The sequence below is a fragment of the Gorilla gorilla genome, chromosome 20, assembly GCF_029281585.2.
Source record: "Gorilla gorilla gorilla isolate KB3781 chromosome 20, NHGRI_mGorGor1-v2.1_pri, whole genome shotgun sequence".
NCBI lineage: Eukaryota > Metazoa > Chordata > Mammalia > Primates > Hominidae > Gorilla > Gorilla gorilla.
The window spans coordinates 45,149,958-45,278,092 of record NC_073244.2 but is presented as its reverse complement, the minus strand read 5'-3'; the positions used below and the strand labels follow the sequence as shown (position 1 = coordinate 45,278,092).

General features: G+C 42.7%; 1 protein-coding gene and 1 pseudogene across 6 annotated transcripts; both read right to left on the bottom strand.

The window, feature by feature from the left end:
* Positions 1-12,515: 12,515 nt before the first annotated feature.
* Positions 12,516-73,227, bottom strand: LSM14A (LSM14A mRNA processing body assembly factor). 6 transcript variants are annotated; one of them, XM_031004238.3, is made up of 11 exons: positions 71,671-72,017; positions 45,991-46,154; positions 43,866-43,995; positions 31,548-31,670; positions 25,278-25,454; positions 24,917-24,982; positions 21,028-21,210; positions 20,720-20,891; positions 18,863-19,094; positions 14,151-14,207; positions 12,516-13,250 (listed from the first exon to the last, which is right to left on the bottom strand). In XM_031004238.3, exons 1-10 carry the CDS (start codon positions 71,789-71,791, stop codon positions 14,184-14,186), a joined length of 1,392 nt encoding a protein of 463 aa, XP_030860098.1. In that variant the 5' UTR covers positions 71,792-72,017; the 3' UTR covers positions 12,516-13,250; positions 14,151-14,183. The 6 variants fall into 6 exon arrangements, with proteins under 6 accessions (XP_030860098.1, XP_055224888.1, XP_004060516.3 ...); XM_055368913.2 differs by having other exon boundaries at positions 20,720-20,888; positions 71,671-71,991; XM_004060468.5 differs by lacking the exon at positions 14,151-14,207 and having other exon boundaries at positions 71,671-73,227.
* A 42,016-nt stretch (positions 73,228-115,243) lies between these two features.
* LOC101153640 (coiled-coil-helix-coiled-coil-helix domain-containing protein 2-like) lies at positions 115,244-115,695 on the bottom strand (annotated as a pseudogene).
* Positions 115,696-128,135: the final 12,440 nt, after the last annotated feature.

Here is a 128,135-nt window from a genome sequence, read left to right as displayed (position 1 = left end):
AAATAAATAAATAAATAAATAAATAAATAAATAAACATCAGGATTAAAAGAAAGAAAAGGAAGATTCTTCTCTGTAGACACCTGTGGGATCTGGAGAGATTGGCATCCTACAACAAAGCCCTCTGGAATTCAGAAATCTCAAGAATAAAGATCACTACCTTAAAGCAGACACTGCTGGTTAACAAATCCTGGTCACACAGAGAGCTCCAGGGCACCTGTTTGCCTCCTTCTAATGACAGACAGCCAAGAATCCGCTGATATTTTAATAAAGCCTACTACAGGAAAGAGACTAAGATGAACAATAGCAAAGGAAGGAAAATAGCAGAAAAAACTAAGAGATACAGGGATTTATTTATTTATTTATTTATTTATTTGAGATGGAGCCTCGCTCTGTCGCTCAGGCTGGAGTGCAGTGGTGCGATCTCGACTCACTGCAACCTCCACCTCCCAGGTTCAAACGATTCTCCTGCCTCAGCCTCCCGAGTAGCTGGGACTACAGGCATGTGCCACCATGCCCAAGTAATTTTTGTAGTTTAGTAGAGATGGGGTTTCACCATGTTGGCCTGGCGGGTCTCAAACTCCTGGCCTCGAGTGATCCGACCGCCTCAGCCTCCCAAAGTGCTGGGATTACAGGTGTCAGCCACCATGCCCGGCCGAATGGGCAGCTCTTATATCAGAGTAAAAGAGACTTCTAGTGAAAGTACAGGGAGGATGGTATGAAAAAAATTACCCAAGCTAAAGGGAAGACACAAACCATTAAATCAAAAGGGCCTAACAACTGCCCAGCATAAGACTGGAGTGAAACAAAAAGACCCACACTCTGAGAAGTCATAACATTTCTTAACAGAAAGGATAATATGCTGTTTCCACAGAGGAAGAAACAGGTAATCTACAATGAAAAGAAAAAATCAAATTGGCATTAGACTTAGCATCACTGCATGCTAGATCAAGGGTCAGCAACTAAGATAAGAATTGCTTCGACGTTTTGTTGTTAAATAAGCAAAGAAGGCTGGGGCTGGGCACAGAGGCTGATGCCTGTAATCCCAGCACTTTGTGAGGCCAAGGCAGGCGGATCACCTGAGGCCAGGAGTTCGAGACCAGCCTGGCCAACATGGTGAAATCCTGTCTCTACTAAAAATACAAAAATCAGCCAGGTGTGGTGGTGGGTGCCTGTAATCCCAGCTACTCGGGAGGCTGAGGCAGGAGAATCACTTGAAGCTGGCAGGCAGAGGCTGCAGTGAGCCGAGATGGCACCGCTGCACTCCAGCCTGGGCGACAGAGTGAGACTCTGTCTCAAAAAAAAAAAAAAGAAACGATGAAGAAGATGTGACAGAGACCTTCCTGTCTAGAAAGCTCCCTAAGGAGAAATTCCAGTAAACAAAGGAATGGAAAACATGGTGCCAGCAACTCTAATTGTAGCCCAGGAGAGCAGTGATGGCAAAATCTCAGGATCATGACTTTGTTGACACCTGGAAGCAATATATTTGGGTTTTATTTGTTATTTATCTTTTTCAATTTTTTTTCTTTTTTATTAGACACCAAGATCTCACTATGTTTCCCAGGCTGGTCTCGAACTCCTGGGCTCAAGCGATCTGCCTGCCTCAGCGTCCCAATGTACTGGGATTATTGGTATCATCCACCACGCCCGGCCTGTTTGGATCTTAGCAGAATGGTGGAAGGTTATGGAAGAACAGTCTGTACGAAAAAAAGGAGATTTTGTAGACTAAATTATAGTATGGTTGAGGAGTTGGAAAAACTTGAGAATATGATATAGGCAACAAATACCAGCAAGAACGAACATTCAGAAACTCCAGGAAAACCCAAAAGCTGTACAGAAAATAACAGTCCAAAGAAGAAATGGTCTGAATTAAACTAGAAAGTTGGTGAGTACAAGGAGAGTGGAATAGATGAGAACATCCAAGAGCCAATCAGAAACTCCAGGGGAAAAAATTGTAAACAAACAAAAACAAAACCAAGATAATACATACAGCTGGGTGCTAATTTCAGCACTTTGGGAGGTTGAGGCAGGCAGATCACTTGAGCCCAGGAGTTCGAGACTAGCCTGGGCAACATGGCAAAACTATGTCTCTATAAAAAATTAAAAAATTAGCCAGTTGTGGTGGCACACCTGTAGTCCCAGCTACTCTGGAGGCTGAGATGGGAGGATCGCCTGAGCCCAGGAGGCTGGAGTGAGCTGTGTTCGCACCACTGCATTCCAGCCTGAGTGACAGAGTGAGACCCTGTCTCAAAACAAAAATGCTCACTGGAGATTGTTGGTGATCTTACCAAGAACTGTTTCAGTGGAATAGGTCAAGTGGCTTGAGAAGTGAAGTCTCCCTTCACTTCAGGAATCCTGACAGTTAAACAGGAGTGGGAGGTATAGGATCCCCAGAATAATCTCCTTTCTCTTTTTTGGTTAGAGACGGGGTCTCACTATGTTGCCCCGGCTGATCTCGAACTCCTGGGCTCAAGTGATTTACCTGCCTCGGCAATCATAGCTAGCTCACTGCAGCCTCAGTCTCTGGGGTTGAAGTGATCCTCCCACCTCAACCTCCCAAGAAGCTGGGACTACAGGTATGTGCCAGCAAGCCCAGTTAATTTTTAAATTTTTTGTACAGATGACGTCTTGCTATGTTGCCCAGGCTGGTCTCCAACTCCTGGCCTCAAGCAATCCAATCCTACCACCTCAGCCTCCTGAAGTGTTGGGATTACAAGCATGGGCCACTGCACCCAGCCCCTACCTCCTTTTAATAGGGCCTGGGATGCAGATGAGGCTGGTTTAGAGTGTGGTAAGCGTCTGAAACTGTTTTCATCCAACAGCCACCAGCTGTCTTTGAAATAGATGGCAAGACCACTTGCTGACTGCAGAAAGATGATTACAGAAATATACTAGTTTTGATGCAAAGTTAAGGGCACAGCGATTACAGAAATATACCTGGTTGAGGTATATATATATATACAAAGAAATATACCTGGTTGAGGTATAAATATACAAAGTTGAGGGCCAAGGTTAAGGGTAGTAATCAGCATTATTTACAGTGGCATTGATTTGCTCAACTGTGATTCTTGTCCTCAGGACTCAACCCCCTGGGTGAAGACATTGACAATGTGGATGAATGGATGCTTTTAGGGTTGAAGTTTCTCTAGGCAGGAGCTTCTCAAAAGAGAAGCAAAGGAGTTTAGGGTGTTTGCAAGATAAATGAAGAGTGAGTCATGGAGTTTAGGCTGGTTGGAGATGGCGGTGGAGAAAGCAAGAGGGAACTAATGAAGCCAGAGAAAGTATAAAGATTCTGGACCTGCAGTTCTGCACCAGGCTAAAAACAGTTACTAAGGAAGGGAATGGGTTAGGTCACTGCTTTTTAATTTTTAATTTTAATTTTTTTTTTTTTGAGAGAGAGAGTCTCACTCTGTTGCCAGGCTGGAGTGCAGTGGCGTGATCTCAGCTCACTGCAACATCTGCCTCCGGGGTTCAAGCAATTCTCCTGCCTCAGCCTCCCGAGTAGCTGGGATTACAGGCATGCGCCACCATGCCCAGCTAATTTTTGTATTTTTAGTAGAGACAGAGGTTTCACCATGTTGGCCAGGATGGTCTCGATCTCCTGACCTCGTGATCTGCCCGCCTTGGCCTCCCAAATTGCTGAGACGACGGGCGTAAGCCACCATGCCTGGCCTGAATTTTTTTATGTTTTTTTTTTTTTAGCTATTTCTTGAGTAAGACAGCTGGAAGGTCAAAGGGTGGGGTGTTTAAGTCTGTGATTTGGAGGTGGTTGCAGTTGAGGTTGATGGACAAGGTCCAGGTGTGTCTACAGCTTTGGGTAGGAGGGGACAACAGGAAAATGTCACAGGACAAGGACGGAAGCCAGGGTGTGGGCGAGTGTGCAGAGGAGTTAACGAAGCAGGTTTGACTGCTGTCATTTACAAGGCCTGCTTATAAGTTTGGCTCTCGCCTGACATCTGGATTTCAGGAGGGTTCCCGCCATTCCCAGAACTGGTAAGAGTGGTGCACTGTATCCAGACTGTTGTAAACAATGTGGTTTGCTTGTGCTTTACTTCTGGGAGCCTGGAATTTTGGCATGTGCCACGCAGAGGGTGTCTGCATAATCAGCCCCCAGTAAAAACCCTGGGCAACTAAGTCTGAAGCTTCCCTGGCAGACAATATCCCACGCATGTTGTTGCAACTCCCTGCTGGAGAAGCTAAGCACATCCCGTGAGGCTCCGCTTTCTAAGTCCCCGTTGCAAGTTTCAGCCTGGTTTCCTCCAGACTTTGCCCACACATCTTTTCCCTTTGTGAATTTTGCTTTGTATCCTGTCACTGTACTATATCATAGCCATGCGTGCGATTACTCTGGGGACCCCCAGTACAGATGGGTAGATCACACAACAGCTGAAGTCACTTTGAATAAGACAGAAGGGGAGAGGAAGAGGAAGATGAGTATCAGACTTCTCACGATATGATGGGCAGAGATCAGGTCATTAAATGGTCATCACCAGGAGAGTGAGAGGATCACATAACCTCACTGGGGTAGGAGTTTTTATCAGCAGGGAAGCAAGGAGACCGCATCCACATCCTGAACAGTTTTGTAGGGCAAGAAATATTCCACTGCCGCCAGTGAGTAAGGGCAATGGGGGAACACTGTCCTTAGGGGACAGAGGCTAGGCACACGGAGGATTGACTCTGGCTCTGCTCTAATATATACCATTATCTACATCTATGTCTACTGTACATCAGGGTTGTATGGTACTTTATGGTTAGTGACAAGCAGGGCACTACCATATGGTTCACCATGCTCCAAGTCCTCAAGAGGGCTAGGTCAGCATTCCTCTCACCCACTCTAGTTCTGGCTTCTCTCCCGAAGGAAAAAACAGTACCAGCATTATTTTAATAGCCAGAAGCTAGAAACCACCCAAATGCGGCATCAACAGTAGAAAGAAGCAACTGTGGTCTATTAACACAATGGAATATTATACTGCAATGAAAATGAACAGTCCGTGGCCAAATGCAACAAGAGAGATGAATCCCACAAACACAATGCTGAGTAAAGAGGCCAAACACAAGAGTATATACCGTGTAATTCCATTTATATAAAGAAAAAACACCAAAGGCAATCTGTGGTGTCAGAAGTCAGGACTGCAGTTAGCCTTGAAGGGATGGGGACTACTGGAAGGGAGCTTGGTGGGTTTCTGGGGTACTGTTAATAATCTGATTTATAATCTGGGTGCCGGTTACATAGGTAATTATGATGTGTACTTTTCTTCTTTTTTTCTTTTGGAGACAGGGTCTTGCTCTGTTGCCCAGGTTGGAGTGCGGTGGTGTGGTCATGGCTTACTGCAACCTCAACCTCCTGGGCTCAAGTGATCCTCCCGCTTCAGCCTCCCAAGTAGTTGGGACTACAGGCACGCGCCACCACGCCCAGCTAATTTTTAAAAAATTACTTGTATAGGCCGGGCGCGGTGGCTCACGCCTGTAATCCCAGCACTTTGGGAGGCCGAGGTGGGCGGATCATGGGGTCAGGAAATCGAGACCATCCTGGCTAACACTGCAAAACCCCGTCTCCACTAAAAATAAAAAAAGTTAGCCGGGCGTGGTGGCGGGCACCTGTAGTCCCAGCTGCCGGGAGGCTGAGGCAGGAGAATGGCGTGAACCCGGGAGGCGGAGCTTGCAGTGAGCCAAGATCGCGCCACTGCACTCCAGCCTGGGCCACAGAGCGAGACTCTGGCTCCAAACAAACAAACAAACAAACAAACAAACAAACTTGTAGAAACAAGGTCTCCCTATGTTGCTCCGGCAATGCCAGTCATTGGTCTTTAGTGAGGACCTGTTTGAAGCAGCTCATTTCTTTTTTTTTTTTTTTTTGAGATGGAGTTTCACTCTTGTTGCCCAGGCTGGAGTGCAATGGAGCGACCTCGGCTCACCGCAACCTCCACCTCTCAGGTTCAAGTGATTCTCCTGCCTCAGCCTCCTGAGTAGCTGGGATAACAGGCATGCACCACCACACCCAGCTAATTTTGTATGATTAGTAGAGATGGAGTTTCTCCATGTTGGTCAGGCTGGTCTCGAACTCCCGACCTCAGGTGATCCGCCCTCCTCGGCCTCCAAAAGTGCTCGGATTACAGGTGTGAGCCACCGTGCCGGGCTGAAGCAGCTCATTTCCTATAACCACATGACACTTTCATAATAAAAATGTTTCAAAAGACACAGCCAATGACCCTTGGCAGCAGATCAAGGCCTTCAGATTTTCCCATTTAGAAATGTGGAATTTTTTTTTTTTTTTTTTAAGACTCTGTCACCCAGGCTGTAGTGCAGTGGCGTAGTCATGGCTTACTGCAACTTCAACCTCCTGGGCTCAAGCAATCCTCCTGCTTTGGCCTCCCAAAGTGCTGGGATTACAGGCATGAGCCACTGTGCCCGTCTACTTTTCTTTTCTTTTTTCTTTTTGAGATGGAGTTTTGCTCTTGTCACCCAGGCTGAAGTGCAATGGCGCGATCTTGGCTCACTGCAACCTCCGCCTCCTGGGTTCAAGAAATTCTCCTGCCTCAGCCTCCCAAGTAGCTGGGATTACAGGAACCCGCCACCATGCCTAGCTAATAATTTTTGTATTTGGTAGAGATGGGGTTTCATCAAGTTGGCCAGGCTGGTCTGGAACTCCTGACCTCAAGTGATCTGCCTGCCTCGGCTTCCCAAAGTGCTGGGATTACAGGCTGAGTCGCTGCGCCCGGCCAAATCCATTTTTGCTGAAAAGCATATGCCTGTACAGGACAATGCCAGACAGAATATACACCCAAATAGTGTCAACATGGTCAGCTGTGGGTGGTGGGATTAGAGAATTTTTTCTTCTCTTTCCTTTAAAAAACAAACATAATCTACACTGCCTGCATTCTTTGTTTCTTTTTAAAAATACCACCCAATCAGACAAGAGGCCTGCATTCTTTTTACATGTATTACTTTTATAATGAAAATATATACCCAATTCTGTGTTATAAATTGCAGTCTGCAATGTTCCACATATCCACTGAGTCAAAGAAACGCTATTAAGTACTGGGAATCCAGCAAGGGAGAACTGTCACCCAGCTAACCCTGGAGAGAACATTGACAAAATGCTTTCAGTACAAGCAAAATCCTGAATTGCAATGTTGGGATTTGCATTCTCATCAACAATCCTGCGTGAGGCCAGCATCCCAGGATTATCTGGATTAGTGCATATGAGGATTACAGAGGTGCACTCCAGACACCTAGTAAACATGTTCCTGTCCTCTGTCCTGGAATGACTGTACACTGTTTACTGGAATTCAGTACAATCTCACCTGGGCCCAGGCCTCTCACACCCGCTTTAAGGTTGGCGATCTTCCCTAACCCTTCAGCCTGGAGGGAAAGGCTGGACCTTCTGGGCCCTGCCATTCCTTGCTGTCTGCTCTCAGTTGTTTCTGTGAGACTCAACTCTGAGTGACTATGAGTCATTCTTTCTAAGAAAGCCTTACTATTGAACTGAAATATGCTTTGGCCTCACAGAGCTGCTTTGTTTCCTTACAACCACAACGTGGGCATCAGTACATTTTAAAGCATTTCCTCAAAAAATCAACATTCATGATGAACTGGAATTATATTTAGGTCTATGTTGATATGTTCATGAGCTAAACCTGAAAACATTTTTATCAGTCAGCCAAGTTCATTAACTAGTGTACTGAGCTGGAATTTAAAGGACACCCTACCACTGGCTCACAGCTCTGCACCATCACCGAGAACAAAAACCACATCGGATTCAGAGTCCTACCTCGTGCTCTTGGAACCAGATTTACAGAATGTCTCAAACCACAAGCTTCCTTTTCTGGACACTGGCTCTGATAAATAGGATAAGAACCTTTGCACCGCTCCTTAGAGGGCTGGGATGGATCCCACAGGAGCAGTGCCTGGTCCCTGGACCACTAGCTCCCAATGCACACATGCATTGTTGGCTGCTGGCTGGCTGGCTTCCAAGCCTCTGCTAGTCAAAGCTCTCCCACTTCCCTTCCTTGACCAATTTGTATTTGGAGAACACTGCTTCCAAGAAGTTGTCTGTCTCCCCATCTTGGAGAAGCCAAGGCAGCCTGCTAAGCAAATCTCCTTTTAGCATCTTCAGATTGACAGATTAATGGTACTATGATACTTCCCTAAGTTTGATTTCAATTTTACTAATAATACGTGTTTTTTTTTTTTTGTTTGTTTTTTTTTGAGATGGAGTTTCGCTCTTTTTGCCCAGGCTGGAGTGCAGTGGCACAATCTCAGCTCACTGCAACCTCCGCCTCCCAGGTTCAAGCAATTCTCCTGCCTCAGCCTCCCAAGTAGCTGGGATTACAGGTCCCTGCCACCACACCAGGCTAATTTTTTGTATTTTTAGTAGAGACGGGGTTTCACCACATTGGTCAGGATGGTCTCGATCTCTTGACCTCGTGATCCACCTGCCTCAGCCTCCCAAAGTGCTGGGATTACAGGCGTGAGTCACCGTACCCAGCCTAATACTTGTTATCTAAAAGAGTCAGAACAGGCCAGGCACAGTGGCTCACACCTGCAATCCCAGCACGTCAGGAGGCCGAGGCAGGTGGATCACCTGAGGTGAGGAGTTCGAGACCAGCCTGGCCAACATGGTGAAATCCCATCTCTACTAAAAATACAAAAATTAGCTGGGTGTGGGGGCACACGCCTGTAATCCCAGCTACTTGGGGGGCTGAGGGGAGAGAATCACTTGAATCTGGGAGGCAGAGGTTGCAGTGAGCTAAGATCGCGCCACTGCACTCCAGCTTGGATGATAGAGTGAGACTCCGTCTCAAAAAAAACCCCAAAACCAGTCGGGACAGGTAAACTAAAGCAAATTGGTGACACCTGCACTCCTACAGGAAGAGACCATTCACCTCGATTACTTTATACCATGACACTCTCCCCACCTTTACTATGTAAAACAGCTTAATCTCTGAACTAACAGGGCAGGGGGATCCTGCAACACACTGAATCCAGATGTGATCGGATGGCCTAAGTAACCCTTCTCAGGAAAAGAAGTTGCTTCTCAGCCATGCTGTGGACAGAGGGGGCCCTGCAGAAGGAGCAGCTTCTCTGATGGGCAGAGAACCCACAGAGGCAGGGACAACTGGCATGCAAAATTAAGAGACAGAAGGAACACAAACCCTATGCCATGAATAAAAACGAAATAAAACTCAGTACTCAAAGCACCCAAACTCTGGAGGAAACTCGAGTCTCAACCTCCCCATTTCCCCTGATTCCATCCTGCAAAACTGTTCCCTCCTTTCCACTTAGTCCCATCCCTCTCTTCATGCCCCAGTCACAATCTGGATATACTGGGTTTGGAAGGATGGGAAAAATGCTAAGATAATCCTACTGTGGAAAATATATCAACACCCCCAAAGCAGGAACCAGCTTTGGTGTTGTACAGTCATCTTCCCAAACCTAGCTAATCACAACTACCTGTGGGATCAGTAAGATTCCTAGGACCTACTAGAGAAGGGGTCCCTGATCCCTGGGCGGCAGACCGGTCGTGGTCCGTGGTCTGTTAGGAACCAGCCTGCACAGCGGGTGAGAGGCGGGCTGACGAGTGAGCATTACCATCCGAGCTCCACCTCCTGTCACATCAGCAGCAGCATTAGATTCTCATAGGGTTGGGAACCCTATCGTGAGCTCTGCATGCAAGGGACCTAGGTTGCGCACTCACTGATCATGCCCGATGATCTGTCGCTGTCTCCCATCACCCCCAGATGGGACCATCTAGTTGCAGGAAAACAAGCTCAGGCCTCCCATTGATTCTACATGATGGTGAATTGTGTAATTATTTCATTATATATTACAATGTAATAATAGAAAAGTGCACAATAAATATAATATACTTGAATCACCCCAAAACCATACCCCCTGCTCATCTGTGGAAAAACTGTCTTTGCTGAAACCAGTCCCTGGTGCCAAAAAGGTTAGGTTCTGCTGTACTAGGGAACTTCAGAATCAGACTCTCTGGGCCTGGGAATCTGTACTTAAAAATGCTCCTTGGTAGATTCTGATCAGAGATTTGTGAAGCACTGACAGAGAACAGGAAGAAGCCCTAACTCCTATGTGACAATGTTTCCACAATGCTGATGTGCTACAGGAAGTAAGTTCCCTTTATTATTAATATTCCCATGAGGACAATTTCCTAAGTAGTAAATGTTTTTTTTTCAAGTTGGCAGGAAATAATTTCCCACTTACTGTCTTTCCATGTGGAGGGACTTTAGCCAGTGTTTCTCAGAGTAGAGGGGCACTACTGCACTTTGGGTTGGACAATTGATTGTGTGGCACAGCACAGGACATTTACCATCCGGGCCCTTACTTTTAAATACCAGTGGTGATCCTCAGTGATTGTGACAACCAAAATACATCCCCTCACATTCCTCAGTACTCACGCACCACTTAATGATGTTTTGGTCAACGATGGACTGGGTATACAATGGTGGTCCCAAAGATTATGATACCGTATTTTTACTATACTTTTTCTGTTTAGATATGTTTTACATACAGAAATACCACTGTGTTATGACTGCCTACAGTATTCAGTACAGTAACATGCTGTACAGGTTTGTAGCGAGGAGCAACAGGCTACACCATATAGCCTAGGTGTGGAGTAGGCCATACCATCTTCTTTTGTGTAGTACACTCTCTGATGTTCACACAATGACGACATTGCTTAACACATTTCTCAGAATGTGTCATGGCTGGGCCTGGTGGCTCATGTCTGTAATCTAGCACTTTGGGAGGCCAAGATGGGAGGATCATTTGAGCCCAGGAGTTAGAGACCAGCCTGGGCAACGAAGTGAGACCTCATTGCTATTTAAAAATAAGAACATGTCGCTATTATTAAGCAACAGATGACTGTGTTCCTAGGATGTCAGGTCAACCCCACAGAGAGCCACTGTGCTGCACTACTGTTCCCGACCTCTTGCCCTACCATCACAGGAAGCCCAGCTTTTGGAGCGAACTGTTTTAATAGACAGATTCTGCATCTTCTTCATGCATCTGCCCACAGGGAGTGTGTTCTGGCTGCTGTTTCCAGCTTGGCCTGTGCCTGGGTGGCTTAATCTCCTCATGTCACGGATCTGATCTCAGAAGTATTTTATTTACACTCAGGAGGGGAAGAAAGGGGCTTTTAGCTTTCCCTAAACATCTGCAACAATAACTCAATCTTAGAAATAAAGTAACTGATTTATAGTTATTACAGGGAATACAAACATTATAATTCCGCTCTTCCATTTAAAAGATGCCTTTCATTATGTTCCTACTGAAACAGAATGTTACTATTTAAAGAGAAAGAACTTTGACGAGCATTTTTTATTGAACAGTTTTATTCTGTTTTAGAATAAAAACTTTGCTTTAATATTGTAAGGTGTACTGCAGGTATGCCATGCTGCCAGTTATTGCTGGGGCACAAAACGCCCCAGTCAGTGATTCGGAGGGCTGGGAAAACGCATAAACTCATAATTTCAGAGCAAGTAGAACTAGTATTTACAGTTTTCTTTCTTGAAATTGGCCTGGGACATCTCAAACAGTCTACACATGTACTGCCATGGTACTTGCTTTGATGCTCTGAATGCCTCAGAACTGTGTTCAACATCATGATTTGTGGGCCCTCTAAGAGGTTTTGTTGTCAACATGCAAGCAAACAGCACTAAACAATATCATCTAAACTATGGCTGCCAAGTACTGGATCTTCATAATGAAACCAAATTACAAAACACTGCCTTGTAGAGCTATACAAAAGATATAAAATTAAAATAAAAAATGTCAACCAGCCTTAAATATTCCAATTCTCCTACAGTGCAGTTTCTATCTTTATCACTACTGAATGCTTTAAGGAGAAAGTTAATAAAACGATCAAAATATTAGATAAAAATATTTAAATCTTTGGATCCTTTTATTCCATGGCCTTCATAAAAACACAAAAGTGGCCAGATTTTTCCCACTAGAGCTTAAAATATCAAAAAGATTCACTAGTAATTTATAATTAGCAATGAACTCTATACTGAGTCATCTGTGGGTCACAGGCCCAAGGACCAGTGTGGCCGTGTGTTACAGGCTACCAAAATAATCTAGCACTCTGAATCCTCTTGAAATATGATGGAATGAGTCAAGGTATCATGACTAAATTCCAGGCATAATAGGAAAAACAGGTTCATTGATGCCTAGTTTTAAAGTCCTACAAAAGGGGGGGGAAGATTACTTCTTTGAAAATACAGCTAAGTACATTCTCATCTGTGATTATTTACATTTGTATACTGAAAATATCGATTATCTGCACAGATCCTGTGATATGCCATTTGCTACAAAATGAAGTTCTTACAATGAGCATGAATAATTAATCCTTTTTAGATAATGAAATAACGTATCAAATCTTCATCTATGTTCCAAACATTAAAAAAAATCAAAAATGTTAAGCCTGGAAAACTAAGAAAAAAAGACCCACCCATAAGGCTGCTGCTCAGCACATCAACTTCTGCAAGGACACAGTATGTTTGCTGACTTTAAAATGTTTATTCTTTAAAAAATTAGTTGCTTTTTATACAGCTATACAAAGTTCTTAATGTTTCTTTGGCAATGGAATATAATGGAATTTTACAACTATATAAAAAAGTTACCTTTGCCTAAGAAACAGTATTTACTGTGTGTACATAGTTGACTGACAAAATTCTCTACCATCCAGCACCCTAATTAATTGACGAAATAAGCAACCTCATATTATAGGATTCCCCAAAAGAAAGGAGGAAAAAGATACACACACACACACACACACACACGCACACACACACGCACACACACACACAACCTTCTGTGGCTCAAAACACAGTATCACGGCCCTATCTGCAGGCAACTTGCAATTGCCAAATACAATTTAGTGATTAAAAAAAAAACCTTTCAGTGATGAAAAAATACTTGTTAAGTCCCACTGAAGTACTGCTTTAGTTTAACTATACATAAGAAATTACTTAACCTTCTGCTATTCCAAATATATTTAATGCTCATGTTTTAAGATGAGCCTTCCACCCCCAAAAGTAACTGCATTTTATCTTTGAAATTAAGCGGAAAAACAAACAAAAAACAAAAACCCAGTGCTGGTGACAAATGTACAGCGAATTCACTTCTTCATTCTTTGCAAAGACTGAAATCAATGTTCAGGACCATGAAGAGCTAGAAATTCACCTATTTTCAGAGACTTGTTTGTAGACTATGCAGCAACTTTGTTGTCTTTCTAAAAAAGAAAAAAAAAATTTAGCTCATGTTCCAAATTATTGGTGTATTATTTCTTTTTACTTTGCTCAAGTTTATTTTAAATTATCTTTAAATATACTCCCCCACTTTTACTTTCATAGAAAAACCTGTCTCACTCATTTCCACGAAACTCTTTTTATAACTTCCATACTCAGTAGTACCTCATTGTTGACTGCATCTTCCAGTCAGTAGAGGTTAATGCAGTGGTGAACCCCACCCCAAAATACAGGCGTACTTCCTCATCTTTGGTTGTTCTCCCTAATAATTTTTTAAAAGCAGTGATAGGACTTAAACCCTCAACTCAATAGTCAAACTCATCAAATACAACTGTCAACACACTTTGAAACAAGTTTCATAAAATCCCCAAGTCTTTGATGTCTTTACTAAGCAATAAAATACCCAGTCAGTATAACATTTCTCTCCAAAATTTCATGCCAGGAGGAAGCAATGGTTTAAAAATCAATTTTACAAGGATAACTCTTAAATCTGAAATAAGCTCTGAAAAGTGGAAAGCTGACTGGGGAATTTTAAAAAAGTAACCAGTGAGGAAGCAATAAAAATCTCAAGATTTCCAGCGAGACTGACCCTAAACTAAAGGCCTGTACAAAGGGCTGGAGCCAAGGGCTTTTATTTTCCTCTAGACCAGCTGCTACCATATACCTGGTTTTTACTGCTGATTCTCACCCCAACTGTTAGAAACAGACATTTCCTAGGTGAGACTTAACTTCATCTGTGTATACAACACCAAAACATTTGCACTCTGTTATTAAACTGAAATACATATGGTATGGCATAAGTTGACAGCAATGAGCTACAAGATGAACCTGCTGTCCCCCACAAAGCCAACCTTCACACCTCCCAAAGTATTTGTTTTTTTTACCTTTCAGAAAGCAGTACGATCAATCCAGACCTTTTAGGGTCCAAAAGCTGTGGTTTTCTGAAAGGTAAAAAAAAAAAAGAGAAAGAGACGGGGACAGGAGAGGGAGAAAGGAGAAAATGAAAGGGGGAGAGGAGAGAGAGCATTATGCTGAGTCATTCAGACACCTTGTTGTCTTTGGACCCCATCTGAGGAAACACAGATGTGATCTTTATCACCCACCATGGTGGCTTAACCTCCCTGACAGCAGCATATAAAACAGGAGCTGGTTACATTATTATTGCTAGTCCTGATTTCCATTCTCACCTCAAAAAAGAATGGGCGGTGGGAGGGGGGAAACACCATACAACCAAACTTACCATAAGGTTATATTTCTTTCTTTTCTTTTTTTTTTTTGAGACAGGCCTCGCTCTGTCACCCAGGCTGGAGTGCAGTGGTGCGATCATGGCTCACTGCAGCCTTGACCTCCCAGGTTCAAGTGATCCTCCCGCCTTAGCCTCCTGAGTAGCTGGGACTACAGGCATGTGCCACCACTCCAGCGAATTTTTAAACTTTTTTATAGAGATAGGGACTCCTTATGTTGCCCATGCTGTCCTTGAATTCCTGGGCTTAAGCAATCCTGCCCTGGCCTCCCAAAATGCTGGTATTACATGTGTACACCATTGCACTGGCCTATATTTACAATATTACCCTTAAGGAAAATCAGGCCACAAGTCAAGAGAGTGAGTTTTGGATTTGTTAGCTTGTACCTCAATCATGACAATTAACTTCTTGGGGTCCTTAGTTTCCTTATCATCTAATGTGAGTATGGTAGCATAGAGATTCTAGTTTGGCTGATTCTTTTAAGGATTCTAAAACTTTATGATTTTATCTTTACCCATGTTTTCATTAAACAACCAAGCTCATTTATGCTTACCCCCAAACCACAATGACTCATGCTAATATAGCACAAAAAATAAAGCCAACTCATTTCATGAAGGCTGCAGAAATGTCATCCATGTCCATCTCTGGGAGGAAGTGTTAGATGTTTCAGATTCAAGTTTAATCTTCAGTGGTAAATCTCCTTTATTTGACAGTGATCACTCACCATTTTCTACCTTTAAAGGTGCCAGGTGAAATGATTTTATGATTTAGGAGGTGTAGGGCTGCTGGGTTCGGGGCTCTAGTGGCAGATGAAAGGATTATTCAACTCTGGAATGAACAATCAAAGGCTAGCCACATTGACAGACCTTTGGCCTCACTGAAGGCTGGAGTGGCAAATTCCTAATCAACATGATAAGCAATTACTTCAAGCCCACTATGGCTCCATGTCGAGCTGAGTGTTGTCGTGGAAAGAAAAGTAGAATACATATTCACTAAAGCCAAGAGGTTCTCATCTAGCTGGTGATGCAGAACAAAACTAAATACAAAAAATAGGGAATGTGAGTGTATTTAAAATGTGTGCCAAAGAAAGCAGATAGCCACAGGTCAGAAGAGGAGGAAATCAGTGTAGGAAGGAAGAGAAGACAGAGCAAAACTTGAGCAAGGCTGTAAAGGATAAGTGAAAGGGGGGACCTGACTTTTAGCTATGTCTGTCTCCCACCAAAATGTAAACATCAAAAGGGCTGGGCCTACATCGGTCAGCACCAATGCTCAACATAGTGCCTGGCATATCTGAAGAATTCTGTATATTTGGTAAATGAATGGGGATGGAGTTGGAATCAAGCACAATGTGTATGTGAGATAACCATGAGGCAGCTTGCTTGAATCAGATAGGTTAAAGGGTAATGAGGAATGAGGCCAAATATATCAAGTGGGATCCTCACACAATTAAGAAGAGCAGGGACTGCAATGTCACAACTGAGCCTCCTAAACACTGGGCCATGCCTGAGGGTTCGCTGAGTCCATCACTCCTGGAAACACCTAAGCAGAGGCTGGACTATCTGTCAACGATACAGGAGCGTAGACAAAGATGCATGGAGGTAACTATGACAATGCATTTTCAATTCTGCAATATACGTGATAGGAGTTTTACAAAAGGCTCAAAATGATAAACAGCGTGACATGGTTGTCAAAAAAATGTTTGTATTAGTAAGCACATGGAGCACACACAGTTACTGCATGGAAGGTTTGTTTTTTCCTTTTTTTGAGACAGAGTCTTGCTCTGTCGCCCAGGCTGGAGTGCAGTGGCGTGATCTTGGCTCACTGCAACCTCTGCCTCCCAGGTTCAACGATTCTCCTGCCTCAGCCTCCCGAGTAGCTGGGATTACAGGCGTGTGCCACCACGCCCGGCTAATTTTTTTTATATTTTTGGTAGAGACGGGGTTTCACCATGTTAGCCAGGCTGGTCTCGAACTCCTGACCTCAGGTGATCCGCCCACCTCGGCCTCCCAAAGTGCTGGGATTATAGGTGTGAGCCACCACGCCCAGCTGAGATTGTAACAGAACATCCCTGGGGCGGGATGGATGCCCTTGGGAAGAGTAAGCTCCCAGCCCCTATAAGAGATACTGCAGAAGAGGTTTATGTTTTAACCAGGTCAGACCTCTCAGATGTTTTCCAACTCTGAAAGTTTAATGATCTTTAAAAGGTGTTATTTCAGAATAAATGGTGCAACTCTTTATTCACAAATGTCAAAACCAAGGGTCTGAAAGGTCATACTAGTTAACTATTGCTATTATTCTCATCTGGATCCAAGTCTAATTTAAATGTACTTTTTCTCAGACCAAGCTGACTCAATGTGGTCTTCAACAAGGAGTTGTCATAGGTTGTTCAAAATGTAGCTGATCTGCCTTAAAGTGGGGTAAAGAGAGACGAAGGTCTGAAGCCCAACTGATGGGTTACCATGGTAGTTGACAGGGACATCTCAAAGGAATAAATGGCAACAGGCCACAATCATGGATACCTCTAGTGCCTGGGCAGTATACCATGAGCCAACATGGAACACTGGGAGGAGGCAGAGCTGAGATGACTGGAGAGAAGGAAGATGATGAGATCAGTCTGAGGAAGGTTAAGCTGACAGCAAACAGTGCAGATAGAGATGCGGTGCAGAAACATATAGAGTCCAGGACAGGCTTACAAAAGGGAGGATGGAACAAGCACCATGGCACACCTATAAACCCAGCACTTTGGGAAGCTGAGGTGAGAGGATTGCTTAAGCCCAGGAGTTCAAGACCAGCCTGGACAACATAGTGAGAGTGGGACCCTGTGTCTACAAAAAAAATTAAAAATTAGCTGGGCATGGTGGTGCATGCCTGTAGTCCCAGCTACATAGGAGGCTGAGGTGGGAGGACTGCCTGAGCCTGGGATGTTGAGGCTGCAGTGACTTATGATCATGCCATTGCACTCCAGTCTGGGTGACACAGCAAGACCCTGACACCCTCCACCCCCCAAAAAAAAGAATGAAGATTATTAAAAAATTAGGAAGAGTATAAATTGAAAACCTAGAAGAGTATTTTAAAGACTAGGAAGAAAGACCCCAAATTGGGTGGTTGGTCAGTGTCAAATATTGCAGAGGAGTTAATGGCAAATAAAATATGTGTGAAAATACTACTGCTGAATTCTGTAAGCAAGGTGTCACTGGCAAACTTAAGGGCAGTAACAGTGATAAGCGAGGGCTATTCTGGAGTTCCTAAGACAGATTCTCCTAGCTGGGAAGGTGATTTTGCAAGTCAGAAGTCCTGCAACTACATAAGGCCACCAACGGCTGGATGGCATAAGCTGGTGACTTGAGTATACTTTTTAGCAGTCTTGGCTGTGATGGCACAATATCAAAAGCATTAAAATTAACAGAGCAGGTCCAAAAGCCACTAATACTGATCTCTTTCCAGAGAGATCTCAACAATGGCCAGTTTTAAGTACTGGGCAATGGAACTCCTGCTAACAGGTCTTTCTGTTTCCAGCTGCCTGTTGCTACTACAAGTGGAACTCTTTACAAGATTTTGGTCCTTTCTGTTATAGCCCTTCCTCTCCACTACTTCTAAAATCAATAAACTAAGATAGTTTACTGTTAACTGAGATAGTTACTATGCTGACTTAATTTACAGACACCTGTCAAAAGCTACATTATACACATAAGGCTACTATACAGAGTTACAGAATTCTCTAGCAGTAGCTCCTGAAGGCCAATATATCGAAACATTTTCAATTTCATGGTGAAAGGAGAAAACCAGGGAAAATGTAGTGAATTTTCCACAAAACCAAATTAAGAGTAGCGACTCAGGAAACAACTTGCTGGGCTCAACACCCAGCACCATCACTTACTAGCTATGTGACCTTTCGCAAGTTACTTAATATCTCTATACCCATTTCCTCACTTGTAAAATGGGGATAATAATAGAACCTACCTCACAGAGTTGATGTGCAGTTTAAATAAGTTAATATGTAAAAAAATATTTAAAACAATGTCTGGTACTTGGTAAATACTATATAAATGTTAACTGCTATTAAATGTTAAAGCTTGCCCTTCCATTCTGGGAGTATGTGCTTCCTAGATAGACTCTTTAGGTGTTAAAAGTATATTCTGTTAACATGAAATAAAGGTGATAATATACTGTCTTTTTTTGTATAATGTCTTTATATACACATCTGAATCACGTATATCCTCTACTGAAAAGTCAAAATGGAAGTTATTCTAATGTCCTCAAAACAATTCACCCAAAACAAAAACAAGTAAAAATGTTTTGAGTCTTGTAAAATGCATGTCAACCCCAAAGAATTTATTAACAATAACACTTACCCTATATTCAAAATCTGCAAACTCCCGGCCCCCACGACCTCCTCTGAATCCACCGCGAAATCCTCGAGGGGCAGTGAAGGTACCACCTCTGCCACCACCACGCCCTCTGCCACCACGGAAACCAAGACCTCCTCTGCCTCTGTATCCCCCACGGCCACGGTTTGGACGAAGTGGGATTCCAAATGTTTCAGCATTTAATCTTCTTTCTTCAGCCCAGGTTGGTCTCCGTTCTCTATTATAAAAGCAAATAATCTTCAGCATATCAGGTTTAAAAGAATATCCCTCAGCCAAAATACGCAGTGCTACTCCCAAATTAAGCCTAAGTAATTACTAAAGCTAATTAGAAATAAGCATCTTGGCTAGGCGTGATGGCTCACGCCTGTTAATCCCAGCACTTTGGGAGGCCGAGGGGGCGGATCGCCTGAAGTCAGGAGTTCGAGACCAGCCTGGCCAAAATGGTGAAACTCGTTCTCTACCAAAAATACAAAAAATAGCTGGGCGTGGTGGCAGGTGCCTGTAATCCCAGCTACTTAGGGGGCTGAGGCAGGAGAATCACCTGAACCTGGGAGGTGGAGGTTGCAGTGAGTCGAGATCGAGCCACTGCACTACAGTCTGGGTGACAAGAGGGAAACTCCACCTCAAAAAAAAAAAAAAAAAAGCATCTTATCTAAGTTATCACAAGTTGTTCATGGCATATGAGTTCAATATGTTCCTGTAATACTCTGTTAAACTTCATGTGAACACATGACTGACATTAGTTTCTTGCAAATACACCTGATAAACATAGTAACAGCTCCAAAATAATGGAAATTCAGATATAATGAGATTGGTAATTGACTTCGCTTTCCACTCAGCCTCAAGGGAAAAGAAGGTAAAGTCAGACAGGGAGGCCTTGTCTTGGGAAGCTAGGAGATGGAAGGTGGGCCCTTAGGTCCCCATTATGTTGCTGGCCCAATCTATGGACCCGATATCAATTAACCCAAGAAGTATCTGAATTATTGCTGCTGTCATCCAGCCAATCGTGGGACTCAGAATTATGTCCATCCATGTTTATATTGAAGCAAACAACTGCCACCAGAGGGCACCAAACTTCAGCCAGGACAAGGACAAGGACAATTTGGATTGGGCAGGAGAACCTCTAGAACTGTTAGTTCCCCACACTGGGTCCTTTAATTAACCTCTCAATAATTTGCCAATTTTCTGGACCCACATTTACTACAATCTGGCAGTTTTATGGTATCAGCAAACTTCAAAGTAGATTAGCATTTCGGTTCTGGCTTCATTTGAACTGTAACATAGAGGGGTGAAAAAAAGGTCCTACTTAGACATTACCTAAATGCTTGTTTTAATTGCTAATATTCAAATATGAATATATCCTTAAACAAAAGTATATGGTTATTTCTTCTTTTGAATGAATAATTTAGAACTTTAGTATATATTTTCTTTTAGCAAATAAAACATTAAAAAATCAATTATGGCCAGGTGTGGTGGCTCACGCCTGTAATCCTAGTACTTTGGGAGGCTGATCTTGAGGCCAGGAGTTCACGATTGGCCTGGGCAACACAGCGAGACCCCCATCTCTACAAAAAAATGAAAAAAATTAGCCGGGTGGGGTGGTGTGCAACTGTAGTCCCCTCTACTGAGGCTGAGATGGGAGGATTGCTTGAGCTCAGAAGCTTGAGACTACAGTGAGCTGTGACTGCACTGCTGCTCTCCAGCCTGAGTAACAGAGTAAGACTGTCTCAAAACAAAACAAAACAATTATGGTAGTATTCATTAAACCTCGTGAATTTACATGAAACCATTTTACACTTCAATCAATATCATAAGAGCAAAAGAACAGCTTAAAAACTGTACCTATTGTCATCACAAGAAATATTATCAAAGAAGGATTTAGTTTTGTCATAATAGCAATTAGGTCCAAGTGGATCTTCTTCATCGGCATTTCCTTCACTGTTTTGGGTATCAACTCCTGAGTCTCCTTTATCTTCACCATTTACAGGCTTCTCCTGTTTCTCAAGTTTATCTTCTAAGGACAAACAAAAGCACATATCATAAAAGTCAAGACAGCTAATCTGAATTACATAAAAACACCTAATCTGAGAAACATCTGTAATTCACAGATCAAATAAGATTATTTTCTGAAAAGAAAAATCAAAGCTTACCTTTTAATTTAAGTTTATTATGAAACTCTCTGTCAATCTCTTCCTTGTTGAATTGTGCATTTGCACTTTCAAAGTCAAAGTCTTTCTCAAATTTCATTGGCCCATCTCGCCGAATACCAAATCTTCCCCTGCCACCCCGATGACCCCCACGCCCTCTCCTTGGAGCTGAAGGAGCACCTGGAGCTATGATAATAAAGAATATATACAAAGGACATTCAATATGTAATAGCTGGTTTAGCACAGATGTTGCTATTGTGCTCTTTAGATTCAACAGTCAACAACAGAAATGCTTACAGGTCTCTCTATATATTTTATTGTATTTGTATTTTTTATACAAAATAAAAAATTAAGTTTCACTAATATTTAATATGTAGACTGAGAATAGCTCACACAAAATTTCTAAACATTTGTATTTATGGAGTCCACACTCACATGTGTTACTGACAGAGTATACAGCCAGGCAAGTGTGGAGGCTTCTGCACTAAATTAATGTATGCTCCTTGAGGGCAGGGGCTTTGTTTTCCTTACTGCTATATCCCCAACACCGGCAAACTGAAGTGCCAGACACACAGTGGGTTCTCAAAATGTAGAAAGCCTTTTATGGAAAGAATAACAGGAACCAAGATTTATAGTAAGAAAAATAAACACTAATCGGCACAAATTGCAAGAAAATAGGTGTTATTTCCACATCACAGATAAAAAACAGACAAGCACCAATCCTTACTGACTCAAAACACTTCCTACTCCATCTTTACTGTGTCTCTCCAGATGGCTCTATATTATTCAAGCCTTCCTGTATCTACACATTCTCTCTCCTCTATAACACAGTAAAATTTCAGCCAATCATAAGAGACATGATAAAGCAATACAAAGCAGCATAATTTATAGTGAAAAACGTGGGAACCCAAATATCCAACACAAGAAAAATGACTAACAAGAAAAAAACAGAGGAAGAATATTTGATGTTAACTGAAAAACACAGAACAGAAACCAGTATGAGTTTAATGATCACAATTGCGTGAAATGCTCCACACATACTGACAAGGATGAGAAGTGACTACAGGGTAACAAGATAGGTTTGCGCTGTTTGCTGAGGTTTGGCAAACTGCCTGGGTTTGAGAAAACAAACCACAAAACCCCACAGCAGCATATCCAGACATAAATCTAGATAAGTAGGATGTTTGAAACATTCACCTCTACTATTAAAAATGCCTCAGCCACAAGCCAGAATTACACCATGATCCTTCTGTCTTAAAAAAAAAAATGTTTTGGGGCCAGGCGCGGTGGCTCACACCTGTAACCCCAGCACTTTGGGAGGCCGGGGCGGGCGGATCACGAGGTCAGGAGCTCGAGACCAGCCTGACCAACAAGGTGAAACCCCATCTCTACTAAAAATACAGAAACATTAGCCAGGCGTGGTGGCGTATGCCTGTAATCCCTCCTACCCAGGAGGCTGAGGCAGGAGAATGGCTTGAACCCGGGAGGCAAAGGCTGCAGTGAGCAGAGATCGCACCACTACACTCCAGCCTGGGTGACAGAGCGAGATTCTATTTCCAGAAAAAAAAAAAACAAAAAAAAAAGGTTTGGGTATAGATGTCTGTGTCTGTAAAATCTACAAAAAAAATCTGGAAGAATATGCACTGTTCTGTTAATGAACCTCTTTGGTGGGGTGAGCTTTGAAGGGCAATGAAAGATAGTATGGCAGTTATTTTATTTTGGGAGGGGAGCGCTCTCTTTTTCTGAATAAAAAGGGTAAAATATAATGAGTCAAATTAAACAAAATTCTGTATTCCATGGCATATGTAGTCCCAGCTACTCAGGAGGGTGAGGCAGGAGAATGGCATGAACCCAGGCGGTGGAGGTTGCAGTGAGCTGAGATCGTGCCACTGCACTCCAGCCTGGGTGACAGAGGTTGACTCTGTCTCAAAAAAAAAAAAGGGGGGGGTATATAAAAATATATATATATAAATGTAGAGGAGAAGAGTACATATACATCTAAAAATATCATATCTAGGTTTCTAAAATTAAGTGAAAGATCATTTTTCAATCATTTTCTAAATAAGGTAGATTATACATTCCCTTTTTAATTTAGAAGAGTTGTAAAATTATAATTTATTTTCCATTAATAAATTTGAAAATATTAATAAAATGAATGATTTTAGAATGTTATATATTACAAAACAGATAAAGAAAATATGAAACCTTATTAAATCAATAATCATAAAAGAAAACTACAGCTCTTAAACAACTGATTCAAAAACAGGATCTGGGCTTAATTTTTTTTTTTTTTTTGACAGACTCTCGCTCTGTTGCCCAGGCTGGAGTGCAGTGGTGCGATCTTGGCTCACTACAACCTCACCTCCCGGGTTCAAGTGATTCTCCTGCCTCAGCCTCCTGAGCAGCTGGGACTACAGGCGTGTGCCACCACACCCAGCTAATTTTTCTATTTGTAGTAGAGACAGGGTTTCACCGTATGGCCAGGCTGGTCTCAAACTCCTGACCTCGTGATCTGCCCGCCTCGGCGTCCCAAAGTGCTGAGATTACAGGTGTGAGCCACCGTGCCTGGCCTCTGGGCTTAATTTTAATGAGGAAACGTTTCAAACTTGTAACATGAAGAAAATTCCATTCCCAAAGGCATAGAAAACAATGAAAACCAATTTTATAATCCTAACTTGAAACTGACACAAAACATAAGAACTACAAAAGTAGAAGCCATAGGAAAATGTAAATATAAACGAACAAATCCTTCTAGCAGGAAATACTCAAGAACATATTAAAAGATAACTGCCTGGCTGGATGCGGTGGCTCACGCCTATAATCCCAATACTTCGGGAGGCTAAGGTGGGTGGAAAATAAGGTCAGGAGTTTGAGGCCAGCCTGGCCAACATGGCAAAGCCCTGTTTCTACTACTACTAAAAATACAAAAACTAGCCGGGTGTGGTGGCAAGCAGCTGTAATCCCAGCTACTAGGGAGGCTGAGGCAGGAGAATTACTTGAACCCGGAAGGCGGAGGCTGCCGTGAGCCGAGATCACACCACTGCACTACAGCCTGGGTAACAAGAGTGAAACTCCATCTCAGAAAAAAAAAGGCCTACCACTAAGTAGAATTTTTTTCCAGAAAAGTAAAATTTTTTTTTTGAGACAGAGTCTGGCTCTGTCGCCTAGGCTGGAGTGCAGTGGAGCAATCTCGGCTCACTGAAAGCTCCACCTCCTCAGTTCACGCCATTCTCCTGCCTCAGCCTCCTGAGTAGCTGGGACTACAGGCGCCCGCCACTGCGCCCGGCTAATTTTTTGTATTTTTAGTGGAGACGGGGTTTCACCATGTTAGCCAGGCTGGTCTCGAGCTCCTGACCTTGTGATCCGCCTGCCCCGGCCTCCCAAAGTGCTGGGATTACAGGCGTGAGCCACCGTGCCGGGCCCAGAAAAGTAAAATTTTTTAAAATCTTTTTATTTTAAAGTAATTATAGAAAAGAAAAATGGAAAAACTAGTTCAGAGTCGTCCCTTGTGCCCATCACCCAACTTCCCAAACTCCAACAGTCACATCTTATATAATTATGGTACATTATCGAAACCAAGAAACTGACACAGGCACAATCTAATTAACTAAACTACAGACCTTGCTCAGATGTCACCAGTTTGTACATGTACTCATTTTTTGGTATGTCTTTATGCATAGTTCTATGATGTTCTACCATATATAGATTTGCAAAACCACCACCACAATCAAGATAAAGGACTGTTCTGTCACCACAGTGACACTCCCCTGTGCTCCTCCTTTACAGTCACAACCCCCGGCTTTCATTTTTTTATAGTAATTATGTATCATATATTTAAAATATTCTCCCTGTTGAGAAGCATAGAATATGACTTTTAGATCCAAGAACTTACCTACTTGTCTCTTGTTATCATTTCTGAGTTGCTCATTTTCTGGCCTTGAAACTTTGTGTACTTCAGCTACAGAAGAAGACAGGCAAAGTGCCAAATCAACTCAGGGCACATCATCAAAAACTTCCATAGTTAGAAATGCAAACAAACAAACCAAAAAACCCAAAACAAAGCCTGTGCAATGCCCAAAAAACTATACCCACACCACCACCACTTTGAGTCAAATTTGAAAGACCAAACATTCTATCATATTCAGTTTAATTTTCTGGGATCATTCACATGAAGTAAATCCTTCTAATGAAAATAAAGTGAGTGGAAAACATTGATCAGTCAATTAAGGAACAGTAAACAGCTAAAGTTCTACCTCGCCTGTGCTCCTGATTCTCTCCTGCCTTTTGGCTGGCAGATGGCAAAGGCCTGGTTGATACAGGACTCCTTCTCCCAACAGCTGCTGGAGCAGGTAAGTGGGCTGAGGCGGTCTGCACTGCTTGTTCCATGGTTGGGCTTTTTCTCAAAGGGTCTAACTGAGGGCTTGAGCGACCTAAAATGTAACCAAAAGATAAGAAACTACCCTATTGGGGATTTCAAAATAATCTAGACCCTAAAAAAAATTGTCCAGAGTTTTATTTCTACCAATTCAAATCCTTAGCACGAATTTGAATTAATCCACTTATCAGACCAGATATTAAGAATGGTATCCTTAGTGGGCTTGTCATTAGGTTAAAAATAAAAAATAATAATAATTTAAAAAAAACTTCAACAGCTTCAAAACAACTCCCTCCCCCTCACAATTTTATCTGTTATTTCTACTTAGTGGAAGAGTTTACACTAAAAAAAAAAAAAATTGCTGCCAGGTACGAGATTCCCTAGAATTATCAAAGGTCATGTTGTAGTCAGGTCAAACACAGGCTTTCGCCAATGACAACCATAAGACTATGGTGACTTGTTTTAATCTTTCTTAGTACTTTCTGTAGATGACTAAAACAATACCTTTACATCTATCTACAGGTATTAACTCCATTAAATTTCTATTATAAGAAAGTAAAGGGCCGGACGCAGTGGCATATGCCTGTAATCCTAGTCCTTTGGGAGGCTGAAGCAGGAGGATCGCTTGAGCCCAGGATTTCAAGACCAGCCTAGGCAACATGGCGAAACTCTGTCTCTACTGAAAATACAAAAATTAGCCAGGCGTGGTGGCGCGTGCCTGTGTTCCCAGCTACTCAGGAGGCTGAGATGGGATAGCTTGAACCCAGGAGGCAGAGGCTGCAGTGAGCCAAGATTGTGCCACTGCACTCTAGCCTAGGTGACAGAGCAAAGCCCTGTCTCATAAACAAATAAATAAATAAATAAATAAATAAAGTAAAGTAAAAGAACTACAAAGTTAGATAGGTGAAGTTCTTTAATGCTTTAGGGGCTTGGGTAATTAAACATAAAAACTAAAAGGCCAGCAAAAAAACAAACAAACAAAACCAAAAAACAAACAAAAAAAACCCTTCAGATAATTACACAGTAGCCATACTCATTCCTTGCCTTTTAAAAGATCTCTTGGCAAGTTTTTGCTTAATATGGGGTTTGGCTGGGCGCGGTTGCTCACACCTATAATCCCAGCAATTTGGGAGGCTTAGGTGGGCAGATCGCTTGAGCTCAGGAGTTCGAGGCCAGCCTGAACAACATGGCGAAAGCCTGTCTCTACAAAAAAAAAACCAAAATTAGCCAGGTGTGGTGGCACATGCCTGTAACCCCAGCTACTCAGGGGGCTGAAGTGGGTGGATTGCTTGAGCCTGGGAGGCAGAGGTTGTAGTGAGCCGAGATCGGTCCACCGCATCCAGCCGGGGTGACAAAGCTAGACTCTGTCTCAAAAAATACAAAAATAAAAGAGCCAAAACAAAAAATGGGGTTTGTACTTATACATTATATTTTTCCTTTTATGAGGTTGCCTGGTCACAGCATGAACTGAAGAATGTAACATCGGGTGCTCCCATCATGCTTTCTGTCCTGATAATGTTTGCTGTACATCTCTGCTTAGGTACTCACATCTCATAATTATTCCAAAATATAATGTTTTGCTTAAAAAAAATGCTCATTTCATGTAAAAAAATCCCCCAAATATGCTGTAAATGTTACTGTCCATCTGTGCATATTTGCAGGTGTCAAACAACTGGTGAGTGCTGACAATGCATTATTATGCACCTAGATGATTCAGGGATAATTTATTAGTAATATTTCCCCAATTTGTGATTATCTAAAGTATGCAATTACAAATGTGCAATACCATTTCAGCCATTAATGGCAAAGTTAGCCAAATAAATGATCATTTATCAAAACCCAGAAACCGACACAGGCACAATCTACTTAACATTTCAAAATTAAGTTACCACTAATAGAAGCATTACAATTTTTCCACTGGATTATAATGGGAAATCATGGTTTATATAAGTTTTGGCCTATGAAAAAAAACATTTTATAATCACTTATAAAACACATTTTGTTTTGTTTTTGTTTTTTAGAGACAGGATAGGGTCTTGTTCTGTCGCTCTGGCTGGAGTGCAGTGGCGCAATCACAGCTCGCTGCAACTTCTAACTCCTGGGGCCCAGTGATCTTCCTGCCTCAGCCTCTTGAGTAGCTAGGACTATAGATGTGCGCTACCACACCTTGCTAATTTTTTTTATTTCACGTGTCTTCCTGAAAAAGCCTACTGCTACAGTTAATTTTATGGTACTACATTAAATCATCTTATAAGTTTATAAAACTTCTTTATCAAGGCTTTTGAGAAAAGATCCTATGGCTCACAAGTACTACGGAAGTACAAGCAATGGGGCAATCGGAGCAAGTACAGAAACATTTGTTGTGTACTTAAAAAGCCTTTTCACTATTAAGGCCTACTAATCATCATGATGCCAGTTTTGTTATAAACAGGGAAATACAGGTGATACTGTGATACTGGATACATTATTAGGAATAAATCCAGAAGTGATTTCTGCATATTATAGACACACTCCCTTGAGCTATCTTCACAATCTTATCACACTTAAAAGAAAATTCTAGGAATTTAAATTTTGTGAAATTCAGCAATTTTAGTTGATAAAACTTAAATGCAAACTCTTAGGACTTGTCATTTGTCATAGCTTTATGTAAATACACCTCTTTCTTTTAATAAACACATACTTCAAAATTTTTAACATTTTAATCTATTTAAAATTTATATATTTTTTGGTGCTTAGTATGAGGGAAAGAATCTAGAGTGACTTTCTCCAAATGATCAGGCAACATTATTAATTGGAACAGACAGCCTTCTCTCCACTAATTTAAAATAATACCTTTATCATCTACTAAATTCTACTAAAAGAATTCATCTTTTAAGATGAATTCTTGCTCTGTTGCCTAGGCTAGTGTGCAGGGCCGCAATCACAGCTTGCTGCCACCTTGACCTCCTGGGCTCAAGCAATCCTCTAGCTTCAGCCTCTGAAGCTGATAGGCGCACACATCACGCCCAGCTAATTTTTAATTTTTTTAGAGACAGGGTCCTGGTATGTTGCCCAGGCTAGTCTCAAATCCCTGGCTTCTATCTTGAACTCGCAAAATGTTAGGGTTTCAGGCATGAACCACTGCACCCAGGATAAATTCTTACTTATACTCGGATCTGTTTCTGCCTGCCTATTGCTTTCTATTCATCTCTTTCTTTTTTCCTGCATTGCTACATTTTATTATCATGTCAGTAAACCCATTACTTTTATTTTTCAAATATGTCCAGCCACACTTCCATGTTTATTTTAAAGATAATCTGTTTTACTAAGTTCTCCTACTATTCTATTTGCATTGATTTTTAATTAATTTGCAATAAATTTGGTAACTATGAGGAGTAAAGTCTTCCCAACATCTTTTTTTTTTTGAGGGGGACAGGGTCTTGGTTCTGTCGCCCAGGCTGGAGTGAGGTAGTGCAGTTAGGGCTCACTGCAGCCTCGGCCTCCTGGGCTCAAATGATCCTTCTGTCTCAGCCTCTTGAGTAGCTAGGACCACAGGTGTCCACCATCATACTCTGCTTTTTTTTAAAATTTTTTGGTAGAGATGAAGTTTCACTACATTGCCCAGGCTGGTCTCAAACTCGTGGGCTCAAGTGATCATCCTGGCTTTGCCTCCCTAAGTGCTGGTACTGTTCTTGTTCTTCTATCTAGGAATAAGATATGTTTTTTCCATTACATGCAACTTTTATGTCCCTGTCTTACATTATTTATCATAGAAGTCGGTCATATTTCTTAGTATGACCAACTTATTTCTTATTATATATTTTGTATACAATTTCTATTTTGCATTACTGTAATCATCTTTTCTCCTCATTACATAATCAATGGATTAGGCTTTAGGACTATTAAATTTTTTTTTTTTTTTAAGATGGAGTCTCGCTCTGTCGCCCAAGCTGGAGTGCAGTAGCGTGATCTCGGCTCACTGCAACCTCTGCCTCCCGGGTTCTCCCACCTCAGCCTCCTGAGTAGCTGGGATTACAGGTGCACGCCACCATGCCCGGCTAATTTTTGTATTTTTAGTAGAGATGGGGTTTCACCATGTTGGTTGGCCAGGCTGGTCTCGAACCCCTGACCTCAGGCGATCCACCTGCCTTGGCCTCCCAAAGTGCTGGGATTACAGGCATGAGTCATCGTGCCCGGCCAGAACTATTGACTTTTGTATATTTAATTTACATTTTGCCTGTGCCTAATTTAAGTTCCTTATTAGTTCTCATTCTTCATGAATAATGCTAATTTCAATATTTATGCTTCTTTTTCATGTGTTCCTGATTTAACTAAAAATTCCAGAATAGGCCGGGCACTGTGGCTCATGCCTATAATCCCAGCACTTTGGGAGGCCAAGGTGGGTGGATCACTTGAGCCCAGGAGTTCCAGACCAGCCTTGGCAACATGGCGAAACCCCGTCCCTACAAAACTAGCTGGTGGTGCTTGCTTGTGATCTCAGCTAATTGGGAGGATGGCCTGAGCTCAGGAGGTAGAGGCTGCAGTGAGCCATGATCACACCACTGCATTCCAGTCTGGGAGACAGAGCAGGACCCTATCTCAAAAAACAAACAAACAATCTTTAGAATGTTTAAAAATTAAGCAAGTAGGCTGGACGCAGTGGCTCACATCTACAATCCCAGCACTTTGGGAGGCCAAGGCAGGTGGATCACTTGAGGTCAGGAGTTTCAGACCAGCCTGGCCAACATCACGAAACCACATCTCTACCAAAAATACAAAAAAATGAGCTGGGCGTGGTGGCACGTGCCTGTAATCCCAGCTACTTGGGAGGGTGAGGCAGGAGAATCGCTTGAACCTGGGAGGTGGAGGTTGCAGTGAGCCGAGATTGTGCCACTGCACTCCAGTCTGGGTGACAGAGCAAGACTCCATCTTAAAAGAAAAAAAAAAAAGAAAAAAATTAAGCTAATCAATATGAGTAACAGTAAGAACTATTTCAAAGTATCTTAAGTGAAATACATAAGATTATGTTTAGCATTGAATTTTTACCCTTAATAGCTTTTTAAAATACTGTCTTGTGACTATAGGTCTTTCTGAAATGACTTAACATTGTTTTACTTAAAAACAAAACAAAACAAAAACCATTCATATAAAGCAATGAACCAAAAATACCCATTTCTAAAGTGCATAAAAATAGATAAGGAAAAGCCGAGCATGGTGGCACAAGGCTGTAGCCCCAGCTACTGGGGAAGCTAAGGTGGGAGGCTTGTTTGGGGCCAGGTGTCCAAGGCTGCAGTGCACTATGATCACATCTGTAAATAGCCACTGCATTTCAGTTTGGGCAGCATAGTGAGACCTATCTTTAAAAAAAAAAAAAAAACCCAGGCCCAATGGCTCACGCCTGTAATCCCAACATCCCAACACTTTGGGGAGTCCAAGGCAAATGGATCGCTTGAGCCCAGGAGTTCGAGACCAGCCTGGGCAATACAGGGAGACCTCATCTCTAATAAGTAAATAAAAGAAAGAAAAAGATTAAGAAAAAAGGAAGAAACAAAGATAAGAATAAAAGGTATGGATAACCATTTAAAATTATGAGACTGGCTGGTTGAAGAGCAGAATCTTAAGAAATAAAACAATCCTTTAAGAAGCTTATTAAAATATAAATCCTCAGGCTCCAGGGATTCTGATGTATAAGTCTCAGGATTTAAATTTTTAAGAAGCACCCCAGATGATTCAGTTGTGGGTAGCCTACACTGAGAACCACTACTCTCCATCCTGTGAGGATGTTAGGGAAAATGTAACAGCACAATACAGTTTTTTTCAGATGATATTTCCAATTCATCTTGGACAGCTCAACTTTAATGGTGAGTCTGAGCCTAATTTGATATATTTAAGTGTTACATACAAGTTATATAATTGCTTTGCAAAAAAAGTCCAACTTAGAGAATGCTCAGCATTTCAGTTTCATGATCTAAGAACTGTAATAAGTCTAAATAGTGAGAGTCATTCAATAATATATTCATTGCAATACAGCGATTTGGAGAAAAATTTTAAAAGAGCCAAATAGAAATTATACACGTGATTTACAAGCTGCAAAAGCTCTTACATTCAGAAAGACAAAAACCACTATAAAAGTTTAGAATGGAAATATTTTAGGGATGAGATAGCTTACCTTGAGATAACTGTGTTTTTAGAGATCTTGTATCCTGTGTAAAGGCAGAACCAACCGCACTACTTTGGGGTAAGGTACCACTGTTTGATGTTTCTGTTCCAAAGGATGTCAAAGAGCTTCCAGCTTAAAGAGATGTTTTTAAATGATAAAAAAATTTTAAAAAATGTTTGACATTATTCAATGATATAAAGTAATGCAGCATTTTAATGACGGTAATTGTCTACCTCTCCCCCCAGCATCTGTACAAATTAATAATCTTGGAAATTAAAGTGTACTGAATAGTTTGGGAATTTTATGGCAATATGGAGGGCGGGGGAAGGGGGAGCCAATATACTGTCCACTATCCTTGGATGCAAGCAATGTTTATAACACATGGAGTGCTGTCCTAGGCAGTTATGCAGATGGGACAGCAAGGACCCATACCAACTAGAGAAGTAGCAGAAATGGTACATTCAACACCAACATTAAGGTTCAATGATTCTAATACTAAGTATCTGGACAAACAGCCAAATCAGCAGACAGGTTTACAAGGAGCTTTTTTAGCATTTCCAAGGCAATAGACAATGGACTCTGGTTTCAATGCTTCCCCTTAAGATAGGACTGTGAGGCTGCATTCTGCCTAAAGCAGCTGCAAAAAGTTCTGGCAATATGAGTAAAAAAGTCCCTAGAAAGGGCCCAATTCTCTGCCATACTAGGTTATATCAAATTTCTTCTCTAAGTTTCTACAGTACTTAGGGATCATTCACTTTTGATATACTGTGCTCTTTCCTTGGTATTTCATCTAAGCAGGTTTTCACTATATTTCAACAGTACCTCCCCCTTCCACAACCTCTAAATCCAACCTAAAGATGGTAGTCAGAGTGATTCTTTACAAAATATAAATGTAATAACATTATCGTGCTTTAGACCTTCTGATGGCTTCCACTGTCCTCAAGATAAAAGTTCAAACTATTCACTTCAGTTAATAAAACCTACCTCTTCTCCCATCATTTTCTATATTTTCACCAGTCTAGCCCACAGCAGAAGTTTATCCTTCTGCTCCTAAAACACATGAAGATTACAATCATGCCCCCTGCAATTTGCTCATTTTCAGGTTAGTCAACTCCAGTCCCTTCAACCATTACTCACTTCACATGGTCTTTAGGACACTCTCCCCTTCCTTTCTTGGACTCCTAATTTAATGAATTCTATTTGTTCTTATCCCTCTTAAAATGTGGCTTTAGGGCCGGGCACAGTGGCTCACACCTGTAATCCCAGCATTTTGGGAGGCCGAGGTGAGCAGATCACGAGGTCAGGAGTTCAAGACCGGCCTGACCAATATGATGAAACCTCGTCTCTACAAAAATTCAAAAATTAGCTGGGCGTGGTGGCGCATGCCTGCAGTCCCAGCTACTCAGGAGGCTGAGGTAGGAAAATTGCTTGAACCTGGGAGGTGGAGGTTGCAATGAGCCAATACTGGGCCACTGTGCTCCAGCCTGGGTGACAGAGTGAGACTCTGTCTCAAAAAAAAAAAAAAAAAAAATGTGGCTTCAGAAAGCAGCACAGTATCTTAGACAAGGGGAGCCACTGGGACTCCCTTGGAGGTGCAGTCCAGTCTGGCTGCAGCTCCAGTAAGCTCAGGAGAAGCCTAACACAACTTCCCACAATATCCCGGTAATGTGGGGACTAGCGCTTTCAAGAATTCTGTAGGGAGTAGAACCCATCCAGTTATTTCTAATATTCCTGGGTGATGACCAAGACATCAGCCACTTTGATGTATATTTGCATCTCCAGGCTGCTCTGTGTTTCCTCACCTGGCTTGGCCTCCCATTGCTTGTCCTCTGGATTATGCATTCAATGGTTAGAGCAAATCTCTTCTGTGAGTTCCTGATCATGCCACACCCCCCTCGCTCTACTCCAATTCTACTACCAATTTATGTCTATAATCTATTCCAAATTATTAATTTATAGTTTAAGCCAGGGGTCAAGTTTTATTTTTTCCACAGATAACCAGCTGCTGCAACACCTCTTGTTAAAACAGTCTTTTCTCTCCATTGAACTGTCTTGGTACTCTTTTAAGTATCTGAGTGGGTCTATTTCTGGATTCTCTATTCTTTATTCCTGGTCTGTTAATGTGGTAAGTTACAACTGATTTTCAAATGTTGCAGCTTCGCAGTCCTGAGATAAATCTTTGTCATCATATACACTCCTTCTTCTGAAGTGCTGGCTTCTACATCTAATAAACATTACTACGTTTATGTTCATGGGGGACAATGATCTATAATTTTCTTGTAACGATCTAGTCAGTTGGTATTTCAGTTATTTGGCCTTGGTTATAGGGTCAGCAAATATTTCCTCTTCCTCTATTCTCTGAATTTTCTTTTTTTCTTTTTGAGATGGAGTCTTGCTCTGTCGCCAGGCTGGAGTGCAGTGGCGCGATCTCAGCTAACTGTAACCTCCGCCTCCTGGGCTCAAGTGATTCTCCTGCCTCAGCCTCCCGAGCAGCTGGGACTACAGGCGCACGCCACCATGCCCAACTAATTTTTTTTTTTTGTATTCTTAGTAGAGACAGGGTTTCACCATGTTGGCTGGGCTGGTCTCGATCTCCTGACCTCGTGATCTGCCCGCCTCGGCCTCCCAAAGTGCTGAGATTACAGGTTTGAGCCACCGTACCCAGTTTTTTACTTTTTAAGAGACAGGGTTTTGCTCTGTTGCCTTGGCTGGAGTGCAGTGGCACAATCATGGCTCACTGCAGCCTTGAACTCCTGGGCTCAAGAGATCCTTCTGCATCAGCCTCCTGAGTTACTGGGACTACAGGCATGCATCATGGTGCATAGCTATCTGAAAGAGTTTGTGTAAGATTAGTAAAAATTATTTCTTCCCTAAATGTTTGGTAGAATGTAACAGTAAACAGTCTAGAATTTTCTTTCTGGGTGATTTTAAATTACTGTTTCAATTTCATTAGAAGATATAGAGATACTGAGATTTTATTTCCTCTTGTTTTGGTTTGCTATTTTTCAAGAAATTTGCCCACTTCATCCAAACTATCACATTTGTTGACATTCATATATTCCCATATTATTCTTTTAAGGTCTATACTGACGTCTACTCTTTCATTCCTGGTATTGGCAACTTGCTTGGTTGTTCTTTCCTTCCTTAATCAGTTTTGTTAGGGACTTATCAATCTTATGAAATAAAAATAAAAAATAAAAAAACCCACCCAAAACAAACTCTTGACTTTGCTGATAATATAATCTATTTCTATTTCATTGATTTCTGCTCTTATCTTTTTATTTTCTTCCCCCTCTACTACTTTTGGAATAATTTTCTTTCATTTTTTTTTTCCTAGCTGTCCCCTGGCGTCCTCACCAACTTTTCTTAGAGACATGGTCTCACTCTGTCACCCAGGCTAGAAGGCAGTGGCACAATCACAGTTCACTGCAACCTTGAACTGCTGGGCTCAAGGAATCCTCCCACTTCAGCCTCCCACGCAGTTAGGACTAAGGGCATTCACCACCATGCCCAGCTAACCATTTTTCCTACTATTTTTTTTTTTTTTTTTTTTGGTGAGACGGAGCCTTGTTCTGTCGCCCAGGCTGGAGTTCAATGGTGTGATCTCGGCTCACTGCAACCTCCGCCTCCCGGGTTCAAGCGTTTCTCCTGCCTCAGCCTCCTGAGTAGCTGGAATTACAGGCACCTGCCATCATACCTGGCTAATTTTTGTATTTTTGTAGAGATGGGGTTTCACCATGTTGGCCAGGCTGGTCTCAAACTCCTGACCTCAGGTAATCTGCCCACCTTGACCTCCCAAAGTGCTGGGATTACAGGTGGGAGACACCACAACTGGCCCTTTCCTAGCTTCTTAAACTGGTAGCTTAAAGCACTGATTTTAAAAATTCTTATTTTCTTTTCCTTTTTATTTGAGACAAAGTCTTGCCCTGTAACCCAGGCTGGAGTGTAGTGACGTCATCTTGGCTCACTGCAACCTCTGCCTCCCCAGCTCAAGTGATTCTCCTGCCTCCGCCTCCCAAATAGCTGGGACTACAGGCGCATGCCAAGACGCCTGAGTAATTTTTGTATTTTTAATAGAGACAGGTTTTTATCACATTGACCAGGCTGGTCTTGAACTCCTGACCTCAAGTGATCTGCCCATCTCAGCCTCCCAAAGTGCTGGGATCATAGGCATGAGCCATTGCACCCAGCCGAAAATTCTTGTTTTCTAATACATGTATTTAAAGCTATGAAAATTTTTCTAAACACTGTTTTAGCTACACCCACAAACTTTCTGGTCATTAAATTGAAAATAAAATTTTTTTAATTTAATTTTTTCTTTTTAGAGAAAAGGTCTAGCTCTGTCGCCTTTCCTGGAGTGCAGCGGCAGAATCACAGCTCACTGCAGTCTTGAATTCCTGGGCTCAATCAAGTCTCCCACCCCAGCCTCCTGAGTGCTAGGACTACAGGTATGTACAACCACAACCAGCTACTTAAATTTTTTTTTTTTTTTTTTTGCAGAGACAAGGTCTCCCTATGTTCCCCAGGCTGGTCTTGAACTCCTGGCCTCAGGTGATCCTCCCACCTTGGCCACCACCCAAACTGCTGGGATTACAGGTGTATGCTATCACATCTGGTCTAGATTTAAAATATTCTCTAATTTCCCTTGTAAATTCTCCTCTGATCCATTAGTGATTAACAAGTCTACTTGATACTAAATTATCTGGGGATTTTTCAAGTTAACTTTATTAATTTCAAGTTTATTTTGTGGTTTAATAATATACCATGTATGATTTTATTCCTTTTGGAATTTAGTGTGACTTATTTTATGGTCCAGCATTTGGTCTATATTGTTGAGCAGTTCATGTCTACTTAAAACAATATTCTGCAATTGTTGGGTATACTGTTTTATAAAAGTTACACATTTAGGACTGTTGTATCTTCCTGATGAACTGATCCTTATCTTTACGAAGAACACCCCCCCAACCTTTACCTCTGGAAGAAATCCTGATCTTTAAGCTCCTTTGTCTGATATTAATGTATGCTACACACTTTTCTTGTTATTGCTGTTTGTATGGTATACCTTTTTCTATTCTTTCACTTTCAGTGCATTTCTTATAAACATAATATAGTTGGGCCTTGTCTTTTTTTTTTTTTTTAATTCTGTCTGACACTCTCTGCCTTTTAACTGGAATGTTTAATTCCTTCACATTTTACCAAAGTAGATCTTTAACAATCTTTCTTTTTTTTTTTTTTTTTGAGACAGGGTCTCGCTCTGTTGCTCAGGCTGGAGTACAGTGGCATGATTTCAACTCACTGCAACCTTCATCTCCTGGGTTCCAGGGATTCTCCTGCCTCAGCCTCCTGAGTAGCTGGGATTACAGGCACACGCCACCAAGCCCGGCTCATTTTTTTTGTATTTTTAGTAGAGACAGGGTTTCGCTGTGTTGGCCAGGCTGATCCTGAACTCCTGACCTCAAATGATTCACTCGTCTCAGCCTCCCAAAGTGCTGGGATTACAGGCCTGAGCCACTGTGCCTGGTCTGATCTTTAACAATCCTTAGTTTAACATCCATAATGGTTGAAACACCCCCCTGGCTTTATGCTAACTGTAAAGTTCGTAAGCATCTCTTCAAGGCTTCATCACTCAGTGATTAAAAATTAGTCTCTACAAAACACTGGAGACCTAAGAGAACCATCCTCCAATATGGTTTGGCTATTTAATCAACTAAAATGTACCCACTGATGGTCTATTCGGCCAATACTCCTCCATCTGGCACATAAGATTATGAGACTTAAACAATCAACTGGAGTAAATATAACAGAAAAAATATCTAATTGCTCCATGTTTCTTCACTGTAATCCTTGCTATAGAATTACTTTAGATAGCTGGTCAATCTATACCTTTCACTGTTTCTATGAATCCTTTTTCTAACTGCAGCAGTAAGCTCTTGCTACTGTTCAATGGTAACACAGGGAAATGCTGTTTTGATGCTTCATTTATTGTGAGATGTTTAATTTTTCCAAGAGTTCAGAAATTAAGGCCAGTAATGATCTAATCTCTTACACATAAGAATTATTTTTGCATCAGTTTTAAGAAAAGTCCGCCAGGCGCGGTGGCTCACGCCTGTAATCCCAGCACTTTGGGAGGCCGAGGCGGGCGGATCACGAGGTCAGGAGATCGAGACTATCCTGGCTAACACGGTGAAACCTCATCTCTACTAAAAAAAATAAAAAAAATTGGCCGGGCGTGGTGGCGGGCGTCTGTAGTCCCAGCTACTCGGGAGGCTGAGGCAGGAAAATGGCGTGAACCAGGGAGGTGGAGCTTGCAGTGAGCAGAGATGCGCCACTGCACTCCAGCCTGGGCAGCAACAGAGTGAGTCCTTTAATTCTACCTGGTATATTATTCTTCTCAATGTATGAGAGTATATATTCTTCACATACTTGCCAAGAGTATGCATATAATCAAGCTTTTGAGTTTTTGCCAAACTGATAGTGAGAAATGGTGTCTCAGTGTAGATTTAATTTGTATGTTTTTCACTATAAGCAAGACTTTTTTTTTTTTTTTTTTGAGACACACTCTGGCTCTGTTTCCCAAGCTGGAGTGCAGTGGCGTGCTCTTGGTTCATTGCAACCTCTACCTCTCAGGCTCAAGCAATCCCCCCACCTCAGCCTCTGAAGCAGCTGGGATTACAGGAGTGTGCCACCATGCTTGCCTAATTTTTTTTTTTTTTTGTAGAGCCAGGGTTTAGCTATGTTGCCCAGGCTGGTCTCCAACTCCTGAACTCAAGCAATCCTCCTGCCATGGCCTCCCAAAGTGCTAAGGTCTTTGTACTCCAGGCTGGGCAGCAGACCAGGACTCAGTCTCAAAAACAAAACAAAACAAAACAAAACAAAGCAAAAACCAAACCAACCAACCAAATGGAAAAAAAAAAAAAAAAAAAACTTACTAAAAAGCAATAATAAGGGTGGGCATGGTGGTTCCCAACACTTTGGGAGGCGGAGGCAGGCAGACTGAACCCAGGAGTTCGAGATCAGCCTGGATAACATGCTGAGATGCTGTGTTTACCAAAAATACAAAAATTAGCTGGGCATGATGGCACATGCCTGTAGTCCCAGCTACTAGGGAGGTTGAGATGGGAGGACTGCTTGAGCCCAGGAGGTCTAGGCTGCAGCGACCCGTGGTTGTGCCACTGTACTCCAGCCTGGATGACAGAAAGAGACCCTGTCTCAAAAAATAAATAAATAAAAATAAAAAGCAATAGTAATAACACACGAAAACGTAAATATATAAAAATTTTCTCATCAAATAGCAATACTGTGATCCAGATTCATTTAAATTTCCTTTTAAAATCAGAATACTAGGAACCAAAAATGAAAAGAGGCCTAGCTTAAAATGTGGTTTACTTTGTGCCAACAAAAGCTAAATTTGGCTGGGCATGGTGGCTCACGCCTGTAATCCCAGCACTTTGGGAGGCTGAGGCGGGCGGATCAAGAGGTCAGGAGTTTGAGACCAGCCTGACCAACATGGTGAAACCCTGTCTCTACTAAAAATACAAAAATTAGCTGGGCGTGGTGGCGCATGCCTGTAACCCCAGCTACTCAGGAGGCTGAGGCAGGAGACTCGCTTGAACCCGGGAGGAGGGGGCTGCAGTGAGCTGAGATTGCACCACTGCACTCTAGCCTGGGTGACAGAGCAAGACGCCATCTCAAAAAACAAGCTAAATTTAAGTTAATTCCTTTTCTGAAAAACACCTGTCACCTTGACCAACGCCACAGCTTTCCTCTTCCTCATTTGGTAACTTCTAACACTTAGTTTTCTAATTAGCCACTCCACAAATTATCCTAACCAATATGGAAATCAATTAATCAAAAATAATCTGACCCTAAAAAAAATTACTCTACTGACATGGAAAATGCCAGTAAAATCTTCTACTTTTGTGACACCCAAGTAATAAACCAACAACCCACAATAATATTAAAATTAGATTAAAATATTTATAAAAGCATTTCACAACCACAAAATACTCTGATTAGAAAGTAAACCTTGAAGAATGGCAGAAGCAATAGTTACTATATAGATTCTACGTGCTTGATTCTGTTCAAATTTTTGAACATAATTAGTTACATAAACTTCATGGTAACATAAGAAGTATAATGATGATCTCAAAGTCAGTTAACTATTTAATTTAGTCAAAGGAGCCTCAAAAAGGATAATACAATTTGCAATCATTCCTTACTTGAATCCCCAGGAAAGGATTCTAAGTTATAGTTAACATACAGTATATCTTGATTTAACATGAATAAATAACATTGATCTTACTACTGGATTTGGAAATTTATGGACCAAAGTTACACTATTTCACCTAAAGTAAGTCTAAAAGGAATTAATTTTCAATTATGAAAAATGTCAAACCTATGTTAAAATTGAAGGAGTACACAGAATATCAATATATTCCTCACCTAGACTCATCAACTGTTAACATCTAACCAAACCCACTCTGTTTCTCCATCTTTATACCTTAATATGCACATTTTTCTTTTGTTTAGAGAGGCTAAAATCAATTTGGCCCTTTTACTTTTAAATACTTCAAAACCACCTCCCCCAAACAAAAACACTTTCCCATATGATTAACCAGAAAATTAACAGTAATAACAAAATCCAACAATTAGTCCATACTCAAAAGTTCCTTAGTAGTCCCTAAAATGTTCTTCACACCAACTTTTTAAGTTTTCTTTTTCTCCCCTGCAGGAAACAAACACGCCAACTTTTTAAAAGCCCAGTATTCGATTCTATATTACATTTGGATGTTATGTCTCTTCAGTCTTTGCCAGCCTAAAGCAGTTCTGCTGCCTCTCTCCATTCTTTGTAATATTGAATCTTTTGAAGAGTGTGGATAACTGTCTCGCAAAACAACCCACCTTCTGGATATATAAGCCCATTTCTTCAAAATTAGATTCTGCATTTTCAGCAAGAACCCCATAAAGGTGATATTATGTTTTGCCCCCCACCCCAATCATCACAACAGGAGACACATAATTGTTCATGGCAATGCTAAACTTGAGCACTCGATGAAGCTGGTAACCACCAGATGTCTGTGTTACAAGGGTACATTTTTCCCCCTTTGTAAATTGTGGGATGATACTTTAAGACCACCTTAACATGCTGTCCTAACACCTTTCACCCAGTGACTTCAGCATCTAATGATAATCCTCGCTAATTATTATACTGAGATTAGAAAATGGCAATTTTCTTTATCTACCACTGCTTCTACTTATTAGCAGGCATTTTTATATGAAAAAAGTATGTCTTTTCCTTTGTTTTTCAATGGGCCCTTGTTCCTTTTAGTGGGGAGTGGTATTTAGACACTAAGAGCTGAGTCTACATGTGTCCCTTGCTACGGGGTTTCCATTGTTTCTAGGTCCTTTCTACGAACAGAGCTAGGAAATAACCAGTTTTTAAAAAATGAGTCCATACGCATACCATCTATTTACATTCAGCACCACAGGGTTCTTTCTCACCTTTCCCATTCCATATTTATATCTTCCGTCTCCATGGTAAAAACACTATTTCCCAACATAAGTATTTTATTCATTTGCCCTTTCCTATAATATATACAAAACAGTTTAAGAATTAACACCTGGCTGGGTGCAGTGGCTCACACCTGTAATCCCAACACTTTTGGAGGCCAAGGTGGGAGGATCACTCGAGGTCACAAGTTTGAGACCAGCCTGGAAAATATGGGGAAACCCTGTCTCCACAAAAAATACAAAAAAAAATCTAGCCGGGAGTGGTGGTGCATGCCTATAATCCCAGCTACTTGGGAGGTTGAGGTGGGAGGATGGCTTGAGCCTGGGAGGCGGAGGTTGCAGTGAGCCGGGATCGTGCCACTGCGCTCCAGCCTGGGTGAGAGCCAGATCTTATCTCAAAATAAATAAATAAATAAATAAATAAATAATAACACCAATAATACAAATCAAAGTCAAGTTTTCTTAATACTTCTATTTGTTGTTAGAATATATCCTACTAAGAGTGTAAAAGTTATCTGAATTATTTTTTCCTCTGTGTGGTTTTTGTTGTTGTTTTTTTTTTTTTTTTTTTTTTTTTTTTGAGACGGAGTCTCGCTCTGTCGCCCAGGCTGGAGTGCAGTGGTACGATCTCGGCTCACTGTAAGCTCCGCCTCCTGGGTTCACGCCATTCTCCTGCCTCAGCCTCCCGCGTAGCTGGGACTACAGGCGTCCACCACCACGCCCGGCTAATTTTTTTGTATTTTTAGTAGAGACGGAGTTTCACCGTGTTAGCCAGGATGGTCTCGATCTCCTGACCTCGTGATCCACCCGCCTTGGCCTCCCAAAGTGCTGGGATTACAGGCGTAAGCCACCGCACCCAGCCCTCTGTGTGGTTATATTATCAATTTAATATGTAATAGCATCTGTGGTTTCTGTTTATATTCATTCAGTTTTATTTATTTATTTATTTTTAGACGGAGTTTTGCTGTTGTGGCCTAGACTGGAGTGCAATGGCACGATCTCAGCTCACTGCAACCTCTGCCTCACGGGTTCAAGCGATTCTCCTACCTCAGCCTCCCTAGTAGCTGGGATTACAGGCATGCACCACCACCACGTCCAGCTAATTTTGTGTTTTTAGTAGAGATGGGGTTTCTCCATGTTGGTCAGGCTGGTCTTGAACTCCTGACTTCAGGTGATCCACCCACCTCAGCCTCCCAAAGTGCTGGGATTACAGGCGTGAGCCGCCACGCCCAGCTCATTCAGTTTTAGTTTGCTTTTTTTTGCCATTCTTTGTTATTATGTGAATAAGTAAAACATTTAAATACTTAAGTCACATATGTATAAAAAGTATATTCATAGGAAGGAATTTAACAATTTTAATAAAACTTATTAGCATATCAATGAGTTTCAAGATACACCTGAAACTAAATTTGTGGTGCAGTGAAACAGTAAACTGATAATTATTTCAATGAAATTTTAAAAGATTAGGGGCAAAAGCTTGAGATTTAAAGCTGTTTTTTTTTTTTACACTTGAGCTTAGCCAAAAGGCTGAGAAGCGATTTTTTTTTTTAAAAGCTGTTCTTTACCGTGGGAATAAAGGTGTACTTAAACGCTAAAATGCACAGCTATAAAAACAAAACAACACTGAGCTAATCTGATTACATCCAGCTTTTGCACTCAATAGCCCTTGACCCTCCAGTCATAAGCAAGCCTGTCATTCGCCCAGCCGTGCTATACATTCTCATTACAGTTTCGTTTCAAATCCAGTGTTACAGAAACAAAACACCAAGCCCTCAATCATGCTATGCGTATCTTTATGTGTGCATGTCTTATGTATGTTTAAAATAAACATTTTTAAATGTTTTAGGCTGGGCTTGGTGGCTCACGCCTGTAATCCCAGCACTTCGGGAGGCTGAGGTGGATGGATCACTTGAGGTCAGAAGTTCGAGACCAGCTTGGCCAACATGGTGAAACCCCATCTCTACTAAAAATACAAAAAAACTGGCCAGGAGTGGTGGCGCACACCTGTAATCCCAGCTACTCAGGAGGCTGAGGCAGGAGCACTGCTTAAGCCTGGGAGGTGGAGGTTGCAGTGAGCGGAGATCATGCCACTGCACTCTAGCCTGGGCAACAGAGCAAGACTCTGCCTCAGAAAAAAAAAAAAAGAAAAAGAAATTAAAAAGAAAAATTTATTAATTAAAATCCAGGCCAGGCGCAGTGGCTCACACCTGTAATCCTAGCACTTTGGGAGGCCGAGGCAGGTGGATCACCTGAGGTCAGGAGTTCAAGACCCGCCTGGCCAACACAGTGAAACTCCACCTCTACTGAAAATACAAAAATTAGCTGGGTGTGGTGATGCATATCGTAATCCCAGCTATCTGGGAGGCTGAGGCACGAGAATTGCTTAAACCCACGAGGCGGAAGTTGTAGTGAGCCAAGATAGTGCCACTGGACTCCAGCCTGAGTGACAGAGTGAGACTTGCTGTCTTTAAAAAAAAAAACAAAAAAAAAACCAATTACCAATAAGATTTGGTAGATATTGGATATACCTAGTATATCCAATTTGGTAGATTTGGTAGATATTGGATATACCTAGTATATCCATTTTTTTTTACCTAGTAAAAAAAAATGTTACTCTGTGAAAGCTGACTTTTAAAAACCCACTAATATCAATAAAGGCTTTAAGATATCATCAAAATGTGTTCTGAACACCATAAAACAAAGTTACAAAAGGAACATCAAACAACATTTCTAATAGTTTGTGTTGAGTTTCTATACCTTTGTGGTAAAGAAAGGAAGAATACAAAAACAAAAAAAGAAAAGAAAAAGAAAACATACCAACACCAACAGCACCAAACTGCTGCCCAACTAAGGAACTTGGACTGAACTGACTGTATGTGGGCATCCGGCCGAAAGGTCCATAAGAACCCATGGACTGGAATGAAGAAGTCGATGAGCCTAGTGAAGACTGAAGGAAAATCATGAGTTATGTTTCCAAGCTCTAAGCAACATGTATATAATGAAAAAAAAATTCCAGATTTTTACACTTTTAAGAAAACTATTAAATTATAACTACTAGATATAAAATGAATTACAATATGCACTTAATATTAAAATAGCCAAACAACCTTTTGATTTCAGTATCTGTCTATAATGTGCCAATTATACTCAATGTGACTTACAAATACTTTTTTCTACAATAAACTCCCCATTTGAATTAAGAGTTTTATAGATTGAGGAAAGAATTAAAGTTACTTAAGTAAAGTAACTTTGCTTAAAGAAAAATATGAGAAAAATCACACTTAGTAACAATGAGTTTTAGTCTGATGTTGATATAAATCTCACGTATGATTTTACTCTTATTTTCAATCATTTGAGGCCTACTATTAAATTCACAGATGTAGAAACAAACATATTCCACATAAAACCATTTACATTTTTACTTATAGTTACATTAAGCTGAGGAACATTTTATAAAAACTTTAACTTAAACCTAAAGCATATAAAATATATAACATATATTAATACATGTATACTTCATATATTATCTTACTATAAACTGTTTCATAATATAAACATGAAGTGTATTAAAGGCTACCAGGACATACACTCACTGATGGCAGGACCTTTTCTGTGTGTTCACCACTAGTGTTAAGCACATGCCAGATACTCTGTAAATACTACTGAATGAATGAATAAGGAGATCAAGTAGAAGTTTATGATTATTGGAAGAAGTTATTCAACACCATTTTCATATGCGCTCTCTTAGTTTTTCTCCTTCCATAAAACCGATTACTCAAATAACTGGTTTCCTGGAGAATTATCAAAAGCCATATAAAAGAGACAGTAAGGTAACACCAGTGTTTGGTGTAGGGAGCTATCTCTATTAAGAATGTGTCTCTTCCTTCTCCATTTAAAGAGATTCACATTTCCACCTCAGGCTTCCTTTCACCAAAATAAGACTTAACAAGGGTAGGGGTAGATGAGAGTAGAGAATTTCTCCAGCTTATGCTGCAAGAACAAAATTTACAATTCCTTATTAAAAAGCTTAAATTGGGAGATTTAAGAGCTGATCTAAATATGTTAAAATACATTGATGTTTGTGTTTTCTTATTATATAACATTGCAGGCCAGGCACAGTGGCTCATGCCTGTAATCCCAGCACTTTGGGAGGCTGAGGTGGGCGGATCACCTGAGGTCAGTAGTTTGAGACCAGGCTGGCCAACATGGTGAAACCCCATCTCTACTAAAAATACAAGAATTAGCCGGGCGTGGTGGTGCGTGCCTGTAATCCCAACTACTCAGGAGGCTGAGGCAGAAGAATCGCTTGAACCCGGGAGGCGGAGGTTGCAGTGAGCCGAGTTCGCGCCACTGTACTCCAACGACTCTGTCAAAAAAAAAAAAAGAAAAAGAAAAACAAAACAAAAACCAACACTGCATATTATAACATATGCAGAACAATGTGATTTTGCTTTTTTTTTTCCCATTAAGCCTAATAATCTTACCTAAGAGTAGCTGTTATTGCCTTGGTTTGCAATATAAACCATATCTCAATAGCATGGTAGCATGGATCCTAGATTCTGAAGCAGGCTGCCTGGATCTGTTCAAATTGTGGCTCCATCTGAACTTCCTCACTTGTTAAAAGTGAGAATAATTATAGTACCAACCTCAGAGGGTGTCTTATATGCACAGCACTTCTACAGAGTAGCCTTCAATGTTAGCTATGGTAATTGTTGTTGAAATTAGAAAATATTTCATAATAAATTCCTCAGCTGTTTCTTATCTTAGTTCTAATTTATGATACAAAGAGAAAAACCTAGATGAGAACATTATCCAGTAATTTCAGGTATCCCAGTAACTTGGAAATGATAAGCTACATGAACATTCAACTAGAGAGAAAAAAGCCAAGGCTAACCCTGTGCGGAGTTTACCTGTACTCCAAGACAAATTTACCATCAGTTACCTGAACAATAGCTGGGTCTTGAGGCAAAGAACACTGTGGTTTTGGTGGCTCACAAACAGTAAGGTCTTTAATGTCACTCCCACGGAATATAATGTATTCAAAGACTTCATCTCGAGGTGGTATTGGACGATCTGTCGGTCTGTCTTCTGTACCAAAGGATCGAACTGGCAAGAAAACAAAGGATATGAGATGTGTGACTACTCATCACATTCAGGTAGTACCCCAGATTCTAAATGTTGTATTTCAAGTACTAAGCAGTAGTTCTGAAATGTCTGAGAAAGTATTCATTAATCTATAGCTAAAAAAGTTTTTTTAAAGAGGAAAATAGAGTGGCTTTTGCCCGAAGTTAAATATATGCAATATAAAAGACTATCTGTATTATGAGGTTGTGTTCCTCTTATATTTTTATTTATTTGTATCTTTAGTGGCTGTAGTGGGGTGTTAAAATGTCCTTTCATTATTTATTTATTGATGAGACTGGGTCTCTGTCCCCTAGGCTGGAGTGCTGTGGTGTGGTCATGGCTTCCTGCAGCCTCAGCTTCCCAGGCTCAGGCGATCCTTCTATCTCAACCTCCCATGTAGCTGGGACCACAGGCATGTGCCACTAAGCCCAGCTAACTTTTTTTATTTTTTAGTAGAGATGAGGTCTTGCTATTTTGCACAGGCTGGTCTTGAACTCCTGGCCTCAAGTGATCTTCCTGCTTTAGCCTCTCAATGTGCTGGGATGAAAGGCCTAAGCCACTGTGCCTGGCTCACGGTTAACTTATTTTTAATGTCCTCATTCAACAAAATAAAAATTAGCAACCTATGTCTTTCTTGGGGAAGGAGTGGGAGACAAAGATTCCTCCAGTCTACAAAATCTCAAAGTTTGGGTATTGACCTTTCGGACACAGAGAGCAATGAAGGTATTAATAACATTTACCTTGCAGAGCAGTAAGTCCTCTAGAAGCCAAGTCAAGAAGCTGCCAGCTACTCAGCCCCATGGGACAGCTTGAAATACCCTAGTTACCTAAAATATCTACCATATAATTAAATCTGATTATTTTAACAATGAAGACAGCATTACTCAAAGTTAAACTGGGGACCACCTGCAACACAGTAAGCTGGCTACGAATAAAGATTTCTACCGAATCTTTTTGCTGGGGACAGGGTCCAAAAATCTGCATTTTAAGCCAATTTCTGGCTAGGCACAGTGGCTCACGCCTGTAATCCCAGCACTATGGGAGGCCAAGGTGGGAGGACTGCTTGAGCCCAGGAGTTCGAGACCAGCCCTAGCAACACAGTGATATTCTGTCTCTACAAAAAAATAAATAAAAATTTTTAAAAATTAGCCAGGTGTGGTAGTGCATGCCTGTAGTCCCAGCTATAAGGAGGCTGAGGTATGAGGATCGCTTGAGCCTGGGAGATTGAGGCTGTACTGAACCGTGGCTGCACTCCAGCCTGGGTGACACAGCAAGACCCTATTTCAAAATAAGTAAATAAAATAACCAAATCCCCAAGTTTCTTATAAATACAAAAGTTTCAGGTTTATTGTCCTGGGAGATTTCTGAAAATGTCTGCATCCATACAGAAGTTCCAAATAGAGAATATGAAACATCATATTTCATTTAAAGAGTACCCTAAAGGAAGTAAACCCCTTAACATTTCTATTTTTTTTCTTTTTTTTGAGATGGAGTTTCATTCTGTTGCCCCAGCTGGAGTGCAGTGACGCAATCTTGGCTCACTGTAACCTCTCCCTCTTGGGTTCAAGCGACTCTCCTGCCTCAGCCTCCTGAGCAGCTGGGATTACAGGCATGTGCCACCATGCCCAGCTAATTTTTGTATTTTTTTAGCGGAGATGGGGTTTCACTATGTTGGCTAGACTGGTCTAGAACTCCTGACCTCAAGTGATCCATCCGCTTCGGCTTCCCAAAGTGCTGGCATCACAGGCATGAGCTACCACGCCTGGCCCCCTTAATATTTTTAATGCATACGCTTTTTTTTTTGCAGAACTGATGGAGCGCCTCATGCCTGCAATCCCAGCACTTTGGGAGGCCAAGGTGGGCAGATCACTTGAGGTCAGGAGTTTGACACCAGCCTCAACAAAACAGTGAAACCCTATCTCTACTAAAAATACAAAAAATCATTAGCTGGGCATGTTGGCATGCACCTGTAGTCCTAGCTGCTCAGGTGGCTGAGGCGGGAGGATTGGCTGAACTCAAGAGGCAGAGGTTGCAGTGAGCCAAGATGGCGCTCCTGCACCCCAGCCTGGGTGACAGAATGACAATCTGACTCTAAAAAAAAAAAAAAACAACAACAAAAAGAATGTTATTTCAGTGTAAATAATGTCCTACACTCTTATTCTAAAAGTTCTTTCTAGTACTTATGAGACTTCCAGGAAAGACAGTGGCACAGGTAGTTTGGCAGAAGATCCTTCCCTAAAACTAAAGGAAAGAAACAAAAAGGAAGTTAAAATATCCCTAAAATCATGACAAGTTCTCAAACTCATACCACGAAATTTTATTAAATAGTATCATTCAGGTACAGAATGAGTTAGTTGAAACTGAAAGACCAACCCCAGAATCCATACGTAAGTATCCTCTGCCCTCTCCTGCCCCCAGAGAAATTTTGACTAGCATCTTCAACTTGCTAAGATGGGGACAGGGACTGCGGAATGCCCTACCTGAAGCTCCCTTTCTCTGATGGCCAAACAGTACTTTAGCAGGCAGGAGGATTTTATATTTTTACCTTTATCCAAAAGGAAGGATAAGGAGGAGAAAGGACTAATTACAAATAAATCAATCTCACCCCCAACCTCAGTACCATCAAAACAAAGTCTCATGCTTCCAAAGTAGCAGATGAGATCATCCTGAAGCAGAGAGGGAAAAAGTCAAAGGCCCTTCTTCTACAAAATTAGAGAAGCTCTATTAAGCTTCCTAAGGCCTAACAGAGCTTAGCCAGGTGAATTCAGAGTGAAGTAAAAAGAGAACCTGCATTTCACGTTTTGGCAAGCAGCAGGTACTGAAAGGACCTACTAAAGAAAAAAAGAGTAGAAAAACCAGGGAATCAAGAAAAATTTTACAGGAAAGATGGAAAGAAGGGAAGAAAAGAGGGAAAGGAGGGAGGCAATGATGGAAGGAAAGAAAAAGATGTATCAAAATAAAGAAAAAAGGCAGTAAAGAAGAAGAGAAGAATCAAAGAGGACACGGTCTTCATTTACTTATTTTGTTTTTTTTCCATTACCAGCAGTTTGCCCTGATAGGACACAGTCTTCAAAAGGTAGATGAAATACATTCAGTACTAGTATTTATCACAGAAAACAGAAGAAATTTTCTGAAACAACTGCTTCGACATTCACAAGAAAAACAGATAGCACAGACTTTTATGATCAAAACAACACTGAAAGGGTAGCATGCAGAATTAAGGAAAGAAAATTACACAAGATAAATAAAACAGCATAACTAATAAATGCATCAACAGTCAATGCAGCAAAACCAAATCACTAGAAGAGAATAATTTTGAGAAAAGGTAAACAAGATGTCATGAGAAAGTACTACAGCATTAAAAAGGTTGAGAGAAGATGATAGTTATGAAGATCCAACAGTTAACTGCTGCCCCTGAGATAGACAAAAGAATAAGAAAAATATAATTAAAGATATAACAGAATAGAAATGTCTTAACATGAAGGCCTAAATTTCATCAAAAGCTTTCACTGTATTTCCAGAAAAAAACAAAACAAACAAAAAACAGACCACTACAAGCCACAGAGACTTATGCTTTGGTATATCAAAATAACTCAAAAAAAGTGTTATCTAAAGATAAGAAATGGACAATAAATTCATTTCAACACAGAAGTCTACATGACAATTTACTTTGGTTCTAGAATAGAAACAGTTCTGGAAAAGACTACAAAGTTACAAAGTGTAACAAACTAAGAACAGTATATCACAACATTTTAACAAAAATTGGGAGATTAAAATGAATGGAGAGAGAGGAAACTCAACAGACAGTAGTAGTATCTAAACTTACACTTTCATCTCTCATCATGTCAAGTAGTAGTCACTTGATACACTTTTTTTTTTTTTGGCTAGTTGATAATAAGCGAAGGCTTTAAAATTTTTTATTTGAAAGAATTTGTTAAATTCTACTATGGGTCTTGGAAATAACCCATAGTAGAATTTAAAACTAAGAGCATACTTTCCAAAATATGGTCTGAAGAAAACCTCTATCATATGGCAAATGAAGCAAACTGAAAAAGCATGAAAACAGAAATCACAGAATAAGAATGATTTGCACACACCAAGAGTTTGAGAAACATGCTCTAATGATGGAGGCTGGCTTAATAAGATTTGGGGTTTTCAATGCAATAGAATTCTTGTAGTATTGTGAAGAACAAATTCCACAAGAGAGATTAGAAGGGCACACGTGGCTAGAAGATACTGTTACAGAACAAATGAGAAGTCTGGAAGATTAAAACTTGAACATTAACAGTAGAAAGGAAGGAGGCATGATAAGCACAGAAAAGGTAAAGAACTACTGGAACTATTCTACTACAACACATACATTAGCTCATATGCAATCAGTAAATAAGGGAATTATGTCAGTACATTCAGAAATCACATTGGTTCATTTCCAATTTTTCCTAAAATGTTATTTAGTTTTTGCATTTGCAGGTAACAACAGTTAAATACAGCTAGCCCTGAGTAGTGCCACCACTTCTGGTCACCTTTACTGTTTTTAAAGGGAAAGTTCTAAATTTACCAAATTATTTGTTTAAAAATTTTAACTTATCTTTAAGCACACTACTATCTTTTTATTAGGTTTACATTAGTGCTTAAATTACAAAGATGCACAGATTTCAAATGGTCTGCTCCTAATCCTAGTTTTCCCATAAACCCTGTTCCTCTTAGTGCAGGAAGGCATACCTCAGATTACAGCACAAATGCCTTTGTCTGGCTGGCAAAATCTGAACTATGTTCTAATCATTTTTTTTTCATTCATAACACGTAGTACTTTGAGAAAGAACATTGTTATTCTAGTATTCATTTCGGGATTCTACAGCAACTACACATTCCAATGTAAATACCCATAGGTAATGTGACTGGAGTTTTAAGCTGAACATAGATGCCGTATGTCATTGCATTTCATCCCATTTCTTTCAAATACTTGCTGGGCACCACCTGTCCCAGGTACTATGCTAGATGCTAGGGAAACCAGTTCCTATTCTCAAGGAGCTCAGTCTATTTGCTTACTTGGATGTGATGTCACTGAATTGGATTTGAAGGTCCACTAAACACTCAATACCACTTGCAATGCCTCTAATAAGTACTACTATTGGTTTCCTGACATCTTAATCTCTGAAGCTGACACAGCATTAGGCTTCAAAGTAAGCCATACTACTACTACTAAGTAGTATTATGTAGCTGAATAGATACTGATCTGATTCTGGGATATTTTGGGGATTATCATGAATTAACGAAAATGTAGTAATTCAGCAGGCTTAGAATATTTAAGTAATATTAGGCAGGCATTATATTTATGTCCCCACCCTCAGGGAAGTTACAGTCCGGCAAGTGTGCTAAGCACTACACTGGAAAGAAAGTACACAATATAGTTTGCTAGGGCTGCCAAAACAAAGTACCAGAGATTATATTATGTTCACACAGAAACTTGTATACAAATGTTTATATCAGCATTATTCAAAACAGCCAAATGGTAGAAACAACCCAAATGCCCATCAACAAAAGACAAATTATGATCTCTATATATCTTATATATGTGATATATATATTTAAAAATACATGTAATGAAATATTATTCAGCCATAATAAAACCACAATGCTGATACATGTTACATCAAGAGTGAAGCGTGAAAGCATTATGCTGAGTAAAAGAAGCTAGACACAAAACGTCACACAGTGTATGATTCCTTTTACATAATATATCCGAAATAGGAAAAACCATGGAGACAGAAAGCAGGTTAGTGGTCAACAGGGTATGGGGGAAATGAAGAGGGATTACTTGATGCCTAGGGGTATTTTAGTAGGATGATGGAAAGTTTTGAAACTAAGGAGAGGTGGTAGTTGCACAACACTGTGACTACACTAAGTGCCACTGAATTGTACACAATATAATGGTTAATTGCATGTTATGTGAATTTTCAACTTCAAACACACATGTGCACACACACCTACAAATACAGCCTACAAGAGAATACAGAGAATGACAAAAGTAGTTGGGGAGAATGGGGAAACTAGGGGTGGTTGTCCTCTACATTTTAAACTTCATCATGCTGCTACATTGCCCTAATAATTTTTTCTTTCTTTTTTTGAGACAGCATCCCTTCTCTGTCATCCAGTCCAGGTTGGAGGGCAGTGGTGCCATCTCGGCTCACTGCAACTTTTACCTCCCAAGCTCAAGCTATCCCTCCCACCTCAGTCTCTTGAGTAGCTAGAACTACAGGCACACACACTACACCTGGCTAATTTTTGTATTTTTTGTAGAGATAGGATTTCGCCATGTTGCCCAGGTTGGTCTCCAACTCCTGGGCTCAAGTGATCCATCCACCACAGCCTCCCAAAGTGCTGGAATTACATACAGGTGTGAGCCATGATGCCCAGCTAATAATTTTATTAGTCTTAAAATAGAATCAATTTTATATTTCTAGCTTGAAATAACACCAAAGATTTATTAATAGAAATGCATCCCATGCATTAAAAAAACAAACAACGACAACAACAACAACAAAACAGGGTCAAATTATTTGGCAAAATCACTCATCTAATCCAGTCTCCAGATTTAGTTAAGCTCAAACATCATCCTAAAGCCAAACTGGTTGTTAGTGTATATAATACTTGTATATAAAATCATAGTACAAGGCCAGAGAAATGAGTCGTAGTGACAAACTTCCCAATACAATACCTCCATTATAAAATACCAAAAATGTTCTAAATTTAAGCATGATAAACATTATATACTTAAAATACATAGTTAAGTAAAGCTAGTACCCTCCAAACGACACTATTAACATTTTCCAGGCTGGGCATGGTGGCTCACACTTGTAGTCTCAGCGCTTTGGGAGGGCAAGGTGGGCAGATCACCTGAGGTTGGGAGTTTGAGCCCAGCCTAGCCAACATGGTGAAACCTCTGTCTCTAATTTAAGAAAAAACAAAAACAAAAATTAGCCGGTTGTGGTGGCACACACCTGTAATCCCAGCTACTTGGGAGGCTGAGGCATGAGAATTGCCTGAACCCCAGAAGCGGAGGTTTCAGTGAGTTATGATCACACCACTACACTACAGCCTCAGCAACAGAGTAAGACTGTCTCAAAAGAAAAAAAAAAAATTTCCCAAAGCCTGAACTTTTTTTTTTTTTTTGAGACCGAGTCTTGGTCTGTCGCCTAGGCTGGAGTGCAGTGGCGCGATCTCGTCTCACCGCAACCTCCGCTTCCTGGGTTCAAGTAATTCTCCTGCCTCAGCCTCCTGAGTAACTGGAACTACAGGTGTGCACCACTACGCCCAGGCTAATGTTTGTATTTTTTTTTTTTTTTAAATTAGAGACTGGGTTTCACCATGTTGGCCAGGATGGTCTCGATCTCCTGACCTTATGATCTGCCCGCCTTGGACTCCCAAAGAGTTGGGATGACAGGTGTGAGCCACCATACCTGGCCTGAACTTTTTTTTGACATGAACTAAAAATTGTAAATTAGGCTCTAATGTTAACTGAAAAGAAAAACGAGTCTGTTGAATACCAAAATTTGAGAGCAACAAATGAAACACTGAAATATCCAAAAGATGCTTACAAAGTTAAGAAACTAAAACCAGGTTCAAATGAAAACTTAGAATAAGATTTATGATGTAAAGTTAAAACTCTTCAGTCCAGTATCAGCTGCAAGACCTGGTCCCAGCATACTCAAACTTAAATTCTAACAAAGCTCATTATTCTCAGTTCACAGATCAGGCTTTCTGTCCTCTATTTTTATCTCTCCCCCATCCTAAATTTCAACTTGAAGATTCCAGGTATCGGTCAGGTTTTATAGAGAAACAGAATAAATCAGATGTGCATATACAAACACAGAAAGAGACTTAAGGAATTGGCCCAAGGGATTAAGAAGGCCTGGTAAATCCAAAATCTGCAGAGCAGGCTGGCAGAACTCCTTGCTCAGGGGTCAGTCTTTGTTCTATTAAAGGCCTTCCACTGATTGGATGAGGCCCACCCACAGATGGAGGCTACTCACAATCTACCAACTTAAATGTTAATCTCATACAAAAAATACTTAAACAGAAACATCGAGAATATTTGATCAAATATCTAGGCACTGTGGCCCAGGCAAGTTGGCACATAAAATTAGCCATCACCCAACTCCACCTGGGCTGAAGTAATCTGTTCTTCCTTTGAAAACCACACAGCATTCTATCATTCTGTCTAAACTACCCTTCTAGAATTTAAAGATCTGGAGAAAGATCTGTATCTAGATCATCTTTGCAACTCCCACAGAATCTAACACAGTGCTCTACATATAGCTGACATTTGAATATTTCTTGAATAAATCACACAGCAGAAAAAGCTATTAAGTAAGCTACTTCCAAAGTACTGAACAGTGTTTAATACCAAGGGAACTGAATTAAATTATAAAAGAAACTCACTTAGGATAAAATGAAAGAATGATTGTTTAGAGTAAATAACAACTGATGTTGATAGAATGGGAAAGTGGGAAAAACAAACCCAACCTCAGCATATTTAAGAACAGTCTACATGCAAAAGCAGCAAACCAGGAAACCAAAAAGTTACAGTTAGTATTTTTCTTCTCTTTCTGACATTTATATATATGTACAGCTCTTGTCCATTTGGTGCCATACACAAACTCTTGCTGAAAGTATCTGAGATATGTTGGAATAAGGTATTACATATGGATTTAATACAACAAGGAAGGTTTAATTACTTAAATACTAAAAAGCACCACCTCTTCTATAACGCAGTACTCTTGCTCAGGCCCTGAAGGTAGCATGGTAGAAAGGTGACTCTGGGTTTTTTACTTAAGAGCAGAGCTTTACAAAAATAAGATTTGACAGTCCAGCTCTTGGAACCACATCACGGCCTGCTTCCACAAACTCTCACTTTCTGCACATCTGCACTCTCTTCTCTGGCCCCTTCTTCACCCTTACCCACACTACTTTCTTCCTGTTAGCAAATATTACCGCACTGAATGAAAACATCTGTCCCTCAGCCTCCACCATCTCTTCCTGAACCCACTACGAACTTAACACCCCTAACAGAGGCATTACTCCTGCCCTTGTGTCTGCAATATTCTCGATCACCTCACAGATCACATGCCAAGCACTGGCGACCCAATGACAAAAAACTACCTCCACTTCCAGAGGTCATAACCCAGATGACGTTCCTTGCACCTTCTGCAATATATTCTCAAAAATCAACTTCTTCGCACTTAACTCTAGAGGTTACATCATCTTCGACTGAAAAAACCCCAAAGCCATCTTGTTAAGAGCCCATCTTGTCCTTATAAAACCAAAAAGGCAATTTGAAATTTGAGAGAGTGATGTAATAACAAAACAATACTGGTTCCTTAGAAGGTTTATTACAAAGCAAAACACATTTACAAAGGATCTCTCTTATGTAACTGAACATAACAGATAGCCTTAACATCTTCCTAGATAGCCTCTACATGTGGCTAATTCTAACTCATCTGTCAGGCCCCAGCTTAAATGTTGTGTCCTCAAGAACCTTGTCTCCGTTGTTTTCTTTTGTTTCTTAGCACACAGCATAGTGTCTAACCTATAGTCATGGCAGGAGCTGAGTATTTCTCTTGAACGAAGAGCTTATTAAACAGTAAGTACAGAAAATTTAAGGGGACAGAAAAGAAGCTTTTACGTGCTTGGTGCTTAGGGTGAGTATTAAAGAAGAATCCAGTGAGGGGCACTCTAGAAAGAGGTACAACATGTGCCCCCCTGCCCCCTGCAAAGCATTAGGACAAGCAGGGCAACAGGGAGGGAAGATCTCTGCTAAACTTAGATTTTTATCCAGAAAGAAATGTAGTCATTAAAAATTTTTTAGGGTCGGGCGCGGTGGCTCACGCCTGTTAATCCCAGCACTTTGGGAGGCCGAGGCGGGTGGATCACGAGGTCAGGAGTTCGAGACGAGCCTTGCCAAGATAGAGAAACCCCGTCTCTACTAAAAATACAGAAATTAGCTGGGTGAGGTGGTGCACGCCTATAGTCCCAGCTGCTTGGGGGGCTGAGGCAGGAGAATCGCTTGAACCTGGGAGGCAGAGGTTGTGGTGAGCCAAGATTGTGCCATTGTACTCCAGCCTGGGCAACAAGAGCGAAACTCTGTCTAAAAAAAAAAAAAATTTTAGGAGGGACATCAGCTAGATCTGTGTTTCAGGAAAAAAAAACAAAAAACAACCACCAGCAGTGGCCATGTAAATACTGTAAATAGTTTTTACGATTGATAAATTATTGGAGGAGGCTAGATTCAAAGCAAGAAGCAACGATTTCCTAAATCATGGAGGGTGACAATAAAGATTGAGAAAGGGGATGGGTATGAGGACAAGTCAGAAACAAGAACTTGAGAATACATAAGAAGAAAAAACACAAAGGATGTAAGATTTTACACTGACTTAACATTTGGTGAATACTTACTATATGCTAAACACTATAATATGTATTAATTTAGTTAACTCTCACAGGAATTCTGTATAGTACAAGTGGTTATTATTCTCATAAAGAATAAAAAAAGATAAAACAATAGAGTGAAGATCAAAGAAAGCTTCTTTGGCAACATAAACATTTGAACTGAGATTTAGCGATGAATATGGGACAGGAGCAGGGTGAAGTCAGAAGGATGACCTGTATGTTCAAGGAACAAAAAGGGAAAGAGAAGTAAAGGGCAGAGGGGATGTGTGCTATGAAATAAAGCTGAATAAGCACCAAAGAGTGGGGTAAGGATTCCAGTTTTTCTAAGAATAGAAAGCCACTAAAAGGTTTTAAGAAAGCAACTGGAGGCCGGGTGCGGTGGCTCGCACCTGTAATCCCAGCACTTTGGGAGGTGGAGATGGGGGATCACCTGAGCTCAGGAGTTCGGGACCAGCCTGGCCAACACAGTAAAACCCTGTTTCTACTAAAAATAGAAAAATTAGCTAGGCATGGTGGCAGGCGCCTGCAATCCCAGCTACTCAGGAGGCTGAGGCAGGAGAACCACTTGAACCCAGGAGGCAGAGGTTGCAGTGAGCCAAGATAGCACCATGACACTCCAGCCTGGACAACAAAAGTGAAACTTCGTCTCAAAAAAAAAAAAAAAAAAGCAACTTGATTTTGTGTTTTGAAAAGATTACTTGTGCTATAGTGTGGCCCATGCTGTAGAAAGAGGGACCATGGTGGACCATCTAAGAGGTGACGAAAACCTGGGCTGGGGAAGATGCAGACAAGTAGCAGATGGAGTCAAAAGCATTTGGGAGGTAAAATCCAAAGAAATGAATGAATACAGAGTATGAGTGAAAGGGACAAATTTCAGGTGTCTGGTTTGGGCATTCACTGTTCACTCCAACGTGTGACGCGAACTCTCCTTAGAAATCCTACCAAGTTCATAGCTTGAATGCACTTTCCCTAACCATGGGCATTCATTTATGTATCTGCTGGATAGGAAGATGGCAAAGGGTGGCTATGGCTACCAAGAGTCTAGACTCTCAATAGTACCTTCTATGGAACCAGCATAGAGTTAATAAATAAATAATTTAAAAGGCATCACACCACACAGAAGTTAACAAATAATGTCAATTAGGAGACTAAACTGTGCTCTATTTTGACTAACCAATTAGCTAAAGGAATGAACTCCTCACTCTTTAAAAGAGGGTATCTCCCCCATGTGCACTCAATAAGTAATTGTTCAGTGAGGACTCCTCACATACTAGTCACTCTCACTGGGGAACTATGTATCGGGAAATTGGACAGCGACCCACGTCACCGTTAAAAGAGCATACACCCTGGCCAGGCGCAGTGGCTCATGCCTGTAATCCCAGCACTTTGGGAGGCCGAGGTGGGCAAATCTCATGAGGTCAGGAGTTCAAGACCAGCCTGGCCAACATGATGAAACCCCATCTCTACTAAAAACACAAATATTACCCGGGCGTGGTGGTAGGCGCCTGTAATCACAGCTACTTGGGAGGCTGAGGCAGGAGAATCGTTTGAACCTGGGAGGCAGAGGTTGCAGTGAGCTGAGATTGTACCATTGCGCTCCAGCCTGGGCAACAAGAGCAAAACTCCATCTCAATAACAAAACAAAACAAACAAACAAAAAAAGAGCATATGCCAGCTAAAGAAAGCAATCATTCTAGACTTGTGTTTACAAATTTCGGTAAAAATAAAAGGGCCACATGAGGACTAGCCAGACTGAAAGGAGATCAAGACTGACAATCAGAGCTCACAGTGCCCATGCAAATCAATTCAATACAGGAAAGAAGAGAAAATTTTATTAAAATCTAACAAGAGCAGGCTGTAAAAGAAAAGAGAAGTAAATAGAAAACAAAAAGCCAACTTTGGTGTTTTTATACGTATGCTTATATATGCGCTGCGTATCTCTACAACAGTATGGAAAGAAACTGCACTTTTCACTGAGTATGTTTTTGAAATGTTTTTATCACGTGCAATGATTCTCTACTTAAACACAAATATTTTAAAGAAACACACATCTCCACCACACATACCCACAAAAACTCAATAGAAGCATCAAACAGAAGGGACACTAGTGAATGCCAAATCGGTGAATCAGAAGACTGGTTTGAGGAACTCTCTCAGAATCTACAGCAGAAAGCGTTAAAAGCTGGAAAACAAAATAAACAACATGGAGCATAAATGTTTAAAATGGACTGTCAATAGGAGTTCCACAATGAGAAGCAATATCAAAGAATAACAAGTTTTCCTGAGCTAAAGAAAGGCTTGATTCTTGGGATCAACATGCATTCCTTACAAGACAGGAATGTTGGAAGAAAAAAGCCCTACAAGAGTTCCAGTGGGAAGTGTGTGGGAAAGCCCACCAATAACTACATTCTTTACATACAAAACAGAATCGGACTGGTATCTAATGTCTCACATGCAGCAGTAAATGCAAGCAGACAATGGAACAACGTGGAAGATACCAGGTAATGCAAAATATTAACACAGAGAGAACAAAAGAGGTATCAGCAGACATGCAGCTCAGAATAACAATCCACGGAAATTTTCTCTGTTGTAAAAAAAAATTTCAGACAAAGTTAATAGTGTTGAGCTGTAAAATAAGAACTCAGGGCCAGGCATGGTGACTCACGCCTGTAATCCCAGCACTTTGGGAAGTCGAAGCGGGAGGATCACTTGAGGTCAGTTTGAGACCAGCCTGGCCAACATAGTGAAACCCCATCTCTACTAAAAAACACAAAAATTAGCTGGGTGTGGTGGCACACACCTGTAATCCCAGCTACATGGGAGGCTGAGGCAGGAGAATCACTTGAACCTGGGAGGCGGAGGTTGAAGTGAGCTGAGATCACGCTACTGCACTCCAGACTGGGTGACAGAGCAAGACTCTGTCTCAAAAAAAACAAAAAACGAAAAACAAAAACAAAAAACAAAAAAGCCCCCTCAGTTTTATCTAAGTCAACATTGCTAATAAAACTGCTCTTAAGGGATTCTAAAAATAGAAGCAATGTAATAATAACAATCTGTAACCTAAACCCCAAATTAGATAAAACCTGGAAAATGGAACAAAGGGAGAAAAGTGAAAAGATATGTTAAAACTTTTAACTTAGGCGTAAGCAAAGGTAGCTTGTATTTATCTGGGTCTTGGAAAATTAAAGACATCTATGAACCCTCTCCCCAAATGTTTCTGTATGTAAATAAAAATTGCTTATAACTTCAGGGGATCAAGACTCCCTGAAATCTACCATGAGCTCCATGTAATGAATCTATTATAGATAATGGCTAATTACTCCAATTGATAATTGATATAGAGAAATACAGTTGTTTGAAATTTAAGGTTTCTAAAAATGCAAGAATGTTTTAATATTAGGAAATCAATTTAATAATTTACATATTAAAAGCAAAGGAAAGGCTGGGCACAGTGGCTCATGCCTATAATTCCAGCACTTTGGAAGGCCGAGGCAGGCGGATCACCTGAGGTCAGGAGTTCGAGACCAGCCTGGCCAACATGGTGAAACCCCGTCTCTTAAAAATACAAAAATTAGCTGGCATGGTGGCGCATGCCTGTCATCCCAGCTACTCAGGAGGCTGAGGTAGGAGAATCACTTGAACCCGGGAGGCGGAAGCTGCAGTGAGCCAAGATTGTGCCATTGCACCCCAGTCTGGGTGACAACTGTAAAACTCCGTCTCAAAAAAAAAAAAAAAAAAAAAAAAGGCAAAGGAAAGTCTAGAAAAGAAAGTAGATCAGAGGTTGCCTAGGACTGGGGATCGTAGGCAGCTACTGACTAAACATCGACAAAGAAGCTTCTTGAGTTGATGGAACTGTTAGAAAACTGGACTGTGGTGATGGATACACAACTTTCACTGGACTGCACACTTACAGTGGGTGAATTTTATAGTATGTAACTTATACCCAATAAAGTTAAAAGTTAATAAGTTAAACTTATACCCCAAAACTTACACCCTTCATCCCAATTACTTCAATCTTCTAGTTTCCATTGTGCCTGCTGATGTCAACTCCTGAGCCTTTTAGGAGTTTGGGGTGAAAGTCAAGTTACATCTTGGCTTTTCCCACTGACTACTTAGGTTGCGGCTCTCAACTTTGCTAAGTCATTTAAACTCATCTATTTGCTTTGCAGCCTTCCAAACTGTGTTGATGTTGTCTCCTTTCCAAATCTGTTTTGTCCTTTATGGGTTTATGTTTTTTTTTTTTTTTTTGAGACGAACTCGCTCTGTCACCCAGACTGGAGTGCAACAGCACGATCTCAGCTCACTGTAACCTCTGCCTCCTGGGTTCAAGCGATTCTCCTGCCCCAGCCTCCCAAGTAGCTGGGATTACAGATGCACACCGCCACGACCGGCTAATTTTTGTATTTTTAGTAGAGACAGGGTTTCACCATGTTGGTCAGGCTGATCTCGAACTCCTGACCTCATAATCCGCCCGCCTCGGCCTCCCAAAGTGCTGGGATTACAGGCGTGAGACACTGTGCCCGGCCGGGTTTATGCATTTTTTAAAAGTCCCTCTCACATAGTTTTGATAGGATTTATCAACAGGAAGGAAAAGTAAAAGCATGTCCAGTTTGCTATCTTTACCCAATGGTTTAAATTTAATGTTGACTCTCTAAGCTGCTTTCAGTTGGGCATTCTTCCTTATGGCTGTTTTTTATATTTTAATCTCCAAATGATAAAACCAAGAGACAGATATGAAAATATGATATAAGACTGAAAAAGCAGGGTGGAGGATAAACGCATCCATGAGGAATTAAAAACAACAACAAGGCTGGGGAGCAGGAGGCAAGATAGAAATTATCTGAGATGGCGCTAGAAAGAGGAGGGGGAGAGGGGAGGGAGGGAGTGTCAGAGGTAGAGAGAATGAATGGATTTCTTAGATTTAAAGAGAGTTGACTCTTTTTTTTTTTTTTTTTTGAGATGGAGTCTCACTGTCGCTTAGGCTGGAGTGCACTGGTATAATCTCGGCTCACTGCAAGCTCCGCCTCCCGGGTTCACACCATTCTCCTGCCTCAGCCTCCCTAAGAGCTAGGACTACAGGTGCCTGCCACCACACTCGGCTTTTTTTTTTTTTTTCTGTATTTTTAGTAGAGACGGGGTTTCACCATGTTAGCCAGGATGGTCTCAATCTCCTGACCTTGTGATCCGCCCGCCTTGGCCTCCCAAAGTGTTAGGATTACAGGCATGAGCCACCGCGCCCGGCCGAGAGTTGACTCTTCAGATTCACAAGGTCCACAGAGAAACACTCAGAGGAAAAATCAAACCAAACCAAAAAACAAACAAACAACAACAACAACAAACCAGTATGATCACATTTGTGAATTCCAGGAATAGAGAATTCTAAATAAAAGCTTCCAGAGAGAAAAGTGACTGAGAGTCAGACTGGCATCAGCAACCCCAGAATATTAGAAGAACAAAAAGCAGTAACTTCAAAGTTCCACAGAAAAAAGACTCTTAATTTGGAAATACATAGCCAACCAACCAGTCAAGCACAAGAAAACATAGGTTCACTAAGAAAATTTGTCACCTACATTTTCCATGTATTTTATTTTTTAATTACAAAGATTCACTCAAGTAAAATTGGGAGGAGGAGAAAGAATCAACTGAGAGGTCAATATTGGAAACAAGAAACAGGAATCTGAGTATCTCTGAATAGACTAGTGAGAGATAATGGACCAGGGTAGTAGGGGTGGTCAGAGGTCAAATTCTGCATCTAGTTTGAAAGCAGAGCTGATAGGTTCGGATCACATGAGGTGAGACAGAGAGAGAGGAATTAAGGATGGCTCCAAGGTGTTTGGTCTTACCAACTAGAATAGAGCTGTTATTTGATTAGATGGGGAAGGCTGATGGAGGAACAGGTTTGGAGCATGCTGAATTGAGAGATTCTAGCAGACTTCCCTACAAGTAGAGATGTTAAAGAGGCAGTGGATATACAAGTCAGGAGTTCAGAGGAGAAATTCAGGCTGGAGATAGGAGTCAGTGATATACAGGTAGTATTTGAAACCAGGAACTAGATGGATGAGATCATCAAAAGATGCAGATGATTAAATAAATGCTAACAGACAGAGAGAAAAGGGGAGATAACTGAGCCCTGGAGCTCTCCCAACATTTGGCGGCTTACAAGTTCAATCAGCCAAGGAGATGGAGAGGTAACCAGTGAGATATGAGGAAAAAAATGGCATACGATCAAGTTAAGAAAATGCTTCACAGAGAACAGACTAACTGTACCACGTAATGCTGACTGGTGAAGTAGAATGAGACTAGGAACTGACTATTGGATTTGGTAACATGGAAATCTTTGGTAATTTTGATAAGAAAACTTCATATGTAGGAATAAAAACCTTAGTAAACAGGGCTCAAAAATGAATGAACACAAGTGGTGTAGACAGCTTCTTCAAGGGGTTTCGCTATAAAGGGAAGGATAGAAATGGGGTAATCATTAGAAAAGAGGAAATTCAGTTCAAGTACAGTGGGGTTTTTTGGTTGTTCTTAAGATAGAAGAAATAACTGCCTATCTGTAAGCAGACAGAAAGATACGTTAGGGAAGGAAAAACTGAGGAGAGTAGAGAACTGCTGGAGCAATGTTCTTGAATCACCAAGAGGGGACAAATGCTGCACAAGTGGAAGGGTGGTCTTAGACAGAAATAAGAACAGTTTATCCATATTGATCAGAAAAAAACATAGAAGTCTGGGGAACAGATGCAGGTAACTGGGTATGTGAGGGGTAAGTTTATCAAAATTATCTTTCGTTTGCTGTTCTTTTCTCAGTTAACTGCTATAGAAAGCACGGTTAAGGGGCTGAAAGTGAATATGGGGGAGGTGTTGGAGGCTTGAGGAAAATGAATGGAATAGCCATGTAGAAAAGTGAAATGGATTATGGAAGTATAGTGTGACTGCTAGGAAGTGACCATGACTGCGGAGGCTAGCGAACATAAATTTAGAGTGAGGCTGGTCAGCACATCTGTGTTGATATAATCAGGGTTGTGATTTCTTGTATAAGACAGCAAGAGGGGAATGGGGTAGGGGCTGAGGGAATGTGTACTGACTGTCGTGGTTGCTCTTGGAGTTGAAGCAGGATAAAGAAGGAAGTAAAGTTATGAGGGGAATGAGAGGACAGTGAAAGGCAGTAAGATGATGGTAGACTACAGTAGGTGTGAATGACTGACAGAGTTGGGCTACTAGAGAGACTGAGCACCTAGACAGAGAGGGAGATCGTGGTGGGAAATAACATGGGACAGCTATTCTCTATTAAGCACCAACATTAAACTAGTTACTTCTTTTATATCACCTCATTTAATTATCAGAATGACTCTGAAAGATGGGCATTATTATCCATCCCTATTGAGAAGATGAAGAAGTTAAAGCTAAGGTTAAATAACTTGTCCAAGACCAAAAAGCTGCTAAGTATTCCAACTGGCATTTTGGGTCGCATTTTCTTCCAGAAAAAAACAAACAAACAAAAAACCCTACAAAACTAGAATAAGGCCCTTGGGAATAAATTATTTTACAGACCAACTCACACTTTGTCCACTAAAAAACTTACTTCAAGCCGGACACTGTGGCTCACACCTGTAATCCCAGCACTTTGGGAGGCCAAGGCAGGCAGATCACTTGAGCCCAGGAGTTAGAGACCGACCTGGGCAGCATGGCAAAACCCTGTATCTACAAAAAACAGAAAATTAGCTGGGTGTGGTGGTGTGTGCCTGTGGTCCCACCTACTTGGGAGGCTGAGGCAGGAGGATTACCTGAGCCCAGGGAGGTCAAGGCTGTGATCGTGCCACTGCACTCCAGCCTGGGCAACAGAGTGAGACTCTTGTCTCAAAACAACAACAACAAAATTTACTTCAATGGTATCTAGTTTTTAAAACAGCTAATTAATATATTATTTTATAGCATCATGAGAGAAAGACAAATTGTTTCTATAGCAAGCATCTTCTAGCACGGAGTAATTAAATTCAAGTTAAACTATCTGTAGTTACTGCTATTATTACTGTGGCACTGAGTTAAATACAAAACTCCTGCTATGTATCATGCACAGATAAGATTTCTTTTTTCTTCCTACTTCCTTCCTTCTACTATTTTTTTTTCTTCAGTTTTATGCTGTTTTCTTTACTTCCGACTTAGAAAATCATGGCTTACCTTACTTACCCCTACTAGAAAATGAACAGTTTCTGGCACCTGACTTCAGACTCCCAGAATTACCAAGTATTTCTGTGGACTATGTAACAATAATAAACTGTTTCCAAGGCTCCAAGTACTGGCAACATCACTAAATAGGGCAACAAAAAGAAACTGTGGCTTGAAGTTTCACTAGATCTTTGTCATTTTAGATAGTAATTTTGTGAATTGCTAGATTTAGATCCCCAAGTAATGCAAGAAATCAAATAAAGCACCCCACAAGTATTTTATCCATCACACAAAGCTCTTCCACTCTCTCCAATAAGGTAATAGTTTATGACTATGTGACTAACATCAAGAAGTAGATAAATTATGCCAATGAGCCAGACTTAGCAGATGATTAAAGAAATCTGTTAACAATTTACTTGTTTTTCTATTCTTCCACCAATCTCTTGATTTTAAGAACAACTTATTTTAAAGGCAAGTGGCTTATATAATCGTTCTTCACAAAGTCTCTTTTCCCAGTGCAGTAGCAACCTGGTTTCCATTTGAATGATTACCCAGGTAAGCTAACTAAATGTAAGAATTTATTTTTTATAAGAATTTCATTCATTTTAGCCTATTTAGGCATCCTACTCACTTATAGACGTAGGTGCAAACACAACTGGAACTATTCCATAAAATATTCATACATGTCACCACTGTGTAATTTCTTCCTACACTCTGAATGGAGGCTTCCTTTAAACTTTAAATGAAAATTATAATTGAGCTTGAGTCACAAAGAGTTTACCTCCCCAATAATGTTAATTATGTCACTAGATTTCATCCTCTTGCATCCCTACTCACAAATTCTTCAAGATTTCTTAATGTGAGGGAGGATAATTTAATTTTATAGGGAAATGCAATTGTGAACATGGAAAAGCACTATTTGGAGGTATACCCAAGATACTTCTACAAGAACAATAAGCTAAAATGCTAAATCATTTCCATTTACTCACTAACTAAACAACCTTTCATACCAGGAGCTCAGAGTCTGGAAGTGAGGGGGAAGGTGAAGACAGACAATAAACACATATGCAAATAAGCAAAGAAGATTAAGTGTAAGTCATGATCAGTGCTGAGAAGAAAATAAATTCAGAGCTGTGACACAGACCACAAACTGCAACAAACTGCAGAAACAAACTGCAACACAGATCATCTATAAACATACATAGCAGATTGACATCAAAGCCTTTCTAGGTTGCCTTTATGACTTCTTGACATATGCTTAGATTCCGAGGATCAAAGCCCCTCAAACTTACCTGTTTCACTTTCTAGAACTAAAGCTAGTCTGTGACATCTCTAGCAGAAAATAAGGCACATCAACCATTTCACAGCACCTCTGCAATTAGGCTTTTGATTATATGGTGTGATAACTTATCCACACTGAAACATTTTCAAAAGAGAAAACAGATTATTATTATTATTATTATTATTTTGTGTTTTTTTTTTTTTTTGAGACAGAGTCTCGCTCTATTGCCCAGGCTAGAGTACAGTGGTGTGATCTTGGCTCACTCTAACCTCCGCCTTTCAGGTTCAAGCAATTCTCCTGCCTCAGCCTCTCAAGTAGCTGGGATTACAGACATGCACCAGCACGCCCAGCTAATTTTTGTATTTTTAGTAGAGACGGGGTTTCGCCATGTCGGCCAGACTGGTCTCGAGCTTCTGACTTCAGGTGATTCGCCTGCCTCAGCTTCCTGAAGTGCTGGGATTACAGGCTATCATTGTTATTTTTTAAGACAAGGTCTTGTTCTATGTTTCAGGCTGGAGTGCAGTGGCATGATCACAGCTCCTCTTGGGCTCAAGCAATCCCCCTGCCTCAGCCTCCCAAGTGGCTGGGACGACAGACATGCATGCCACCATGCTTGGCTAATTCACTTTTTAAAATTTTTTGTAGAAATGGAGTCTCCCTATATTGCCAAGGCTGGTTTTGAACTCCTGGGCTCAAGCAATACCCCGGCCTTGACCTTTTGGAAATGTTGGGATTACAGGCCTGAGTCACCCTGCCCAGCCGGGATGTTTTTAATAATTATGCCAGAGCAGGCACAAACAAGGACTTTCCACCAGGGCAAACTAGGCCATATGGTCACCCTAATTATATACCACATCAAATGTAAATAGCCAAAAATTTCAAGAGTAGTTTATAGTTCCAGATATATTTAAATTATAATATCCAAGCCCTAAATTATAATATGGACAATATAAACCAAGTGAATCCCTTACTAAATGTAAAGCTCTGAATATCTCACATTGTACACAAAATCAATTTCAGATGCATTACAAACGTCAATGTGAAAAAGCAAAGCACAAAAAGGTTTAAAGATAATCAAAGTATCTCTATGATGTTTTAAAAAAAGAAACACTAGCCATAAAAAACTGATGAACATGTTTACATTAAAATGAAGAACTTCTGTTAATTTAAAGAAACTACTAAATGGAAAAAATGTTTGCAATATATACATCCAACAATGGAGATATATTCAGAATACAGAACTCTAGAAAAAGACGTGTTTCAATTTAAAAAAAGGAAAAGATTTCAAAGGCATTTTATGAAAAATGAAATCCAAACACCCAGATATGAAAAACTGGTCAGCCCCATTTAGTAATGAGGGAAATGATTAAAACTAAATACAACTACATACCCACCAGGATTGGCTAGAATTGAAATATATGATACCACGTATGGTTGTTGGTAAGGGATATGAAACAAGAACTCTTACATACTAATAAATGAAGTAAAAACCACTAAACAACTACTTTGAAAAACTACCTGGCATTACCTGATAAAGACCAACATTCCCCATGTTCTTGCAATTCAAATTCTAAGTATATAATCTCAAGAAAACTACATAAACATGCACCAGTGCACTTGAACAGAAATGTTCATAAAAGCATTGTTTATAATAGCCCCAAACTGCAAACAATCTAAATGCAATATCCAAAACAATGGCAGAAGGAATAAACTTGTGTTATATTCATGATGGAATATTATGAAACAATAAAAGCTAAAAATAAAATATATACAATACAATCCTATTTACATAAAGTTAAAAATGGGCAAAATTAAACTCTATTATTTAGAGATGTAAACTTACATGGTAAAACTATAAATGTCAGAAGAACATTTATATCTAGCTTAAATTAAGATGGTGATAGTTGTGATGGGAAAATATAGGTGGTGCGAGGCTTCTGGGATGCTGGCAATGTCTGTCTTGCCCTGGGTGGTGGTTACAAAGATGTTTGTTTAAAAATATTTCATTTTTATCTTATGTATCTTTTCAGCCTGTGTAGTTAGGTTTCCCAATAACACTCTCCCTGAGAAATTAAAAAAAAAAAGTTCAAAAGAGAATGCTAAGACTGTTACTCAAAGAGATTAACTCTTAATCCATAGTTTAAAAACAGTAACAGGGATCTCTACATCCAAATACACACTGTATTATAAATTCCATGAATAAACTTTTGGCTTCAGGCCGGGTGCAGTGCCTCACACCTGTGGCCAAGGTGGGTGGATCATCTGAGGTCAGGAGTTTGAGACCAGCCTGGCCAACATGGTGAAACCCCATCTCTACTCAAAATACAAAAATTAGCCAGCTGTGGTGGGCGCCTGTAGTCCCAGCTACTCGGAAGGCTGTGGCAGAACTGCTTGAACCCGGGAGGTGGAGGCTGCAGCGAGCCAAGATCGCACCACTGCACTCCAGCCTGGGCAAGAGCAAGACTCTGTCTCAAAACAACAACAAAAAAACCGCAAACAAAACAAAACAAACACTTTTGGCTTTAATCTTTTAGACTACCATTCTTCGTTCAAATTTTGAAATGGAAGGTGAAATTTTCTGATATCGAATTACTCAACAAGTCATGTAAATTTTAAAATTTTAAGATTGAACTCCTTGCTTCTAATCTTGAAATCTGAAATGTGTCCAGTATTGACTAGACAGTTATAATGTAGTTTTCGATTAGATAATATCATGTAGACTAATATATAAAGGTTTGATAATGTCAGTTTTTGCAAACATAATCAAATTCCCCAAACTGGTTACACATTTAACTCATGTTGCTTAAGAAAAAGCAGCCGGGTGCAGTGGCTCATGCCTGTAATCCCGGCATTTTGGGAGGCTGAGGCAGGTGGATCACTTGAGGTCAGGAGTTCAAGACCAGCCTGGCCAATATGGTGAAAGCCTGTCTCAACTAAAAAATACAAAAATTAGCCAAGCGTGGTGGCACGCGCCAGTAATCCCAGCTACTCAGGAGGCTGAGGCAGGAGAATTGCTTGAACTTGGAAGGCAGAGGTTACAGGGAGCCAGGATTGTGCCAATGCGCTCCGGCCTGGGCAACGGAGTGAGACGCCATCTCAAAAAGAAAGGAAAAAAAAAAGAAAAAGAAAAAGCATATAATGATGTGGGATGAAATATCAAAGCCATGAGTACAAACATAAATTCAATGATTAAAAAAATTTTTCACTGCTATATTCATATATTTATCAAGTCATGACACAAAGAACAAATTTATATTTTATGTCATTATGTCATGAATTTAACTATTACAGACTAATGAAATACTGACTCTAAAAGCTGCTGACAAGTTTTTAAAATGTGGGTTGTTGAAATGTAGACTTTTGGGGTTCCTGCATAAAAGGATATGTTCGTAGTTTTTAAGAAAGAACAAAAATACTTTAAAATTTTCAAATGTATTTTTTTTCTTTGTGAGGAATAAAGGTAACACAGCCAACTTATTGAGTCACTAAGCTGGCAAGACACTTTTAAATTCAGATTAGGTAAAGCAATACTTTAAAACAAATTTATTAAACCACTTTAATGAGAAATTATTTTCAACCCATATCTGGCTCTCACCCAGCACTTTTCATAATTTCATAAAGAGAGGCTTTTTCATAATTTCAAAAAGCCAGAAAAACACTATACAGCTAAGTAACTATTGTATAAAAATTATAAAAATAAATTCAAAATAAGGCCAAGCAAAAACTAAGTTCCTGAAGAAGCATCACTGGGAAAGTCTTTAATAAACACCAAATACCATCCATCATACATCCTATAGCCGATTTCTAAGCGCTAAGTCTACAGGTGTTTTAATGAGGTAATGTGTCACTGCATAATGTTTCACAAGGTGAAGAGGGAAATGTGGGGGTACTCCCTGGTTTTTCATACTACTTTTAAAATTAGACTTGGTGATTTTAAAAAGTGTGTAATTCAATGATCTTCAGCAAATTTGCAGAGTTGTGCAACTATCACCATCTCGTACTACTCCTTTATGGTGTACAGTTCTATAACATCAAAAGGTTCCCTACCCAGGTATAAGATTTGTCCCAACACCAGGGCTATTAAAAAGATTTACCAGAGGCTGGGCGCGGTGGCTCATGCCTGTAATCCCAGCACTTTGGGTGGCCGAGGCGGGCGGATCACCTGAGGTCAGGAGTTCGAGACCAGCCTGGCCAACATGGTGAAACCCCGTCTCTACTAAAAATACCAAATTAGCCAGGGGTGGTGGCAGGCGCCTATAATCCCAGCTACTTGGGAGGCTGAGGCAGGAGAATCACTTGAACCCGGGAGGCGGACGTTGCAGTGAGCCGAAATCATTGCCTTTGCACTCCAGCCTGGGCCAAAAGAGCTAAACTCCATCTCAGAAAAATAAATAAATAAATAAATAAATAAATAAATAAATAAATAAAGGATTTACCAGAGCATCCAAGAAATATTATTAAATACTTGATCCCGTGAAACCACTCCCCTATCAGTTAACGATTTTAAAAATTTTACAGATTTCGAAAATCTTCTTTATCCTTGGACCTAACCTATCCAGAGGGTCCCTAACCATGCTATGCAGTTCCCACCTCTACCAGAAGTGCTGGGAAAATCACCTAGGTTATCTAGCTTCCCTCAAAGTATTTTACACTGTTGTGAGATTTCCTTTAAGATTCAGGAGCTAAAGTTTATTTTCTTTCTGGTTTCCTGGCGGAGCAAAGGCCCTGCACGTGTGAACGGAAACAAAACCCACACAGACTCTAGGGATGCCAAATATTAACACTGTGGGTAGGGGCACCTTCCTTCTCGGTCGAATTCCCTTTCCCAGAGAGCCTCCAGAGGGATCAGTCAACGCCCACTGAGCCTGGATCAAAGGTCAAGCTTGCCTGGTCAAGAAGGATCCTGGATCAAGCTTGAACCCGTTTCCAGAAACAGGGGCGTCGGGGCAGCAGCAAGCATTTTTACCACGCGCCCTAATGAGATGGTTGCACAACAGGCTTTGAGGATTCCGGTTTAACAGGTAAATACCAACAGAGGATGAGCCGAGGGAGATGGGATCTGCTCCACGGCATCGATGGCATTTCGAGAATGTCTGCGTCGCAGAGCAAACCCAAAGTTTTAGCACATTACTCAAGAGTTCAACAGAGGAAGATCACCACGAATTGAAATGAACAAAGTGAGAAAATGGGTGCTGTGTAGTCAACGCATCCGCGATGAACTCAAGCTGGGCGGAAAAATTCTTTGAATACTCCGGCTTTGTTTTGTGCTAAGACGGCAGAAGCCCCGAATTTCGGAGTTGGAAGACGCGTTTCTCCGTGTTCTCCGGACCGTTCTCGGACTTCAGGGCCGCCCGCCGCGCACTCAGTCCCGTAGTTCCCCGGGCTTCAGGCGCGGACATTCCGGGGGGCGGAAGCCAGGGAGCCGCGGGGAGGCCGCGGTCCGGCCCGCGACGCCGGGGCCCGGAGAAGGGAGGCGAGAGGCCTCCCGGAGCTCGACGGAGGGAGGGGAGGGAACGAGGAGGCCGCGGGCCGGAGCGGGGAGCAGCCCCGAGCGGCGCCCGGCCCGGCCCGGCCCCCACCCTGAGGCCCGGTCCCGCGTACCTTTGGCAAGGGCTACGGTGGAGTTTTCGGTGTCGATGGTGTAGAGGATGCCCTCGTAGCGGATCTCCGCCTTGGAGATGAGGCTGATCTTGCTGCCGATGTAAGGGGTGCCCCCGCTCATGGCGCCGCCGCCGCCGCTCCCAGCTGCTCGCAGAGAGGCAGATCCCACGCCACTGTCGCCCGCTCCGCACGCCCGCTCGCTCCGTTAGCGCCTACAGCAGCCGCTTCAGACCCAACATGGCGGCGGCGCCGGCTCCGCTACCCTCCCCCAGCCTCCCGCCCTCAAGCCGCGGCGCGGCGGCGGCGGCGGCGGCGGCGGCGGCAGCGTCGGCGGCGCGGGGCATGCTGGGAGGGCGAGGCCGCGCTCTCGCGAGACTTGGCCGGCTACTGGTGGTTCTCGGCTCATTCGTGGCCTCGGGAGTCCCGGCTGCGCTTCTTGGCCTGGACTACGGTGGTGGTCTTGGGGCCGCGTGAGAGGAACTTCGGGGACCGGCTGAATGCCTCGTGGCACCCGCTTGCTGCGGGCTGGAGAGGAGGCGCGCGGCCCTCCTTTTGACTCAGGCCGTGGCCGCCTTGTCGTGGGTCCTGTGTCTTTGCCGACGCGGGGCCCTCGGCCTGGAGCGCTGCCCACCCGCCTCCGAGCTGTGGCGAGCCGCTGCTCATCCTTTTAAGACGCTGAACCTGCACCTCGTGGAGCTCCTACGGCTCCATTACCGCCGTCATCGCCCAGGGAGCTTCCCCCGAGGCTGCCTCTGGAGCTGGGGCTCTCACAAAGACTCAAGTGTTTCAGCCCCTTCCTGTCCCGCTCATTCAGCCGGTCTGAACCAGTTTCATGGCTTGCAACGCCATTGTAACTCACAAATCCCAATTATCAGTATGTAGCTTGGATCAATTCCGTGAACCAGGGTTTCTGTCGAATCTCAAACGTTAAGGGTCCAAAGCCATGCTCCCTGTTTCCCCTCTAACCTGCTCCTTCACCACCGTTCCCTATTGATGTAAACGGTACCATTTTTACTCAGCTGCTCAGACTAAAAGCCGTGAGTCAGCCTTGCCCTGTCTTGCTTCCACATCTGTTCTGACTACACCTCTCCGTTATGTATACACAATATATCCTAAATCTGACTTCTCCTCATCTCCATTCCTACACTTCTCCCACAAGCCACGATTACTCGGGCTGAATTATTGCAGTAGCCTTCTAAAAGTTGCCTCTGTGTCAACTCTTGCCCCCAGTACTTTATTCTCAATACAGCAGCCAGAGAGATCTTGTTAAAATCTAACTCAGGGCTGGGCGCAGTGGCTCACGCCTGTACTCCCAGTACTTTGGGGGCCCGAGGCGGGCGCATCACCGGTCAGGAGTTCGAGACCAGCCTGGCCAACATGGTGAAACCCCATCTCTACTAAAAATACAAAAAAATTAGCCAGGCGTGGTGGCGCGCGCCTATAGTCTCAGCCACTTGGGAGGCTGAGGCAGGAGAATTGCTTGAACCCAGGAGGCGGAGGTTGTGGTGAGCCGAGATTGTGCCACTGCACTCCAGCCTGGGCGACAGAGCGAGACTCCGTCTCAAAAAAAAAAAAAAAAAAAAAAAAATCTAACCCAGATCGTGTCCTTCCTCTACTCACTCTCCTGATCCCATGTTACACAGAGAGAAAACCAGACTTTGGTGTCTAAGGATATACATGATTTAGCTTCTCGTTCTTTTCCAGTCGCGTCTAATTTAACCAGTACTTGAGCACTTTATTCCAGTCTCTGCTCAAGCATCACCTCCAGAGATGACGTCCCTGACAGCCTTGTTTAAAATAATACCACTCACATCACTCTACATCTCCTTAACTCAGCTTGTATTTTCTTTATAGCATGTATCTCTCTCAAGTATGTCTGTTTAATTATTTGTATGTATCTGTCTCCTTCACTAGAATGTAAACATTTTGAGATAGTGATGTTGTTTTGGTCGCTGCTGTATCATCAGGGGCCTAGTAACAGCACCTGGCTCAGGGCAGCTGCTCAGTTAATATTTGCTGCATGAATGAACAGCAGGATGAAGGCAGAGCACAGGCAGGATGGTGAGCTGAGTGAGCAAATGGCGAGAGGCCTGGCATCATAAGAGAGGGACACAGGAGAGAGACAGAACTCTGATGGGGCTGGTGCACAGTGGCTACCAAGAAAGGTTTGGAAATCCCTGTTTCAGTACAAGGTCCATGCGAGGAAGTTGAATTATTTGTTTTTGTTTTTTTGAGACAGTCTCACTCTGTCGCTCGGGATGGAGTGCAGTGGTGCCATCTCGGCTCACTGCAACCTCCGTCTCCTCTGTTCAAGCGATTCTCCTGCCTCAGCCTCCCGAGTAGCTGGGATTACAGGTGCATGCCACCACACCTGACTGATTTTTTGTATTTTTAGTAGAGATGGGTTTCACCATGTTGGCCAGGCTGGTCTCGAACTCCTGGCCTCAAGTGATCACCTGCCTTGGCCTCCCAAAGGGCTGGGATTACAGGCGTGAGCCACCGTGCCCGGCAATTCTTTCAAGGCTAAATAATATCCCTTTGTATGGACATACCATATTTTGTTTATCCATTTATCTGTTGATGAACATTTGGGTTGTTTTCACTTCTGCTATTATAAATATCCATGAGTACCTCTATGAACAAGTTTTTGTGGGAACATGTGTTTTCAGTCCTCCTAAGAATGAAGTAGTTGAGCCATATGGTAACTCAGAGTTTAACTTTTTGAGGAACTGTCAAACTGTTTTCCAAAGCAGCTACACTATTTTACATTTCCACCGGCAATTGTATGAGGGCTCCAATTTTCTCCACGGCCTCACCAACACCTATTATTGTCTATCTTTTTTTGTTTGTTTGTTTGAGACGGTGTTTCATTTTTGTTGCTCAGGCTGGAGTGCAATGGCGCAATCTTGGCTCACCGCAACCTCTGCCTCCCGGATTCAAGAGATTCTCCTGCCTCAGCCTCCCTAGTAGCTGGGATTACAGGCATGCACCACCAAGCCCGGCTAATTTTGTATTTTTAGTAGAGTGGGGGTTTCTCCATGTTGGTCAGGCTGGTCTCAAACTCCCGACCTCAGGTGATCCACCCTCCTTGGCCCCCCAAAGTGGTGGGATTACAGGTGTGAACCACCGTGCCCCGCCATTTGTGTATCTTTTTGAGACAGGGTGCCACTCCGTCACCCAGGCCGGAATGCAGTGGCCCTATCATGGCTCGCTGCAACCTTCCTGGGCTCAAGCAATCCTCCACCAGCCTCCCAGGTAGCTGGGACCACAGGTGCACACCACCATGCCCAGATAATTTTTGTATTTTTTTGTAGAGACAGGGCCTTGCCATGTTGCCCAGGTTGGTCTCAAATGCCTGGACTCAAGTGATCCTCTCGCCTTGACTTCCCAGAGTGCTGGAATTACAGGCGTTGAGCCCCACACCCAGCTAAACACTTTTAAATTGGGCAATTTTTCTTTTTATTGTTGAGTGGAAAGAGTTCTTTTATATATTCTAGATACAAGTCCCTAATCAGATCTATAATTTGTAAATAGTCTCTCTTATTCAGGGGATTAGTTGTCTTTTCACTTTCTTGATAGTGTCCTTTGAAGCACAAAAGTTTTTAATTTTTATGAAGTCCAGTTTATTCATTTTTATTGTTGTTGTTGTTTGCACTTTTGGTGTCATATGCAATAAAGCATTGCCTAATCCAGGATACAAATATTTACCCATAATGTTTGCTTCTAAGTTTTATGTATTAGCTCTTACATTTAGGTCTTTGATTTATTTTGAGCCAATTTTTGTCTATGGTATGAGGGGGCTTCAAATCTTGCCTGAAATAGAGATGGGATTAAGAAGCGTTCAGATCAAACAGGAGATGGAGTGATTACAGGAGGAAGAGTGAGATGCATTCTGGAAAGTAAGCAATTCAGTGTGGCCACAGCCTAAATAATGCAGAGTATATTAGGAGTTATAGTGGATAGCAGTGGCCACACCAAAGGTGGTGAGGGTTGAGGGCTTTGTTTCTCCCATATTGTCCAACAGCCATCCCCTAGCCTCATAAAGTAAAGACAAATATAGGAAAAAACAGTGTACCAGCTGGGAATTTCTTTGGACAAGCCTCGCAAATCCTCCAGATCTTCTTTCTTACCCCACAGCTCCTCAAGTGTAGAAATTCTAGAGCTTCTACTGCTGAAAACATGAATGGGGAAGAATTTATTTTTTCTGCAGGCTGCCGGGAGCTCTTAAGCAGGGAAGCAACAATGGATTTTGGATCTTTAGGAAGCCTGCGATGGTCACAAAATGTGTCATGGTTCTCAACCTTGTTTCTAGTACATGAAATGGAGATTAATGTGCATATTACACTAGGGGCTACCAACTGATCAGCTGCATTATACATAGTTCCTGCCGCCCTAGGGTGCAGGAAACCATGAGTTGCAAAACATAAAGTAGAATCTAACAGATTGGTGACTGATTGGGTGTAGCCAGATAAGGACTCCTAGTTCCAGGACTGAACACCTAGGTGAGTCCTAGGGCTAGTGATGAGCATAAGGAGAATGGATAAAAGGAAGTTTATTTGGAGGGAGGATGGAAATACGAATAGATGCAAATAATTTTGCACTTGTTGAGCTGGAAGTGCCTGTTGGGACACCAAGCAATTGCGTCTATTTCATAATTGGTATGACCCTAAAAGTCAGGAGATCTGAAATGGAGATGTAAATTTGGAAATTGTTACAGATGGAAAAAGGATAAGCTCACTGTCAGTGGCTCATGCCTGTAATTCCAGCTACTCGAGAGGCACTGCAGCCTGGGCGACAGAGCGAGACTCTGTCTCAAAAAAAAAAAAAAAAAAAAAAAAAAAAAAGAAACACCAAGAACAGGCAAATCCACAGAGGCAGAAAATATTAGTAGATTAGTAGATTAGTGGCTGCAAGGGGCTGGGACATGGGGGTGAGGAGTAGGAATGGGAAGTCACTACCAAGGGGCGCAGGGTTTCTTTCTGGGGTGATAAAAATATCTGGAAGCAGGACGGGCACAGGGGCTTGTGCCTGTAATCCCAGCACTTTTGGGAGACCAAGGCTGGTGGATCGCCTTAGGTCAGGAGGTCAAGACCAGCCTGGCCAACATGGTGAAACCCCGTCTCTACTAAAAACACAAAAAAATTAGTCAGGCGTGGTGGCGCACGCCTGTAATCCCAGTTACTTGGGAGGCTGAGGCAGGAGAATAGCTTGAATCCGGGAGGCGGAGACTGCTGTGAGCCAAGATAGTGCCATTACACTCCAGTCTGGACAACAAGAGTGAAACTCCATCTCAAAAAGGAAAAGAAAAAAGAAAATGTCTGGAAGTATATAATGATAATGGTTGCATGGCTTTGTGGATATACGAAAACCCACTAAATTGTATACTTTAAAAAGTGATTTTGGGCCGGGCGCGGTGGCTCAAGCCTGTAATCCCAGCACTTTGGGAGGCTGAGGTGGGCAGATCACGAGGTCAGGAGTTCGAGACCAACGTGACCAACATAGTACTAAAAATACAAAAAAAATTAGCTGGGCGTGGTGGCGGGCGTCTGTAATCCCAGCTACTCAGGAGGCTGAGGCAGGAGAATTGCTTGAACTTGGGAGGCAGAGGTTGCAGTGAGCCGAGATCACGCCACTGCACTCCAGTCTGGGCGACAGAGCAAGACTCCATCGCAAAAAAAAAAAAAAAAAAAAAAAAAAGAGTGAATTTTATGATATGTGAATTCTATCTCAAAAAGGCAAACTTACCATGCAAAATGGCCCTATTAAAAACTAAGTTTACGTAGCAAAAACAGGCACTTGCTTTTGAAATAATATTTAAGTAAAAAAGCTGAATACAGAATTGTGTGAGTATAAAGACTTTCTTAAAAGGAAAAAACAAACAAACAACATATGAAAATAAAGGAGGAAAGCAGTAATTTCCAAATGCTATGGTACCATGGTATTAGATAAAATTTTTTGTTTGTTTGTTTGTTTTTTGAGATGGAGTCTCGCTGTGTCGCCCAGGCTGGATGGAGTGCAGTGGCGCGATCTCGGCTCACTGCAAGCTCCGCCTCCTGGGTTCACGCCATTCTCCTGCCTCAGCCTCCCAAGTAGCTGGGACTACAGGTGCTCGCCACCATGCCCAGCTAATTTTTTGTATTTTTAGTAGAGACGGGCTTTCACTGTGGTAACGAGGATGGTCTCAGTCTCCTGACGTCGTGATCCGCCTGTCTCGGCCTCCCAAAGTGCTCGGATTACAGGCGTGAGCCACCGTGCCCGGCCTAGATATAAACTTTTAAGGTAAGTTTTTGTCTCTGTATTAGTTAGGAGATGTGTTCTGTTTATAGGAACCACCCCCAAATTCAGTGACTTAAAACAATTATCACTTTATTATACCTCTCAATTTCATGGATCAGGCTTGACTAAGCAATTCAGTTCCATGTAGCCTCAACTGGAATCATTGAGGGCAGCTTGCCTGGTCTAGAGGGTCCAAGATGGCTTTACTCACTTATCTGACTATTTCACAGGATCAGCTAGAAGTCCAGTAATTTTGTGACACTATTTGTGGCAGTGTTATTTTGAGTCTCTCCTGACCAGCAAACACATATCCTAAATGATGCAAAAGAGAAAGATACCTAACATCTGCTGGTATTGTATACTTTGTAAAGTACACAAAATCTACTTTGTGCTTGGTATTGGGTCAGTCATCTTACACACAGTGGAGGAGACACATCTTACACAGGCTGAGTTTTTTTCTTTTTGAGACAGGGTCTCGCTCTATGGCCCTGGCTGGGGTGCAGTGGCATGATCTCGGCTCATTGCAACCTACACCTCCTGGGTTCAAGCGATTCTCGTGCCTCAGCCTCCCAAGTAGCTGGGATTACAGGCATGCACCACCACACCCACCTAATTTTTGTATTTTTAGTAGAGACGGGTTTTCACCATGTTGGCCAGGCTGGTCTGGAGCTCCTGACCTCAAGTGATCCACATGCCTCAGCCTCCCAAAGTGCTGGGATTACAGGCACTTTGGGAGGCCAGTCCACAGGTTGAGTTCTAAAGCCATATGTGTCTGTTGGTTCTTCTCAGAATTAGATGCTGAGCCAGAGTTAAGAGGTTTATTGGAGGTAATGCCTGGGAAAGGTAAAACGGAGAAGAAGCAGGATTGAGCAGGGAGAGCCCCAGGCCGTACTGCAGATCTGACAACGTCTTGGCCAACCCAACAGGAAGCCCTGGAGCAAAGATGGCTCTTTGGAACAGAAATGGTTAGGCCCTAGTACCCCTGCTGTATTCTGTCGTTGGCTGGGGTTGTCTGGGAGGAGCATGGCCTTGGATTGAAAGAGGAAGTAGATCCTGTTGGCTAACTTCACTTCTTGGAACAGCACGATTAGTTCTTTCTGGAAACCAGTAAAAATCAGATATAGTGACTAGGCGTGGTGGCCCATGCCTGCAATCCCAGCACTTTGGGAGGCCGAGGCAGGCAGATCACTTGAGGTCAGGAGTTCAAGACCAGCCTGGCCAACACAATGAGACCCTGTCTCTACTAAAAATACAAAAAATTAGCAGGGCATGGTGGCACACACCTGTAATCCCAGTTACTCAGGAGGCTGAGGCCCGAGAATCACTTGAACCTGGGAAGCAGGGAGCTGCAGGGAGCTGAGATGGCGCCACTGCACTCCAGCTTGGGTGACAGAGCCAGACTCCGTTTCAAATGAACAAACAAACAAACAAACAAAATATATATATGGTAAGCAATACTCCAAAGTCTTATCCTGAGATTGCATCTCACCTTAGTGTTAGTACACTTGATCCCCAGATTAATGGATTTCTCTCTTTTTTAATTTTTTGAGACAGGCTTTTGCTCTGTCACCCAGGATGGAGTATAGGGTGCGAGCGCAGCCCACTGTAGCCTCAACCTCCTGGGCTCAGGGGATCCTCCCACCTCAGCCCCACCAAGTAGCTGGGACCACAGGTGCACACCACCACGTCCAGCTATCTTTTTAAAGAGAGTGTATTTTTCTGTTGAAAATCTGCATCTTGTTGGCTTGGCACAGTATCTCATGCTTGTAATCCCAGCACTTTGGGAGGCCAAGACAGGTGGATCACCTGAAGTCAGGAGTTCAGGACCAGCCTGGCCAACACAGTGAAACCCCATCTCTACTAAAAATACCAAAATTAGCTGGGCGTGGTGGCAGGAACCTGTAATCCTAGCTACTGGGGAGACTGAGGCAGGAAAATCGCTTGAATCCGGGAGGTGGAGGTTGCAGTGAGCCGAGATCATGCCATTGCACTCCTGTCTGCTGTCTGGGCGACAAGAGTGAAATTCTGTCACCAAAAAAAAAAAAAAAATCTTCATCTTCTTATCATTTTGTCTATGCTCTAATTTCATTAACATATTTATAGTAATTATCATAAAGTCCTTATCTGTGAATTCCAGCATCTCAGTCATATAAGAATCTGCATGTATTGGTTGTTTTTTCTCTTGATTATGCATCACATTTTCCTGCTTCTTTGCATCTCATAATTTTTAATTTTATGCCAAATATTGTGTCTAGCTAGATACTGTATTCTAGACATTGTAAAGAACAAAAGTGACTGAAGTAAATATTTTTTTCCCTGGAGAGGGCAAGCCCTTTCCTCTTGCCAGTCAATTAGGATGAGGAGCTGATCAGTCAGATCCAATCAAGAGTGGAGCTGAATTGGGGTTGGATGAATTGCAGATTTAGTTAGTTTTTGTTCACCTGGATTTTAAATGTCTTAAGGGCAAGATGTGATCTGTGTGTCTTGTGGGCCCCTTCTTCTAGTGGAATTTTGGACCCGAGCATGAAGAGTTAGTGGAGTTTTCTGTCTGTCTTTCAATGAGGAAGACAGAAGACCCAGCCTCCTGCACTGTAACCCACTTAGCAAAAATGGAAGACTAGCGCTGTGTTTTGAGTTCTTAGATATTTCCATCTGTTGCTCCAGCCCGTAGAGATGTTTAAAGAATCAGTGGTTTCTTCTTAGCCAAGGAGAGCCCCATCCTCTGTGGCAGGGCCCATCCTCTGCCTGCCCATGCCCAGACTTGGCAAATGCCCCCAGTGATCCCTAATTGTTCCTACCTATGAAGCCTTGTCCTCTTTCTCTAGAATTTAGTTCCTTTAGACTATTTTATGATATCTGAAAAATCAGTATGATATTTTACTTTATCTGTTTTCCCCCACCTTTACAGCAAAACTGGTGGCTTATTTAGATATTTACAGCCTAATTGGAAGAGGAATTTGAAAGATTTTTTTGGCCATATTCATTTTTAATTTTTATTTTATTTATTTATTTTTTTGAGATGGAGTCTTGCTCTGTCACCCAGACTGGAGTGCAGTGGCACAATCTCTGCTCACTGCAACCTCCACCTCCCAGGTTCAAGCAATTCTCATGCCTCAGCCTCCCGAGTAGCTGGGATTACAGGCATGCACCACCATGCCTGGCTCATTTTTGCATTTTCAGTAGAGACAGGGTTTCGCCATGTTGGCCAGGCTGGTCTTGAACTTCTGACCTCAGGTGATCCACCGGCCTTGGCCTCCCAAAGTGCTGGGATTACAGGTGTGAGCCACCACACCCAGCCTTTGGCCATATTTAAATCCATTAGGAACATATCTGTTATATCCTTAGGGAGGACCTCCTAGCTAGTTTTTTTTCTCTAAAGTAGAGATAGACTGCTGGTCCTTCATTTAAGCAATATATAATGCTCTTGGCTTGCATTTGGGGGCCATGTGTTTTGGAAAATATGTCCCTTCGAACAACAGACCCACTTTCATTGGGTGAACCTCTTATTCTGTGAGAGACACTCTGAAAATGAGACTAATAACCATTGCTAGGGAAGGTGTCGCCCATCCCATACGTGCTCTGGGATGCATGCACATTGAGTGGAATTGTTACTAATTCCTATCTTTCTCTTACTCTCTCTTGCCAAGGCAGGATCGTTGAATTGGTATAGTTAAAGACATAGATGGTAAAATTTCATAGTTTGCTGCTTCTTAATTTAGTTAGAGCAGCCCTCTGTTACATGTCTTTATGTCTAATTTTAAAATGAGAAAACTAGCCGGGCATGGTGGCTCATGACTGTAATCCCAGCACTTTGGGAGGCTGAAGCAGGAGGATTGCCTGAGTCCAGGAGTTCGAGACCAGCCTGGGCAACATAGTGAGAACCTGGCTCTACAAAAATAAAACAAAATTAGTTGTACGTGGTAGCACATTCCTGTAGTCCCAGCTACTCAGGAGGCTGAGCTGGGAAGATCACTTGACCAAGAGGTCAAGGCTGCAGTGAGCTGTGATCGTGGTGCTGCGCTCCAGCCTTGGCAACAGGGCGAGAATGTCTCAAAAAAACCCCCCAAAAACAAAAAACAAAAACCAGCCAGGCAAGGTGGCTCATGCCTGTAATCCCAGCACTTTGGGAGGCAGAGGCGGGTGGATCACTTGAAGTCAGGAGTTCGAGACCAGCCTGGCCAACATGGTTAAACCCTGTCTCTACTAAAATACAAAAATTAGCTGGGCGTGGCGATGCATGTCTGTAATCTCAGCTACTCAGGAGGCTGAGGCAGGAGAATTGCTTGAACCCAGGAGGCAGAGGTTGCAGTGAGCTGAGATCATGCCACTGCACTTCAGCCTGGGCAACAGAGTGAGATTCTGTCTCAAAAAGAAAAAAAAAATGAAACAAAAACCATACACATACACACACACACACACACCCCCAACTCAAAAGCAGAAGTCAAGTAACTTAGATCTAGTATTAAGGTGGAAGTCATGGATTTCAATCAAGTTGTTATAATTCCACAATGTGGGTGCTTTAAACCATTTTAGGATGGCAAATATAATTTTTCGTCAAGTGACAACTTAAGCAGATGACACTGCTTGCCTGGAAATTTGTGTTGAGAAGGATTCTGAGATTGTGTCTGAGACATCAGGAGCTTGTACCGTGATCAATTACCAGTGCCTTCCATGGACACAGGGCAGAAGAATGGTGGCACCAGGTGCAAATCTGTCTATACCATCTGCCTCCTAAGTAAATGCAGTAAAAGCATGACTAAGTGCTTTGTCAACTTAATAGCATTCTACAATTAGTCTTATTATCCTTACCGTTTCTCAAATATTTGTCCAACTACCCTAACAATGAACAATAGAAATTGATAAGATATGTATGATTGGAAAGTAATCAAAATAATGGAAACTAATCTATAATTAATTTTTCTGAGCAAATAAAAATTCCTTTTTTTTTGAGACAGAGTCTCTCTCTGTTGCTCAGGCTGGAGTGCAGTGTTGCGATCTCGGCTCACTGCAACCTCTGCCTTCTGGGTTCAAGCAATTCTCTTGCCTCAGCCTCCGGAGTAGCTGGGACTACAGGTGTGTGCCACCACACCCAGCTAATTTTTGTATTTTTTAGTAGAGATGGGGCTTTGCCATGTTGGCCAGGCTGGTCTTGAACTCCTGACCTCAAGTGATCCGCTGGCCTTGGCCTACTAAAGTGCTGGGATTACAGGCATGAGCCACTACGCCCAGCCTGAAAATAATATTTCTAAAGCAAATTTGATGATGCCAGACCTGTCCCTCAAGACTCCCTGCCCACCCCACATCTTAGTCCATTTGGGCTGCTGTAACAAAATATCACACACCAGTGGCTTATCAGCAAAAGAAATTTATTTCTCATATCCAAGATTGAGGCTGACAGATTCAGTTTCTGGTGAGGACTGTCTCCTGGTTCATAGATGGCTGTCTTTTTGCTAAAACCTCCCATGGCAAAAGGGGCAAGGGATCTCTCTGGGTCTCTCTCTCTTTTTTTTGAGACAGAGTTTCGTTCTGTCACCCAGGCTGGTGTGCGGCGGCTCCATCTCAGCTCACTGCAACCTCTACCTTTTGGGTTCAAGCAATTCTCCTGTCTCAGCCTCCTGAGTAGCTGGGACTATAGGCGTGCACCACCAGGCCCAGCTAATTTTTGTATTTTTAGTAGAGACAGGGTTTCACCATGTTGGCCAGGCTGGTCTTGAACTTGTGACCTCAAGTGATCCTCCCACCTCAGCCTTCCAAAGTGCTGGGATTACAAGTGTGAGCCACCGCGCCTGGCCGTCTCTCTCTCTTTTGAGATAGGGTCTTGCTGTGTCACCCAGGCTGAAGTACAGTGGTGTGATCATGGCTCACGACAGCCTCAAACTTCTGGGCTCAAGCAATCCTCTTGCCTTAGCCTCGTGCATAGTCACTGGGACTACAGGCATTCACCACAACACCCTGCTATTTAAAAAAAAAAAAAAAATGTAATAGAGACAGTGTTTCACCATATTGCCCAGGTTGGTCTCAAACTCCTTAGCTCAAGTGATTCTCCCAGTCTGGCCTCCCAAAGTGCAGGGATTACATTTGTGAGCCTCCATGCTTGGCCAGAATCTCTTTTATAAAGGCATTAAATTTTTTTTTTTTTTTGAAACGGAGTTTCACTCTTGTTGCCCAGGCTGGAGTGCAATGGTACGATCTTGGCTCACTGCAACCTCCGCCTCCCGGGTTCAAGCGAGTCTTCTGCCTCAGCCTCTTCAATAGCTGGGATTACAGGCATGCGCCATCACACCTGGCTAATTTTGTATTTTTAGTAGAGATGGGGTTTGTCCATGTTGGTCAGGCTGGTCTCAAATGCCCGATCTCAGGTGATCCGCCTGCCTAGGCCTCCCAAAGTGCTGGGATTACAGTCATTAGCCACAGCGCCCGACCCTAAAGGCACTAATTTTATCTATGAGGGCTTGACCCTCATGACCTAATCACCTTCTAAAGGCCCCACTTCCCAATACCATCCCCTTGAGGGCTAAGATTTCAATTTATGAATTTTAGGGGAACATAAACATTCAGTCTGTTGTACTTCCCCTCCATCCCCAAAGCCTTCAATGGCTTTAACAGCTTCTCCTTGCTCTTTTCTCTTGGAATATCCTGGGTTATGTTGTTTACAAAATTCTGTGTGAGTTGGCACTTGCTTAAATGTCTGGTCTCGCCTTTTGTCTCTCCCGTTTACCTTCCCCGCTTCTGTCTCTCTAGTCCCTCCAAGCCTTAACTTAATAATATTTATTTATTTATTTTGAGACGGAGTCTTGCTCTGTCACCCAGGCTGGAATGCAGTGGTGCAATCTCGACTCACTGCAACCTCTGCCTCCCAGGTTCAAGCGATTCTCCTGCCCCAGCCTCTCAAGTAGCTGGGATTACAGATGTGCACCACCACACCCGGCTAGTTTTTGTATTTTTAGTAGACACAGGGTTTCACCATGTTGGCCAGGCTGGTCTTGAACTCCTGACCTCAGGTGATCGGCTTGCCTCACCCTCTCAAAGTGCTGGGATTACAGGCTTGAGCCACCACTCCCAGCCTAAAAATATTTTTTATATTGTCGGTATTAGTCCATTCTCACAGTGCTAGAAACAAATGCCTGAGGCTGGGTAATTTATAAGGAAAAGAGGTTTAATTGGCTCATGGTTCTGCAGGCTATACAGGAAGCATGGCTGGGGAGGCCTCAGGGAACTTACAGCTGTGGTGGAAGGGGAAGGGGAAGCAGGCGTGTCTTATGTGGATGGAGCAGAAATAATGGTGGGGGGAGGTGTCACACAATTTTTGTTTTGTTTTGAGATGGATTTTCGCTCTGTGGCCCAGGCTGGAGTGCAGTGGCGCAATCTCGGTTTACTGCAACCTTTGCCTCCTGGGCTCAAGCGATTCTCCTGCCTCAGCCTGCCAAGTAGCTGGGATTACAGGTGCCCACCACCACGCCCAGCTAATTTTGGTATTTTTAGTAGAGATGGGGTTTCATCTTGTTACCAAGGCTAGTCTCAAACTCCTGACTGCAAGTGATCCACCCACCAAAGTGCTGGGATTACAGGCAGGAACCACCGCTCACACACTTTTAAACAGCCGTGGAGATCTCTTGAGAACTCTATCATGAGATCAGCACTAGGGGGATGGTGCTAAACCATTAGAAACTACCCCCATGATCTGATCACCTCCTACCAGGCCCCCCTTACAACATTGGGGATTTCAACTCGACATGAGATTTGAGTGGGAATACAGGTCCAAACCATTTCATTATCATATAATATGATTAAATATAAATAGAGAGGTGAGTCTCACTATGTTGGCCAGGTTGGTCTTGAACTTCTGGCCTCAGGCAATCTGCCTGCCTCCGCTTTCCCAAGTGCTAGGATTACAGGCAGGAGTCACTGTGCCTCGCCCCTCCAAGCCTTTGTCCTGTATTCCAGAAACCACATGAAACTTCTCCCAGATTCTCCCCGTCAAGCCTTCTCACTGCAGCTCAGCCTAGATATTTTTCAGTTCAGGAGACTTCTCACTGCTGAGATCTGCTGTCTGAGATAGCTGCTGATCTCGAACTCCTGACGTCAGGTGATCCACCCACCTCAGCCTCCCAAAGTCCTGGGATTACAGACATGAGCTGCCGTGCCTGGTCTCACCATTGCATTCTTAGTGCCAACTTGACCTGGCTCAGAGTAGGAACACAATAAATCTTGGTTAGATGAATTAATAGGTTAAATTTGTTTTTTTTGGTATTATGCTCACAGTAGGAGGTGAATTTTTAAACAAATGGAACATATAGAAGAAATCACTTCTAGCTTTAAAGATTTTGTTTTAGGTCAGGCCTGGTGGTTCATGCCTGTAATCCCAGCACTTTGGGAGGCTAAGGCAGACAGAACTCTTGAGCCCAGGAGTTGGAGACCAGCCTGGGCAACATGGCAAAACCCCGTCTCTACAAAAATTAGCCAGGCATGGTGTAGTCCCAGCTACTTGGTGGGGGGCTGAAGCAGGAGGATCATTTGAGCTTGGGAGGTCGAGGCTGCAGTGAGCTGTGATTGCACCACTGCACTCCAACCTGGGGGACAGAGTGAGACCTGTCCCCTCCCCTCAGCCAAAAGAGTCAATTTTAACACAAGGGCTTAAAATAAGTTATGTAGGACATTAATTACTGCACTCATGTTCTACGCTTAGTTTTTAAAGTGAAATGTTTTGCCCTAAATCCAAGTATTTTTATTCCTTTCTCCTTGTGTACTAAGTTAACATGCAGATTTCAAACTACCAGCTGAGTAGGTTTGTGTGATGTTTTCTTGTTACTCTGTGGCAGACACCCATGGCTTTCTCATTCACCCCATCTGGGCCTCCAGTGTGGTCTAATTATCCCAAAAAGCCAAGATGTGTTAGAGCAGAGCTTGATTACTCTAATGGTACAATGTTTTTACAAACCTCCTGATTCCTGAATAATTATCATTATCATATTTATGTGTTTAGCCAAAAGCTTAATTGGAAGATTCCAGAATGAAACAGTGCTGTAGGAGAAAAAACCTTCTAGTCATTTTCTTTGGAACAATTTTTTTAAAAATCAAAGTATCACTAATACATACATAAGGTTAAACAATCAAATTATGCAGGAGGGTTTATGATGCATGGAGATCATTCCGGCCTCTCTCTCCCCAGCCGTGGTCCTATGGAGGCAACCATATTTAGTTCCTTCAGCTGTTTCTCCTGGTGGTTATTGTTGCATGGAAATAATAGGGTTACATCACTAGTTATTTTATTTTATTTTTTTGAGATGGATCTCGCTGTCACCCATCTAGGCTCACTGCAACCTCTACCTCCTGGGTTCAAGTAATTCTTGTGCCTCAGCCTCCCGAGTAGCTGGGATTACAGGCATGCACCACCTTGCCTGGCTAATTTTTGTATTTTTAGTAGAGATAGGATTTCACCATGTTGCTTAGGCTGGTCTTGAACTCCTGACCTTAAGTGATCCACCCACCTCTGTCTCCTGTAGTGCTGGGATTACAGGCCTGAACCACTGCACCTGGTCCTATTTTAAATTTGTGTTAATTTTAGGGGTATAAGTGCAGTGTTGTTAGATGGATCTATTGAATAATGGTGAAGTCAGGGCTTTTAGTGTACCCATCATCTGAATAAAGTACATTTTGCCTGTTATTTTTTGTTTTTATTATTTTTTTTGAGACAGGCTGTCACTCTGTGGCCCAGGCTAGAGTGCAGTGGCATGATCTCTGCTCACTCTAGCCTGGAATTCCTGGACTCAAGGAATCCTCCCACCTCAGTCTCCTAAGTAGCTGGGACTACAGGCATGCACCACCATACCCAGCTAATTTTTGTATTTTTTGTGGAAACAGGGTTTTGCCCTATTGCCCAGGCTAGTCTTGAACTCCTGGGCTCAAGAGAGCCACCCAACTAGGCCTCTCAAAGTGCTGGGATTATAGGCATGAGCCACTGCCCCCAACCTGTACCTGTTCATTTCTCATCATCCACTCTCCTCCCAGCCTCCCACCTTTCCTAGTCTCCAGTGTCTATCAGTCCGCACTTATGTCCATGTGTACACATTATTTGGCTCCCACTTACAAGTGAGAACATGCAGCATTTTTCTTTCTGTTTCTGAGTTGTTTCATTTAAGATAATGGCCTCCAGTTCCATCCATGTTGCTGCAAAAGACATGATGTCTTTTTCTTTTTTTAGAGACAGAGGTCTCCCTCTCCTGTCCAGGCTGGTCTCAAACTCCAGGCCTCAAGCAATTCTCCCATCTTGGCCTCCCAAAGTGCTGGGGTTACATGTGAAATGACGCAATTTCTTTTTTTTTAATGGCTGAGTAGTATCCCATCATCACCAGTTCTTGATTCATCCATTTTGGAGATTGTCTATTGATTTCCAGCTATGATAAATGCAGATTTAGCTCACAGGCCAAGTACGTAGAGATATTTTAAAGTTCTTTTCTATTCCTGAGTTATCTTTGTTTGCTCCACGCAGGCCTGCTGTCCAGGCTGTGTGCATGGTAGGGTGGGCCCGTTATGCACATGTGCTACTGGTTCTGACTATGTGTGGGTTTGGCTGTGCTGACAGTTACACAGCATGAAGATGTCCCTGCCTCCTCGTCCTGCTTTTTGCTTGCATATCTTAGTGTGAGTCTTGCATGTTGGAGACTTTCATCAAAGTCACCATATTGGAATGTATGTGAGAACGATGTCATAAATCATTTGTTGAGGGCCTCTGTATTTTTAGTGGACTCATTCACTGGAGGACTTCACTTAGGGTGATCAGGAAGGAAGCCATTCTCTAGACATTGGTGAACCTCCACATGACAAGATTGTGGGTGTTTTAAGACATTTGATTTTTTTTTTTTCAGACAGAGTGTTGCTGTGTTGCCCAGGCTGCAGTGTAATGGTGCGATTGTGGCTCACTGCAACATCCACCTCCCTGGTTCAAGCAGTTCTCCTGCCTCAGCCTCCTGAGTAGCTGGGATTACAGGTGTGCACCACCACGCCTGGCTAATTTTTGTATTTTTAGTAGAGACAGGGTTTCACCATGTTGGCCAGGCTGGTCTCAAACTCCTGACCTCAAGTGAGCTGCCCACCTCGGCCTCCCAAAGTGCTGGGATTACAGGTGTGAGCCACCGCACCCGGCCTCTTTTTTTTTTTTTTTTTTTAACAGAAGAACCCCTGCAACTTTTCTGGGGCGGATGCATGTCAAGCTACTACATGGCTGCTGTGTGAGATGGGTGAGGGTCAGGGTGTAGGAAGATTCCACTCCGTGTCTTACTTCTACCCTTTGCTCTACTGGGAATTTATGGGGCATGAGCCACTTGGTGGTCCCAAAGTATGGGTTGCTCCCTGCTTGGCTGCTATTCCCCTCTCCACCTCCCCTCCATGGCCATTCCAGTCCCTGTCAGCCTCTGCTTCACTTCGTCCGTTACTGCTACCCTTTATTTTTGTGTGCGTATGATAAAATACACATAACATAAACATCACCATTTTAACCACTTCTCTGTGTACAGTTCAGTGGCATTGAATACATTCACATTATTGTGCAACCATGACTACCATCTGTCTCCAGAACTTTTCTATCTCCCCAAACTAAAATTCTATCCCCAGTCAGGCACGGCCAGCACTTTGGGAGGCTGAGGCGGGTGGATCGCTTGAGCTCAGGAGTTCGAGATCAGTCTGGACAACATGGTGAAATGCTGTCTCTACTAAAAATACAAAAATTAGCCTGGTACGGTGGTGCACACCTGTAATCCCAGCTACTGGGGCAGCCAAGGCACAAGAATCACTTGAATCTGGGAGGCAGAGGTTGCAGTGAGCCAAGATGATGCCGCCGCACTCCAGCCTGGGTGACAGAGAAAGACTCTATCTCAAAACAAAACAAAACAAAAACAAAGCAAAAACAAAAAACAAAGCCACAAACACACAAATAAAATTCTGTACCAATTTAAACAATAACTCTTCATTCCCCTTTCCCCCAGCCCCTGGCAACCACCATCTTGCCTACTGTGGCTGTGAATCTGACCCCTCTGGGAACCTCATATAAGTGGTATTGGTCCTACAGTATTTGTCCTTTCGGTCCACCCTCTACTTTACATCTTTTTTTTTTTATTTTTTTAAATTTAATGACAGGGTCTTGCTGTCTGTCACCTGAGCTGGAGTACAGTAGTGCAATCATAACTCACTGTGGCCTCAAATTCTGATCTCAAGTGATCCTCCTGCCTCAGCCTTCAGAGTAGCTGGGGCTACAAGTACACACCAACACGAGCCTGGCTAAATTTTTTTTTTTTTTTTTTGGTAGAGACAGGGTCTTTCTATGTTGGTCTTGAACTCCTGACCTCAAATAATCCTGCTGTCTCAGCCTTCCAAAGTGCTGGGATTACTGGCATGAATCACTGCACCTGGCTATTTAACATCTTTAATCATTCTGTTGAAATTTTTTTTTTTTTTTTTGAGACAGAGACTCGCTCTGTTGCCCAGGCTGGAGTGCAGTGGCCGGATCTCTGCAAGACACAGCTAACTTCAGATGGCGTGGCTTCAGGGGAAGACCACCTTCTTCCCGCACCATCCCCTTTCCAATTCCCATCCCTCTGAGAGCCACTTCCATCACCCAGTAAGATACCCCACATACGCTACCCTTCAATCCGTTCATGCAACCTGATCCTTCCTGGATGCCGGACAAGAACCTGGGTGCGAAAAGGGCAGGGGCTTGGATGCTGCTGTGAGGCCCATACAGAGCCTGCTCCCGCCAGAACTTGGTTCTAGCGTTTGTTCCCTCTGGTTCCCACACTCGCTTGCTCACATGCTCCCTCTTGCAAGGAGTGGCCAGCGGCAGGCTGAGCGAAATGAGCCACTCCAGTTATCGCCCATGAAGGGGGTCAAGGTCAGGGGAACAAATCCCATCTCACCACCACGCCACACTAATTTTTAAATTTTTTGTAGAGACAAGATCTCACTCTGTTGCCCAGACTGGTCTTGAACACCTGGCCTCAAGCAATCCTCCTGCCTTGGCCTCCCAAAATGCTGGGATTACAGGTGTGAACCACTATGCCTGGCCTCTTGTCTTTTTGTTCTATTCAGGGTCTCAATAGATTGGATGATGCCCACCCACATGGGTGAGAGTAATCTTTACTCAGTCACCTGTTTCAAATGCTAATCTATTCCAGAAGCATCTGCACAGACACACCCAGAAATAATGTTGTACCAGTGATCTGCGCATCCCTTAGCCTAGCCAAGTTGTCATGAAAAATCAACCATCACAATCTGTCAAAGGAAAGCAATGCCATGACAGTATTGGGAATCATGATCCAATGAGAAGACTTTGCATGTCATGAGATAACAACTAGCACATTGATGTCACCGGTATTAATGCTCTCTTATAAGCATTTTATCACTTGATCGTCATACTACCTGTATTGTACAGGAACCAGTATCACCAAGTTCCTCTCTTGATAGTGGGGGCACTAAGGGCTGGGGAAGGTGATAGTCTTGACTTGAGGTGGTTGACGGCTGGGTCAAGATTTGTACCACAAGTTTTAAAGTCCAAGCCTCAGCTCTCTTATTACAGCACCCAGTTACAAAAGAAATTAATGTACTCAATATCTGATTCAGCTCTACCTCTTTGTGTGCAAAATTCCTGCTTTGCCCAACTTCTTATCGTGAATAATTATGTGTTCTGATGGTGGCCTGAGTCAATGAAGAGATAAATAAGTAAATTATGCTAAGGAATGGGTGTAACTATTGGCAAATAAAATGATAGAATAATTAATCAATATATTATTGCAAAACACTTTCATAAAATTGCTTTTTCTCTAGAGACTGAAAGTATTAAAAGAAACAACTTTTGGAGTTTATGGAAAGCAATTTTAGGATAAAAGTAAAAACACTGAGCAAAATAATGAAAAGAGCAGTTACTATATTATAATAATTATGTAAATTACATAGCAGTAGCTCTTAAGATTATAGGATGCCTTGCTACAAGTACTATATTATTGAAAGTGATATTTAGAGCAATAGCTGTCACTTACTTTCTGAGATTGTGAAAAGTTAGAAATATTTCATGGGATCACATTTTAAAGAATTGCTCAATGGGTGCAGCACACCAACATGGCACATGTATACATGTGTAACTAACCTGCGCGTTGTGCACATGTACCCTAAAACTTAAAGTATATATATAAAAAAGAATTGCTCATCTTTCTGGATACACTTGAGTGCTTATGCGACCTGGGTACCATATTGGTGTTACTTTGTTAGCTGGAATTCCAAAGCATCTTGGACGTGAGCATGCAGTAGTGTTGGTAGGATGGTAACTCCTACAACATCCTGTTGCTTCATAGTGTTCTGGGTACAGGGAATGTGCTTTCAGGCCCTGTGCTGATCAGATGGCAGAGATGGGGTAGTCATGGTAGTGGGGTGGTGGTGGTGTGTGTGTTCAATGAATGAGAGAAGGAGAGCAAGAAACCTCCAAAGGTCTTAATGATGCCACAAGGGATGAATTTGTTGTTCATATATCAAAAGGTTAAAGGAAATTAGATCGACTATAAAGAAAAGACATTCCACAAAAAACAACAGATGTTGGCAAAGATGCAGAGAAAAGGGAACGTTTGTACTCTGTTAGTGGGAATGTAAATTAGTACAACCTTTATGGAAAACAGTATAGAGATTTCTCAAAGAACTAACAATAGAACTACCATTCCATCCAGCAAACCAACTGTGGGTAAATACCCAAAGGGAAATAAATCATATCAAAAAGACACCTGCACTCGTATGTTCCTTACAGCACTGTTCACAATAGCAAAGTCATGGATCAATCTAAGTGTCCATCAGCGGAGGACTGGATAAAGAAAACGTGGTATATGTACACCATGGAATACTACTCAGCCCTAGAAAAGGATGAAATCATGTATTTTGCAGCCACATGGGATGGAGCTGGAGGCCATTGTTTTTTTTTTTTGTTTTTTTTGGGTTTTTTTTTTTTTGAGATGGAGTCTTGCTCTGTCACCCAGGCTGGAGTGCAGTGGCACGATCTTGGCTCATTGCAACCTCCGTCTCCCAGATTCACGTGGTTCTCCTGCCTCAGTCTCCCAAGTAGCTGGGATTACAGGTGTGGGCCACCATGCCTGGCTAATTTTTTTATTTTTAGTAGAGATAGGGTTTCACCATGTTGGCCAGGCTGGTCTTGAATTCCTGACCTCAGGTGATCCACCCGCCTCGGCCTCCCAAAGTGCAGGATTTCAGGCATGAGCCACTATTCCTGGCCTGGAGGCCATTGTTCTAACAGAAATAACTTAGAAGCAGAAAGTGAAATACTGTGTATTCTTATAAGTGGGAGCTAAACAATGGGTGCATATGGACATACAGAGTGGAATAATAGACATCGGAGACTCCAGAAGGTGGGAGAGTGGGAGGGGGATGAGGGTTGAAGAATTACCTGTTGGGTACATTGTTCATTATTTGGGTGATGGGTACACTACACGCCCAGACTTCACTATGACGAAATATATGTATTTAAGGAATCTGCACTTATACCCTCTAAATGTATATTAAAAAAAGGAAGAAGGAAAGAGAAAAGAGATTCCAGAAATAGAGGGTGGGAAGACTGAGGAACTGGCCAGTTTGGGGTCTTCTCTGCTCTGTTGTTGAGAAGCTGAGCACCAAGGCTGGGGTCTGGTGCTGAGCTGAGTGGCTGCAGGCAAGGGGAGGCTGGGAGGCACGGCCCAGGAATTGCTCCGGACTCTCCCAGGGGAGATGTGGAGATAGAAGCCAGCCTGCAGACTCCCTTCCCTGGTGAACATCTGTGGGGACCAGGCCAGCCTGGCTAAGGCTGTTCTGAGAAGCGTTTGTGCTTTCACACAGGCTGCCCCTTGCATTATGGGCAGGGGCAAAGTGCAAATGGAGATGACATACCATGTGTCTAAATGTCTAAAAATTAGAATTCTAGGCCAGGTGCGGTGGTTCATGCCTGTAATCCCAGTACTTTGGGAGGGCAAGGTGGGTGGATCACCTTAGGTTAGGAGTTTGTGACCAGCCTGGCCAACATGGTGAAACCCTGTCTCTACTAAAAATATAAAAATTAGCCGGGCCTGGTGGTGCACACCTGTAGTCCCAGCTACTTGGGCAACTGAGGTGGGAGAGTCGCTTGAACCCGGGAGGCGGAGGTTACAGTGAGCCAGGATCACACCATTGCACTCTAGCCTGGGTGACAGAGTGAGACTTCATCTCAAAAAAAAAAAAAGAAAAGAAAAGAAAAGAAAAATTAGAATTGTAGCTGGGCTGGTGGCTTACGCGTATAATCCCAGCACTTTGGGAGGCTGAGGTGGGAGGACCACTTAAGCCCAAGAGTTCCAGACCAGCCTGGGCAGCATGGCCAGACTCTGTCTCTACAGAAACTTAAAAAACATTTTTTTTTTGTCAAGACAGGGTCTTGCTCTGTCACCCAGAGTGGAGTGCAGTGATGCAATCACGGCTCACTGCAGCCTTGAACTCCTAGGCTCAAGCAATCCTCTTACCTCAGCCTCCCAAATAGCTGGGACTAAAAGCATGCATCACCACGTTGGCTAATTTTTTTTTATTTTTTCAAGATGGAGTCTCGCTCTGTCACCCAGGCTGTAGTCCAGTGGCACAATCTTTCCTCACTGCAACCTCTGCCTTCTGGGCTCAAGCAATTCTACTGCCTCAGACTCCCAAGTAGCTGGGATTACAGGTGTGTGCCACCATGCCTGGCTAATTTTTGTATTTTTAGTAGAGGCAGTGTTTCACTGTGTTGGCCAGGCTGGTCTTGAACTCCTGACCTCAAGTGATCTGCCCGTCTCGGCCTCCCAAAGTGCTGAGATAACGGCCGTGAGCCACCACACCTGGCCTGTGCCAGCTAGGAAAAGCAAATTTTTTTTTAGGGACAAAATTTTACCATGTTGCCCAGGCTGGTCTTGAACTCCTGGGCTCAAGCAATCTGCCTGCCTCAGTCTCCCAAAGCGATGAGATTATAGGTGTGAGCCACTGCGCCTGGCCAAAACAATTTATTTTTATTTTTATTTTTTATTTTATTTATTTATTTATTTTGAGATGGAGTTTCACTCTGTTGCCTAGGCTGGAGTGCAGTGGCGTGATCTTGGCTCCCTACAACCTCTGCCTCCTGGGTTCAAGTGATTTTCCTGCTTCAGTCTGCTGAGTATCTAGGACTACAGGTGTCCACCACCACGCTAGGCTATTTATTTATTTTTTTTTTGTATTTTTATTAGAGATGGGGTTTCACCATTTTGGCCAGGCTGGTCTTGAACGCCTGACTTCAAGCGATCTGCCTGCCTTGGCCTCCCAAAGAGCTGAGATTACAGGCGTGAGGCATTGCACCCGGCCTCTAAAAATTTTTTAAAAAATTAGCTAGGCATGGTGATGCATGCCTTTGGTCTTAGCTACTTGGGAGGCTGCGGTGGGAGGATTCCTTGAGTCTTCACCTGCACTCTTGCAGACACCTCAGCTTGTGTATCCACATCTGCCCTCAAAACAGCCACCTTGGCCGGGTGCAGTGGCTGACAAGGCCATGAGAATCACTTGAACCTGGGAGGCGGCGGTTGCAGTGAGCTGAAATCGTGCCACTGCACTCCAGCCTGAGCGACAGCACCAGACTCAATCTCAAACAAAGCAAAACAAAACCCAGCCACCTCTTAGTCTAGGGAAAACATACACCCACATGGCAATATGATGCCCCTCAGGATACAGCATGCAGGAAAGAGAGGCCTACCCTGGAAACAGACTGGAGGCTGTTTGGGCATGGAACTCTGGAGGTTTTGGGGGCTGGGAAATGGGTTAGAGTCAGGGGCCAAATCTGGCCCTTCACTTGTTTTTTGTAAATAAAATTTTATTGGAATATAGCCATGCTAATTCATTTATGTGTTATCTATAGCTGCTTTCAGGCTACGATGGCAAAGTCAAATTGTGACACAGACCATTTGGCCTGCAAATCCTAAAATATTTACTCTCTGGTCCTTCGGAGAAAAAATTTGCCAACCTGTGCTCCAGAAGGTGGCAGTGGGCAGGCTCCAATGGGTTTGACCCCTTGGCTGTGAACTTAAGAGCAAGGCTTGGGGAGGGTATCAGAGTGGACTTCCCTAAAGTGGGGGAAGCCCCAACCCAGAATCTGACTATGAGGAAACATCAGACAAAGCGAAATTGAAGGACATTCTACTAAAACAATAGGCTTGTACTCTTCCAAATGTCCATGTCATGAACGGAAAAACAAAAAAAGTTAAAGAAGCATTCCAAATTAAAGAAGACAAAAGAGGGCCCGGCGTGGTGGCTCATGCCTGTAATCCCAATACTTTGGGAGGCTGAGGCCAGCAGATCACTTGAGGTCAGGAGTTCGAGACCAGCCTGGCCAACATTGCTAAACCCCATCTCTACTAAAAATACAAAAAATAGCTGAGTGTGGTGACAGGCACCTATAATGCCAGCTACTTGGGAGGCTGAGGCATGAGAATCACTTCAACCCGGGAGGTGGAGGTTGCAGTGAGCAGAGATCGGGCCACTGCACTCCAGCCTGTGAGACAGAGTGAGACTCCGTCTCAAAAGAAAAGAAAAGAAAAATCATTTTGGCTGATGTAACTTATGCAATCCCCACTAGTGGTCTTCTTGGGCTTATTCAAACTCACGAGATGACCAGGAGTCACATTCAGAGTATTTAGAAGGATGAAGCGCAGGGGCCCTAGCTGTTATCAAAGCGGCTTCCTTCAGGTAGTCATTCCTCTAATCTAGTGTCCTTGATGCAGTTCACTCAGTAGATACAAGGAGACAGGCGAGATCTACACTGGGCCTTTAGGAGAGCTGCCCTAAATGATGGATTTATCAAATTTTTTGAGACAGGGTCTCACTCTGTCACCCAGGCTGGAGTGCAGTGACACAGTCGTGGCTCATCACAGCTTCTAACTCCTGGGCTCAAGCGCTTCTCCTGCCTCAGCCTCCCCAGTAGCTGGGACCACAAGTGCATGCCTCCATACCTGGCTAATTAAATTTTTTTTTTTTTTTTGTATAGATGGAGTCTCACTATGTTCCCCATGTTGGTCTCGAACTCCTGGGCTCAAACAAGCCTCCTACCTCAACCTCCCAAAGTGCTGGGATTATAGGCATGAGCCACTGCTTCCAGCGTTCCTGATTTAAAAGCCCGATGCCTCACAGGAGACCATCCCATAACAATTCCATAAACATAGCTTCCAGGGTCTCTGCAAGGGACATGCCCAGTTACAAAAATTCCACACTCAGAAAGCAAAAACTGGTATAAATACCACATACGACTACCTGGTGATTCCAGGTACAAGGTACCAATGATCATTTTTACTCTAAGCAATGTTGCCTAGCAACGTAGTTGACACATGCTTTCAGGGAACTAACCCTAAGGTTAGATTCTCATGCAGAAGCATTTTGTTAAACTTTTGCCAGTGGTGTACCTCCAAGACTTTGGTTAACACCTTTAACAAAAAAGGACAAGTTCAGGCTGGGTGCGGTGGTTCATACCTGTAATTCCAGCACCTTGGGAGGCTGAGGCAGGAGGATTGCCTGAGCCCAAGAGTTCAAAACCAGCCTGGGCAACATGATGAGACCCTGTCTCTATAAAAAAATTAGCCAGGTATGGTGGTGTGCGCCTGTAGTCCCAGGTACTGGGGAGGCTGAGGCAGGAGAACTGCTTGAGCCCAGGAGTTTGAGGCTGCAATGAGCTATGATCACACCACTGCACTTCAGCCTGGGTGACATAGTGAGACTGTCTCAGAAAAACAAAAACCAAACAAACAAAAAAAAGAAGTTAGTACATTTGGTGATCATCAGGATTTGTATTTCTATTTCTATTCCCCAGTGGGATGTCCCCCCATATGCTGGGCAACTGAAATAGTTTTTGCCATTAATTTTTATAATGCATGCAATACTCCTTTTATTCTGTGAATTCTAAACATTTTTTCTTTTCTTTTCTTTCTTTTCTTTTCTTTCTTTCTTTCTCTTTCTTTTTCTTTCTTTCTTCTCTCCTTCTCTCTTCTTTTCTCTCCTTCTCTCTTCCTTTCTGTTGGAGTCTCACTCTGTCACCCAGGCTGGAGTGCAGAGGCGCGATCTCAGCTCACTGCAACCTCCCCCTCCTGGGTTCAAGTGATTCTCATGTCTCAGCCTCCCGAGTAGCTGGGATTACAAGCGTGTGCCACCACACCCCAATATATATATATATTTTCTTAAAGTAGAGACAGGGTTTCTCTATATTGGCCAGGCTGGTCTCAGACTCCTGGCCTCAAGTGATCCACCCGTCTCAGCCTCCCAAAGTGCTGGGATTACAGGCATGAGCCACTGTGCCCGGCCTAGATATATATACATTTTTTCCGGCCTAGATATTTTACATGAAATGATATCACATGATAGTTTTTAACCAAACCAACTTACTACAGTGAAAGTTGTTTAAGCATTTTATAAAAAGTGTATTTTCCCTCTGTCTGCCATGTGTAAATGAAGGGTTTTATCCAGTCTTAAGGTATGGCTTAAACCTTTAAAATAAACAATTATTTATGACTGCTTAAAAAATCTCCTGTCACTTTAGAAAATGTCCGCATTCCTGTGTATTTCCACTAGATGGCGGCAGAGGACACTGGTCCGACTCCAGCGCAGGGTTCAATTGACTTGTGCACCCTCAGCCCATAGCTTTTCAGACTCAGGGATGCTGTTTAGGTCACCCCTTCCCACACGCGGAGAGCTTTCTTTAACGTTTTAATGGGATTTCACCAAATCCTACTAAACTGTTGCCATTGTAGCCTTGCCTGTCTGCTTTGGCTCTACAGGGTCTTGGGGGTTCCCAAACGTTTCTCCCCCGTAAATTGGAGTTTGGAGGAGTTGGAGTGAGTCTGGCCGTCCCCCTGCTTTGTCAAGTGGCAGTCCCATCCCAAGCACGGGGTCTGCAGGGTCATTCCGTTGTCTTCGCCTTCCACCCCCAATACCCATCCCAGCCAGACATGAATCCGTCCCCACAGCCCGGCCGCAGGTGGGTTTCTACCCGGGTCCCCTTCACGAACACTGAGCAGTTTCTCCTCTTAGCATGAATTTGGTTTCATTTCAACCCACATCTGCTCCCCATCGTGGGCTGCAGAGCTTCCCATACCAGGGGCTGGGCAAATGGACCCTCCTACCGAGGCATTCAGAGCCTCGTCTACATTTCCTTCCTTATCCCTGTCATCTCATAGTTCATTGGCCAAATGCAGTGTAGGGACTGAAAGTTTAGTTTGCTGTCGCCACCACTCTGCAATGCTCACCGGGGCCTTCTTATATTCAACTAAACATTGATTCACGGGCCGGGTGCGGTGGCTTATTCCTGTAATTCCAGAACTGTGGGAGGCCGAGGTGGGTGGATCACTTGACGTCAGGAGTTTGAAACCAGCCTGGCCAACATGGTGAAATCCCATCTCTACCAAAAAAAAAAAAAAAAAAAAAAAACAAACAAAAATTAGCCAGGTGTGGTGGCATGCACCTGTAGTCCCAGCTACTTGGGAGGGTGAGGCAGGAGAATCGCTTGAATACAGGAGGCGGAGGTTGCAGTTAGCCAAGATCTTGCCACTGCACTCCAGCCAGGGTGATGGAGCGGGACTCCATCTCAAAAACAAAAACAGACAAAAAACGTTGATTCAACTGGCCTGTTCAGAAGGACTCACGGCAGGAACCACACACACCAGCAAGGCAGAATCAGGCATTCCACCAGCAGGAAGCTTTGTAGCAGTTAACTCAGCAGAGGGCTCAGGTACAAGAAGACAAGATCTGCACTGAGCAGGTGCATGAGCTGTGCCAACTTAAAAGCCTCATGCCCTCTAGCAAACGGTATCTTCAGTAACAATGCAATTGGAATTGCATTAAACCTGTATATCATTTTCGGGCTGATTGTCGTCTTTACTGTGTTGAGTCTTGTAGTCCATGAACATGGCATGTCTCTTCATTTATTCAAGTCTTGGATTTCTTTCATAAGCATTTTGTATGTGTATGTGCTATACCATACTCATTTTATTTTTTGAGATGGAATTTTGCTTTTGTCGCCCAGGCTGGAGTGCAGTGGCAAAATCTTGGCTCACTGCAACCTCTGCCTCCCTGGTTCAAGCGGTTCTCCTGCCTCAACTTCCCAAGTAGCTGGGATTACAGGTGCCTGCCACCATGCCCAGCTAATTTTTTGTATTTTCAGTGGAAACGGGGTTTTACCATGTAGGCCAGGCTAGTCTTGAACTCATGACTTCAGGTGATCTGCCCAACCTCGGCCTCCCCAAGTGCTGGGATTACAGGCATGAGCCACTGTGCCAATTAAAACAATAGTTTTAATTGTTATTTTTGAATACTGTTTCTACTTATATAAAAAAGGTTAACTGGAAAGCAGCCTGAGGCAGGTCCTTCAGGAAGTATCCAGAAGGCATTATTATGATCACAGGAGGTGACAGCTCCATGAGCGTTATTGTCCCTGAAGACCTTCTAGTGGGCCGAGATGTTGAGGTGGAAGACAATGATATTGATGATCCTGATCCTGTGTAGACCCGGGCTTATGTGTGTGTTTATATTAAAAACTAAAAATAAACTAAAATAAACTAAAATAAAAATAGAAAAGATTCATGGAATAAGGATATAAAGAAAGAAATTTTTTTTGCAGCTGTACAATGTGTTAAGCTGTGTTACAAGACTACAAAAGTCAAACATTAAAAAAGCTTATAAAGTTACAGTAAGCTAAAATTAATTTATTATGGAACAAATAAAAACATTAAAAAATAAATTTAGTGTGGCCTAAGTGTACAGTGCTTATAAAGTTGAAAGTAGTGTACAGTAATGTCTTAGGCCTTCACGTTCACTCACCTCTCATTCACTCACTCACCCGGAGTAACTTTCAGTCCTGCAAGCTCCATCATTGTAAGTGTCATGCACAGATGTACCTTTTGAAAAATCTTTTATATTGTATTTTTACTATGCATTTTCTATGTTTAGATATGTTTAGATACACAAACACTTAATTTTTTTTATTTTTTATTTTTTTAGATGGAGTCTTGCTCTGTTGCCCAGGCTGGAGTGCAGTGGCACAGGTCTCGGCTCACTGCAATCTCTGCCTCCTGGCTTCAGATTTTCCTGCCTCACCCTCCTGAGTAGCTGGGATTACAGGCGCCCACCACCACGCCCAGCTAATTTTTGTATTTTTAGTAGAGACAGCGTTTCACCATGTTGGTCAGGCTGGTCTTGAACTCCTGACGTCAAGCAATCCGCCTCGTCCTCCCAAAGTGCTGGGATTACAGGCATGAGCCACTGCACCTGGCCAATACTTACTACTGTGTAACAGTTGCCCACAGTGTTCAGTACAGTAACATCCTGTGCAATTAATTTAGGGGCCTAGGAGTAATAGACGATACCATATAGCATAGGTAGGTAAAGGCCAGGCCATTTAGGTTTGTGTAAGTGCACTATGAGGTTTGCACAACGATGAAATCACCTAATGACACATTCCTCAGAACGTATATCCGTCGTTAAGTGGCACACGACTGTATTCCATTGTATGGATACAATCTATTTATTCATTCTATTGTTGATGGACGTTTGAGTTGTTTCCAGTTTTTGGCTATTATGAATAAAACTTCTATGAACATTATCATACATGTGTTTTGGTGGACATAGCACTCATGTTGGATATATACTAAGAATGGAGCTGCTAGGTCATAGAGTGAATATGTTCAGCTTTAGTAGATGCCGTGTGTTTTCCTAAGTGGTTGCGCCATGGTGGGGTTGAGCAGGTTGGTTTGTAGTGGTATTGTGACAGGGAGCAGGACTCAACCCTGCAGGTGGAGCTTGCACACTGGACCAAATTGAGGACTAGCTAAAACAGTGTCTGAGCAGAAGCAGCTTTCCATAAGACACACCCAGTGGTGTGGCCTGTCACTTTACCATTGCCATGACACCACCCAGAAGTTACCATCCCTTTCCATGGCGATGACCTGATGACCCAGAAGTTACCATGCTTTTTCTAAAAATATCTGCATAATCTGTCCCTTAATCTGCATATAATTAAAAGTGTGTATAAGCGTGACTGCAGCACTGCCTCTGAGCTGCTCCTCTGGGCACACTGCCTGTGGGTGGCCCTGCTCTGCAAGAGCAGCCCCTCTGCTGCTGTTATTCACGGCTGCTTCAAGAAAAGTTGCTAACACCACCGGCTCGCCCTTGAATTCTCTTCTGGGCAAAGCCAAGAACCCTCCTGGGTTAAGCCCCAATTTTGGGGTCCACATGCCCTGCAACAGTATCTCTGTCCTGGTTTTAATTTGCAAATGGACTAATGATGCTAAACACCTTTTCTTCTGCTTATTGGCCTGTGGCTATCCTCTTTGGTGAAGGTCAGGGCACGCCTCTGCCCCTCCCCTCCTCTAAAAAAATTGGGCGTGGCTAACGCCTGTAATCCCAACACTTTGGGAGGCTGAGGTGGGTGGATCCCAAGGTCAGGAGGTTCAGGAGGTTGAGACCATCCTGGCTAACATGGTGAAACCCTATCTCTAAAAAAAATACAAAAAATTAGCCAGGTGTGGTGGCACAAGCCTGTAGTCCCAGCTACTGGGGAGGCTGAGGCAGGAGAATCGCTTGAATCCAGGAGACAGAGGTTGCAGTGAACCGAGATCGCGCCACCGCACTCCTGGGTGACAGAGCAAGACGCTGTCTCAAAAAAGAAAAAAAAAAAAAAAGAAAAAGAAAAAGAAAAATTGGTTGTCAGTCTCTTTCTTATCAATTTCTAGGGCTCTTTGACACATGTTTTGCAATGTGTTCTCCTGGCCCGTCACTTACCTTTTCACCTTCTTAATGGTGTTTTTTGAGGTACACACATTTTACTAATTAATTTACAACTGAAACTTATTCTATAAATTATTAATCTTTCACGGTATTGGTATTTGCATCCTGTTTAAGGAATCTTTGCCTATGCTTACACATTAACCTGATCTGTTATATTTTCTTTAACAGTGTTCTTGGTTTGCCTTTCACATTGAGGTCGATGATGCTTCTCGAATTAAATTTTGTGTTTGGTGTTAGGTAGGGGTAAAGGTTGTGAAAGAAAAATAGAAACTTGGGACCCCAAATCACTATGCCATTCCATTCTGTGAGAGTACACAGAAAAAAATAATTCACAATGCCAAAAGGAGAAAAAATTAAGCTGAAAGCTGAATCAGGCAAGAAACTAACTTTCCTTTTGTTCCTAAGCAGAGAGCTGTGGATAAAAGGTTAAAGATCTCCACAGGTAGCTACGCTTTGTTCACCTTATCTTATGCAAAGTGCTGATTTACTGAGCAGGAGACTAATAACATGATTGACTATTCACTCCCTTATGTGCTCTTTTTCTCTTGCAACACGTGGATTTAGTAATGTGACCATTCCCTCCCTCTTTCCCCTCCAGCCTGCTTTTTCCCTTTGAATATTGAAGCCTTTAAAGTCATCTTTGGAGAAATGTACAGACCTTTCTCAAGTCCTTAACCTTGGAAAAATAAACTTCTAAATTGATTGAGACCTATCTCAGATACTATTTGGTTTATAAGATTCATTTTTTTATATTAGTATCTAATTGACCCAGACTCATTTAGTGAAAAGACCACCCATTCCCCCACTGAATTGTACTGTAGGTTCAAACCAGTAAAATAGGCAAGAAAAAGAAATAAAAGGCATCCAGACTGGAAAGGAAGAAGAGAATGGTCTTTATTCACAGTTGACATGATTGTCTACATGGAGAATCCTATCGAATGTGTAAAAAGCTATTCTAATAAGTGAGCTTAGCAAATTTTCAGGATACAAGATCAATAGACAAAAATCAATTATGTTTCTATATATTAGCAAAAAACTAAAAATTTAAAATACGTTTTAATTAAATTAAAATTTTTAAATAAGTTTTAAATTAAAAAATTAAAAATAGTCTGGACACAGTGGCTCATGCCTGTAATCCCATCACTCTGGGAGGCTGAGGCAGGAGGATTGCTTGTGGCCAGGAGTTTGAGGTTTCAGTGAGCTATGATCCTGCCACTGCACTCCAGCCAGGTGACAGAGTGAGACCCTGTTTCTAAAACACAAACAAAAACAATTTAAAAGAGCACAAAAGTATGATACACTTAGGAATGAATCTGACCAAAGATGTGCAAGACCTGCTCATGAAAAGCACAAAACATTTCTGAGAGAAATTACAGAATATCTAAGTAGATGGAAATATACATCATATCCATAGAGTTTGAAAGACCATATTTTTAAGGTGTTAATTTGCCCTATATTGATCTTCAGATTCCCTGGAATTTCAGTCAAATCCCAGTAGGCTTTTTTTGTTGAACTGGATAAGCTGATTCTAAGATTCATTTAGAAATGCAAAGGACATGGAGTAGACAAAACAACTTTGAGAAAAAAATAGTTGGAAGATTAAAACTATCTGATCTCCGCTGGGCGCAGTGGCTTATGCCTGTAATCCCAGCACTTTGGGAAGCCGAGGCGGGCAGATCACCTGAGGTCAGGAGTTCAAGACCAGCCTGGCCAACATGGTGAAACCCCGCATCTACTAAAAATACAAAAAAATTAGCTGGGCTTGGTGGTGGGTGCCTGTAATCCCAGCTACTTGGAAGGCTGAGGCAGGAGAATCGCTTGAACCCGGGAGGTGGAGGTTGCAGTGAGCTGAGGTCGCGCCATTGCACTCCAGCCTGGGCAACAAGAGCAAAACTCCATCTCAAAAACAAACAAACAAACAAACAAACAAACAAAACTTATCTGATTTCAAGACTTACTATAAAGCCATGATAATCAAGACCATGTGCTATCAGTGTCAAGACATATAAATAGGTCAATGAGCAGAATGGAGATTCCATAAAAAACTCACATTTATGTGATCAATTAATTTTCAACAAAGTGGCAAAGGCAATTCAGAAAAAAAAATAATCTTTTCAACAAACGGCTGAAATAATTGGATATCTATATGCAAAAAGTTAACTTGGACCCTTATCTCACACTATATGTAAAAATTAACATAGTAGATCATGGATGTAATTCTAAAACTTAGAACTAGAAAAGTTCAAGAGAAGGCCGGGAGCGGTGGCTCACGCCTGTAATCTCAGCACTTTGGGAGGCCGAGGAGGGGGGATCACGAGGTCAGGAGATCGAGACTATCCTGGCTAACACGGTGAAACCCCGTCTCCACTAAAAATACAAAAAAAAAAAAAAAATTAGCTGGGCGTGGTGGCGGGCGCCGTAGTCCCAGCTACTCAGGAGGCTGAGGCAGGAGAATGGCGTGAACCTGGGAAGCGGAGCTTGCAGTGAGCCAAGATCATGCCACTGCACTCCAGCCTGGGCGACAGAGCAAGATTCCGTCTTTAAAAAAAAAAAAGTTCAAGAGAAAAATATAATACAGGAGAAAATCTTTGGGTTACGCAAATATTTGTTAGATAGGACACTAAAGACAAAAGTTACAAATCAAAATACTGACAGATCACTTTGGGAAGCCTTGATGGGTGCATCACCTGAGGTCAGGAGTTCGAGACTAGCCTGGCCAACATGGTGAAACCCCGTCTCTACTAAAAATACAAAACTTAGCTAGGCGCGGCAGTGTGTGCCTGTAATCCCTGCTACTTGGGAGGCTAAGGCAGGAGAATTGCTTGAACCCAGGTGGTGAAGGCTGCAGTGAGCCCAGATCACACCACTGCACTCCAGCCTGGGAGACAGAGCAAGACTCCATCTCAAAAAAAAAAAAAAAAATTGGCAAATTAAACTTTATTGAAATTAAGAATGCTTTTGAAATATGCTTTTAAGAGAATAAAAGGACATTATTTATGAAGGCCATATTTATGAGGAAGAAAATATTTATGAGGTAAGGAAATATTTATGAGGGCTGGGCACAGTGGTTCACACCTGTAATCTCAGCATTTTGGGAGGCTGAGGCAGGCAGATTGCTTGAGCCCAGGAGTTTGAGACCAGCTTGGGTAATGTGACAAAACCCTGTCTCTACAAAAAATACAAAAATTAGCCGGGTGTGGTGGCTTGCACCTGTATTCCCAGTTACTCAGGAGGCTGAAGTGGGAGGATCGATTGAGCCTGGGAGGTTGAGAGTGCAGCCGGCTGTGATTGCACCACTGCACTCCAGCCTGGGTGACAGAGCAAAACCCTGCCTCGAAAAAAAAAGATAATTAAACACATATCTGAAAAAAAGATAATTAAACATAAAAATCTGAAACCCAGATTTTTATGAATAGTAATAAACTAATTTTATAAATGGGCAAAATATTTGAATTCACACGTCACCAAAAATATATATATGAATGGCAAATAAGCTCATGAAAGGATGCTTAATGTCTTTTTTAAATTTTTATATATATATATATTTTGAGACAGCGTCTCACTCTGTCGCCCAGACTGGAGTGCAGTTGCGCGATCTTGGCTTACCGCAACCTCCACCTCCTGGGCTCAAGTAATCCTTCCATTTCAGTCTTTCCAGTAGCTGGGACTATGGGCTCAGGCCACCATGCCCAGCTAAGTTTTGTATTTTTTTGTAGAGATGGGGTTTTGCCATGTTGCCCAGGCTGGTCTTGAACTCCTGAGCTCAAACCATCTGCCCACTTTGGCATCCCAAAGTGCTGGGTATAAATTTTTTTATATTAAAAATAAAAAAAAAATAGAGAAGGGGCTTTGCCATGTTGCCCAGGCTGGTCTTGAACTTCTGAACTCAAGCAATCCTCCCGCCTTGGCCTCCCAAAGTACTGGGATTACAAGCGTGTGCCACCATACCCAGCCAAGGATGCTTAATGTCATTAGATAAATAAAAATTAAACCTACAGCAAGATACCACTACATACTTTTAGAATGTCTAACAAATGTTAGACATATGGATCTAGAACTCTCATTCACTTCTGGTGGGAATGTGAAATGGAACAACCACTTTCTGTTTTTCTTTTTTTTTTTGAGATGAGTCTCACTCTGTCACCCAGGCTGGAGTGCAGTGGTGTACTCTCAGCTCACTGCAACCTCCTCCTCCTGGTTCTCCTGCCTCAGCCTCCCGAGTAGCTGGGATTACAGGCACCCGCCATCATGCCTGGCTAATTTTTGTACTTTTAGTAGAGATGGGGTTTTGCCCTGTTTGCCAGGCTGGTCTTGAACTCCTGACCTCAGGTGATCCGCCCACCTCAGCCTCCCAGAGTGCTGGGATTACAGGCGCGAGCCACCATGCCTGGTCTGGAACAACCACTTTGAAAAATAGTTTGGGTCTATGGCCATATCACCCTAAACACACCTGATCTCACCTGAAAAACAGTTTGGCAGTTTCTTAAAAAGTTGAACATACACCCACTGTTTGACACAACCATTTCACTGCTATTAATCCAAATAAAAGCGTACATTCATACAAAGACTTGCACACCCATGTTGATAGAAGTTTTGTTTGTTATAGCCAGAAACTGAAAACTGAACAATGGAGGAATGGATTTAAAAAATTGCAGTATATCAATACAATGGAATTCTACTCAGCAATGACAAGAAATGAACTACTGATCTATTCAGCAACATGGATGAATTTCAAAATAGTTAAGCTTGACTGCGTAACTTCCAGACCAGTTTTATCTGGCCATACTTTCTTGATAACAGGATGTCTAATTATTTTGCAAGCACAGAGCTAAGAAGTGAAATCGTACCCCAAAGGGTTAAACAGGTGACTAACAGGAATTCTTTTTTTTTTGAGATAAAATTTTGCTCTGTCCCCCAGGCTGGAGTGCAGTGGCGTGATCTCAGCTCACTGCAACCTTGTCCCAGGTTCAAGCGATTCTCCTGCCTCAGCCTCCGGAGCAGCTGGGATTATAGGCGTCTGCCACTATGCCCAGCTAATTTTTGTGGTGTTAGTAGAGACAGGATTTCACCATGTTGGTCAGCTGGTCTCGAACTCCTGACCTCAGGTGATCCAGCTGCCTCGGCCTCCCAAAGTGCTGGGATTACAGGCGTGAGCCACCACACCTGGCCAGGAATTCTTGAGCTTACATGATGGCAGATAAGACAAGAAACATTTTGCAGAAACTCCCTTTAATTATAAGAGAACGAAACTGGCTGAAATCAGTTGAAACCAACATGGCCAACTGGAGTCTGTGCAGAAAGAGGCTGCTGACATCACAGTCTGAACTTCCACAGCATGTTCCATACTCACTCTCGCATCCTGGATTTGCACATGCAACCCATCAAGAGACAACTGTGCATGCCCAAGGACTTTCCAGACCTCCCCTTTCTTTCTACCTGTTGATCCCTAACTCATCCCCTACACCTTCCTAATAAATGTACTGCCTTAAGGCCAGCATGGGGAGAGAGACTTGATCTGGTCTCCTGTCTCCTTGCTGGTCAACTGGCAATAAAGCTTTCCTTTTCTCAAAACCTCATGCCATAGTATTGGCCTCTATGCTCATCATGAAGTGACCCCTTGGCCTCAGTAACTGTCCTCTACCCTGAGAAAAAGCAGATAGTATATGATTCCTTAACATATAATTCTACAGGATGCAAACTAATCCACGGTGACCAAAAGCAGATTCACGGCTATCTGAGGAACTGATACGGTAGGCTGTGACTGGGAGGAAGGATTATAAATGAGCAGAAGGAAACTTTTATGTTCATTCTCTTGATTGTGGTGGTGGTTTCAGGGATGTATACACACATATGTAAAAGGCAAACTGTATGCTTTAAATATGTACAGGCTTTACACCAGCACTTCAATAAGGCTGTTTAAAATTTTAAAAGGTGTGGGAAAGAACACAGGCCACACATGTGGTGGTGGAAATGGCCCAGGCTTTGCTATTAAAGTTGCGCTAGTGTCCTTTGTCAAGTCACTTAGAACTCTCAGCTGCAAAGATAATACCGCCCTGGCAGGGATTAAGAAATAGTGAACAGGCCAGGTGCAGTGGCTCACACCTGTAATCCCAGCACTTACGGAGGCCGAGGAGGGTGAATCACTTGAGGTCGGGAGTTCAAGCCCAGTCTGGCCATTATGGCAAAACTCTGTTTCTATTAAAAGTACAAAAATTAGCCAGGCGTGGTGACAGGCACCTGTAATCCCAGCTGAGGCGATCACTCGAATCCGGGAGGCAGAGGTTGCAGTGTGCCGAGATTGCACCACTGCATTCCAGCTTGGGCGACAGAGTGAGACTCTGCCTCCGAAAAAAAAAAAAAAGAAGAAAGTCAAGAAAAAAGAAATAGTGAACAGGCCGGATGCGGTGGCTCACGCCGGTAATCCCAGCACTTTTGGAGGCCGAGGTGGGAGATCTTTTGAGCCCAGGAGTTGGAGACCAGCCTGTGCAACATAGTGAGACCGCCCCCTCTACAAAAATGTCATAATTAGCCGGGTGTAGTGGCCTGCGCCTGTAGCCTCAGCTATTTGGGAGTCTGAGGCGGGAGAATCACTTGAGCCCCAGGAATTCAAAGCTCCAGTGAGCTAGCTCTGGTCACGCCACTATACTCCAGCCTGGGCTACCAAGACCTTGTATCAAGAAAAAAAAAAAAGAAAGAAAATAAAAAGAAATAGTGAACATTTAGGCGAATTTAGGTGAAGCACAGGGTATTCATCCAGGTGTGACATGCAAGGTGGAATGGTGGCAGGCAGCCCGACTCAATTCCAGGCCCTAACTCATCTTGGATCTGTGACCTGAAGCACGTTCCTGAGCGTCTCCGTTTCAATGTCTCAGCTGCAAAGCGGATTAAATGACTCAACACAAGTAAGACAGGAGGAACGCAGGCGCTGGGGCGTTCTCGGTAAGCTGAGAACAAGCCGGTTGGACGATGACCTGACGGCGCCGGCGAGACCCCGGGCCGGTTGCTGGGGTCGCACACAGGCAGCCGGAGGGGCGCGCAGGAGGGTCCGGGGCAGGGGCCGGGAAGACTGGGCAGATAAGAGAGCCGGAACAGGCGAGGCGGCCAAAGAGGCACCCAGGAGCCGCGACAAACGTGCGGGCAGCGCAACAAGTGACCCGCAAAGCACCCAACCACCACCTTAACGCGACTTCCCAGCCTGCCCCGCGCCCTCGGGCGCGGGCGCAGGCGCAGTGAGGTGGGCGGGGGGCACGGCCCAGTTTCGGGGGGCACGGCCCAGTTTCGGGGGGCACGACCCGACCCCTAGCCCCACCCCAGCCGCGGCCACACCCCTCGCCGCGCCTCTAGAGCGGGAGGCTCGGCTGCTGGGTTCAGTTTGCAGCTAGGGAAGGTGGGGACATTGCCAGTGTCGAGTGGGTTGATCCTCCCTGGGTCCCTCTGCAAATTTAGGAGCGGGACGCCTACCCTGCGGCGTCGTGCGCGCTTCAGGGGCACTATTGCAAAATAGATGCCGCTCTCAGGCAGTTTGCTTGTTCCTGGGTGAGGAGTTTTTGGTTAAAAAACAGTTGTTCCTCCCCGAGTTTGTGAAAGATAATGTATTTAAAAAATAAAACAAAGAAATTCCCAAGTCCCATCTGGAAATAAAAGATGGTTTTAAAAGACACCTGCATTAGATTGCTACAATAAAGTTATGTTTTCGTATTTTTTGATACAAAACAAATTTAAATATATATATATATTTTCAGACAGTTTCACTCTTGTTGCCTAGGCTGGAGTGCAGTGGCGCGATCTTGGCTCAACCTCCGTCTCCCGTGTTCAAGCGATTCTCCTGCCTCAGCCTCCCAAGTAGCTGGGATTACAGGCGCACGCCACCACTCCCAGATAATTTTGTATTTTTAGCAGAGATGGGGTTTCATCATGTTGGCCAGGCTGGTCTCGAACTTCTGACCTCAGGTGATCTGCCCACTTCAGCCTCCCAAAGTGCTGAGATTACAGGTGCGAGCCACCGTGCCTGGCCAATAAAATATATTCTTATCAAATAATTGTACTACTACTCAGTTTAGTTTGTGTGAACCCCGTAAAATGTAATATATGAGTGCATGAGGAAATCCCAAAGATTTCACACTCTTTTTACATTAAAAAAAATTTTTTTTGAGACAGAGTCTTGTTCTGCTGCCCAGGCTAGAGTGCAGTGGTGTGATCATAGCTCAAAATGTAGCCTCCGGCTCCTGGACTCAAGAGATCCTCCCACCTCAGCCTCCCAAAGTGCTAGAATTACAGGAATGCACCACTAGGCCCTGGCAGAAGTAAAATTTCTGGGTCGTAAGTTATGTATATGTTTAATTTTAGCAGCTACTGCTAGTCGGCTTTCCACAGTATTACTTTTATGGAAAAAATCAGATTGGAGGCCAGTGCCATGCCTGTAATCCTAGCACTCTGGGGGGCTGAGGTGGGAGGATCACTTGAGCCCAGGAGTCTGAGACCACTCTGGGCAATATCTCTACATAAAATTAAAAAATTAGCCTGATGTGGTGGTTGGTGCCTGTCATTCCAGCTGCTTGGGAGGCTGAGCTGGAAGGATGACTTGGGCTGGGGAGGTTGGGAGGTTGAGGCTACAGTGAGCTATGATGGCATCATTACATTCCAGCCTGGGTGACAGAGTGAGAACCTGTCTCAAACAAAAACCAACCAACAAACAAAAATACCCACCTAAAAGGGTTGTTTTGGAGATTAAATAAACAATGTATGGAAACTGCTTAGAAGAAAGTCTGGCACACAAGATACCCCTTACAAATATTAGTTTCTTTCCTTCCAAAAGATTTTATTTGGGATATTAGGAGATATTGATAATATTTGATTAGGAAGATATAGCATGCCCTGTTACATTTTTTAGAGTGTTTAACAAAACAAAGAGAAGTCTGAGACTGAGTGTTAACCTCCTGGTTTTCTGCTGCTGGGTATACTTTATGCCAAGCACAGAATGAGAGCCTGTGTGAATTAAGCTTCTTTCCCAAGATGATGATGTGTAGAACACTTTGGTGGAGAACAGAAGAGCATGCACAGCCTCACCCCTGTGTTTATAGTGTTTTGAGGGGTAGAAATAAGCATTTCAGTAGTCTTTCTGTGGCATCTGCTCCAGGACAAAAAGCCCTAAAAGGTAAAGAGTACAGGCCAAGATGCCTATAACTGGTTATATGGTTTGGCCCTGTGTCCCCACCCAAATCTCACACTGAATTGTAAAGGTCCCACCCACATGTCAAAGGCGGGACCAGGTGGAGGTAATTGGATCATGGGGATGGTTTCCCCCATACTGTTCTTGTGATAATGAGTGAATCTCACGGGGTCTGATTTTTTTTTTTTTTTGGAGACGGAGTCTTGCTCTGTCGCCAGGCTGGAGTGCAGTGGCGCGATCTTGGCTCACTGCAACCTCCGCCTCCCGGGTCCAAGCAATTCTCCTGCCTCAGCCTCCCAAGTAGCTGGACCTACAGGCGCATGCCACCATGCCCAACTAATTTTTGTATTTTTAGTAGAGACGGGGTTTCACCATGTTGGCCAGGATGGTCTTGATCTCTTGACCTCGTGATCTGCCCACCTCGGCCTCCCAAAGTGCTGGGATTACAGGCATGAGCCACCATGCCCAGCCGATCTGATGGTTTTATAAGCAACTGGCATTTCCCCTGCTTGCTCTCATTCTCTCTCCTGCAGCCCTATGAAGAGGCACCTTCCTCCATGATTGTAAGTTTCCTGAGGCTTCCTCAGCCATGCAGAACTGTGAGTCAATTAAACCTCGTTTCTTTATAAATTACCTAGTCTCGGGTATTTCTTCATAGCAGCGTGAGAACGGACTAATACAATTGGTTTTGTCCAATCTGCAGAGATGACCATTGCTATCACAGCCAAAGAGAGGCAAAGCAAAAGGGTAGGAAGCCCAAAAGTCCTAAGACCTAATAGCATGAACACTAATGGCAGGTACATGGAGAGGATGAGGACCAGCATTGGGATCTTTACATTATGCTCGCAGAGCTCATAAAAAATTTAACAAATTAGGCTGGATGCTGTGGCTCATGCCTGTAATCCCAGCACTCTGGGATTACAGAGACTGAGGTGGGAGGATTGCTTAAACCCAGGAGTTCGAGACCAGCCTGGGCAATATCTCTATAAGAAAATTAAAAAATTAGCAGGGCATGGTGGTACACTACTAGGGAGACAGCTACTCAGGAGGATGAGGCTGGAGGACTGCTTGCGCCCAGGAGGTAGGGGCTGGCAGTGAGCTAAGATCTTGCCACTGCACTCCAGTCTGGGCAACAGAGTCAGACCTTGTCTCTGTCTCTCTTAAAAAAAAAAAAAAGGGCCAGGCGCGGTGGCTCATGCCTGTAATCCCAGCGCTTTGGGAGGCCGAGGCAGGTGGATCACGAGGTCAGGAGATCGAGTCCATCCTGGCTAACACAGCGAAACCCCATCTCTACTAAAAATACAAAAAATTAGCTGGGGGTGGTGGCGGGCGCCTGTAGTCCCAGCTACTAGGGAGGCTGAGTCAGGAGAATGGTGTGAACTCGGGAGGCAGAGCTTGCAGTGAGCTGAGATCGTGCCACTGCACTCCAGCCTGGGCAACAGAACGAGACTTCGTCTCAAAAAAAAAAAAAAAAAAAAATGGACTTGACTAGAACAAAATGAAGTGGACTAGAGATGCTGGCATTTTGTCTGGATGTAGGAAACGGGGAGCAGAGTGGAAGTTTCCTCCTGCTTGTCCAGTGGTTACCCTTGGGGAGCAGAGTGGAAGGTTCCTCCCCCTTGTCCTGTGGTTACCCTGGGTAAGCCCTGTCTTGTTTAGTTTCATCACAAGGCAGGGCTTGAATGTGTCAGCCTATGATTTGGTCATCTGTGGTCTCTTCCAATTAAATAAGGAAGGTGCAGCAGTGAATGTCATGGAGATGTTCATCCAGCAACTATTGTTGGAGGGTAACTCTGTTCCCAAAGCTCATGTTATTATTTTTTATTTTTAAAAAAGGCATCCTAGAGGGAGACTGAGGGGTCTCCCCACAGACAGCGTCCCCACATCTGGGCTTATGCTATGCCAGTGTGGTCTTCCTAAAATACCACAATGATCATGTGAAAGACCTGCATTAAACCTTTAAGTGGCTCTCATTGCCCATAAAATAAATCTCAGACTTCTCATCCTGGCATTAATGGTCCTCCCTGAGTTGACCTCATTCTGTATTGAGGCTTCCTTCTAATTATTCACTAAACCATAGTCTCGTCAGCAAAACTAGTTTACTTGAGCTTTTGCGAACTTTCTCATTCTTTGCGCTTTTATGAATCCTATTCATTTTTCACGGCCTTATTCAAATTCATCTTCCGTCTTCCCTGAAGTCTTTCCTTTATAGACCAACTTCAAGTGTTTTCCTTTTTGTGGTTAAAAAAAATTTTTTTTGGCCGGGTGCGGTGGCTCACACCTATAATCCCAGCGCTTTGGGAGGGTGAGGCAGGACGATAGTGAGGTCAGGAGTTTGAGACCAGCCTGGCCAACATAGTGAAAACCTGTCTTTACTAAAAATACAAAAATTAGCCGGGCTTGGTGGCACCTGCCTGTAGTCCTAGCTACTTGGGAGGCTGAGGCAGGAAAATTGCTTGAACCCAGGAGGCGGAGGATGCAGTGAGCTGAGATCCCACCAATGCACTCTAGTCTGGTGACAGAGTGAAACTCTGTCTCAAAAAATAAAGAAAAGAAAAGAAAAGACAACAACAATCATCCACATTTCTATCACTGAGAATCAATCACTGCTAACTTTTTTTTTTTTTTGAGACAGAGTCTCTCTCTGTCACCCAGGTTGGAGTGCAATGGCATGATCTCTCCTCACTGCAACCTCCGCCTCCCGGGTTTAAGCAATTCTCCTTTCTCAGGCTCTCAAGTAGCTGGGATTACAGGCACCCGCCACCACTCCTGGCTAATTTTTTGTATTTTTAGTAGAGACAGGCTTTTTCCGTTTTGACCAGGCTGGTCTCGAACTCCTGACCTCAGGTGATCCACCCCTTCAGCCACCCAAAGTGCTGGGATTACTGGCATGAGTCACCTCACCCAGCCAGCAGCGAACATTTTTGCATATTTAATTTAAATCTTTTTTTTTTTAAAGAAAAATCAGTGTTGGTTTGATGACAATGATATTACATTTTTCATTTCATTCATTTCATTTTCATTTTTATTTTTGGAAGGAAATCACTTTATTTTAATTAACTCACAGAGAATAAAATCACAGCTAGTTTAAGGAGGCTACACAAACATTTGCCCAGCCCCAAATTCTACACTACCTTAATGAAATTCTGCACAGTAAGAGCACCTTCTTTCATTTCAATTCTGAAGCAAGGAAGCTATGAATGAGAAGGAGAGGTTTAACTGATGGTTACACTTTATACCTTCACTATCAGTTATATTTTTATACTAAATTAACTTGGTTATGAGAGCTGATTTTTCATTACTCCAATTTGACCTTCTTGATTAGGCCAATCTGTTTGCAGGTCTGCACTGTTTCAGCACCTCACTGAAACCCTCACAGAGCTTTCTGTCACCCTGGTTCTGTGCATCCTCCAAAAACTGGTCTCACAGAAGCAAGGCCGCTGCTGTTGTGCCGACTGGATTCCCTGAGGCTACTGGTAAGTGATGTCAGGCCTTACAGGCTCAGCATTACTTCCTCCACTGAAGCCCCCGGTGACGGCGTGGCCCAGTGTGTGCCCCACAGCAGAGCCCACAGCCACGTCAGCTGCAGTGGTTGCCATCTGGGCCCTCAGACCTGGCTGCTGGGGAGCAGCAGCAGGAGAGCCAACTGCAGAGGTGGATGCCACTGTTGGCGGCTGAGCTGCTGGTGCTGGCCTGGATGCAGCTCTCATCTGAGATGCCCGGCTGGCCAGAGGGGCCATGTGGGAGGTGCGGCTTCAGCTTCCATGGGGCATCCTAGGTGTGTGGCGGCTCGGCATTTGGATGTGTGAAAACAAGCCGTTTTGTTCATTTTAAAGAGCTCAAACAATGCAGAAAACTGCAGTGATAAAATTTAGAAAATATACAATCCTCCCCGAATCCCGCCACCTAGAAAGAACCACCATTAGCTCTATTTTTATTTTTATTGCCCAGGCTGGAGTGCAATGGCTCGATCTCAGCTCACTGCAACCTCTGCTTCCCGGATTCAAGTGATTATTCTGTCTCAGCCTCCCAAGTAGCTGGGATTACGGGTGTGCACCACCATGCCCAGATAATTTTTTTGTGTTTTTAGTAGAGATGAGTTTCACCATGTTGGTCAGGCTGGTCTCAAACTCCTGACCTCAGGTGATCTGCCCGCCTCGGCCTCCCAAAGTGCTGGGATTACAGGCATGAGCCACCACGCCTGGCCTATCAATATTTGTTGAATGAATATCTTGTAGAATTTTTTAAGGCTTTGAAATTGCTTTGTATTTGGCAAATACTTTAAATCTAATGCCTCTCCCACTTGCTTTTTTGAAAAAATGAGTTATCCTTATCCTTATCCTTTTCCCAGGATAGCCCTCAGACTTTCCTGGGTGGGCCCTACATCTCAGCAGCCTCCCTGGAAAACATCCTCTGCTTCTCTGGACTCTCCAAGTGGGACAGATGCAGAGAATATCTGCCCTCTTGGCCCCCACAGGCTGAGCATACCCAGTAATTGGTCTTATTATTCTGTGTTGGAATTTTAGAAAGATAGTGTGATGTGGTTATTATTCTATGAATATCAACTTCTAAATTGATCCAATGCTCAATGAAAATGACATTTCTTTTTCTTTTTCTTTTCTTGAGATGGAGTTTGGCTTTTGTTGCTTAGGCTGGAGTGCAATGGTGCAATCTTGGCTCACCGCAACCTCTGCTTCCTGGGTTCAAGTGATTTTCGTGCCTCAGCCTCCTGAGTAGCTGGGATTACAGGACCACACCACCACACCTGGCTAATTTTTGTATTTTTAGTAGAGACAGCATTTCGCCATATTGGCCAGGCTGGTCTTGAACTCTGACCTCAGGTGATCCACCAGCATTAGCCTCCCAAAGTGCTGGGATTACAGGTGTGAGCCACTGTGCCTGGCCATTTTTCCTTCTTTTCTTTTCTTTTTTTTTTTTTTTTTTGAGACAGGGTTTTGCTCTGCTGCTCAGGTTGGAGAAAACCCACTGAGAAACATAATATATATGGAAGCTGTTCATACATAGTATATGAGTGGGCTGTAGAGACAGGGGTGCTGTGGAGGAAATGAGCTTTGATTTTGTTGCTGAAAACTGCATTATTAGCTCCTGAATTTCCAGTCTGTTATATAATTGTTTATGTGAACATGATGCATTTTAAGGTGTAATATTTAAAATTTACTTGGCATTAAATCGTAGTTCTGCTCTTAATATACTTTATAGAGAATATGGGACATGGTTTTATTCATACAGATTGTTAGGTTCATTTCTTTAAAAGAGACTAGCTCCTTTAGTGGATTTGATGTGTAGAAGGATAATTTTAGCGCAAGTAACTGCTAAACTATGCATTCGAGAGCAGAGGCAGTGGGGAATATGGTGTAATTACTTGAGATAAGGTATGTTTATCATTTGTGTTTTCTCATGGTGAAGATTAAATATATAGCTTAAATATAATGCATATGCTCATAAGAACCCTTTTCATTAGATGTCTATGTACTGAGTAGCAGGCTCTTAAAATGGCTGTTTCCCTGGATTGATTGTTGAGGGAAGAAAGTGTAATTGCACCAGATCAATCTGGCTCAACTTTTATGTAACAAAGTTGTGAGTTGTTTTTCAGTTGCCATGGACCCCCAGGTCAAAGGTCATGTAACCTGAGCATGCCCAGATGAACAGTCTGGGTAGGGGGATCCTAAGTGCTTGGACTGAGGAGAGGGGACTGAATTAAAAAGCAGACACCACGTGGTGGCATCCAGGATCCAATCAGATCAAGCTCTGATGTTACCTCTTGGCAGGATCCAGTTAGATCATGCCTCCTGGCAATCACCTCATTGCAAGATCCAATCAGATCATACTTCATTAACCTATGCTTATAAAACCTGATCCAAATCCCAGTTTAGGGAGACAGATTTGAGCGTTTCCTCCTGTCTCCTTGCCAGTCAATTCACAAAAAAAAATTTCTTTTTTTTTTTTTTTTTTTTTTTTTTGAGATGGAGTCTTGCTTTGTCGCCCAGGCTGGAGTGCAGTGGCGCGATCTCGGCTCACTGCAAGCTCCACCTCCCGGGTTCACGCCATTCTCCTGCCTCAGCCTCCCGAGTAGCTGGGACTACAGGCGCCCACTACCACGCCCGGCTAATTTTTTGTATTTTTAGTAGAGACGGGGTTTCACCGTGTTAGCCAGGATGGTCTCGATCTCCTGACCTCGTGATCCGCCAGCCTCGGCCTCCCAAAGTGCTGGGATTACAGGCGTGAGCCACCGCGCCCGGCCAAAATATTTCTTTTTTCAAAAGCCAGTGCCATGCTGTTAGCCTCTATGTACATTGGGCAGCCAGCCCATTGATTACTTAGTAACAAAAGCAATAGATTATTTTAGATGACTCCTTAACAACTTATTTTTCCTGAGACTTCAAATATCTTCTCTCTTACTCTCACTTTCAACAGTGAAAGAGAACTTGCATATGTTCCATCCCATCTGCACGATGTTCTACGTGTCTCTCCATATATACTTTGCCTTCTCTTCTGTTATTCCGGGTATACTTCTAAGGCAAACCTTTTGTTTTGTGCATTACATCCTATCTTCTTGTGCCTTCTTAAGAACACTCTCCAGCAGATTTTCCCTTTTCTGTCTCATCACATTTTCCCCATCCACTGGAACATTCCCATCGGATGTACGTTTGCTATGTCACCCATCTTAAGATTCAAAAAACTTCATTATTCTATAACCTTCTCTAGGGATGACTTTATTTCTCTCCTCCACTTTATAGCAAAACTCCTTGAAAAAGTGATCATATTCTTTCTTGAATGCATGTGGTCAGGTTTTCAACCCTGCCTGTCCTCTACTGAAGTAAGTTATGTCAAGGTCACCAATGACTCTGATTTGCTAAATTCGGTGGTCATTTCTCAGACCTTTTCTTTCTTTCTCTCTCTCTCTTTTTCTCTCTTTTTTTTTTGAGATGGAGTTTCATTCTTGTTGCCCAGGCTGGAGTGCAATGGCACGATCTCGGCTCACTGCAATCTCCACCTCCCGGGTTCAAGCGATTCTCCTGCTTCAGCGTCCTGAGTAGCTGAGATTGCAGGCATGCCCCACCACGCCCAGCTAATTTTGTATTTTTAGTAGAGACAGGGTTTCTCCATGTTGGTCAGGCTGGTTTCCAACTCCCGACCTCAGGTAATCCACCTACCTTGGCCTCCCAAAGTGCTCGGATTACAGGGTGAGCCACTGCACCCCATCTCTCTTTCTCGCTCTTTCTTTTCTTTCTTTCTTTCTTTCTTTCTCTTTCTTTCTTTCTTTCTTTCTCTTTCTTTCTTTCTTTCTTTCTTTCTTTCTTTTTCTTTCTTTCTTTTTCTTTCTTTCTTTCGTCTCTCTCTCTCTCTCTCCTTCCCTCACTCACTCCCTCCCTTACTTCCTTCCTTTTCTCTCTCTCTCTCTTTCTTCCTTTCTTTCTTTTCTTTCTCTTTCGAGACAGGGTCTCACTCTGTTGTGCAGACTAAAGTGCAGTGGTGTGATCTTGGCTCACTGCAGCCACAACCTCCCAGGCTCAAGTGATACTCCCACCACAGCCCTGCCGAGCAGCTGAGACTACAGGTGAGTGCCACCACACTTGGCTAATTTTTAAATTTTTTGTAGAGACAGGGTTTCATCATGTTACCCAGGCTGGTATCGAACTCCTGGGCTCAAGCCATCTGCCCGCCTTGGCCTCCCAAAGTGCTGGGATTACAGCTGTGAGCCACCATGCCTAGCCTAAACCTTCTCTTTCTTGACCAGTCTACAGCATTTGACATGGTCACTCCTTTCTTCAAACTCTTTGCAAACCCTTGGCTTTGGGATAACACACTGTCATGGCTCACCACCTTCATCACTGCTCATGCTTTCTTCGTCTCCTTTGCTGGTTATTCCTCATCTTCCTGGCCTCTACGTGCTAGCTACCCCAGGCCTCTGTATTTGAGACTTTTCTCTATATTCCCGTTCCTTATGTTAATACTTCCTAAACTTTTTCATATCATGGCCCATGCAGAAAATGACCACTTGTTTTGGCACACTGGGGTCAGTAAGGCCACCCAGGGCTTGAGGTGACCAGTCTAGAGGCTCTCGCAGCCTTCAGCTGTCACATCTTGACTCACCCATAACCCATTTATATGCTGAGAAATGTCAAGTGGAAAACTCTTTACCAGGTAATCACATCTCTCTCTTCCAGACTTTACTTATTTATTTATTTTTTTGAGACAGGGTCTCACTCTGTCACCCAGGCTGGAGTGCAGTGGCACGATCTCGACTCACTGCAACCTGAACTCCCCGGGTTCAAGTGATTCTCCTGCCTCGGCCTCCTGAGTAGCTGGGACTACAGGCATGTGCCACCATGCCCAGCTAGCTTTTGTATTTTTAGTAGAGATGGGGTTTCACCATGTTGCCCAGGCTGGTCTTGAACTCCTGGCCTCAGGTGATCTGCCCTCCTCGGTCTCCCAAAGTGCTGGGATTACAGGCGTGAGCCATAGTGTCTGGCTTGTCAATGCTTTTTACTTTAGCCATTCGAATGGGGGAGTAGTGGTATTTCACAGTGGTTTTGTGTTGCGTTTCCTTAAAGTTGAGCAACTTTTCATGTGCTTGTTGGGTATCCATACAGCTTCTTACAGTGTCTTTTGCTCATTTTTTTTTCAGTTGGATTGTTTATTATTTTTGATTTGTAAGAGTTCTTTTATTTTCACTTCCCAATATAAGTTCTTTGTTCTAAATACAAGACATGTGTGTTGAATATTTTCTTCTGGTCTATGGCTTGCTTTTTCTTTCTTTTAATGGTATCTTTTTAAGAGCCCGAGTTATTAATTTTAATGATACCCAGTTTGTCGTAAGTTTTTAAAATTTAGTGTTTTCAATTTCCTTTAAAATAATCTTTGCCTATCCCAAGTTTTCCAAGACATTCTGTGTTTCTTCTAGAAACTTGATAGTTATAGCTTTTCCTTTTGTTCTATCATCAACCTATATTATTTGAAAATGCCCTTATTTTGAGTTCATTTTTTAAGGATATTTACTCTGTATACTGAACTCTTGGTTGGTCGTTTCTTTTTTCTTTTAGCATTTCAAAGATGTTATTCCCCTGTCTTCTGCCTTCATACTTTCTGATGAGAAGTGACTGGTAATTTTAATTATTGCTCTACATTTTCTCTATTTTCAAGATTTTCTCATTATTCTTGGTTTCACTAGTGCCATGATATACATAGGGGTATTTTTCTTTGTGTTTATTCTACTGTGCTTCACTGAGTTTCTTGAATCTATGAGTTTATCTCTGGAAGGATTCCTTGAGGCCAAGAGTTTGAGACCAGCCCGGGCAATACAGTGAGACCTTGTCTCTACAAAAAATTCTAAAAATTAGCCAAACTGGAAAAGTTTTAGCCATTATTTCTTCTAATGCTTATTTTGACTCCTTCTCTTTCTTCTTTCCTCTGGTACCCCAGTCACACAGACGCTAGTCATTTCTTTTATTGTTCCGCAGGCCCAGAGCCTCCACACATGTGCTCAGAGAGGGTCTCTCAACAGTTCTCCTGTTCTGTCTCCAGTTTTTTTCACATACATTTGGTAAAGATCCATGGAGTAGAGTGGCTATGAGCACAGAGTCTGTGTGTATGGGGCTGTTAGGGATTGTAAACCATCACTCAAACCTTCATTTCATCTCTAGAAATTCATTAAAAGCTCACCCTTCTTACCCATCTGCAGCGAGATCCTCTGCCCCCTGCTGCTCGACCAAGGGAAGGCAACCATGCTTGTCAGTTTTTGGTTTTTTTTCATTAGGTTTTATGCATTCTCAGCTCTCTGATGTACTTGGAAAGACCGTGATTAGTGGTTAACCATCTTTTTCTTGTTGTTAGAGTGGGGAAACATTGTCTTGCAACCTCCTACATTCTAAATGGGAGTAGAATTATCCTGCTAGTTTTGGTATGTTATGTTTAATGTTTTCCTTTATAAGCACTTTTTAATTTCCCTGATATTTTTTTCTCTGGCCTCGGTGTATTTCTGAAATGTTTTTAAATTTCCAAACATACAGATTTGAAAAAAATATATTTTTATGATTGAATCCTAGCTTAATTACATGTTGATAGAGATTAAGGCGTGTACGCTTTGGAATGTTTAACATTTGTTTTTAACTTTTTAAAAAACATTTGCCTTAACCTTTTGAATGGCCAGTTTTTGTAAATGCTCCATGTGACTGAAAAGAGTATATAGTCTGTTTTTTAGTTATTGGTTCATTAAATCAAGTTTATTGTTCAGATTTTCTTTCTTTCTTTCTTGCTTTCTTCCTTATTTCGACAAAGTCTTGCTCTGTTGCTCAGGCTGGAGTGCAGTGGTGCAATATTGGCTCACTGCAACCTCCGCCTCCTGGGTTCAAGCGATTCTTCTGCCTCAGCCTCCCTAGTAGCTGGTATTACAGGCTTCCCGCCACCACGCTGGGCTAATTTTGTGTTTTTAGTAGAGACAGTGTTTCAGCATGTTGGCCAGGCTGGTCTCAAACTTGTGGCCTCAAGTGATCCGCTCACCTGGGCCTCCCGAAGTGCTGGAATTACAAACGTGAACTGCCGTGTCCAGCCTTGTTTTGTTTTATGAGACAGGGTCTCGCTCTGTCACCCAGGTTGGAGCTCAGTAGCACAATAATAGCTCACTGCAGTCTTGACCTCGTGGGCTCAAGCAATCCTCCCACCTCAGCCTCCTGAGTAGCTGGGACTATAGGTGCGTACCACCAAGCCTGGATAATTTTTAAATGTTTTGTAGAGACAGGCTCTTATGATTTTTTAATATTTTATTTTTATTGGTATGTAATATGTATACATACTTTTGGGGTAGAGGTGATTATTTATGTACCCATCTATTTTTGAGACAAGGTCTTGCTCTGTCACTCAGGCTGGAGTGCAGTGGTGCAATCATAGCTCAGATCAAATCAGTGCAATTGATATATCTACCACCTTAAATATTTGCCTTTTCTTTACGCTAGAAACATTGAAATTATTCTCGTCTAGCTATTTTGAAATAAATATGCAATAGATTACTGGAAACTATAATCATTCTTCTGATCTATCAACACTATGTTATGATTTTTTATGTAAGAAAAGTCTCGCCTGTCTGAGAACAGTGAAGTCTTTAGTCTTATTTCATAGCTATTCCGATATTGGGGACTTGTTTTCAATTTGATTGTCATCAGCCAAGCATAGGAAATTTTTCCCATTTGAAATAGTAGGATCTATTATTGACTCTGACTCTACGAACTTCCGGAGCGAGTCTTGGATAGTCATCTAATTTCCCTGTTGGCAGTATCTTTGGCGAGTGTTACGGGAGATTCACTAAGATCACTAATACGCTAAGATCATAGTGCCACAGTTTATCAGAGCTGGAAGGAACCCCAGGAATCGCCAACCCTCTTCCTGTACAATGACATCACTGAACTCTAGACAGGGAAAGGGACCTGCTTAAAGTGTCACGTAAACTGATGGCAGAGCTGGGACAAAGACCCTAATCTCTTGACCCTCCCAATCCAGGGCCTTCTTCCTCTGCACTCGCCTCAGAGGCAGAATACTAAATCATGCCTGAAGTTTTAATATTGTTTTGTCAGAGTTGATTTAGAATTGACAGCGACAGGAGTGTCTGGAAATTAAAGTGTAGGAAGTGCTGTGGTCCCTTGATGTGTAATTGTAGACAGGAGTAAAAGACTTGAGCAGGGGCGGGAGGATTTGTACACAGAGCTTTTTGGCTGTGCAGGAAATTATAAATGCTGCTGTAACGCTTGTGTTGTCTCATCCTGTTTGGAGTAAGGAAAATGTTACTCCACATTTTTTGTTTTTAATGTTACAAGTTTCCCTTTCACTTCTTCCTTCAGTTCGTTTTCTGCCTCTTTTCTTCTTTCACTGCTTTGTTAGATACCATTAACCCTTCTTTTTCTGTAATCTTTGTTTCTTTCCCTACTAACCTCTGACATAAAGTATTAATTTTTGGTAATTTTTTTTTCTTTCTTTGAAGTGCTCCTTCTGGCTACAAAAACTTCCAATTAAGTTTTTTAAATAAAAGATAGAAGTTAAAAGCAACTGCTGCCTGGGGTTAGCAGGATGGAAACTTGTAGTTGCTTGAAGCTGTACTTCAAAAAGAGAAAAACTCAATTTTAAAAGTGTAGAGGCTTATTCATAAGATACATTGTGTTCAAAAAAATGACTCTGTGGGTACTCTAGGCTGTGGAGAAGTCAAACTGTAGGTCACTTGTTCTATTGTATTTATATACAGAATATTCTTTTTCTATGTAATATTTTTATTCTAAATAAAAGGAAAGGGAACATTTCCAGCATCTGGATTCTTGTTTATTCTATTCTTGGTAATAACGTTAATTAATTAAATAATGAGATTCTCATCTTTATTCACTAAAGAACTTTGATGAAGTTCTTACGTATATTTCCTTTTCTGTGCTACTTTTATACACCAAAAGAATATAGGAAGGTATCTCAAATTTCCCATTTTAGCAAATTCTCTTGTTCCTAAATTCCACTTACAAAGACACCCCAGAGAGTGTGCATGTATTCGGCAAGGAGTCACACAGACGGTAATGAGTAAGTGGCTGGGGGCTCAGTTGTACACAGGCTGCCTCCTTTAACTGCAGGTATCCAGAGGGCTGTGAGCTTCTTCTGTCTTCTTTCTTCTCCTTCTCCTTCTCCTCCTTCTCTTTCTCCTTCTGCTTATCCTTCTCCTCCTCCTCCTTCTCCTCTTTCTCCTCCTATTCCTCCTCCTCCTCCCCCTTGTCCTTCTCCTCTTCCTCCTCCTCTCCCCTCCCCCTCCCCCTTCTTCTTTTTTTTTTTTGAGGCAGGGTCTCACTTCATTGCCCAGGCCAGAGTGCAGTGGTGCAATCATAGCTCACTGCAGCCTTGACCTCCTGGGCTCAATTGATTGTCCTGCCTCAGTCTTCCTAGTACTGGGACTGCAGGCATGTGCCATCACACCTCATTGTTGTATTTTTTATAGAGATGCGGTTTCCCTATATTGCCCAGCTGTTCTCGAACTCCTGGGCTCAAGCAATCCTCCTGCCCTGGCCTTCCAAAGTGCTGGGATTATAGGTGTGAGCCACCATGCCTGGCTGTGAGTACTTCTTACAGCCAGGAGAAAACACTTGCTTCAGGGACTCTCTTTTTCCTTTGGCTTAGGCCTATTGTGGCTAGAAGTTCTCGGATTCCTTTAGTTCACTATTATTGAAAACCAGCAATGCAAAGTGTGGGCTTCCTAGAAAAACCAGAGGCAACATGGAGAAAAGAGAGGTAACTCATGAAAAAAAAAATCACTTTTTTTCCCCCATTTTCATCATAAATCCAAGGACATATTTAAGGAGCAGAAACATAAACAATCATGGTGATATGCAGGGTTTTCCAAACTGCAGGATGTCGCCTGTTAGTGGATCATGAAGTTAATTTAAAGGCTTATGACTAGCAACTATTTGAAAATAAAATTTAAAAAAAGGATGGTGGTGCGCCTGTAGCTCCAGGTTAGGAGGATGAGGCAGGAGGACTGCTTGAGCCCAGGAATTCCAGGCTGTAGTGCACAATGACAACACCTGTGAATAGCCACTGCACTCTAGCCTGGGCAACATAGTGAGACCGCCATCTCTTAAAAATAAAAAAGAAACACATAGAAAATGCAAATAAAAATACATGGCAAAGTGAAGGCAAGTATGGTTTCATGGATGTATATGTATGTGTGTGACACATACATGCATACATACATTGGGACATGATACAAAGTGTATCTCTCTTTCTTTTTCTTTTTTTTTTTGAGACAGGATCTTACTCTGTCACCCAGACTTCAGGCTGGAGTACAGTGGTGTGATCTTGGCTCACTGCAGCCTCAACCTCCAGGGCTCAAGTGATCCTCCCATTCAGCCCCCTGAGTAGCTGGGACTACAGGCGTGCACCACTATGCTAGACTAATTTTTGTATTTTTTTTTGTGTAGACGAGGTCTCCCTATGTTGTCCAGGCTGGTCTTGAACTCCTGGGCTCAAGTGATCCTCCGGCCTTGGCTTCCCAAAGTGCTGGGATTACAAGCACGAACCACCATGCCTGGTCCAGTCCTCTCCTGTCTGGCTGCTTTCATCTTTCATTGGGGTGATTGCCCACTGTAGAGGATTTGGGGGAAATGAGACTTGAGCAAGGGAAAAGAGAGAACCATAAAGTAGAAGTAGCACAACAAGCTTAATGTGTGATGCTTGGACATTGCCATGGGGAGGAAGCGCGTCTCAGCAAGAAACTCTCTGGAGGCTAGAGCTTGGGGGTCTCTACTTAGAAGGGGAGAAGAGCAAGGGCACTCCCAGGAGACAGGGGGACTGATGAGGGGGGTTGACATGTCTAGGTGGTGCCCTCCAGCAGCACTGAGGGGAGTCTCTAGGTCAGAGAGCAGCTTGAAGTCTCAGAACCACAGACTCCATCTGATCCGTGCCAGCAGATGCTGGGTGGAGTTTCACAAGCAATGGCTGAAAATCTGCTTGTGTGGGCTTTATTTATTTATTTATTTATTTATTTATTTATTTATTTATTTATTGAGATGGAGTTTTGCTCTTGTTGCCCAGGCTGGAGTGCAATGGTGCCATCTTGGTGCACTGCAGCCTCCCCCTCCTGGGTTCAAGTGATTCTCCTGCTTCAGCCTCCCGAGTAGCCCGAGTAGCTGGGATTATAGGCACCCGCCACCACGCCTGGCTAATTTTTGTATTTTTAGTAGAGACAGAGTTTCACCATGTTGGTCAGGCTGGTCTCGAACTCCTGACCTCAGGTGATCCACCCGCCTTGGTCTCCTGAAGTGCTGGGATTATAGGCGTGAGCCATCGCGCCCGGTTGTGTGGGCTATTTTTAGAACAACTGGATGTGTAAAAATTTGAGTCAGCCTTTGAACGAATAGGTCTCAGTCTGCGGTGAAGAAATAAACAAAGATGGCCAATCTACAGAGGCCATCTTTGACCATTTTATGTAACAACACCCCCCTCAATCCATCCTCCACGCAGAAACCTGAGCCATCTCCTTGAAGTGCAAATTGAGTCTTGTCACTCCGCTGTTCTCTTATGGTCTCCACTTGACTGTTAAATGCCTTTGCCCATCTTTTTATTTTTAGCCTTTCGCAATCACTTCCATTCATGTGCGAATCATGTATACAGCATATAGCTGAGTTTTGCTTTGTGAGTGAAGCTGGAAATCTTTGATCTTTGTCTTTTTTTTTCTTTTCTTTTTTGAGATGGAGTCTCGCTCTGTCGCCCAGGCTGGAGTGCAGTGGCGTAATCTCGGCTCACTGCAACCTCTGCCTCCTGAGTTCAAGTGATTTTCCTGTCTCAGCCTCCCAAATAGCTGGGACTGCAGGCACACACCACCATGCCTGGCTAATTTTTGTATTTTTTGTAGCGATGGGGCTTTGCCATTTTGGCCAGGCTAGTCTCAAACTTCTGACCTCAAGTGATCTGCCCACTTTGACCTCCAAAAGTGCTTTACAGACATGAGCCACCATGCCTGGCCGAATCTTTGTCTTTTAATAAACTAGTCAATCCTCTCAGTGGACTTAAGCCCACTGATATGTATTAACAGTCTCAATTGTGTCATATTATTTTATAATATAATTGTTATATGTGTTACATGTATGTTATATGTGTTTCTGTATTTCCTTCTCTATTTGATATTTTCTTTGTTCTTTTATTTTCTAAATGTATTTGGATATTTAGGATATTTAAAAGATGGATTTTTTGTTTGTTTGTTTGCTTTTTTGGAGACAGGCTCTCACTGTGTGACCCAGGCTGGGGTGCAGTGGTATGATCATACCTCATGGTAGCCTCAAACTCCTGGGCTCAAGTGATCCTCCCACCTCAGCCTCCTGAGTAGTTGGGACTACAGGCATGCACCACCACTCCTAGTTAATTTTGAAATTTTTTGTAGAGATGGGGTCTTGCTATGTTGCCCAGGCTGGTCTCAAACTCCATTCCTCGAACAATCCAACTGCCCTTGCCTCTTGAAGTGCTAGAATTACAAGTGTGAGTCACTGCAGCCAGCCGGAAGGTAGATGTTTTTGTTCTAGTAATTACCTTTGTACTTAAAAAAAAGGTTAAGATACTCTTTTCTTATTTAATCTTTTATTTATTATTACTATTTATTATTATTTTTTATTTTGTAGAGATGGGGGCCTCACTATGTTGCCCAAGCTGGTCTCGAACTTCTGGCTTCAGCTGATCCTTT

Excerpts from the sequence above, each read along its gene's own strand:
- LSM14A (XM_004060468.5), bottom strand. The coding sequence starts at position 71,791 with ATGAGCGGGGGCACCCCTTACATCGGCAGCAAGATCAGCCTCATCTCC. Across the intron at positions 46,155-71,670 it reads CACCGTAGCCCTTGCCAAAG|TTCGATCCTTTGGTACAGAA; the intron begins GTACGCGGGACC and ends TTTTCTTGCCAG. Across the intron at positions 19,095-20,719 it reads ATTTCTTGTGATGACAATAG|AGAACGGAGACCAACCTGGG; the intron begins GTACAGTTTTTA and ends CTTTTATAATAG.